The following is a 121,896-nucleotide window of genomic DNA, read 5'->3' on the forward strand; positions in this document are numbered from 1 at the left end:
GATGGCAAGGCTTACAAGCCTTTCTTGCGAAATACTTGATCGCAAATAATTTTTTATGATTTTTAACCATGAAAATGATCGCTCACCACTTGCCACACTGACAGGAATTGTCAGCAATATTCTTAGAAAACAAATTGCTATACATTGCAAAATAAGATAGCAGATGTAAATTCTCAAAGTGGACATATTCCAAACACTAAAATGAAAATAAAATGTTTTTTTTCTACCTTTGTTGTCTGGTGACTTTGTTTTTCTATCCATATTGGTCCCAGTCTCTGATTCTACTGGTCTCTATCTATTCTCTTAACTCCATTTCCAGGGCTTCCTTTCCATTTATTTATTTACTTTCCCCCTTTCTTCTTCATTTCTTGCCCTACATCCGTAAGTAAAAGCTGTATCCTCCTCTGTGGAATTGACTGGAGGAGGTATAACGTGGATCCAGCTTTTGCCTATTTTCTCCATCCATGTGCAGTTTTTCTCCTCTCTTCCCTTTCCCTCATCTCCATCCATGTGCAGTTTTTCTCCTCTCTTCCCTTTCCCTCATCTCCATCCATGTGCATCTTCTTCTTTTTTCTTTAATCACCTCCATCCATGTCCAGCACTTCTCCTCTCTCATTCCCTCCATCCATGTTCAACATTTCTCCTCTCTCGTCCCTCCCCTGTATCCATATAAAGCAATAATTCTCTCTCCCCTCTCCTCCATCCAAGACCAGCATTTCTCCTCTCTCCCCGCCAACTCCTCCATCCATCCATGTCCAGAGAATCTCTCTTCCCTGCCCTCCCCTCTCATCCATGTCCAGCGATTCTCCTCTCTCCCCTGCCCTCACCTCCCATCCATGTCCAACGATTCTCCTCTCTCCCCTGTCCTTCATGTCCAGCAAATCTTTCTTTGCTGACCTCCCCCTCCCCTCCATGTCCAGTATGTCTCCTCTGCCCCCTGCCCTCCCCTCTCATCCACGTCCAGCAATTCTCTCTTCCCTGCCCTCCTCTCCCCTCCATGTCCAGCATGGAGAGGGGAGGGCAGGGGAAGGAGGCAACATGCTGGACGTGGAGGGGAGGGCAGGGGAGGGGAGAGAGAATTGCTGGACATGGAGGGGAGGGCAGGGGAGAGAGGAGAATCGTGACTTCGGGTAAAAGATTTTGGAGCACGAGAGCAGGAACAGAAGGGAGCGGGCAAGTGAGCCGGACCTCAGGAAAAAGGTGCTGGTACAAAAAACAGCACTGTATGTATCCCTCATTGATAAGTCTCTGACTCTAAAGTTAGCAATTTCATTAAAGCAAAATGTATTTTCACATATCACAAACTCTTCCTATCCAAGCAGAATGTTTTATATTTATTTATTTATTTATTGCATTTGTATCCCACATTTTCCCACCTCTTTGCAGGCTCAATGTAACATAGTAAATTACAGCAGATAAAGACCTGTACGGTCCATCCAGTCTGCCCAACAACATAACCTCATTTTACACGGTATGTGATACTTTATATGTATACATGAGTTTGATTTGTCCTTGCCATTCTCAGGGCACAGACTGTAGAAGTCTGCCCAGCACTCTTCTTATGCTAAGTTCTGATACTAACGATGAAGTCCCTTAAAATATACACTCAAGCCCATCCATATCTATTCAGTCACAATCAGGGCAGAGACCGTAGAAGTCTGCCCAGCAATGTTCATATACTAAAAGTTTTGAAGATTCTTGTGGCTTACGATATATAAGAAATAAACATTTAGTAATTACACACAAAACATTTAGTAATTACACACAAAAAAAGCAATCAGATTTTCACTTACCAGCTCTAAGCTAAACTTCCTCTTTGAACCTACTGTCTGAACCATCAGCCAATAAAATGGCTTTTAGCTGTAGATATCTCAGGTTACCTGATAATTATGCACACATCATTGCAGTCATGCCCTCCTCTCAGTGTACATGCTCAGAAAAAAACCCAAAAACTTTGAACCACTTACAGATTTTAACAAACAATTACACTATTTATTTTTTATTTCTCCCCAGTCTCACTTGCACACCTCCCTCCAAACCTGTTCTCTTTAATTTGAATGTTGTTCAAGCTCACCCTGAATGAGGAGTTCTTCCCTCACCAAAGACATATATAGCACTGGTTGTACTCTTTGAAGCAACTTTAGCAGAGCGTGTCTGCCTCAGCACTGCTGGGCTGCCTTCACTTCCTGAAATGGAGAGGGAAGGGCAGGGGAGAGAGGAGAATCACAACTTCAGGTAAAAGATTTTGCAAGTGAGCGGACCTGGGCGGCGCCCTCCAGAGGTCGGCGCCCCCCTGCGGTGCTTACCCCGCTTACCGTGTTGGCACGGCCCTGCTTGCATCTAGTGACGTATGCAATGTGCAGTATTTTAAATTGAATTTCATGGAGCCCCACATTGGGAGTGGTCTTGAAAGCTAGGGAAAAACATCTTGAGAGTTCCTTCTCCGACACTTCCATCCCCAGAAGTGAACTCCATTGCTTTGCCAGCCGAGCAAAAAATGGTAGTGGCTGCCAGGCCAGTCCTATCTTATACCAGTGTGATAGCCTATTGTGTTCCGGGGGCAATTGCATGAATACATTATCCAGTGTGGTGAATGTCGGGTACGTGTTGCCTGGTCCTCTTAGGGATTGCACATAATGCACCAGTTGCAAATGAGAAAAGAATAATTTCTGCGGTAAATTCCACTTGGATTGACACATCAAAAAAGAAGGGGGGCATCTCCCACCTGTGTCTGTCAGCTGTCCAACATACCGACACTCCATTTGCTCCCATATTTGAAATGATGATCCCCCCATCCTGCTGGAAATCGAGGATTATTCTGCAATTCCAAAAATGGGGAAGCTCCTCCCGCCCCCCCCCCACCCTACCCCGCCACCAATGCCAAGCTAATCTTAACGGACGTAAGAGCAGAGATAGTTTAACTTGCTGTCCGATATTGTGTAAAACCGAAAAAAGCGAGGACGACTCGGCCGCAATTTCCCACACACCTAGAGGGGCGAATACACGCGACCCTGTATACATTTCATGAATCCATCTTAATGCTGCTGCAACATTATATAGTCTAAGATCCGGTAACTTAACTTCCCCCTCGCTCCTCTCCCATGTCAGCTTGTTGTAGCCAATACGTGCCCTCCGATTTCCCCAGATGAAGGAAGAGATTACTCCCCGAAATGCTCTCTCGTCCTTACCTTTTATCCATAAGGGCATCATCTGAAGAGGGTACAAAACCTTGAGAAAATTACCATCTTCACCAGGGCCACTCTGCCCAGGAAAGAAATGGGGTATTCCCTCAATCTACTACACAGCCCCCGGATTGCCTCCAGCTTGTCACTAATATTCTTTTTATACATTAGAGTAAAATCTAAATGCAAGTGCACTCCCAAATATTTTAATGGGCCTACTGACCAAGCCAGTGGAAAATTCAGTAGCTGCCCACAAGCACAATCAGAAGATAAAGCCATCGCCTCTGACTTCTCAAAGTTGATCTTAAGGCCTGAAAAGGACCCAAATTGCTGAATTAAGTCAATAAGTAGGGGAAGTCCCTGAGACAAATGGCCCAGAAATATTAACATGTCATCTGCAAAGAGATTAATTTTATATTCATGCGCCCCCACTTGTATCCCCTGGAGGTCTATCAATTGTCGAATTTTGCAGGCTAAGGGCTCAATGGCTAGAATAAATAACAAGGGAGACAAAGGGCATCCCTGTCTCATTCCCCTCTCCAATGCAAACGTGTTGGTCAATTCTCCATTTATCAGTATTTGAACTATGGGTTACTATACAGTGCTCTCACCCCCGACAAGAATTCGCCATCTATGCCAAATTGCGATAAAATCCAAAACAGATGATCCCAAAGTATTTTATCGAAGGCTTTTTCCGCGTCTAGGCTAGCTATAATGGCATCCCCAGGCTTCCCCCCTTAACCTGCTTAGCACTCAAAGCCCTCAGAATGTTTGTAGAGGCATATCTGCCTGGGACGAGACCAGTCTGGTCTCCGTGAACCAATCAGGGAAGTTCCCGCCCAGTCTAGAAGCCAAAATGCTGGCAAACATCTTAATGTCTTGATTTAGTAGTGAAATCGGCCTGTACGAGCCCAGCTGCTCCTTGTCTCTACCTGGCTTTGGCAGCACTACTATGGATGCAGCCAATAATGCGTAAATTATTTCTGCGTCCCCTGTTGTCCTGATCTTCCACTCTTTCGAGTAACACATGGACTTGGGACTCCAGGGCTCCAATTCGAGTTTCCGCTGCTGTTAACAAATCTTCCTGTGCAGATATTCGTTCTTCCGCTTGTTGAATTCTTACTGCGTGGCCCGCCATGCTGTCTTTAATTTCCTCCACTCCTGCATGTAGCTAGTTTGTTGTCCAAAAGCTGGGATAGATTTCTCATTGATACATGCACCATATCTTCTTGCAAGCCCATCGGAATCTGCGGCGACAAGGCCAGAGACGCCATCTTTTTCACACCAGCATTTGATTTTTCTCGTCCCTGGTGCAGCAACTTCACTGGCATCCCATCTCCGTCGCTAGCATGGCACCTTTCATCTCTCCGCAGCCTACTCCCAGCCTTAACACACTCCTTGCTCTAGAATCAGGCAATTTGCAGCATGAAGAGTCGTCATAAAAACGGATTATTGAGAGAGGGGGAGAGGAGCTGAGCCAACAGACGTCCGCTCAAGCTTCAACCATCACGTGACCCCCATAGTGCTCTCTTTCTAATATCATTCATCCCTCACACCTCTGGGCAGACTGATGACGGACTCCTGTAGTTGAAGGTATTACAGTTTCAAAGGATTTATAATCTGAGTCTCCTGTGCACAGTACTCTCTTCTCTAATCTCATTCATCCCTCATACCTCTTGACAGACTGATGACAGACTCCAGTAGTTGAAGGTATCAGAGTTTCAGAGGATTTATACTCTGGGTATCCTCTGTACAGTACTCTCTGCTCTAGACTCATTCATCCCTCACACTTGACTTCTTTACAGACTGATGACGGCTCCTGTGGCTGGAGTGGGCTTCAACAGCAACTCCAACAGTATGGAAATAAGGATATTACTGGAGGGTTATGAAAATTCTCACTTCCCTGTGTTATGCTAGTTGTCTCTTCCAGAGTGGTCAGTAGCTTTCACATAGGCTAAGCGCTGTATTTTACTCCTCATTCTTGATAGGCAACATGTTTTCTGTGTGATGATCACAAGTTTCTCCACTCTTTCTCTCTTTGGTGGCTCTGTGATTCCCAGTGCTCTGTCTTGTATCAGGCAGGTCAGGCACCACCCAAGACTTAGGCCCTTCCTACTATTCTTTCAAGGTTTCAGCACTTCCCAGCTCCGCTCCTCCCCAGCCTTCAATCTCTTCCCTATAAGTAAAGCAGGCCAGCAGCAGCTTCACTCTGTCTCTTTCTGCCTTCTGAGGATCAGAAGAGGACTGAGAGTGAAACTAGACATGAATGGAGGTCTAATCTTAGCCTTAAATGAATATAATATGAAAACCACTTTGATTGTAACCACAAAAAGACAGTATATCAAATCCCATCCCCTTAGATCATTTGGTTCAGGATCACAACATGACTATAAGAAAATGAAAAGTCATGCTAAAATCGATCATCCAGACAAAGTGGAGAATGACCTTGTCAATCAGTTCCCCAAGCAAGGCACCATCTCACTTTGGCAATACCAGAGTCCTGGGTCTTAAAATTTTGCAGTTGTCACCAGACAGAAAGCTAAAGAACTTTCTGAAACAGCCACAGTATAGTGGTGACAGGAAGTGCCCTCCTTTGATCCGACAATTGTGCAGAAAGAGGATCCAACCACTGGAAAGTTCTATGCCTCTATTTCAGACTCTAAAGAACACCCTTTGACATAAGGAATTGAAAGTATGAAATACATGCAAAGGGATGTTTCACATTCACCAAGGCCTACTTATTTGGACAAGCAAGGATGGAATCCATCAATGGGTTGTACCCCCAATCATATCAAGGATTTATGCTGCAACATGCCCATGATGAGCCCTGTGCTGGACACCAAGGTGATAATGTCATGTATGAAACCTTGAGGCAAGTAGCCTCTTGGCCTCACATCTATCAGAATGTAAAGACAAACCCCAGAGGCTGTTTAAATTGTTGCAGGTTTCAACCTTCATCTACTCTGGTTCAACATTCAGATCAATTGGATAGATCCAGTGGTCCAGTCCTCCCATGGGAACCAGTACATGCTGTTATTTGTACATTTACCAAATTGGTAGAATGTCTACCTGCTCATAACTGCACCACTGAATCCATGGCCACCCTGCTGAAAAACCATATTTTCAGTCAGTGGGTTTGCCCATGTGGGTGAGTTTGGACTAAGAACCACAGTTTACAGGTCAAGTCATCATACATGTGCAGAAGGTACTGGGTGTGAAGAATAGATATCATATTGCATATCATCCTCAATCCTTTGGTCAAGCCTAAAGGACTAATAAAACAATTATCTATATCTAGAAGAAAACATGTAGTTGTAGTGATAATAGTTTAGACTATTTGCCGGGGGGAGGGAGGTCACGTGATGCTGTGAGCGGCAGCGGACGTGCTTGAAGCTGGCTGCTCAGGGAACCTCTCACTTTATCCTCTTACTTCACTATAACAACGGCGAATTGAGTAAATATTGACTGTCTTACTAGATCGAAGTATATGGACAAATTTCTTACCAGAACGGAACAACAGATGTCATCTAAACCACCAAGACGGGGCCAGGATCGAACGCGCCTGGGAGATGACAAAATGATGGCCTCCCCTCCGCCCGCGCAGTTCCCCTCAGATTTCATCCCTGAGCTTACTGAGGTGGTGGTGAGGGTGCTGGATTCCAGATTTGCACAACTCTCAGAGCAAATCACAGGGATGGTACAAGCTACCTCGGAACTGACTCGCAGGACGGGAGAACTCGAATGTCAAGTCTCCGACATGGAGGACATGCTTCAGGCCCATAGCGAAAGCATGGATCATTTGGAGGCTTTGACCCGCACCCAACAATCGAAGATTGAAGATCTAGAAAGAAGAGCGAGGCGGGAGAACCTCCTTTTCATCGGGTTTCCAGAAACTATTCAAGAATCTGCATTACTATCATGGTTAGAAACCTGGCTGCTGGCACATTTTCCTTCAGTGGGGGTTCAGGGAGCAATTCACTTGGACAGAGTACATTGCGTGGGACCGGCCCACGCGTGTGAACATAGACCAAGAATAGTGATAGCAAAGTTTCATCCATATTCTCAAAAGGCCCAGATTCTCCGCAAATTTAAAAGCAAATCAGAGGAGATACAGTTTGAGGGTCACCAAATCTGGATATTCCAAAACTATTCGGCAGCTCTCTCAACTAAGAGACTGACTTTTTCTACAGTTTGCTCTCAACTGGTAACTAAGCATATGCGGTTTGCACTACAGTATCCAGCCACACTACGGATTCAACATAACAACCGATGGCATTCTTTTAATGCTCCTGAGGAGGCCGGGTCCTGGATACAATCTTTGGAGGGACCATGAGAGATGGTATGAATGCTGTTGACTAATGGAGTATCCGAGGTTGCCACTCTCCTATCCGGAGGGTATCTACGCTGGGAGTTGAAAGGGATTCTTATAGTTTGACATGAGTCTGGTTCTTGTAAGAATTAAGAGTGAAATGTTTAATACTATTCTTTTGAAATGAAGGGAGGGGGTACCCCCTCTATAGCATTGTGAATGACCCATTGTCCTTTCCCTTGTTGGGATTGTGACATTTTTCCTGTTCAAAGGGGTCAAGTTGGGGGCAAGAGGGGAGGTTGGGAGGAAGGACAGGGGAGGGAGTGGGAGGGGTTGGTATGGGGAGGGTTTGGATGGTATGTAGTGAGTGAGAGTATGATTGTACAAATTCAGGTCTACTGCAGGTTGGGGGACATGGAGGGGCATAATCAAAAGGGGCGCCCAAGTTTTCCTGAGGACGTCCTTGCAGGACGTCCCCACGAAGGGGGGCCATCTTTCGTTTCGATAATACGGTCAGGGACACCCAAATCTCAACATTTAGGTCAACCTTAGAGATGGCCGTCCATGATTTTTGCCGATAATGGAAACCAAGGACGCCCATCTCAGAAACGACCAAATCCAAGCCATTTGGTCATGGGAGGAGCCAGCATTTGCAGTGCACTGGTCCCCCTGACATGCCAGGACACCAACCGAGCACCCTAGGGGGCACTGCAGTGGACTTCAGAAAAAGCTCCCAGGTGCATAGCTCCCTTACCTTGTGTGCTGAGCCCCCCCAAAACCCACTCCCCACAACTGTACACCACTAACATAGCCCTTAGGGATGAAGGGGGGGGCACCTAGATGTGGGTACAGTGGGTTTCTGGTGGGTTTTGGAGGGCTCACATTTACCACCACAAGTATAACAGGTAGGGGGAGATGGGCCTGGGTCCGCCTGCCTGAATTGCACTGCAGTACCCACTAAAACTGATCCAGGGACCTGCATACTGCTGACATGGAGCTGGGTATGATATTTGAGGCTGGCATAGAGGCTGGAAAAAATATTTAATTTGTTTAGGGTGGGAGGGGGTTAGTGACCATTGGGGAGTAAGGGGAGGTCGTCCCCGATTCCTTCTGGTAGTCATCTGGTCATTTAGAGCACATTTTTGTGGCTTGGTCGTAAAAAAAAAAAGGACCAAGTAAAGTCGGCCAAGTGTTTGTCGGGGACGCCCTTCTTTTTTCCATTATCCAGTCCCGCCTTCGCTATGCTTCCGACACGCCCCTGTGAACTGCGATGGAAAGCAGTTGAGGATGCTGAAAATCGGCTTTCGATTATGCCGATTTGGGCATAGGCACCCTGTATAAGAGGCTTGTGGAGGCTAAGCCTCCCCAGCCCAACTGTGACCTTCCCATGGCTGCTGCTTTCACAAGCGCAGGGCTGGTGCAGCACTGCAGCCAGGCAGCTCTTCGACGGTCCCTCCTTCCTTCCTGCTCTCAGCTCCCTGACCGGCAGCCCTCCTCCTCTCCGTTCCTCCCTCCCCGCATGTGTTTTAACCCTTTTACTTTCCATGGCAGCAACATCAGTGATGAAGAAGGTACTGCGGGCTCGCCTCTGGCTCCAGCTTCTCCCTTCCCTCTTCACACAGTGTCCTGCCTTCTGTGATGATGCATTTCCTGTTTCCGCAAGGGCGGGACACTGTGTGAAAAGAAGGGAGAATCTGGAGCCGGAGGCGGGCCCGCAGTGCCTTCTTTGTCACTGATGTCGCTGCCATGGAGAGTAAAAAGGTTAAACATGTGGGGGAGGGCAGGAAGGAGCAGAGGGGAGGACTGTCGGGGAGCTGAGGGAGGGCAGGGAGAATTGCTGGACATGGATGGGAGGGCAGGGCAGGAGGAGAGAACAGATCCCTGGACATGGAGAGGAGGGGAGGGCAGGGGGAGAGAAGAGATAGCTGGACATGGAGAGAAGTGGAGGGCAGGGGGAGAGAAGAGATTGCTGGAGAGGAGGGGAGGGCAGGGGAGAGAAGAGAATTGCTGGCCATGGATGGATGGAGGGGAAGGCAGGGGAGCGAGGAGAATTGCTGGACATGGATGGATGGAGGGGAGGGCAGGGGGAGAGGTGGAGGGCAGGGGGAGAGAAGAGATCACTGGACAGGAGAGGAGGGGAGGGGAGGGCAGGGGAGAGAGAATTGCTGGACATGGATGGAGGGGGCAGTGGAGAGAGGAAATTTGCTGGAGATGGATGGAGGAAAGGGCAGGGGAGAATGGAGAGCTGCTGGACATGGATGGATGGAGGGGAGGGCAGGGCAGGGGAGAGAGGAGAATTGCTGGACATGGATGGAGGGGAGGGCAGGGGAGAGAGGATAATTGCTGGACATGGATGGATGGAGGGGGGAGGGGGCAGGGGACAGAAAGGAAATTTGCTGGATATGGATGGATGAATGGGGGCAGGGGAGACAGGAAATTTGCAGGATATGGGTGGATAGAGGAGAGGGCAGGGGAGAAAGGAGAGTTGTTGGACATGGATAGATGGAGGGGAGGGAAGTCAGGAAGGAGATGCACATGGATGGAGAGAAGGGAAGAGAAGAGAAATGCTGGACAGGGATGGAGTGGAGGGGAGGGAAGAGAGGAGAGGAGAAATGTTGGACAAGGATGGAGGGGAGGGAAGACAGAGGAAGTAGATGCACATGGATGGAGGGGAGGGGAGTGAGGAGAAATGCTGGATATGGATGGAGGGAAAATTGCTGAATTTAAGGGCTGGATTGGAACACTTTGAGGGCAGATGTTGAAAATGGAGAAAGGCTAGGGACAGGGCTACAGATGGTAGACAGGACGCATAAGGACACAGAAGGATGGTGGACATGGTGAGAGAAAAAATATCAAATGGAAAGAAGACACTGCATAAAACAGAAGACATTGGGACCAAAGCTAATAGAAAAACTAAATGCTCAGACAGCAAAGGTAGAAAACATTTTTTTATTCAGAATTTATTAATTGGAATATGTCAGCTTTTGGAAATGTGCATCTGTGATATTTTGCATGTAAGTTTCAATTTTTCTAGTATTGCTACATGCTGAGTCTGACTTCTTGAGGTAACTTTCCAGTTCAGTATTTTGCCTTCATATCTGTTGTGTCATGTGTTTTTCATGTGTGATCAAGATGCAGTATTCTGCTAGCGTGTAGTATTTGCAGCCCTTTTTGTTTGTTTCACTAGGTTGTGTACTGGTGTTTTAGAGCCCGGTGTAATTTTAATACTGCCTTTCCACGCATAAGGTTGTAGCTCGTCCTGTCCTTGGAATTAGTACTGTTATGGTTTGGTAAGGTTATGAGTGTGTTTTTGCACAAGTTTGTATATAGTGTTTTGCAGTGGACAGATTGTGTGTTGGCCTTACTGAAGTAGCACCAAAACATCAGAAAGGGTGTAGAGCCTAAATCATGACACACTACCTTGTGAAGGATCTACATATGGTCGTTAATAAAAGGAGCTCATTGTGAACACTATCCACCCTAAAAGGGTGTTTTGTGGCTCTACATGAGAATTGTGATATTATTATCCCTTGTTTCATATTGTTGACGGTCTGCATTTTCCGTATGTATGGTATATTGGTGTATTAGGGTCTGTCCAGTGTAATATTTATGGTACAGTAAGGTTCTGAGTGTGTTTTTGCACAAAGTTGTGCATAGTGTTTTGCAGTTGAGCAATTGTGGTTAGTATAAGCTTTGAGCAACCACTTTATTCTTTGACATATGATACATATCTAATATCTCAATTTAATAAAAGGTATTAATTGTGACTATTTTTTTTTCCTGTGTGTTGTCAGACAATTATGGATGTAAGCTCCGCCCCTGGCCCTAACCCTGCCCCATAACCCCACCCCCTTTAGCCTCCCCAAACAGTTGGGCCACCGAACGCCTATGGATTTGGGCAACCCTGGGAGAAGGACCTGTTCCTTGCCAAATCCAAGGGTCATTACTCCATCCTCATCCTCCTCGACCTATCCGCCGCTTTTGACACTGTCAATCACAACTTGCTTCTTGCCACACTGTCCTCATTTGGATTCCAGGGCTCTGTCCTCTCCTGGTTCTCCTCTAATCTCTCCAACTGTACCTTCAGAGTACATTCTCAAGGATCTTCCTCCACACCCATCCCGCTCTCTGTTGGAGTTCCTCAGGGATCTGTCCTTGGACCCCTTCTTTTTTCAATCTACACCTCTTCCCTGGGCTCGCTGATCGCATCTCATGGTTTTCAATATCATCTTTATGCCGACGACACCCAGCTTTATCTCTCCACTCCAGACATCACTGCGGAAACCCAGGCCAAAGTATCGGCCTGCTTATCCGACATTGCTGCCTGGATGTCTAACCGCCGCCTGAAACTGAACATGGCCAAGACCAAGCTTATTGTCTTTCCACCCAAACCTACTTCTCCTCTCCCTCCACTCTCTATTTCAGTTGATAACACCCTCATCCTCCCCGTCTCATCTGCCCGCAACCTCGGAGTCATCTTCGACTCCTCCCTCTCCTTCTCTTCGCATATCCAGCAGATAGCCAAGACTTGTCACTTCTTTCTCTACAACATCAGCAAAATTCGCCCCTTCCTCTCTGAGCACACCACACGAACACTCGTCCACTCTCTCATTACCGCCTTGACTACTGCAACCTACTCCTCACTGGCCTCCCATTTAGCCACCTATCCCCCCTTCAATCCGTTCAGAACGCTGCTGCTCATCTTATCTTCTGTCAGAACCGACATGCCCATATCACCCCTCTCCTCAAGTCACTTCACTGGCTCCCGATCAGGTACCACATACAGTTCAAGCTTCTCCTACTTACCTACAAATGCACTCGATCTGAAGCCCCTCACTAACTCTCTACCCTCATCTCCCCTTACGTTCTTACTCGAAACCTTCGCTCTCAGGTCAAATCCCTCCTCTCAGTACCCTTCTCCACCACCACCAACTCCAGGCTCCGCCCTTTCATCCTCGCCTCACCCTATGCTTGGAATAAACTACCTGAACCCATACGCCAAGCCCCCTCCCTGCCCATCTTCAAATCCTTACTCAAAGCCCACCTCTTCAATGTTGCCTTCGGCACATAACCGCTATACCTCCATTCAGGATATCTAGACTGCCCCAACTTGACATTTCATCCTTTAGATTGTAAGCTCCTTTGAGCAGGGACTGTCCTTTTTTTGTGAAACTGTACAGCGCTGCATAACCCTAGTAGCGCTTTCGAAATGTTAAGTAGTAGTAGTAGTAATATCTCCCGATTTGTGTCGAAAGATGGGTGCCCTTCTCTTTCGAAAATAAGCCTGACAGTCTGGTGGTTCCTCGCTTTGACAGGTGGGGGCATATCCCTGGAAGAGGCTGGGCTCCCGGGGATTTCTTTGATCTGGTTGGCACAGCTTTGCGTTTTTCTTTTCCAGACATGATTGGTAATTCCCAACTTCGTATCTTGGAATGTTTCTGGAATCTCGTCCCCTGTGAAGCGATCCAAGATATTATTTCATCTTAAGCATCATAGTGCTGCCATTGCTTGTTTTCAGGAAACCAAATTGTCAGATGCCGAGCATATGAAACTGCATCAACAGTGGGTTGGGGAATGCTATTTTTCATCCTCTGGGAATAGGAGGAGTGGAGTGGTCATTTTACTGAAGAAGGGCTTGCCATGTCAGTCAAACTTAATGAAGATACGAACGTAGAGTCTTGTGAGTCCCCTATAATATTCTGGGAAGCCTCCAAAGCAGTAATTCGGGGAGAAGTAATAGCTTTTACGAGCACATGGGCTAAATGCTTGGCAGCGGGTATTCTCCGCATGGAACAGGCTTATCGGGCAGCTCAGAGAGCCTGTATTTCTAATTCTACTCAGGGCAATAGAGAGAATATGTCAGCAGCATTAGTGGCTTTAAATTCTCTTATTCATGAACAAACCAAAAAACATTTGTTTGCCTGACGTCTCCAATTTCAACGTTTTGGCAATAAATTGGGGAAGCTATTAGCTCAGGTGGCCCAGACATGGGCACCTCACCAATTTATCTCTTCTCTCAAAATGACCACAGGAATTCGCACAACTCAAGTGGATGAGATAGTAGCTGCATTCCATGCTTATTTCGAAAAAATGTATTCCTCGGAACAGACAGAACAGGGACCCTCGGTCCAGGATTATTTAGCAGATGTGGGTCTGCCACGCTTAACCCAGGCGGCCCAAAATCAGATATCTTTACTTATCTGAGCGCAAGAACTGCAAAGAGTAATCAAATCCCTTCCATTGAGGTCCGCTCCTAGCTCAGATGGTTTTTCAAATGAATACTACAAAATCCTGTCTCACCAAATCTGTGGCCCTCTAATCTCTTATTATGACTCTGTGGTCGAATAAGGATTCTTCTCTCCGAGCGAAAACGAGGCCATCATCACTCTTATCCCCAAGCTGGGCAAGCCACGAGACCGGGTAGAATCTTACAGACCAATCTCACTGTTAAATGTCAACTTAAAAATTTTAGCACAGGTGCTAGCAGATCAACTGGCTCAGTACATTCCCTCCCTGGTGGGTGATCATCAGGTTGGTTTTGTTCGTGGTCGACATGCCACTCTAAATGTCCGAAAGATTCTTCTTTCCATCGCCCATAGTCAATCTTCTAAGGAGCCTCTGTGATTAGTCAGTCTAGACGTGGAAAAGGCGTTTGACAAAGTTCACTGGGATTATTTATTTCAAGTTCTAACATATGTTGGATTGGGGGGATGATTTTTTGAGGCTGTGGAAACGCTATACCATGGCACATCTGCACGTCTGTTGGTAAATGGGATTAAACCTCCTCCTTTCTAAGTCCAGATGGGCATGCGACAGGGATGCCCCCTTTTGCTGCTGTTATTCTTACTATATTTAGAACCTTGGCGGACCCGGGCATTGCTGGTGTAGCATTGCCGGCCCAATTAGTAAAGGTCTTGGCCTTTGCTGATGATTTGTTTCTTACTCTCACCCGGCTGAATACATCCATTCCTCAGTTGTTAGTGGCGATAGATGAATTTGGGTTTTTTTCTGGGTTTTCATTGAATTTATAGAAATCAATGGCATGACCAATACATCCTGAGATTAGCGAGGGGTGGAAGGGGTTTTTCCCCTTCCAATGGGCACAAGATGTGGTCAAGTACCTGGGTGTCCAGATTCCCGCTGATCTATCCTGACTTTATTCTGACAACCATGAGCCTCTAAGGCTGCGAGTGACTGAAACTTTACAAGGGTGGCAGGCACTGCGGATAACTTTACTAGGGCGGATAGCCAGGGCCGGTCTTAGGCAGAGGCGACCAAGGCAGCTGCATAGGGCCCTGCGCTTAAGGGGGCCTGCACGGCGCGCCTCAACTCTGCCTCTCTGAGCCCCGCTCGCTCAGACCGCATCATAATGATCCTGCGCTCGCTCCGGACTGCATCATCATGATCGCTCCGCTTCCACCTCCCGCCACCCGTGCCCCCCCTGCTGAGCCCACCGTCAGCTCCCGCCTCCCAGTCCCAGGAAAACGACTGTTGCAGCGACAGCACGGCCCCGACAGACAGTTGCAGGCACGACGGCTCACCCCAGCTTTTCCCTTCCGCCTTCCCACTCAATGTCCCGCCTCCTTCTGATGAGGTATTTCCTGTTTCCGCAAGGGCAGGCGGGAGTCATTGAGCGGGAAGGGAAAAGGAGCTGCAACGTGGTCGGAGGTGAGCCATCGCCTGGTGCCAGTGCGACTTAAAAAATAAAGAAACTTATGATTTATGCTTGTGACGGCAACTTCATCACTCAGGTAGAACAAACGATTAACCTTTCTGTAACAAAACTATGCTGCTGTGCTTTTCCCAGTAAGCCATTTTAATTTTCAGGTTAATATAATCAGTTGTAAGGAATCTATTACAGAAGATCAAAGCTTGTGCATGATGGTTTTTTAGCTTAATGTAACAAGTGCTCCATTTCTTGGAATCTAGAAAGGGTTATATGCAATTTTATCTGTGTTTTGATGCTTCACAGTCTTCTGTTTGATGGCATACAGTTTGCTTTTATATGTTACTGTAAATTACTTCTTGAAGCACTTAGTAGAGGTAGAGCATTAGAGAGCAAATAGAAGGTTGCAAAGAAATTGACTATTACACAGCAGGTGGTCTCACAACCAGCCAAGTTACCCAATATAAATAATTTACTAGGGATTCCCATGTCACTTCATCAGTCACACTTAAAATTTTCTAAAAATGGAATAATCTTTTCAATGGGGTGGAGCTAGGTTGGGGTGGAGCTGGGGTGGGGGCAGGGCTAGGATAGGGCCCCACCAAATTGGTCTGCACAGGGCCCCGCACTTGCTAAGACCGGCCCTGCGGATAGCACTATATAATATGATTCTTTTTCCAAAATGGATTTACACATTCCAATTGTTAGCCCTTATGTTACACTATAGAGATGAGAGATGGTTGCAAAAGAAACTAAATTCATTTTTGTGGCAGGGGAAATGAGCCCATGTGACGATATCTAGGGCAATGCTTCCTCGTACTAAAGGGGGCTTGGTGCTTCTGGACCTTTGTTTGTTCTCAATAGCTAGCTGTATGCGCCACCTCTCTGATTGGTTTCGCGCCACTCAATATTTTTTCTTGCACTCCCACAGAGATCTATTTGGCTCCCTAAAGTTTGCATATTGGCTGCATGCCCCTGCAGAAAAGCTTACCTCATTAGGACCCTATAATTTTATTTTTCAACCATTGCGCCAGGCATGGCGTTGGTTATGCAGATTTTATAAATTGAATAGAGAGGTGTCCCCCTTGCTCCCCATCCAGGGTAACCCAGCATTTCCAGCAGATAGCTCCGCCCCATTTTTTTGTAAGTGGGCCTCCCGAGGATTCATTATTTATTTCATGTAGTGTCAGAGCGAGGAACTATCAAGCCCTTTGAAACATTATGTGAGGAATTTGAACTGGAACACAAAAATGTGTCTGCTTATTTCCAAATACGTCATTATGTTAACTTTTTGCATTCTCATTGACCCTGGAATCTTGGGAAAGCTTTAATGTAATGCTGGGACTAGATGCCCAGTTGAGAGTACCTCTGAAATATTTCCATGGCCACTTACGAGATTCAGTTAAGCAGTATGATTATTCTATGGTGACTCAACACTGGAATCGGGACCTGAAACTGAATTTGAAACCGGAACAAGTGAACACTTGCTTAATGTCCATATATGGAGAATGCTAGTTGGGGGGAGTTACCATATAAATTTATCTTTCGGTTGCACATATTTCCACAAAGAGCCTTTAGAGCTACACTGCGAGATAATGATGTCTGTCCAAAGTGTGCCCGTGGAGATGCTAATTTGGGTCACATGTTTTGGATCTACCCTTTGGTGCACTCCTTCTGGACAGATTTGAACAAGCACATTTCACATCTTTGGAATATCACTTGGCAACCCACCCCAGGACAATTATTTGACAATTTCAAAGTCCGGGGCTCGGTGCCCCCTGGGCCTAAAGGCTTTCCTAAAAAGAACCACCTTGATGGCAAAGAAGGTAATTTTGCAGATGTTGTTGAACCCGGAATCCCCAACTGTGTCACACATCTATGATTCATCTCTGCTCTCTAGAAAAGAGGGAAGTCCCAGACTTAGCCTTCAAGAGAGGTGATAAGTTTTGCAAGACATGCGGGCTCATTTTCAAAAGAGGATGCCCAACACAAATTGGAAGATGGACATCCTTCTCCCAGGGTCATCCAAATCAGTATAATCGAAAGCAGATTTTGGACGTCCCCAACTGCTTTCCGTCGCAGGGACGGCCAAAGTTCAAGGGGGCATGTCAGAGGTGTAGCAAAGGCGGGACTTGGGCGTGCCTAACACATGGACGTCCTCGACCCATAATGGAAAAATAAAGGGCGTCCCTGATGAGCACTTGGACGACTTTACCTGGGCGTGTTTTTCTTATGACCAAGGCACAAAAAGGTGCCCAAAATGACCAGATGACCACCGGAGAGAATCGGGGATGACCTCCCCTTTGTTATGATTGTGGTCATAACCCCTCTCAAACTTACCTTTTTCCTGGTGGTCAGCTTAGCTGGCTTCTGTTTCTTTTGTCTGTCCTTTCTGAGCTGGCTCTCTCTCTCTGTGCTGCCAGCTTCCAGCAGCATGACTCTAATTGTTTCACTTTACTACAGCTGTGTGTGTGGACTGAGTTAGCTCTACCTCTCTTTGGATGTACTGGCTTCAAGTGCTTCACGGTGCTGCATTGGTGTGGGTTGGGCCTCTATGGGTTTCAGTGTGCTCTCTGTGTTTCAGTGTGCTGCCTGGGTCTAGGGAGTGTGACATCACCAGGGAGGGCCTTGATAAGGAAGTGGTGTTCTTTCCTTCAGAGCCTTTGCAACGGTTGTGTTTGCTTTAGGTAGGGTGGTGCAGTGTGCACTTCTGACTTTGTGTCTAGTTTCCCCGCTTGCTTTTGCTAAGGTTCAGGTTAGTGTTAGTGCAGTGTGCACTGGTGTCTGTGTGTTTAGCTTTCCTGCTTTTCCCTTGTGGTTCCCCTGCTTTTCCCTCTTGGTTTAGGAAGCACCTTGTTAGTTTTGTGTCTAGCTTGCTAGGATAGTGCTTAGGAAGCACCTTGTTAGTTTTGTATCTAGCTTGCTAGAGTAGTGCTTAGGAAGCTTGTTAGTTTTGTGTTTAAGCTTGTTAGTATAGGGCTTAGGAAGTCCTTTTGTTAGTGTAGGCCTAGGAGTGCCCTGGTTAGTCCAGTTCCTTGGAGCACTGCCGTCTCTTCTGTTTCCAGTCCTGGTCCCTGTGTCATCCGGTATCCAGTAAGTCCTGCCGGCCACTCGAACCCAAGGGCTCAACCCTTGGGGGGGTAGTGGCCAAGTGCAGGTGAAGCTGTACAGACCAGTCCAGTGTGCTCTAGTGTGTTCCGGTCCGGTGTGTATTCCAGTCCTGTGTCCTCCAGTCCGGGGGATTGCAGTCCAGTGTTCCAGTCCTGTGTCCTCCAGTCCGGGGGATTCCAGTCCATGTGTTCCGGCTCGCTGGGCGGTGCCTGCAGTTATTGCCGGTGCGCTTGCCCAGCGTTGGTTGGTGGGTTTTGCCTGCTGCTGTCGCTCCTCGTCAGCAGCCCAAGGGCTCACGTTTGCTCCAGAGCCCGGCCCCACGGGCTCTGAACCTGAGAACCTGACACCCTTACTCCCCCAGTGGTCACTAACCCCTCCCACCCTCAAAAATATCTTTCAAAATATTTTTTGCCAGCCTCAGATGTCATACTCAGGTCCATGACAGCAGTATGCAGGTCACTGGATCAGTTTTAGTGGGTGCACTTCAGACAGGCGGACCCAGGCCCATCCCCCCTACCTGTTATGTTTGTGGAGGAAACAGTGAGCCCTCCAAAACCCACTGTACCCACATATTGGTGTCCCCCTTCATCTGTAAGGGCTATGGTAGCGGTGTACAGTTATGGGTAGTGGGTTTTAGGGGGGGGTTGGGGGGCTCAGCACAGAAGGTAAGGGAGGGAGCTATGTTCCTGGGAGCAATTTCTGAAGTCCACTGCAGTGCCTCCTAGGGTGCCCACTTGGTGTCCTGGAATGTCAGGGGGACCGGTGCACTAGAAATGCTGGCTCCTCCCATGACCAGAGGGCTTGCATGTGGTTGTTTCTGAGATGGACATCCTTGGTTTCCATTATCGCCAAAAATCAGAAACGACCAAGTCTAGGGACGATCATCTCTAAGGACGTCCAAAATTTCAAGATTTTTTTTTTTGTTACATTTGTACCCCGCGCTTTCCCACTCATGGTAGGCTCAATGCGGCTTACATGGGGCAATGGAGGGTTAAGTGACTTGCCCAGAGTCACAAGGAGCTGCCTGTGCCTGAAGTGGGAATTGAACTCAGTTCCTCAGTTCCCCAGGACCAAAGTCCACCACCCTAACCACTAGACCACTCCTCCACTCATTTTGATAATCCCCGACCATATTATCGAAACGAATGGACGTCCATCTTGTTTCGATAATACGGGTTTCCCCACCCCTCTATCGGGATGTTTTGCAAGGATGGCCTCAACAAAACTTGGACATCCCTTTCGATTATGCCCCTCCTGGTCTCCCTTTTGGGATTCTCTCACTTCAGTCATACGAAGTAGGATCTTGAATTTTTGAGGAGAGTGGGGAAGGGGGGATTGGGGAGGGTGATTGGGCTGAGGGTGTGGCAGTTCATTTATTGATCATAATGGGTACTACAAATGTTCTTTGGATATCTGAACTTGTTTCTTTTACAGTACTCTGAGCCTTACAGTTAAAATTTGCATTGGTGTCAATAAATAAGAGTTATAAATAAAATAGTTAAGACTATTGGCCATTGCCCTCTGGCCTACACTATGTAAACAGTTCAGCTGACTCTTGGAACATCTGCTGTCCCGTAATTCACCTTAGTATTTTGTGCATGCTCTATAGCTTTATGTTATATAAATTGTTTTGTTCAGATCATGATGTCAACCTCTGATCACTGCATGTTCTCTGAGAGGGAGACCCATAAAAGGAATTGAAGAAAGCATGCTCACCAGGGTCTTGCCGGCTGACCCAGACAGACAGGATGTGGATGAGGAATAAACACTTATTTAACTCCGCTGCAAAATTCCAGAAGCTGAAGTTCATCTCTGGGGCTGACGAGTTGTTGAACTCCCATAACATCACGCCTGGATTTGTGCTTTAACTGAATGAAGCGACTGAGCCAGGATGTTGTCATTATTTGTTGCAGTGATGTATTGTTATTACTAGCTGTAAATATAGATAGATAGATAGATAGATAGATAGATAGATAGATAGATAGATAGATAGATAGATAGATAGATAGATATAGGTATATATCTCAAGTTTTATTTGCAGTTCCTACCCCGCCTTACAGACAAGCCATCGAGGCAGCTTCCAGTCTAGTTATCAATTAAAATGGGAAAGTAGAGTAGGAACATTAGCATAACAGGCAGCATAGGGAAAGGAGGGTGGAACTCTATTATTAATCATAGGAAAGTGGGGGAAATGTCTGTGTGTGTGTGGGGAAACAATAGGTAAACTCAATGTCTTCACAAGGGAGCCTCCTGGGTCATCCTCTAATATGCAGAAGGAAGTTAACAATAAGCACTATTGAATAGGAAGGTCTTGAGGGCAATTTTGAATTTAGGAAGGGATGTCTGCAATCTCAGTGGAGTAGGTAGGGAATTCCGTGTGAGGCCCTTGCACAGAAAATATGGATGCACTAATGTGCTCATGGGCAAATTCTTTATAGCTAGGAAGAGTCAACTGGTTTTTACCAAGAGTTCTGAGGCTTTGGGAAGGCATACATTGTACTGTATATTGCATTTTTGTGCAGAAGTTGTGCTCTGAGAGCTGGCGGGCTGGCCCCCGCGCTTGTGGTGCCGGTTCCCCCACTGGCCTGGGCCTCAAGATAGACTAAATTACAAGGAACAACAATGGATTTATAAACTACAGTCTATTGAATCTTTTGGTTTGAACAAAGAAATTGAGTGGATGACGTTAGTCTAGATTGGTTCCAGGACTGGATGGAACGTCAAGCCAGCTGACCCCAGCGTTGCTTTTTAATTTTGTTTTGTAGGGGAACGCCTTGAAACAGCTGTGGGTGAAACACGTGTCAGCACATTTACCCCTTCTCTATAGCTCAGATATGTAATGCTTAACAGCTAACACGCTTTGACTATGTTCATAAAAAGCTTTATATATTTTGAGTACCAAAAAGAAAAATATAATGAAAATATGATAAAAAGCTAACAAAATATTGGGACTGATGAAGAGATAAGGTGATACACCTACTTCCATCATTTTCAAAGCCAATGGCTTAAGTGGAAGCTTACCTCTGAAGATCCATTTTTTGTATATTCTTGGTGATTATTTGGTTACAACAGCAATTAATATATAGTACTTCTACAGGAGTATGGGTCCATGTGTACAGGGTGAGAAAGAGTATGAGTGCATGTGTATGTACAGTGTGACTACAGGAGTATGGGTGCAGAGTGAGGAGAAAAATATGAGTTTGTGTGTAAGTACAGTGTAACTACAGGAGTATGGGTGCATGTGTACCGAGTGAGGAGAAGAGTATGAGGGTGTATGTTGTAAGGAGGAGGTAGAAGGAAGGCAGAGAAGAGCTGACAGGGGCAGTAAGCCAAGAAAGGAAGAGCACTTTCTGACGGGAAAAGGGGGTAGGAGACTTGCAAGAAGGGAAGAGAACTACAGAACCCAGCAGCACTGGCAAGGGAGGAGGGAACAAGAGAAACAGCACTACAACTCCCAGCAGGTAGTAAAGTCAGGAGGTGATTGGGAGATGGAGGATAATCAGGTGGAGGAGCAGCACCTGGGAGAGAGGGTGGGGGAAGACTCCATGGAGTGGGAGGAGATTGAACTAGGGGAGAAAAGTGAAAATGTCATGAAGGAGGCTGAGGTGGAGCAAATGGAGTTCTTTTGCTCAGGACAAAGGGAGAAGGAAAAGGAAGAGACTGCAGAGAGAAGCCAGAGATTTGAGGCCGCTAAGTGACAATGCCTAGATGCGGTCTGGCTTCATGGAACTGGGGGAATTAATTACCTGAAGGAGGTCAGTCTGAACATTTGTGGGAGGTTGTCAGAGTGTTGGTGTCTGGCAAATGAGGGTGGTGAAAATGCCTCTAACTCCTAGGCAGTAGCAGAGAGGAGCTGAGGAATAGACTGAACCACAGGTTTTCCCAAGTCTTTAGCTAATTCTAAGACTGAACTGTTGTTTGTTTGGTGTGTTTGAAAAGTGCAACAAAGTGCACGGAGACCAGCAGCTGCGGTACAGTGAACATACTGTTTTTCCCACTGGTACCGTGGTGTAATAAAGTACTCTGCAGGATAAATTTGGTACTGTGATTAATTACCTTTTTGCAAGTGAGCAGAAGCAGTTCCTTTTAGGAGGTGGATTAGCCCCAATTGTGTGGGTGAAGACAGACAGCACAGAGAGGTGCAGGTCGAGAGCGGACAGCACGGAGAGGTGCTTGCTGACAATGTACAGAGTAAGAAGAGTATGAGTGCGTGTGTACATATAGTTTGAATACAGGAGTATGGGTGCCTATGTACAGAGAGAGAAGAGTATGAGTGCACATGTCAATATAGTGTGACTACAGGAGTACAGGTACGTGTGTACAGAGTGATAAGAGTATGAGTGCATGTATACATATAGTGTGACTACATGAGTATGGGTGTGTGTGTGTATACAGCGAGAAGAGTACGAGTGTGTACGTACTTAGAGTGACTACAGGAGTATGGGTGCGTGTGTGCAGAGTGAGAAGAGTATGAGTGCGTATGTAAGTATAGAGTGACTACAGGAGTATGGGTGCGTGTGTGCAGAGTGAGAAGAGTATGAGTGCGTATGTAAGTATAGTGTGACTACAGGAGTATAGGTCCGTGTGAACAGAGTGAGGCAAAGAGTATTATGGTGACTGTGATATAGGCTGTTAGGGACTGTTGCCTCTAGGGTCTCTCGCTCACAATGTGCCCAGTCTCGAATTACACCCAGTGCACAGAAAGGGTAGTCTACTGAGTCAAAGTTCGTGAAGAACAGATGTAGGCTATTAGGGATGGCTACCCGATTGCCCAGTTGGTTGACAAAGACTCAGCAGATTTTACTTCATTTCCAGTCCTACGTTTTTTCCAGAGAAGCTTTTGAACTCATCCTGGCGATACTGGTAGCCTAGGCTTATAGATGTTCTAATGGTGCCCAATCCTCACCCTGCTATCCTGAACAGCCCAACTCAAATCACCTCCAAATGATACCGCAATGCAGTGGATCACATTGCTGTGCTTAGTCCCATAGGGCAAAGGATCTAGTCCTATTCCCGTAATCTACCATCCTTCCAAGAAAAGCATGGTATAGTAAACACCCCTACCTTAACAACAGATACTCACTAGACAATGCCATCACATACCCTCAGAATAGCACTACAGTCACAAACCAGAACCAAATGCTTGAACCAAGCCACAGACAATCCTCACCTCATCACCATTGTCGGTCTAAAAAAATTTGCTCTTTTCTGATCTTAACCAAACACATCTCCTTCTTGGAACACAAGCCACAACCCACACCTGTCCCCGCCATTTATATCAATGCCAGGTTGGTGGGGAACAAGACTCTATTACTCAAGGAGCTTCTAGAATCTTTAGATCTAGGCTTTCTGTTTATCTCTGAAATATAGCTCACAGACGTCAACAGTCATGATACTGCCTCACTTATACCCTCCTGGAAGTGATGGTCTCCATTCTCCAAGACAGGGAAAAAAAGGGTTGCAGACTCGCTCTTATATTTAAGAGTTTCTTCCATGTCTCTTTAGTCAGCTCTGGGATCTTCCCAGAACTGGAATACATGCTCTGCAAATTCTGTGACGATTCAAAGGAAACAAGTCAAATCTCCCTCCTTATTTACCGTCCGCCAGGAGCTTGGTCCAAAGCACAACTTCTACTGCTAAAGATAACTTCCTCTGCTATTTCCCAATTTTCCAGGATAATCCTTCTGGGAGATTTAAACCTACACTTAGAGAATTATGCAAACATCAATGTCCTCAACATCAAATCATTCCTGAAGAACAGCGAGCTATTTTTTCTGAAGGCGCAAATCATGAACAAGGCCATATGCTAGACTTCATGTCATCCTATCCTTCAGACCTGATCAACTCATTCAAAAGGAAGCCAGTACCTTGGTGTGATCACTACCAACTCAATTTTACTATTGATATTTACATGTCGAGCAGAACCAAGCACAATCCTTTCAAGCTCATATCCTCGAGAGGCAAAATAAGCAAGATCACTTTCTGGTCTGAGATGAGAGACTCCTTTAACTCTGGACTCCCACACAAGACTTAAATCCCTCTGGGATACTAAGGCGAAGGCTGTGCTGGAGAATATCGCTCCAATCACTACTAAATAGGTTAGGACGATTAGAAAATCCCCATGGTTTTCAGAAGAACTAGACAACCTAAAACAGGAATGCTGACACCTGGAAAAGCAATTGGAGAAAGAATAAAAACACTACTGATAAACTTAAATGGGAGTCTGCCTTTTGATGCTATAAAAAGAAAGTTACTGACTCCAAACGACAGTACTATAGCAGTCTAATAGGTCAAAATGATCTTGACAATAAAAAAAACTCTTCTCCCTAGTTAAAAACCTAGCTTCCTCTAATCTCAATGACCACACGCATCAAACAGGCCCTTTCACCCAAGAACTAGCTGAGCATTTCACCAACAAGATCATTCAAATAAGATCTGAACTTACAAACTCTACTAAAATGGAAGAAAATTCTGCCTTAAACACCAGTGATTCTCCAACACAGGACCACAAGACTAACCAGACTTGGGAATTTTTTCAACCACTAACACTTGATGATACTAGAACACTTCTGTCGAAGTGTTCACGAGCCCACTACTCCTTAGACCACTGCCCAAAAGCCTTACTCCCAACCATCCCTATTGAGGCAGTTCACTGGCTATGAGAAAGTCTAAATGAACTGTTAAATTCTGGCTCTTTTCCTTTAGATGTGAGCAAAATTATCCTTAATCCTCTGCTGAAAGGATTAGGACTAGAAGTAACATTGGTTGCAAACTACCATCCAGTGACTAGCATGCCACTTTTTACCAAAATATTAGAAACCTACATCAGCAAACAGCTCTCTATATATTTGGAAAAAATTTCTATTCTTCTTTGGACACAATTTGGCTTCAGACTTTCACACAGCACGGAAACCCTACTGCTTATGTACTAACTACATATGTCAGGCAACATCTATGCAAAGGAGACCAAGTACGCATTGCTCTTGGAACGTCTGGATCAGATGAGAATAACAGGTACTACTCTCAAATGATTCAGCAAATTCTTTTTAAACTGAAACTATGTTGGGAAGCAAACTCTCTAAATACTGCTCTCCCAACTGTGGAGTCCTTCAAGGATCCCCTCCTCTCCTATTCAACTTCTTCATATCATTCCGCAGCTCAACGAGCTTATTCTATCATATGTTGATGACATCATGCTTCTCCTACCAGTGCCCTCCACAAATAAAGACCTGATACAGTTAGTTACAGTGGGCATGAATGATGTCAGGACCTGGACAATAACCAATAAGCTGAAATTGAACTTGCAGAAAACCAAAATACTGTGGTTCAGAAATCATGGAATTGTTGTCCCTTCCTCAATTTCATTAGTCAACTAGTAAAAAAGGCCCGTTTCTGACACAAATGAAACGGGTGCTAGCAAGGTTTTCCTCGGAGCATGTATGTTTGAGAGTGTGTGTGAGATGGAGTGTGTGTGTCAGAGAGAGACAGAGACAGTGTTTGTGTGAGTGTGTGAGACACAGAGTGTCTGTGTGTGACAGAGAGAGTGTGATAGGGAGTGTGTCAGAGAGAGTGTATGTGAGAGACAGTGAGTGTGAGCCCCCACCCCTCCCTCTCGCAGGGCCCCCTCCCCACCTCCCTCTCCTCTGTCCCCCCCCCAGCCATCCATTTCCAGCGCCCCCCTCCCCCTGCAACCACCCATGTCCAGCGACCCTCCCCTCCCCCCTCCAGCTACCCATGTCCAGCGACCCTCCCCTCCCCCCTGGCGCATCAACCCCCCCCCCGCCACCCGCAGCTTCCAAGTTCTGGCCCCCACCCCCTCCTGTGTGAGTTGCAATATAAGGTTGTTGTGCATAAACTTTGCACTCCCCCTTTCCAAGTGTATTGGGTCCCCCCCACCTCCATCCGTTCGTTGCAGGAGATAGTATTAATTAGGACACTTACGCAGAGCACTGTCAGGCTTCTGTTTCTCAGTTAAATCCTTTTCTTTTTCTGTTTTGAGCAACGTGTCAGACGCCAGTGTCTCTTCTGTCATTTTCTTTACTGGTGGGCGTTCTGACAGCGAAGCAGGTTCGATAGGCCGGTTAGTGAGGCACTGTCGTCAGCTGTTTCTGTTTTTTTTTTTTGAGTTCGCTCTGTTCGAGAGGACGTCAGTCTGCTCATTTTTTTTTGAGGACGGCAGGGTCGGGAGTGCGCTCTGTGAGGGCGTCAGTCTCTGGTGCTTCATTGTTTTTTGGAGGGCGGCAGGGTTGTTAGCGCAGCAGTCTGGTCAGCTTGTTTTTTTGTTTTAGGGCAGTTGGTGTGTGTGGCAGCTTCGTGAGTGCGGCAGCGGGGTTTTTTTTTCTTTTTTTGTGCATGCCAGTTCTTTCAGCTGTGTGTTTGGGCAGGTTTTTTCCCCCGTGTTTTGCGCATGCCAATTCTTTTGATTCTGTCAGCTGTGTGTTCGGCATGACGTCAAGCTGATCTAGCAACGGAAGCAGACCACCTCCGAGGGATCCACGGTCCCAGGCAGCTTTCGAACGTTGGAGGTGAGAATTATTATGTAGGATGGTCAAATCTTTGCAGTCAATTCAGAAACCAGAGTGCTAGGGTTCTTGCTTGACTCGTCATTCACTTTCTCCTCACACATTAACCAGATATGGAAGAAATCTTTATTAAAAATGAGACAACTACAACTAGTCAGCTCATTCTTTCATCAAAAATCCTTTGCCTTGTTAGTTCAAATATTAATCTTACCATACCTGGACTACTTACAGATCATATAGAATGCAGCTGCTAGACTAATATTCAAGTTGAACAAATATATTTCACCATATCTTATTAAACTCCACTGGCTTCCTATTCCAGAAAGAATCAAGTTAAAAGCTGCTTGCTTAACCTTTCAAATCTTACAGGGCTTCACATATGAACTATTAGCAAGAGCAGCATCACTATGTCTAGCCTAGTCTAACAGACTGAAAGAAAAAAATGAAATTAGGGACACCGTCCCAAAAGGCAAGCTGATATAAGAAGATCTTTAGCTCTCTATTCCCTGTACTAGGAATCACATCATGGAGCCCTTTACCTATTCCCATCAGAAGTCTCGGCAGCCATTTTGGGAAAACACAGTGGCAGCCCTGCAGCACAGAAAGTGGAGAGCGCTGGAGACGGAGTAACAGCAGCGGGCAGGAAAGAGTGCGAATCTTTCTGCCCCCACAGCCGCAGAGGCCACTACACCATCAGGGTGGGTGGCAAGGTAGGACTCTAGTACGCTGGAGGGGGATGGCGGCATTACTGTGGGGGAGGGGCAGGTGTTGGCACAGTATAAGTCATCATAAAGTCAAAATATAAGGAAACCAATGGACTGCATTAGGGGCTTAAAGCCTATTTAGTTATGTTAAAACAAATTAGAGATCTGCATGAAAGAATATATATATTTTTTTATTATTTTGACTTATGAAAACCACTTGTCCCTGAAACATGCTCAAAACAGAATAATCCATTTGTACAAGAGATGAGATTAAGATGTGATTCCATGTGCCCCAATGAAAGAAGTTTAATTTTTCTTCCAGTCTTTATAATACCAGGCTTCCCAAGGCAGATTACAAGATGAACCCATCAGTAAATAGGATAGCCTCACTGAGATTTGGCCATATATTATTGTATTTATAGAACAGTGTAGAAAAAGGAGCACAAAATATAGCTTTTATTAGTGCTGTTCCCACCAGCTACAATATTTTTTAAGCAGTTTTAGTGATATTCAATTTTTAAATATCTACATATGGGAAGCTTTCAAATAAATTAAAAAACTGTCAAGTAAAAAAAACAACAAACCTTTTGTTCTTCAACTTTTAAGGCACTGGGCTGAAAAAGGGTGCAGGGTGGGAGGGAGAAGAGAGAAAGGAGATGCTGGACAGTGGGGGGCACCAACTGATAGTTTGCAGGGGAGCGCCAGAGACCCAAGCACCGGCCCTGGCAACAAGCCTGGATACAGAGAAGTAGGCATAATGAAAAACATGCTGGTACCAATGCTGTGTGGGGCCGACATGGGTCCAATGAACCTTACCCTTGATAGTGGAGTAAGCATTTCCGCTATGGTGACCCGTAGTCAGGCCAGGGTGGCCCAACAAGCAGAAGCAGCAGAGATAACTTCTCCAGTTCCAGATCCTGAACCAGTTCAAGTGGAACCAGCTGACCAAGTAAGGAGGAGGTGCTCCAATGCTTCCAGCAGCACCAGTTCCTGAGGTGACCGGGGCCACGAGTATGGAACCACCTGACTTAACTGTCACACCTATTGATCAGACTGATGACCCTGATTTGTTAGTCACCAGCAGAGACCCCTCCAGATATGGATACTGATGTAGGACAGAGACATGCTTTTCAGGAAGCACAGCACACTGACCCTGACCTGGAAGTCCTGATGTAGCGGGCCGGTCAGCCAACGAATGAGACTGGTAAAGATCATATCCTATGGAAAGGGGGCTTTTTGTACAGAAAGACTGATCCTGCTGATCCTAATAGTCCTTGGACAGCAGGCAAGCAGCTTATAGTGCCCAGGGCATACAGAGAACAACTTCTACAGTTTGCAAACAACATTCCACTAGCAGGACATCAGGGGTGACACGCACATGCATTAGATTGACTCTGAACTTCTATTGGCTGTGAGTATATCGAGCCATAGTTGACTATTGTCAAACCTGTGATGTGTGTCAAAGAGTGGGTAAGACCCAAGATCACCCCCTAGCACCCCTGAAACCTTTACCCATTATCAGTGAGCCCTTTGAGAGAATAGCTGTGGATATAGTGGGGCCTCTAGCTGTCCCTAGCTGGACTGGAAAAAGATATATATTGAAAGTGGTGGACTTTGCTACCAGATATCCTGAAGCGGTAGCCTTCTCCTCCATAGAATCAGTGGCGTTCCTAGGGGGGGGGGGGGGGCGGTGGAGGCGGTCCGCCCCGGGTGCATGCCGCTGGGGGGGTGCCACGCGCCTGTTGGCTCCGCTCGTCCCGTGCTCCCTCTGCCCCAGAACAGGTTACTTCCTGTTCCGGGGCAGAGGGAGCATGGAACGAGTGAAGCCGACAGGCGCGCGGCACCCCCCCCCCCCCAGCAGGTAAAAATGCACCTTGGGGGGGGGGGGGGAATCGGCGATCCGCCCCGGGTGTCAGCCACCCTATGAACGCCACTGCATAGAATCAGAGAAAACTGCCACTGCCCTGCTAGAAATATTTTCCCAGCTAAAATCCACGAGAAATACTCTCAGCCCAAGGGATAATTTATATCTGAATTTATCCAGAATCTGTGGGCACACTGTGAAATCTGTAAGCACCACGCCATATCACCCTGAAACTAATGGGTTGGTGGAGACATTTAATGATTAAGGCATATGTTGAAGACATTCATAAAGACAGGAGACCGAGACTGGGAAAAATACTTACCCTAACTACTATTTGCATACAGGAATCTAGGAGGGTGAGAGGGCCCCTCGACCTAATAAGGGAACACTGGGAGGAGAAAGTTGATACCTCTGACACCCCTGTAATTGAATATGTATTTAATATGCGGCATAGATTAGAAGAACTTGTGGGCTTTGTCAGAGATAACTTGAAGGCAGTCCAGATTAAGCAATAGACTTGGTATGATTGTAAGGTCTGAAAGAGAGAGTTTTATGAGGGCCAGCATGTACTTGTTTTATTTATTTATTTGTTACATTTGTACCCTGCACTTTCCCATTCATAGCAGGTCCCACTTCATCAGAATAAACTTCAAGCTAATTGGGCAGGACCTTACAAGGTCATAAGGCACCTGAATGATAGAGATTTTTTATATCTATGGACTCTCAAGACAGAAAGCAGCGCACTTTTCATGTAAATATGTTAAAGGCCTATGTAAATCGCACAGCTATGGTGCTAGCTGTGTGCAGCCTACCAGAAGAGTGTCATGATAGGGAGCCCATACCTGATCTCTCAGCAGAGATATTACCACAGCGATCTGACACTGAAGAGAGACTATCTAAATGTACAGACTGTGGAAAACCCTTCAGTCAACATGAAGAACCACAAGTACAACAGGAAACATGTATAAGAGAGACACATTTTACATGCTCTAATTAAGAGAAAGATTTCAGTATGAAGAAAGAGCTAATGCCAGACCTGAACAATAGTAAAGACACTGGATAATGTACAAGTATAGAATATGGGAAAAGCTGTATCAATAAAGCAAACGTTACAGAATATCAGAAAAACATTGATCATAGAATATCTTCATGTCCTGGTTATGACAATAGCTTCAACCAGGAAGAAAACACCATAAGAAATGCAAAATTTCACCCAGGAGAGAGACCAGTTTCAAGTACAGAGTGAAAGAAAAGTTTCAGTTGACAGAAATTGTCAAGCAGCATAGAATCCCTTCACAAATCACAACTAACAAAGCACCAGGGAATACACACAAGAGTAAAACCATTCACATGTGCCGAGTGTGGTAAAAGCTTCTGTCAGAAGATACTCCTCACTATTCACAAAATGAAGTATACAGGATTAAAACTGTTAGCATGTACTGAGTGTGATAAAAGCTTCAGTTATATGCACTGGAAGGGCAATGAACATGGCAAAGCTGATGGCCTTCTCCAGAAAGGAAGAGTCAGAACCACCCTGAAACTGAACTATAAAGGCCGCAGTCCGGGGTCTCTCTCTTGAGGAGGGAGGTGTGACAGAACAGTGTGTTTTAAGCCTGTAAACTTGCCTTTATTAAATCTTGAAGTGCATTTCTCTAGTTTGGCCAGCAGATGGTGCATGTTATGTTTTCAGCTGTTACAAAGAACTGACCTTTCTTTCCTTAGTTAACACAGATAATAAAATGCCTGAGTGATGTAACCAGCTTTTTTCAAATGTTGTTGTTGACTGGGCTCTGATTGGCCCAGGAGCTTTTTTCATTTCAATTGTACTGGTTTTTGCTTCAGTTTCAACCAGAGAGCTTTTTGCTGAAGCCCTGTAAAAAAAAACAAGTTATATTTGATAACTGGTGAACAGCTATATGTCCTGAGCTCCCTAGGTACTTTGTAGGAAGTAACCAAAAGTTTAGTTAAGGTTATAATTGATCCATATTTCATTTACTTGTTATTGTTTGCTGACGGATTGAACACTTGCACATTGCCTGCTTGATTTGAAAAATGAGCGGTTAAAAAAAATCTTTTTTCACTTGTTTTGGGGATCCACTTTAAGTCAGTTCTGTGAAGTCAGCATTCTTATACTATATACTTTGAAATAGAAGGGGTTTTTTTTTGGAGCCCATGAAGACACAACAGCTCGTTGATTTTCCTCCCCCTACGTTGTTTGCAACGTTTCTTTGGGTGGGTGGCTGGGCTTATTGCTGAGGCTTTTCCCACCCTTTTTTCAAAAGAAATTGTTTAATTTAACAAATTCTCTAAATGCACCTCACAGAACAATAGTCATATATACAAAAATACTGTGTGCTAGCATGTGAGAGATATTTTTGAGTTTATATAGCATCTATACTCTCCAAAATCCTTTCTTTGTGATATATACGTATTGTTTGCTGATTGTACATTTTTTGTTCATTGTTCAATTTTTAAAGACAATAAATAATTGTTTAATGACTCCGTCTGGATTGTTATAGAATCCTGGTGGTTTCTGTGTTGGGTCTGTGAGTGCTTTCTGGGAACTGTGGGACCACTGGGAGTGTGGCCCCAGTAACTCACTGGTGATAATTTAGTAGGAGACTCACCCAGAGGTGGCTGTGATCCAGCTGGTGGAAGGAAGGTGCTAGTGTAGAGCACAAGTGGCAGGTGCAGGCTGACCTGAGCTGTGCTGGGGACAGACCCTTAAGTGGCCGCGAGTTAACCCCAGGCAGGTGGCTAGGCATTTGGTGACAGTGTTACTACAGGAGTATGGATGCGTGTGTACAGAGTGAGGAGAAGAATATGAGTACGTGTGTACATATAGTGTGACTACAGGAGTATGGGTGTGTGTATACACAATGAGAAGAATATGAGTGTGTTTGTACGTATAGTGTGACTACAGGAGTATGGGTGCATGTGTACAGAGTGAGGAGAACAGTATCTAAAAATGTTAAGTAGTAGTAGTATGAGTCCTTATGTACTTATAGTGTGACTACAAGAGTATGGGTGTGTGTGTACAGAGTGAGGAAAAGGGTATAAAGATGTATGTACAGAGTGAGAAGAGTATGACTGTGCATGTACGTACAGTGTGACTACAAGAGTATGGGTGCATGTGTACAGAGTGAGAAGAATATGAGGTCAAAAATTTACAACAGGCGTGGTGCTGTTCAAAAATACCATCCTGGAAGCCCAGGCCAAATATATTCTGTGATTTTAAAAAGGAGGAAGGAAGGCCAAACGACAGCCGGCATGGTTAAAAATGAGGTGAAGGAAGCTATTACAGCTAAAAGAAAATCCTTCAGAAAATGGAAGAAGGAACCGAATGAAAATAATAAGAAACAGCATAAGGAATGTCAAGTATAATGCAAAGTGCTAAGGAAGGCAAAGATGAACTTTCAAAAAAAGATTGCATTGGAGGTAAAAACAGAGTAAAAAAATGTTTTAGGTATATTAAAAAAGTATCAAAATACGCTGGAAACTCACTTGCAAACAAGTAGAGGAGTGGCCTAGTGGTTAGGGTGGTGGACTTTGGTCCTGGGGAACTGAGGAACTGAGTTCAATTCCCACGTCAGGCATAGGCAGCGCCTTGTGACTCTGGGCAAGTCACTTAACCCTCCATTGCCCCATGTAAGCCGCATTGAGCCTGCCATGAGTGGGAAAGCGTGGGGTACAAATGTAACAAAAATAAAAATTACCACAATCCAAAAAAACAAGTGAGGAAAAGTGTTCTCTGTAGCTACCAGTTTTTGTGTGTACAGTGGGGGAAATAAGTATTTGATCCCTTGCTGATTTTGTAAGTTTGCCCACTGACAAAGACATGAGCAGCCCATAATTGAAGGGTAGGTTATTGGTAACAGTGAGAGATAGCACATCACAAATTAAATCCGGAAAATCACATTGTGGAAAGTATATGAATTTATTTGCATTCTGCAGAGGGAAATAAGTATTTAATCCCTCTGGCAAACAAGACCTAATACTTGGTGGCAAAACCCTTGTTGGCAAGCACAGCGGTCAGACGTCTTCTGTAGTTGATGATGAGGTTTGCACACATGTCAGGAGGAATTTTGGTCCACTCCTCTTTGCAGATCATCTCTAAATCATTAAGAGTTCTGGGCTGTCGCTTGGCAACTCGCAGCTTCAGCTCCCTCCATAAGTTTTCAATGGGATTAAGGTCTGGTGACTGGCTAGGCCACTCCATGACCCTAATGTGCTTCTTCCTGAGCCACTCCTTTGTTGCCTTGGCTGTATGTTTTGGGTCATTGTCGTGCTGGAAGACCCAGCCATGACCCATTTTTAAGGCCCTGGCGGAGGGAAGGAGGTTGTCACTCAGAATTGTACGGTACATGGCCCCATCCATTCTCCCATTGATGCGGTGAAGTAGTCCTGTGCCCTTAGCAGAGAAACACCCCCAAAGCATAACATTTCCACCTCCATGCTTGACAGTAGGGACGGTGTTCTTTGGGTCATAGGCAGCATTTCTCTTCCTCCAAACACGGCGAGTTGAGTTCATGCCAAAGAGCTCAATTTTTGTCTCATCTGACCACAGCACCTTCTCCCAGTCACTCTCGGCATCATCCAGGTGTTCACTGGCAAACTTCAGACGGGCCGTCACATGTGCCTTCCGGAGCAGGGGGACCTTGCGGGCACTGCAGGATTGCAATCCGTTATGTCGTAATGTGTTACCAATGGTTTTCGTGGTGACAGTGGTCCCAGCTGCCTTGAGATCATTGACAAGTTCCCCCCTTGTAGTTGTAGGCTGATTTCTAACCTTCCTCATGATCAAGGATACCCCACGAGGTGAGATTTTGCGTGGAGCCCCAGATCTTTGTCGATTGACAGTCATTTTGTACTTCTTCCATTTTCTTACTATGGCACCAACAGTTGTCTCCTTCTCGCCCAGCGTCTTACTGATGGTTTTGTAGCCCATTCCAGCCTTGTGCAGGTGTATGATCTTGTCCCTGACATCCTTAGACAGCTCCTTGCTCTTGGCCATTTTGTAGAGGTTAGAGTCTGACTGATTCACTGAGTCTGTGGACAGGTGTCTTTCATACAGGTGACCATTGCCGACAGCTGTCTGTCATGCAGGTAACGAGTTGATTTGGAGCATCTACCTGGTCTGTAGGGGCCAGATCTCTTACTGGTTGGTGGGGGATCAAATACTTATTTCCCTCTGCAGAATGCAAATAAATTCATATACTTTCCACAATGTGATTTTCCGGATTTAATTTGTGATGTGCTATCTCTCACTGTTACCAATAACCTACCCTTCAATTATGGGCTGCTCATGTCTTTGTCAGTGGGCAAACTTACAAAATCAGCAAGGGATCAAATACTTATTTCCCCCACTGTATATTGTATTAAAAAGTTGGAGGAAAAGACCTCAGATGCCTGTGACACTCTCTGCGCTGTTATGTTATTCAATACAGCGACTCAGTCACAGTGCTGGCTTCAATCATGGGTCATAAAAACCCCTAAAATTTTGTTTTTATATGTGCAAAAAACTTAATTAAAATGTGACAATGAAACAAAAAACAAACTTAACTTATATGCAGCAGTGTGAAGCAATTGCAAAACGACCCGTTTCACCATGTGGCTTTCTCAGGGGACTCGATGCTGCCTTGCTTCAAAAGGTAAAATTATGTATCATACCTGATAATTTTCTTTCCATTAATCATAGCTGATCAATCCATAGACTGGTGGGTTGTGTCCATCTACCAGCAGGTGGAGATAGAGAGCAAACTTTTGCCTCCCTATATGTGGTCATGTGCTGCCGGAAACTCCTCAGTATGTCGATATCAAAGCTCCATCCGCAGGACTCAGCACTTAGAGAATTACACCCACAAAGGGACACTCTGCCCAGCTCACCACCGCCGAAATGGGGGAGGGGAATTAACCCAGCTCATCCCCACACAAGTGGGGGAGGGGAATCCGTCCAGCTCATCCCCGCGGAGCGGGGGAGGGACACCACCCCGCCGATGCGGGGGGATCTGGCTTATCCTGCAACCGCAACCGCGGGAGGAGCTGACTGACCCTAACACCGCCGAAGCGGGAGGGGTACAAAGCTGCCCTACAGCCGCACGAAGCGGGAGGGAGTGCCGGCAGAATTTAAGTCTCAATCCAGCCCCGAAAAACGGAGGGGAGAGGAATGCAGCAGCTCACTGTAACACAAACTCGTCTCAACTCCTGAAGAATCAAAGTGAAAAAACTTGAACACGAAGTCCTCCTGAAGTAACTGAAGACTAAACTTGAACCTAAAATTCAACCAGAATATAAACAGTACAGATATCTGGGAGGGGCTATGGATTGATCAGCTATGATTAATGGAAAGAAAATTATCAGGTATGATACATAATTTTACCTTCCATATCATCATGCTGATCAATCCATAGACTGGTGGGATGTACCGAAGCAGTACTCACCCAGGGCGGGAAATTGAAATCCCTGACCTCAACACTGAAGCTCCAAACCGGGCCTCCGCCCGTGCCGCCACAGTCAAGCGGTAATGCTTGGAGAATGTATGGGCCGATGCCCAAGTTGCCGCCTTGCATATCTCTGCCAAGGAGACGGACCCGGCCTCTGCCATCGAGGCCGCCTGAGCTCTAGTGGAGTGAGCCTTCAGCTGGATAGGCGGCACCTCCCCCGCGGCCACATAAGCCGCTGCAATGGCTTCCTTGACCCATCTTGCCACTGTAGGCTTAGCAGCCTGTAGACCCTTACGAGGACCTGCAAACAGGACAAACAGATGATCCGATTTCCGGAAATCATTGGTCACTTCCAAGTACCTGATGATGACTCGTCTCACATCCAGATATTTGAGAGCAGAGTACTCCTCTGGGTAGTCCTCCCTACGAAAGGAAGGGAGACAGAGCTGCTGATTCACATGGAAGCGAGAAACAATCTTGGGCAGGAAGGAAGGCACTGTGCGAATAGTCACTTCTGCCTCAGTGAACCGCAGAAAAGGCTCTCGACATGAGAGCGCCTGGAGCTTGGAAACTCTTCTGGCTGAAGTGATAGCCACCAAAAACACTGCTTTCAACGTCAGGTCTTTCAGAGATGCCCTTGACAAGGGTTCAAAAGGCGGCTTCTGCAAGGCTCTTAGTACCAGATTGAGATTCCACGCAGGCACCACCGAGTGCAGAGGAGGGCGCAGGTGATTAACTCCTTTGAGAAAACGCACCATATCTGGCTGCGAAGCCAGGGAAGCACCCTTCAGGCGGCCCCTGAAGCAAGCCAGAGCCGCTACCTGGACTTTAAGGGAACTGAGCGACAGGCCTTTCTCCAGACCTTTTTGCAGGAACGCCAACACTGAAGAGATTGGAGCAGTGAAGGGAGAAAGTGAGCCTGCTTCACACCACGCTGCAAAGGTACGCTAAACCATGGCGTAAGCAGTAGAAGTAGAGCGCTTCCTCGCTCTCAGCATAGTGGCGATGACCTTGTCTGAGAAGCCCTTCTTCCTCAGACGCTGCCGCTCAATAGCCAGGCCGTAAGACCAAAGGGGGAGGGATCCTCCATCACCACGGGACCCTGATGCAACAGGCCCTGCTCCGCTGGCAGTCGCAGAGGTTCGTCCACTGAGAGCCTGATCAAGTCCGCATACCAGGGACGTCTGGGCCAGTCCGGACCCACCAGGATTACCCGGCCCGGATGCTTTGCCACCCGGTCTAGCACCCTGCTCAACATGGGCCAGGGCGGGAACACATAGAGAAGCTCCTGTGTTGGCCACTGTTGGAGGAGAGCATCTACTCCCAGAGATCGAGGGTCCCGTCCTCTGCTGAAAAAGCGCGGCACTTGGCAATTGGCCGATGACGCCATCAGATCTAGGCTCGGCTGGCCCCAGCGCTTTGTGATGTCCAAGAACGCCTGAACCGATAGCTGCCACTCTCCGGGATCCAAGGTATGGCGACTGAGAAAGTCCGCCTTGACATTCATAACTCCGGCAATGTGGGCCGCTGACAGCTGTTCCAGGTTCGCTTCCGCCCGCTGGCAAAGACTCATAGCCTCCTTGGCTAGAGGGGCGCTCTTGGTACCTCCCTGGTGGTTGACATAGGCCACAGCCGTGGCATTGTCCGACAGCACCCGTACAGGCTTCAACGCCAGTACCGGGATGAACTCCAAAAGCGCCAACCGAATGGCTCTGAGTTCCAGGAGGTTGATAGACCACTTTGCCTCTGCAGGAGACCAGAGCCCCTGCGCTGTCCTTCCTAAGCAGTGGGCTCCCCAGCCCGACAAAGAGGCGTCCGTCGTGACGACAATCCACTCCGGGGTCACCAGAGGCATTCCTGCAGACAACTTGTCTGTCTGCGTCCACCAGCTCAGCGTCTTGCGCACTGCTGGGTCCAAGGGAAGGCGCACAGCATAATCCTCCGACATCGGAGTCCAGCGCTGCAGCAGAGAGTGTTGTAGTGGTCTCATATGAGCCCTGGCCCAGGGCACTACTTCCATCGTGGCCGTCATAGAGCCCAACAGCTGCACATAGTCCCAAGCCCGAAGAGGAGAGGCTACTAGGAACTGGTCCACCTGAGCCTGAAGCTTGACAATCCGATTGTCTGGCAGGAACACTCTGCCCACTTGGGTGTCGAATCGAACTCCCAGATACTCCAGGGACTGAGTTGGGCGCAGCTGGCTTTTCTCCCAGTTGATGATCCACCTCATGGAGCTCAAAAGAGCAACCACCCGGTTCACAGCTTTGCCGCACTCTGCATAAGAGGGGGCTCGGATCAACCAGTCGTCCAGATAAGGATGGACTTGGACTCCTTCCTTTCTCAGGAAGGCCGCGATGACCACCATTACTTTGGAGAAGGTCCGCGGATCAGTAGCCAACCCGAACGGGAGGGCTCTGAACTGGAAGTGTCGGCCCAGGACTGCAAAACGCAGAAAGCGTTGATGAGGAGGCCAGATGGGAATATGCAAATACGCTTCCTTGATGTCCAAGGATGCCAGGAACTCCCCTGCCTTCACTGCCGCTATAACAGAGTGGAGGGTCTCCATGCGAAAGTGCCGAACTTTCAAGGCCCGATTGACCCCTTTGAGGTCGAGGATAGGCCGGACAGAACCTCCTTTCTTTGGTACCACAAAGTAAATGGAGTAACGTCCCTTGCCAAGCTGATTTACTGGCACCGGAACGACCGCGCCCAGGCGGATCAGATTGTCCAAAGTCTGCTGCACTGCCACAGCTTTGACCGGAGACTTGCAGGGAGAGAGTACAAACCCGTCTCTTAAGGGTCGGCAGAACTCTAGCTTGTAGCCGTCTCTGATGACTTCCAGCACCCAAGCGTCTGAAGTTATTGTGGTCCACTCGCCCAGAAACGAGGACAGCCGTCCTCCAATCTGCACTGGGGCGTGGACCAAGGCCCCGTCATTGGGTACGAGACCCTGGGGGAGGACCGGAGGAAGCACCTCCGGGACGGCGGTCTCTGCGAAAGGAATGCTGCTTGGGGGAGAAGTTCCTCTTGAAGGAAGAGGGGGCAGAGGAGCCCGACCTGCCCGGGCGGTACCGACGGGCTTCCTGAAACCGTCCTCTGGAGGTACCGGGGCGAGTACTAGCCCGAGCCCTGACCTCTGGTAACTTCTTGCCCTTAGACGTGCCGAGATCGGTCACGATTTTGTCCAGCTCGACCCCAAAGAGCAGCTTGCCTTTAAAAGGCAATCTAGCCAGGCGGGATTTAGAGGCGTGGTCAGCAGACCAATGCTTCAGCCAAAGCCACCGCCGCGCAGAGATTGTCTGAGCCATGCCTTTAGCTGAGGCCCTCAAGACATCATACAGCAAGTCTGCCAAATAGGCTAAGCCCGATTCCAGGGCCGGCCAATCCGCCCTCAAGGAATGATCCGAGGGGGAAGCCCGCTGCACCATAGTCAGGCATGCCCTGGCCACATACTGTAGGAGCCGCAAACTGAGGCCTGCAAACTTAAAGCAGCCGCCTCAAAGGACGACCATAAGGCCGCCTCCAATCTTCTGTCTTGGGCGTCCTTTAGGGCCGTGCCACCTTCCACCAGCAATGCCGTTTTCTTAGTCACCGCAGTGATTAAAGAATCCACGGTAGGCCACAGATAGGCCTCACGTTCACTTTCAGGCAAAGGATAGAGGCGGGACATAGCCCTAGCCACTTTAAGGCTCGCTTCCGGGACATCCCATTGAGCCGAAATTAAGGTGTGCATGGCATCATGCACGTGGAAGGTTCTAGGCGGGCGCTTCGTCCCCAGCATAATGGCAGAGCCAACAGGGGCTGAGGGAGAGACGTCCTCCGGAGAGGAAATCTTCAAAATGCCCATGGCCTGCACTAACAGGTTGGGCAAATCCTCTGAGCTAAAGAGCCGCGCTGCAGAGGGGTCATCCGCTCCATCCGAGCGGGGATCCGTCTCCTCCAAGGAATCCGCAAAGGACCGTTGGGAGAACTCAGATACGCTGCCCTCATCTACATCGGAGGAGACAAAGTCCTCCAAGGCCTGGGAATCAACCCGAGGGCGTTTACCTCCGGGGGCCTCAACCTCTTTACCAGACGAGGGAGCAGGGGCAGCGTTTTGCATAAGGAAGGCCTGATGCAGCAGCAAAACAAACTCGGGGGAGAAACCCCCCAGACTGTGCACTTCCGCAGCCTGGGCTACAGCCCTAGACGCACCCTCAACCGGCGCTCGCAAGAGCGGGGGAGAGACATGCTGCGCATCCAAGATGGCGTCCGGCGCGACACTCCGCGAAGGAGCTGCGCGGGAAGAACGGCGCTTAACTTTAGCCGCTTTTGTGCCGTCGCCCAAATTAAGGGCGTTCATGGCATTAATGTCTCCCACCTCAAGGGCGGCCCAAGAAGCCGTCCGAGCCGCGTGGCCGGCCAAGATGGCGGAGGCGAGCAGCGGGGGATGGGCGTTTATGGCGGGAAAAACCGCCACACCGGAGGAAGGACCGGGACACTCATCGGTCACGAAACTGTCACCCAACAAGGGCGAATCAGACTTTAAGACCCCCGCATCCCCTCTAGAAGCGCCCAAGCGATCCGGGGAGCGACTCTTTGCGCCCTCGCCCTCCGACGCCATAGGCCACGTGGAGATCAATCGGGGAACCCCCTGCCCGCTATAAAAAGGTAAAAATTACCTGCTTTCCGCTCCGAGCTGTAACGACCTGGTGTCCCAGTGAGTAGCTGCAATAAACGTTTAAATAAACGTCGAAATAAACGCCTTTAAGGACGTTCAAAATTTTTTTTTTTTTTTAACGGAGCCAGCGGGAGGGGGGAGAAAAGGAGGGACCTGGCACCACCAGGTTTGCACTTGCTCAAGAAGAGCCCTCAACCCCAGGCACTCAACAAAACCTAAAAATTAGGCTTGGAGGCCTAGCCAGAGCTGCTGCTGTGTGTGACCACCACCTGCTGAGATAGAGAACATACTGAGGAGTTTCCGGCAGCACATGACCACATATAGGGAGGCAAAAGTTTGCTCTCTATCTCCACCTGCTGGTAGATGGACACAACCCACCAGTCTATGGATTGATCAGCATGATGATATGGAAGTACTGCTTTGTGTCTGCGGCTGTCACTAAGCAGTACTTTTGAAGCAAGGCAGCATCGAGTCTCCTGAGGACATGGTGAAACGGGTCACTGTAGGGACGTTTCACAACTGCCTCACACTGCTGCATACAAGTTAAGTTTGTTTTTTGTTTCACTGTCACATTTTGATTAAGTTTTTTGCACATATAAAAACAAATTGTTGGGGGTTTTTATGACCCATGATTGAAGACAGCACTGTGACTGAATCACTGCATTGAATAACATAACAGCGCAGAGGGTGTCACAGGCGTCTGAGGTCTTTCCCTCCAACATTTTTTATATAATATACACACAAAAATTGGTAGCTACAGAGAACACTTTTCCTCACTTGTTTTTTTTGGATTTAGGTATATTAAAAGCAAGAAGCTGGCAAAAGAATCGGTTGGACCACTAGATGACCAAGGGGAAAAGGGGCAATTAGGGAAGACAAGGCCATAGCGGAGAGATTAAATGAATTCTTTGCTTTGGCCTTCACAGAGGAAGATTTGGGAGAGTTACCAGTGCCAGAAATGGCATTCAAAGCTGACGAGTCAGAGAAACTGAATGAAATATCTATAAACCTGGAGGATGTAATAGCGCAATTTGGCAAAATGAAGAGTAGCAAATCTCCTGGACCAGATGGTATTCATCCCAGAGTACTGATAGAACTGAAAAAAGAGCTTGCGGAACTATTGTTAGTAATATGTAATTTAGCTTTAAAATCAAGCATTGTACAAGAAGACTGGAGAGTGGCCAATGTAACGCAGATTTTTTAAAAAGGTTCCAGAGGAGATCCGGGAAAGTATAGACTGGTGAGCCTGACGTTGGTGCCGGGCAAAAATGGTAAAGACTATTATAAAGAACAAAATTACAGAGCATATTCAAAAGCATGGATTAATGAGACAAAGCCAACATGGATTTAGTGAAGGGAAATCTTGCCTCTCCAATCTAATACATTTCTTTGAAGGAGTGAACAAACATGTGGATAAAGGTGAGCCAGTCTATATTGTGTATCTGGATTTTCAAAAGGCGTTTGACAAAGTACTTCATGAAAGACACTAGAGGAAACTGAAGAGTCATGAAATAGGAGGTAGTGTCCTATTGTGGATTAAAAACTGGTTAAAAGAAAACAGAGAGTAGGCGGGAGCTGGCGGTCTCGCTACGGGCGGTCCGGACAATCTTACTGACCTGAGCGCCGAGGGAGTCTCATTGAGTCCTCCTCCAATGGCTGTACCCCCAAGGCCAGGAGAGAGGCATGATTCAGCGGTGGAACGGAGCGAGGTACCCGGAAGTCGGTCCCCTGCGCTCGTTTGTGGAGACCCCGCTGCTTCCTCAACGCCAGAAGGAACACCGTTGCAGGCGAGTGTATCGCCCGCAGTGAATCTGAGCGTGCCCTCTGCAGTGCTGGGAGATTTGAAAAGACCTACACCTATCACCCTAGAAACCTTATGGGAAGCGATACACGGCCTAAATTCCAACGTACAACAGATTGCTCGAAGCCTAATGGGAGAATTGGCAGAGGTAAAGCAAACTCAAATAGATATCTCTCTTAAAGTTGCAGAGCATACAACTAAATTGAATGTTTTGGACAATGACTTTAAAGCTGTGAAATCTTCAACAGAAATGTTGATGAAAAGCTCTAATTTTCAGCAGCGTAAAATAGATTTCCTTGAAAATCAAATTCGTATTAATAACTTACATTTTCTTAATTTTCCAAAATCTCCACTCATCCCAGCACTGGAAATGCTGAGGAAATATGTGTATGAGATATTGGAGGTCCCCTCTGAGGGATTCCCACCTATTATTAGAGTACAATATATTTCTGGCACAAGAAGGGGCGATATTCCTCAAAACCCTCAAGCTGCTACGAATCTAACTGACTTCCTAGAAAGTTCTATGGAGGTCATAACTGAGAGAACCACATTGCTTGTTACATTTGCTCTGCAAACAGATCGTATAATATCCTGAGACTTTATTTTCGCCATATGAACTCCACTTTTCTTGGGTAACATAGTAGATGATGGCAGAAAAAGACCTGCATAGTCCATCTAGTCTGCCCAAGATAAACTTATATGTGTATACCTTACCTTGCATTTGTACCTGTCTTTTCAGGGCACAGACCGTATAAGTCTGCCCAGCAGTATTTCCCGCCTCCCAACCACCAGTCCCGCCTCCCATCACTGGCTCTGGTACAGACCGTAAAGTCTGCCCTCCCCTATCCTAGCCTCCCAACCCACCAACCCCTCTTCCCCCACCTGCTCCACCACCCAATTTCGGCTAAGCTGCTGAGGATCCAATCCTATTGCACAGGATTCCTTTATGCATATCCCACACATGTTTGAATTCCGTTACCGTTTTCATCTCCACCACCTCCCATGCAATTAAGCTACTAAATAGTAAGTTTAAAACAAAATGGAGAAAATATTTCTTTACTCAGCATATAATTAAACTCTGGAATTCACTTGCAGAGAATGAGGTAAGAGCATTTAGCTTAGCAGGGTTTAAAAAAGGTTTGGATAATTTTCTAAAAGAAAAGTCCATAAGCCATTATTAAGATGGACTTGGGCAAATCCACTTCTTCTTTCTAGGATAAGCAACATAAAATCTGTTTTTCTGTTCTGGGATCTTGCCAGGTACTTGTGACCTGGCTTGGCCACTGTTAGAAACAGAATACTGGGCTTGATGGACTTTTGGTCTGTCCCAGCATGGCAATGCTTATGTTCTTATGTTAGTGTGATTACAGTGCATGAGGAGAAGAGTACTGGGTGCGAGATCAGCTCCTACACCACTCCCCTTAGGGCTCTGTCCATACAGCCTCCCTCATTCTATAGGATCAGCCCATGCACCAGCCTGCCAAAAACTCTGTGTATACAGATTGCTGCTTTCTGTTGGATCAGCCCATGTAACCTGTAGCATCTTCGCCCATTCCATCTATAGGATCAGACCATGCAGTGTTTCTCAGTTTGGATGAATTCCCCCCTCATTGTGCTATGTTCTTCTAAGTAAAAAACTTCACAGAAGTTGGGCTGTAAATTTCTCTCCTCACTGCTTCTTGATTCATCTATCATCTTTGTGCTACTTCTGCTGAAACTGGCAGGAGCTCTCCTTGTATCAGAGAAAAGGATTCTTCTGGGTGTTCCCACCATGTCAGAATGCACAGTTCTCCACGCAGTCCTGTGTCCTCTGAAAAAGGTGGTAGATGCTGACCATGGGGAACATGAGCAGGGCACCAACTAGGGAGCCTGCCTGGATAGCAGCTCCACACCACATCAGGGCTACGTGGCCAGCCTCATGCAGTAAAGTCCCAATCACCACTTTCACGTATGAAAAGAGCCCGAGGAAGAGGATCCAGGAGATCACCTGAATGTAGAAAGAAAAGGAGATCTGGGTAAGATATTCTGGAGATCTAGAAGGCTATCTGAAGGGAGAGGAGGAGGCAAACAAAAAGGATACAGATCACCATTTGAGGGCAAAGCGAAAAGAGAACCAGGACCCCTGTCAGGCATAGAGATAAGAAACAAATATGGGGAGAATTTCTGAGATGAGAATCAGAGAAGTGAACCACATAAGTGAAAAAAGTTGCATGAAGGACAAGAGAGGTCGTTGTAGTGCACTTACCACCAGCGAGACCCCCACATTGTTGCCCACTAATGGAGGACAGGGGCTGAGAGCAGCCAGCACCAGCAAATAGGTCCCCACAACAGCTCCCAATACTGAGATGAGCCCCAAAACCATCATCGACCTGGTGAGAAAGAAAATATGGAAATGAACAACTGTCCATGTTTAGGGGGTTTGTGTGAAGGCAGGTCCTGGTTATCTATTATGAGACACTGAACAACATAGCTTCAGGATCTTTAGTCATTTGGTAAACATTTATAACAGTTAAATGCCAGAAGAGAGGAGAGGGCTACTGAAACTGATGTAAATGCAGGCCTTTCCACGGCACAGTTCTGCTAGAGGGATGGGAAGATTCAAGGTCTGATGTGTTCATTTGATTTATTACATTTTATATAGCACCTTGATATCCATCAAGTCACTCAAAAGCATGGGTGGTATACGTGAAGTGTACAATGCTACAGAAGAAAGACTAAACCAACACCCACTCCCAGTCCCTACAACAACCCCGACCCTCCGGTGGGGTTTCTTGTTTGGACAGGGCTGCCTCACAGTCCCACTTCAGTACACTCCTCCCTGTTGCCTCTCTTCGCAGAGTGGCAGCTCCTCACATTACTGCTCAAGCGCCAACTGATAGGAGGAGGGAACATGTGGAAGCCCAGAGATGGGAGCCAGGCTTCGCTCTAATTAATGAGAGCCGGCAATACAGCTTCCTAGACATTCATTTGATTTCAGTAAATACAAGTTATACCTGGATTCATGTTTCTTATTTTCTTAAGTGCCTCTGCTCCAGTTTCCCCACTGGTACAATGCAACCTGTTACGAAGCTATCCAAAGCTCTTTGGAAGAATGTACAACACATCTTTCTTGCACAAAGTCCCTTTCAAATGGAACTTTTTCATGGAATGCAATAAAATGCACTTTATCTATTGGCATTTATGAGAATATGGAGTCAGTCATTCTTGCAAACACTATTTGCTCTGCTTCCCATAGTATAAGCTGGAGATTGCTGCTTATAGGGGTTTAGTGGGCAGGAGAGGCTCCGATATTCAGTGGCATTTCCCCGGATAGCGCTGCTGAGTATCTCACTAACCGGTATTTCCTAACCAGTTAGATTAGGGGCTGTCAAGGGGCAGTGCTTGGATGGAGCAGCGATATTCAGTTTACTAACTGGCTAAGTTAGTGCATAAATTTAGCACTGTTAGTTACTGCACAGGATTCCTTTATGCATATCCCACGCATGTTTGAATTCCGTTACCGTTTTCATCTCCACCACCTCCCGCGGGAGGGCATTCCAAGCATCCACCACCCTCTCCGTGAAAAAATACTTCCTGACATCTTTTTTGAGTCTGTCCCCCTTCAATCTCATTTCATGTCCTCTCGTTCTACCGCCTTCCCATCTCCAGAAAAGATTTGTTTGTGGATTAATACCTTTCAAGTAGTTGAACTTCTGTATCATATCACCCCTGTTCCTCCTTTCCTCCAGGGTATACATGTTCAAGTCAGCAAGTCTATGCTCATACGTCTTGGTACGCAAATCCCATACCATTCTCGTAGCTTTTCTTTGCACCGCTTCCATTTTTTAAACATCCTTCGAACGGTACGGCCTCCAAAACTGAACACAATACTCCAGGTGGGGCCTCACCAACGACTTGTACAGGGGCATCAACACTTCCTTTCTTCTGCTGATCACACCTCTCTCTATATAGCCTAGCAACCTTCTCGCTACGGCCACCGCCTTGTCACACTGTTTCGTCGCCTTCAGATCCTCGGATACTATCACCCCAAGATCCCTCTCCCCCTCAGTACCTATCAGACTCTCACCGCCTAACACATAAGTCTCTCATGGGTTTCTACTCCCTAAATGCATCACTTTGCATTTCTTCGCATTGAATTTTAATTGCCAAACCTTAGACCATTATTCTAGCTTCCTCAGATCCCTTTTCATGCTTTCCACTCCATCCCGGGTGTCCATTCTGTTGCAAATCTTAGTATCATCCGCAAATAGGCAAACTTTACCTTCTAACCCTTCGGCAATGTCACTCACAAATATATTGAACAGAATTGGCCCCAGCACCGATCCCTGAGGCACTCCACTACTCACCTTTCCCTCCTCCGAGCGAACTCTATTTACCACCACCCTCTGTCGTCTGTCCGTCATCCAGTTCACCACTTCGGGACCTATCTTCAGCCCATCTAGTTTATTTAAGAGCCTCCTGTGGGGAACCGTGTCAAAAGCTTTGCTAAAATCTAAGTAGATTACGTCTATAGCACGTCGATGATTCAATTCTCCTGTTACCCAATCAAAGAATTCAATGAGATTCGTTTGGCAAGATTTCCCTCTGGTAAAACCATGTTGTCTCGGATCTTGCAACTTGTTGGCTTCCAGGAAATTCACTATCCTTTCCTTCAGCATGGCTTCCATTACTTTTCCAATAACCGAAGTGAGGCTTACCGGCCAATTCCTCCACCTTCATTTTTTCCCAGAAATTGTATTAATTTTAATTTTGTATTATATAAACAAAGAGAACAACCTCTCCACCTCCCCCATTCTCTATTTCTGTGGATAACACTCTCATTCTTCCTGTCTCATCAGCTCGTAACCTTGGGGTCATCTTTGACTCCTCTCGCTCCTTCTCTGCACATATTCAGCAGACTGCTAAAACCTGTCGTTTCTTTCTATATAATATCAGCAAAATTCGCCCTTTCCTTTCTGAGCACACTACCAGAACCCTCATCCACACTCTTATCACCTCTCGCTTAGACTATTGCAACTTGCTTCTCACAGGTCTCCCTCTTAGCCATCTCTCTCCTCTTCAATCTGTTCAAAATTCTGCTGCATGACTAATATTCCGCCAGTGTTGTTATGCTCATATTAGCCCTCTCCTCAAGTCACTTCACTGGCTTCCTATCCGTTTCCGCATACAGTTCAAACTCCTTTTTTTGACCTATAAGTGCATTCACTCTGCAGTTCCTCAGTACCTCTCCACTCTCACCTCTCCCTACATTCCTCCCCGGGAACTCCGTTCACTGGTTAAATCTCTCTTATCTGCACCCTTCTCCGCCACCGCTAACTCCAGAATCCGTTCCTTTTATCTTGCTGCATCATAGGCCTGGAATAGACTCCCTGAGCCGGTACGTCAAGCTCCATCTCTGGCCGTCTTCAAATCTAAGCTAAAAGCCCACCTTTTTGATGCTGTTTTTAACTCCTAACCCTTATTCACTTGTTCAGAAGTTTCAGAACCCTTATTTTATCATCCTCACTTTAATATTCCCTTATCTCTTGTTTGTCCTGTTTGTCTGTCCTAATTAGATTGTAAGCTCTGTCGAGCAGGGACTGTCTCTTTATGTTCAAGTGTACAGCGCTGCGTACGTCTAGTAGTGCTATAGAAATGATAAGTAGTAGTAAGTAGTAGAACAATATAAACTAGTACATCAGTTATGCTACTGTGTAAGTAACTTTTTAAAAATTAACCATATTTCTATTACACTCATAGTGATTTAAAATGATCATAAACAAATTATAGATTGTTGGCATATTTTTCCACTGGAAACTCTTTTTACTAAGTGTAGATTCATATATATATGTTTTGCAATTTAGAGTTCAAGTTTTTGATGATAAAGAATAGATTGCCACCGAAAGTGAACAGTAAGAAGTCTTGTTGATTTCCAATAGGATAAAACAAGCTTTTGGGCTCCACCTTCATAACCTTTGTTTAGTTGAAGATATTGTAATGAATAAAAACAAATAATTATTGAAACTTGCATTTTTATCACTTGTTTTTAGTTTTCTGTATAGTCGCCACCATTCACCACACGTCTGCCGATGGACAAGTTTTCAAAAGCCACTGCAAAAAAACTGTGAGGAAAGCTACAGAGGCTAAGGCTCTTCAGCTTGGAGAAGAGACAACTGAGGGGAGATATGATAGAGGTTTATAAAATACTGAATGGAGTAGAACAGGAAGAGGTGAATCGCTTATTTACTCTTTCCAAAAATACTAGGACTAGGGGGAATGCAAAAGTAGTAAATGTAAAGCAATTCAAAGAAAATATTTCTTCATTCACTGTGTAATTAAACTCTGGAATTCATTGCCAGAGAATGTAGTAAAAGCAATTATCTTAGCAGGGTTTAAAAAAGGTTTGGATAATTTCTTAAAAGTCCAAAATCCATTATTAAGATGGACTTGGGAAAATCCACCACTTATTTCTAGGATAGTCCAAACAAACATACAGTAGCAGAGGATTTTAGACGAGTCAGCTTGGTGAATTGACTATGCAGGGTGGAGTCTCATATGACTAACACGGCTGTTCTCATTTCACTCTCCGGTGAATCTTTTGCTCGTGTATATGTTTTAATCATAGACTCGTCCCCCACCTACCTATATCTTTTTTTCTTTTTTATTGTTTTTTAATTAATTTTAAACATATATCTCATTGTGACTTCTTAGTGCCTTTAATAACAGTTTACTAAGCACACAGCACTTAGATGTACTCATTGGTGAGCTCATACACCCCGACAGGTGCCTGTTTCGCTACGCTTTGTCAAGGGGGCGTATCACCAAATCAGCATGCTAGCCACAGTGTCTATGTGTGTGACATTTGTGGGACACAGACAACAGAAGTCTGTCCAGCATCGGCCTCAGTTTCCACTATTCTTGCCCAAGATAACAACTCAATAGCCATGCTGTGTTTCCGTCCTCTTTCTATTCCACACATTTTTGAATTTGCTCACCATTTTTGACTCTACCATCTCTCCTGGAAGGGTGTTCCAGGCGTCTGCTACCTTCTCTGTGAAAAAGTTTTTTCTGTTACTCCTAAGTCTACTGTCCTGCAACCTCCATTCATGTCTTCTAGTTCTACCACCCTCACGTCTCTGGAAGAGGTTTGTTTGAATATCAATACCTTTCAATTGCTTAAGTGTCTGTATCATATCACCTCTCTCTCTCTCCTTTTCTCTAGTGTATACATATTCAGGTGCTCCAGTCTTTTCTCATGTGTCTTATGGCACAAACCTTGTACCATTTTTGTTGCCTTCCCCTGAACTGTCTCAAGCCTTTTTATGTCCTTGAAGAGATACGGCCTCCAAAACTGTACAAGTTTCTTAAATTGCATTGATGAGTGCTCACTGGGGAGTTAAGATGCAAGGATTGTTATCAGAAAGTTGGTCTTTGCCCTCAGGGGTGCCTCAAGGATATCACTAGTTCTGTCTAGTGTACTTATGTCCTCCTTGGGTAGACACTTGGAAAAGGAAGGTTACTCTATTTATATATATATATATATGTGGATAATCTAACTATAATTTTTCCTGTTGTTTCTGATTTAAAGGATATCCATAATATTATCAGGCTTATTTTTGAAAAAGAAGGACGCCCATCTTTCAACACAAATCGCAAGATGGGCGTCCTTCTCACAGGGTCGCCCAAATCGGCATAATCGAAAGCCGATTTTGGGCGTCCTCAACTGCTTTCCGTCGCAGGCATGACCAAAGTTCATGGGGGTGTTTCAGAGGTGTAGCGAAGGCGGGACTGGGGCGTGCCTAACACATGGGCGTCCTCGACCCATAATGACGAACACTTGGACGACTTTACCTGGTCCTTTTTTCTAAATGACCAGATGACCACCGGAGGGAATCAGGGATGACCTCCCCTTACTCCCCCAGTGGTCACTAACCCCCTCCCATCCTCAAAAAAATTTTTTTAAAATATTTTTTCCAGCCTCTATGCCAGCCTCAAATATTATACCCAGCTCCATGACAGCAGTATGCAGGTCCCTGGAGCAGTTTTAGTGGGTGCAGTGCACTTCAGGCAGGCAGACCCAAGCCCATCCCCCCCTACCTGTTACACTTGTGGTGGTAAATGTGAGCCCTTCAAAACCTACCAGAAACCCACTGTACCCACATGTAGGTGCCCCCTTTCAGCCCTTAGGGCTACGGTAGTGGTGTACAGTTGTGGGGAGTGGGTTGGGGGGCTCAGCACACAAGGTAAGGGAGCTATGCACCTGGGAGCAATTTCTGAAGTCCACTGCAGTGTCCCCTAGGGTGCCCGGTTGGTGTCTTGGCGTGTCAGGGGGACCAGTGCACTACGAATGCTGGCTCCTCCCATGACCAAATGGCTTGGATTTGGTCATTTCTGAGATGGGCGTCCTCGGTTTTCATTATCACCAAAAATTGGGGACGACCATCTCTAAGGTTGACCTAAATTTTGCGATTTGGGCGTCCCTGACCGTATTATCGAAACGAAAGATGGTCGCTCATCTTGTTTCAATAATACGGGTTTCCCCGCCCCTTTGTAAGGACGTCCTCAGGAAAACTTGGGCGCCCCTTTCAATTATGCCCCTCTCTCTCTCATTGTTTTTCAATTATTGCAAATTGGATGGCCTCTTATTATCTCAAATTAAATAGAAAAAAAACAAGTGGAAGACACATGATGCCTAGAGCAGGAGCGTAGGCTGCTTGCTCAGTTCCTCCGGCTCCCCACCAAATTGGCAATATATCTTGTTTGTTTTTGTATGAAATGAGTTTAGAAGGTTTTCCTGCTTTTTGCAGTGTTGTTGACTGTGGAAGACACATGATGCCTAGAGCAGGAGCGTAGGCTGCTTGCTCAGTTCCTCCGGCTCCCCACCAAATTGGCAATATATCCTGTTTGTTTTTGTATGAAATGAGTTTAGAAGGTTTTCCTGCTTTTTGCAGTGTTGGTTGACTGTGAGCGATGCAGAGTTTGGAGACCTTGTTTGGGTTATGGTATCAAGATTGACCTGCAGGGCCTCAGAGAAGCCAAGGGGAGTGGAGGCCAAGATGGCAGCTCGAGTGGCCCAGCTAAGTCCATCGGGTTGTTCCGAATAGACTAAGGAAATTGTAACAGAAGTGTGCACTGTGGTGGAAGCTGCCTTGGATGCTAAATTACAGCAAATGCAAGATCACATTGAGGCTGCTCATGAACGACTGGATTATTTGGAGCTCGAGAATGATGCTCAACAACATCGTGTAGGTTCTTTAGAGACTGGGGCTTAGCATACAGTGGGTGCTATGGATCAGCTTTGCCTTGCTTTTAAGCAGATGGAACACAAAGTGGAAACTTTGGATGGCACAACACTTCACAATAATTTACATTTGGTTGGTATTTGAGTCCCTCATGGATGTTGACTTGGTGAAGACTTTCGAGACTTGGCTTCCACAATCCTTAAATTTGACTTTTAGTGAGTATTATTTTAAAATTATGTGGGTCTGTAGGATTGGTCTCAGGACTGATGATTTGTCCTGTCCTAGAGTGATTATTTTTCATGTTTATCATTTGGAGCACAAGCAAGTTATCCTGCAAGTCTTGCGTGCTGGATGTTACCTGGCATACAATAACCAGAGAGTTCTGTGTTTTTAAGATTATACTTCTACAGTACGCACTCAACGGAAAGCTTTTGCTCCTTTGTGTTCTGAGCTTTATGCCCGGCAAATTTCACGTGCTCTACTCTATTCTGTACGACTTCGGTTTGTGTCAGGTGGTAAAACCCATTTTTTAACCTCTGTGGAAACAGTGCAAACTTTTACTCAATCTCTCCCAGCCAAAGGAGGACCTTAGATGATTGCTGTTCAATTTTTTGTCTCAGTTGTGGTGGGTTTGATATGCTTATTATTTGTGAATTAGCTTGTCATATTTGCCTGAATACAGTGGGCCATTTATATTGGACTCTACACCTGTTTTTGCTGAAGTGTGCTCTAGTTGGATCAGGATATACTGCTTTTCATTTATATCTTTGGTATCTGGGATTTTGGTAGGTAGGTGGGGGTATTCACGTGTTCAATCCCCTGAAATTGGGGACAGTAATTTAGGAGTTTGGATGATGATGGGGGTTGGGTTTGGGTGGGATAGGTCATGGGATGGTGGGGAAGGTACTGGGTGGCTGGGGAGAAAATTGGAATTTTGAGACAACTGTATTTTGTGTGTGTAGTACTTTAATTTGTTTGCTGTATTGCCAATACAACATTTAAAATAAATTAAAATAAAGAAAAAACAAGATTTGCTGTTGTGTGCTAGGTAGAATCAAATTAAGGATTTGAATCTAACTATTGATGGGAGAGTCTTATTCATTAGACCATTCGATTAAACTCTTAGATGTTGTTTTGGATAACAAATGATCTATGGAATCTCAAGTTAATTCACTTGTAAGGAGTTCTTTCTATGTTATAAGAAAGTTAAGAAGTATTCATAAATACTTATTACCAGAAGATCTGTTTTAACTAGTGGTACAATCATTGAACCTTAGTAAATTGGATTACTGTAATTCGTAGTGGAGGAGTGGCCTAGTGGTTAGGGTGGTGGACTTTGGTCCTGGGGAACTGAGGAACTGAGTTCAATTCCCACTTCAGGCACAGGCAGCTCCTTGTGACTCTGGGCAAGTCACTTAACCCTCCATTGCCCCATGTAAGCCGCATTGAGCCTGCCATGAGTGGGAAAGCGCGGGGTACAAATGTAACAAAAATAAAATATATTTGGGTTTATCAAAACAACTATTGAGAAAAAAAATCAAACTATTCAAAATGTGGCTGTACATCTGATCTTTCCCCCTAAGAAATCAAATAGAATTACACCATATTTTATTAAGCTGCACTGGTTTCCCGTAGAAGCTAGGGTGCTGTTTAAATTGAGATGTTTGTTATTCAAGATTGTATTTGGCCTGATTCCTCATTATATGATTTCTCTTGTATGCCAACCAATATCAGGACAACATTATAATACTCAAAATTCTTTCTCATTTTCTTTCCCCAGTCCTTGGAGGATTATTTTGAAGAAATTGTTTACTTGCTTAATTGCATATCAGGTAGTTAGCTTATGGAATTCCCTTCCATTTAAACTAAGGCATATGTCCAATTATGATATCTTTAAGAAGGGATTAAAAACTATGCTGTTTACAAATATGTGATAAGGAAGCAATATGTTGCAGTACCCTAGCTTAGATGTGTTTCTGTAAGGTTATTGATGACCATAATATTAATATCTGTGATAATTTGGGATTATTCTGTTACATCTTAGATTTATTTTTGATCTAGTATCTTAGTTATAATCCGCTATGAACTGTAACTCACTGCATGCTCATTTCACATGCAATAGCAGAATAGCGTCTTCACACTGACAATTGTCACCGAAGTGAAGGAAGAGATTTCAAACAAGTGAACACATGTATTGTGCCAGTGCTGCCATCTGTTGATAACGTTGTTTTTTTTTTTTTTAAAGGAATGGAGAAAGGGAAGTAATTTGATATATTGCCTTTCTGTGGTGCAATCAAAACAGTTTACATAGTATGGAGGTGGAGGCATTACTTTTCATTTAACCCTCAAATTTTTGTCTTGTCTTTATTTAATGTTAAGCCATGGGAGATGTACTAATTTTCAACAATGTCACTATCTGCATTGATCCTAATGATAGTACCATGTAAATCATCAGTTGCAGAGACTAACAAACGCATGTCATCAGCATAGGCACAGTGATAAATATTTAAAGCAGCTAAACCTCTTCCAAAGGAAGACTTATAAACAGTAAATAAAGATGATGAAATAGGAAAACCATGTGGAACCCACATTGGGGAAATCCAGCGAAATGGTGATGTGTTATTGTAAGCCACATTGAGCCTGCAAAGAGGTGGGAAAATGTGGGATACAAATGCAATAAATAAATGAAAATAATAAAATAAATGTGTTAGTCATTTTAACACTGTATTTTGTAATGTCCAAAAAAGACGTGAACCAATTAAGGGCAATCCCTGATAAACACAACACAATCAATTTAAATATTGAAAATAGGTCTGTTCCTTTGGTTAACAAATTCTTAGCATCAGAGACTAAGAAAATTAGTAATGATTCTGTACTATGTGATGATCTAAAACCAAACCAAATGTCAAGCCAAATGCAAAAAGGAGATAAGGAGGGCTAAGGAGGAATTTGAAAAAAAGTTAGCGATAGAAGCGAAAACACATAGCAAAAAGTTTTTTAGGTATATTAAAAGCAGAAAGCCGGCTAAAGAATCGGTAGGGCCACTGGACGACAGTGGTGTTAAAGGGGCGATCAGGGAAGACAAAGCTGTAGCGGAGAAATTAAATGAATTCTTTGCTTCAGTCTTCACCGAGGAGGATTTGGGAGGGATACCGGTGCCGGAAAAGGTATTTGAAGCGGACGAGTCGGAAAGACTAAATGATTTCTCTGTAAACTTGGAGGACGTAATGGGGCAGTTCTGCAAACTAAAAAGTAGTAAATCGCCGGGTCCAGATGGTATTCATCCCAGAGTATTAATAGAGCTGAAAAATGAACTTGTGGAGCTGCTGTTAGTAATATGCAAGTTATCCCTAAAATCAGGTGTGGTACCGGAAGATTGGAGGGTGGCCAATGTAACGCCGATTTTTAAAAAGGGTTCCAGAGGAGATCCGGGAAATTATAGACCGGTGAGTCTGACGTCGGTGCCGGGAAAAATGGTGGAGGCTATTATTAAGAATAAAATTACAGAGCACGTACAAAAGCATGGGCTGCTGAGACAAAGTCAGCACAGATTTAGTGAAGGGAAGTCTTGCCTCACAAATCTACTGCATTTTTTCGAGGGGGTGAACAAGCATGTGGACAAAGGGGAGCCGGTGGATATTGTATATCTAGATTTTCAGAAGGCGTTTGACAAAGTGCCTCATGAAAGACTCCAAAAGAAACTGGAGAGTCATGGGATCGGAGGTAGTGTATTATTATGGATTAAGAGCTGGTTAAAAGACAGGAAGCAGAGAATAGGGTTGAATGGTCAGTTTTCTCGATGGAGAAGGGTAGTTAGTGGGGTCCCTCAGGGGTCTGTGCTGGGACCGCTGCTTTTTAACATATTTATAAATGACCTTGAGATGGGAGTAACTAGTGAGGTAAATTCGCAGATGACACAAAGTTATCCAGGGTCGTCTCGTCGCGGGAGGAGTGTGAAAGATTACAAGAGGACCTCGTGAGACTGGTGGATTGGGCGTCCAAATGACAGATGAAGTTCAACGTTGACAAGTGCAAAGTGATGCACGTGGGGAGGAGGAACCCGAATTACGGCTATGTCATGCAAGGTTCCGCTTTAGGAGTTACGGACCGAGAAAGGGATCTGGGGGTCATCGTGGATAGAATGTTGAAATCTTCCGCTCAATGTGCTGCGGCGGCTAAGAAGGCGAACAGAATGTTGAGTATTATTAGGAAAGGGATGGAAAACAAGCATGAGGATGTTATAATGCCGTTATATTGCTCCATGGTGCGACCGCACCTGGAGTATTGTGTTCAGTTCTGGTCGCCTCATCTCAAAAAAGATATAAAGAAATTGGAGAAGGTGCAGAGAAGGGCAACGAAAATGATAAAAGGGATGGGACGACTACCTTATGAGGAGAGGTTAAGACGCTAGGACTCTTTAGCCTGGAGAAAAGGCGGCTAAGGGGTGATATGATAGAGGTCTACAAAATAATGAGTGGGGTAGAGCGGACAGATGTGAAGCGTTTGTTTACGCTTTCTAATAATAATAGAACTAGGGGACACAAGATGAAATTAGAATGTGGTAGGTTTAAAACAAATTGGAGAAAGTTTTTCTTTACTCAGCGTGTGGTTAGACTCTGGAACTCATTGCCGGAGAAGGTAGTGACGGCAGCTGGCCTTGCTGAGTTTAAAGGGGGTCTGGACAGATTCCTGAAGGAAAAGTCCATTGATCGTTAATAAATTTTGGGTTTTTGCCAGGTTCTTGGAGCCTGGATTGGCCGCTGTCGGAGACAGAGTGCTGGGCTTGATGGACCTTTGGTCTTTTCCCAGCGTGGCAGTGCCCTTCTTCGTCAGATCGGAAATAATCTGATGCATGTGGGTAAGAGGAACCCGAATTATAGCTACGTCTTGCAAGGTTCCGCGTTAGGAGTTACGGATCAAGAAAGGGATCTGGGTGTCGTCGTCGATGATACGCTGAAACCTTCTGCTCAGTGTGCTGCTGCGGCTAGGAAAGCGAATAGAATGTTGGGTGTTATTAGGAAGGGTATGGAGTCCAGGTGTGCGGATGTTATAATGCCGTTGTATCGCTCCATGGTGCGACCGCACCTGGAGTATTGTGTTCAGTACTGGTCTCCGTATCTCAAAAAAGATATAGTAGAATTGGAAAAGGTACAGCGAAGGGCGACGAAAATGATAGTGGGGATGGGACGACTTTCCTATGAAGAGAGGCTGAGAAGGCTAGGGCTTTTCAGCTTGGAGAAGAGACGGCTGAGGGGAGATATGATAGAAGTGTATAAAATAATGAGTGGAATGGATCGGGTGGATGTGAAGCGACTGTTCACGCTATCCAAAAATACTAGGACTAGAGGGCATGAGTTGAAGCTACAGTGTGGTAAATTTAAAACGAATCGGAGAAAATTTTTCTTCACCCAACGTGTAATTAGACTCTGGAATTCATTGCCGGAGAACGTGGTACGGGCGGTTAGCTTGACGGAGTTTAAAAAGGGGTTAGATAGATTCCTAAAGGACAAGTCCATAGACCGCTATTAAATGGACTTGGAAAAATTCCGCATTTTTAGGTATAACTTGTCTGGAATGTTTTTACGTTTGGGGAGCGTGCCAGGTGCCCTTGACCTGGATTGGCCACTGTCGGTGACAGGATGCTGGGCTAGATGGACCTTTGGTCTTTCCCAGTATGGCACTACTTATGTACTTATGTACTTATGGCAACCTTCGAAAGCTAATCAAGAAATGTATTAAGTTATGTCCAATAAAAAGGTATCATCTTATTTTCTTTTCCATGTTTTATTTTGTTTGATTTCTATTGATAACCTTAAGAGTGGACTAACACGGCTACCACACTCCTGTAGCATCAGAAACTTGTGATGTTCGGCAAGTCATTTAACCCTCCACTGCCTCAGGTACAAACTCAGATTGTGAGTGTCCCGTACCCATACCCCCCCCCACCGGGACAGAAAAATGTCCATTGTAACTGAATGTAGATTGCGTTGATATTTTTCCTGCTTGCAAGAAGTATATAAGAAATTAAACGATCCACAAACTCTAAAGTGGAAAACAACCAAGCAGATCAGTGGTAGAAGTACACGATCTTTATTAATATAGTTGAATAAAATATAAATTGCAACTATATTAATAAAGATTGTGTACTTCTACCACTGATTTGCTTGGTTGTTTTCCACTATAAGAAATTAAATATACCCCTTCCTGCCTCTCACATCCTGGCAGTTTACCCCCATCTCTCACTCATCTCCTCAAACATCCACCCTCCTAACACTCTACCCCAACTGACTCTTTCCATCTCCCTAGTACTTCAAAACACAAACTCCATCCTCCCTCCTCTCTCACTACTGTACCTTACCTGACTCTCACCTCTTCAGGAGCTTCACCCTACTCTGAATCCCCCTTACTCCCCCCAACTTTCCTGATTTTCATCCTTCTGTGCCCATTCCCTTACAGACTCATCGTCCCTCTGTATCCCTTTCTCTCCACCCTCATCCCAGTCCTCATTTCAGTTATGTTCTACTACCCTCTAGACCTCCTTCTCCTTTTGACTCCCCACTCACATCCCATACTATATGCCCTTTTGATATTCACCACCCCTTGAATCAATCCTCTTGTCTATATGACTCTGAAATCTTTTCAAATCCACCATCACCTCTGCTCAGCACTCCACCACTCCCATTTCCTCACTTCTATTTAGCCATTTATTCCCCTTGGCCTATAGACTATTCATAGATCTATTAGCTGCATTAGGCATGCTACCCCACTTTACTCTGACCTTCCAATTGAATTCACCCTCCCCTCTCTCACCTCATCCCCAGCATTTACATCTCCTCTTCACACGCACCTCTTCATTATTCAACTTCTTCCTCACCTTCTCTCCCCTTCTCTCTCCAATTTTCAACCTCCTCCTCCTGTGTTCCTCTTTAACACATGCACCCCTTCATCATTCACCCCCCCCCCCGCAGCATTTAATCTGTTCCTCTCCTGTTTCCCTCTCCAATATTCACCTTCATCATTCACCACCCCAGCATTCAATATGTTCCTCTCCTGTTTCCCTCTCCAGTATTCACCCCATCTTCTCTCTCTTCCTCAGAATTCAAACCTCTCCTCTTGTGTTTCCCCCTTACACATACACCCCTTCATCATTCACTCTGTTCCTCTCCTGTTTCTCTCTCCAGTATTCACCCCTTCATCATTCACCTCCTCCGCAGAATTCAGTCTGTTCCTCTCCTATTTCTGTCGCCAATATTCACCCCTTCATCACTCACCTCCAACAGCATTCAATCTGTTCCTCTCCTGTTTCCCTCTTCAGTATTCACCCCATCTTCTCTCACTTCCCCCAGTATACAATCCTCTACTCTTTTGATCCTCCCTTTCACATACACCCCTTAATCATTCACCCACCCCCTGCTCCTCTCTGGTTTCCCCCTCCAGCATTCACTCCATCTTCTCTAACTTCCCCCAGTATCCAACCCCCTCTTCTCTTGCCTCACATAAATGAGCATTCACTCTCCTCCTCTCTCACCTTCAGTTTTCACAGTCTCCCTTTCTGCTTGCAGTTTTGGGAATACAAAGAGCAGCTCCTCTGTGTATCCCCAAGACAACACGCAGTATGTACTGGGGACAGCAGAAGGAGTTGTAGCAGACAGCAGAGCACTTGTTGGCTATACTGCCAGCATTTTCATGCTCTTCAAAGTGCAGTGCACCTCCTCTCAGATACTGCTCTACTCAAGTGTGGCAGCTGATCTCCTTTCGGGGCCAAGAGATTCAAGAAAGAACTTGGAAGACAGATAAAACAACTTGAGTCTCCTTGAAGATCCACAAAACTTGGGCTGTTTGTATATCTAGTGTGTTTGGCTGACTGGAAGCTTTCAGTGCCACCCAGAGGGTGGGAGGCATATTATTACCAATGCGTCCCAGATGCCTTCAGAGATTACATTCTACCCCTACCTGCTCCTATTTTCTGCCGACATCCAGTGCCACTTCCAGAGTACCAATATTTTATAACCTTCTCTGAACCCTTAGCAGGCACATGCTTATAATCTATGTCATAACTGAGACCTGTCACCCATAGTGCCAGACACCATGGTATTTTGCTAACACTTACCTGCACATGAGAAACATGGCAATGAAGCATGCCACAGGATTGGCAATGTTACTCAGAACCACAGACAGGTGGTATGCCATGGTCCCATAAGGCAGACAGGCATAAGTCTGCACGGATGGCAACACACCATTGGTCAACGCATTAGAGACCATCAACAGCACCAGCAGATATATATTTCTCCAAGTCAGGAAAGGAGAGGAGACAGTGGGCTTTACAGTGGTTTCCATGTTCTCTTTCATATCTGTAGTGGTGTAAGTGCTGTCCCTCAGAGGGAAGGACTCCAGGCTTTCATGGGGAGAGCTTTCTGGTGGCTGCTCATGGACCCTTTGCATATCTCGCTCCTTCTGGTGCCAGTATACAAGTCCCACAAAAGATATACCAGAGATAGTGAGCAAGACCCAGATGAACCAGAAGTATTTGGTGGCGGTGAATTTCTCCTGGAAGTAGAAAGGCTCTGTGCCATTCCCAAAGCTGTTGTTACGGCACTCCAGCTGGCCAATTCCCTGGCCCAATGCTGCTACACATGGAAAGAGTGCACTGAGGCCCTGCCCAATGAAGAAGGTGCGGATGAAGGCCGGTGGGAACTGGTACATGTATGGCAGGAAGGTGACATTAGAGGTGCAGCAAAGGAACGCCAGCACAAAGCCCAGCAGCAGAAAGGGCAGACTATGCACTTCGCCACCTATGAGCACAGTCTGCTGCCAGAAGACAGCCAGGAAGGTGGCCGCCAGCACACTCAGTGCCTGGATCCCATGGATTAACCACTGCTCCTTCAGCAGCTCCGGAGCAAACCTGTGTGTAAGGGTGACTGCGATGGGGCCCAGGTTCCCAAAGGCAATCAGAACTGTGAGGTAAGCGGGCAAGTTCCATCCTGCAGAAGGAAAAGAAAAACAGTGGGGTCAGGACACTGCTCCTCTCACTTCAACACAGCAACAACGTTCAGGCCTTGGCCCCACAGCACTAATGTTATAAAAGGGCTCCTAAGGGCCCACAAAAGGAAAGAGGAAACAGTAAAGTTATGACACATATTTTATTTTTGTTACATTTGTACCCCGCGCTTTCCCATTCATGGCAGGCTCAATGCGGCGGGCAATGGAGGGTTAAGTGTCTTGCCCAGAGTCACAAGGAGCTGCCTGTGCTGGGAATCGAACTCAGTTCCTCAGTTCCCCAGGACCAAAGTCCACCACCCTAACCACTAGGCCACTCCTCCACAAGTGCTACTCTCACACCTCATCACAGCAGGGCCTAGTTCATTCCCACCCAACCTCCCCAACTCCTGCCCACCCCTACAACATCTCTTCACTTTATAAGTTAAGACTTTAAGTGCTAATTAGGATAACAAGAGGGGAATTTTCATTAAAAAGTTTTAATTACATTTCATTACTTTCTGAGATCTCAAAGAACAAGTCCATTCTCTTGAGTCTAGAGTAGCAGACATGAGGAAGCTAAGAAAAACAGAGAGGTACGTAGAGGAGACATACAGAGACATAGGAGAGAAGTCCCACCTCTAGACCGGCAGCCTCTGTGCTGCCTTGGAGGAGGTAGGTCTCCTAAACGGAGAGAATCACCCTGGAGAAGTAATCCTGTAGCCAGGACCAGCCAACCAGGGGATGCAATATCCTCTTGAACTGAGGATCTCTCCAGCAACTTCTACCCAGGACGGAAGGGTTAGGACAGCTGTTGTAGTTGGTGATTTGATCATTATGCATATAGATAGATGGGTGGCTGGTGGACATGAGGATCGCCTAGTTGCTTACCTGCCTAGTGCGAAGGTGGTGAACCTCACTCATCACGTAGATAGGATTTTAGATAGTGCTGGGGAGGAGCTGGTTGTCTAGGTACATGTGGGTACCAAAGACATAGGAAAATGTGGGAGGGAGGTTCTGGGAGCAAAATTTAGCTGAAGTCCAGATCCTCCAAGGTAGTGTTTTCAGAAATGCTCCCCATTCCAAGCACAGGACCCAAGAGGCAGGCAGAGCACTGAAGTCTCAATACGTGATTGAGATGATAGTGCAAGGATGAGATATTTAGATTTGTTAGGAACTGGGCAACATTCTGGGAAAGGGGGAGCCTATTCTTAAAGGATCGATTCCACCTTAACTGGGATGGAACCAGGTTGTTGACACTACTACTAAAAAGGAGATAGAGCAGCTTTTAAACTAAAATTGAGTAAAGCAGAAAATCAACCAGGAGCACATAGTTCAATGTGAAGCTGTTAGGTTTTCAAGGCAAAAACTAGGTTCGTGGCAGGCAAAACCACCCCACACCAGAGACAAGGCAGAACTCTGACAGAAACAGCTAGACTTCACCTGCACTTAACCGCCCTTCCCCAGGAGCTGAGCCCCTGGGTGCAGGCGGCTGGCAGGACTTACCGGACAGGGCAGGAACTGGATACCAACGAGGATGAACAGGGACTAAGGGTCAGAGGGAAAAGGAATATACATGGGCAGCAAGGCAGGAAACTGGGCTAGGACTCACAGACAGACAATACTACACAAGGCAGGAAATGGACAAGCTAAAGGACAGGAACTGAAAGCTGCCAAGCAGCCACTGAAAAACACTGACAAGAGTCAGGACTGAAAGCTGCAGAGCAGCCACTAAGCAAGAACACAGACAGAAAAGAGTCAGGACTGAAAGCTGCCACGCAGCCACTAAGAGAGAGATACAGACAAACAGAAACTAGACCAGAAATACAGACCAGAAACAAGACTAAGAAATAAGCAACAAACCTAAGCTAAACTACACACAGACTAACTAGAACCGGATAAGAACCTCAAACAAGAAACCAGACTAGGCAGAAGTGCAACAAAGCACCAACAAACCAGGGACCTTAGACGATGCAAAGGCCCACACAGAAGTTTCCAGGTGATTAATAAAGCCCATCAGCTGCTGAAGTTCAGCTGCAGGAATCACCAGGCAGCTACGGGTACTGTTCAGGCCCAAACAACAGAAGCAAGTCTGGCAGCCCGGAAGATCCGGACCGGGCCGGTCTGGAACGGGTGACAGTCCACAGCAGCCACCGGTTCTGGCCACCAGGGGGCGAGGTGAGCATAGACAAGGAAACGCTCCCTGAAGGATACTATTGAAACAGGACATTTAGAGAATCCCAATAGAGAGGTTTCAACAATGGTGAAAGAAAGCCAGGAGTGTTTAAGGTAAAGGATGTACATTATTCCCGTCAAGTTCTAAGCAGCTTGTAGATGCAAGGAAAAAACACAATTTGAAGTGTCTGTATACAAATGTTAGAAGCCTAAAAAATAAGATGTGTTAGAGTATATAGCACTACACATGAGGCAGATATAATAGGCACCTCAGAGTCCTGGTGGAAGGAGAACAATCAATGGGATGCTGTGTTATCAGGGTACAAATTATATTGCAATGATAGAGTGGATCAAATTGAAAGGGTAGCATTGTGCTACATATTAAAAGGTAACTTGAGTCAAACAAAATAAACATTCTACATGGAACAGATAACAGCATGGAATCATTATGGATAGAAATTCCATGTGTGAAGGGAAGGAGTATTCTTGTAGGGCTGTACTACTAAAGGGAAGTGGAGCTGGCTAGAATAATTTGTTGAATGGACTGATTTGGTTTTAACAGCACTTAAGCGAGCACGATATATCCTCCAAGGGAAGTGGTAAAACAGATCTGTTTATTTGGGTATGATTTGTTTTGGGAGAATCTTAAGAACTGTATGTGGGTTATATATGCAATGTTATCAAGTGCACTGTACCTCTTTTTGAACACGCTAGGTAGTTATAGCATGTAGATTTGAAGGTTACATTTGTTTGAGCTCATTAGTCCAGTAGTGAGGAGACTTATGTATATTTTGAATTTAGGGCATTCTTTTAATATATTGAATATATGCTATATACAAAAGGTTCTTTGGTTTAATCTATGCTATATGCGTAAGAGTTCAGAATCAGCCTAGATGTATGTACATACACGGTAAGGAGGTGGAACACCAAATGTGCAATGATGGTTCCATCTGTGACATCACCACATACTCCCTTTGGGGATAAAATGGTTGGAATGGGTATGGTCTGAGCACATTTAAACACTATATAATTGCATTATAAAAAATTAAAAAGTATATTGTTTATCCAAGGTATAGTAGGTAGTACTGTACTACTGTCTGCCAGGACAGAATGGACAGATGAAGAAATGTTTACAGAAATTAGAAAAGCTGGCAAATTGGGAAACAGTATAATAATGGGTGATTTCAATTATCCCAAAATAGACTGGATAAATGTCACATCAGGGAGTGCCAGGGTGATAACATTCTTACATAATAAATGACTGCCAAGCACATAGATAGCCCAAATAGCTGGAAACAAGTCAGCTTTTAAGGCCCATTTATAATCATAGGTCCTAAAAATCTCCTACTGAGTGCACAAGTATAAACATGTCACTCAAATCACATGCTCTTTTTATGTTGAAATTATTTTTATTAAGACCAACTCGGTAAAGAAAGATAATACATAAGTAGACTACAAATGGTCAACACATTTTTACAACTGCCACTCAAGTCCAACCCTTCTATCCATACAATAAACTCCCATGCTAAAACCCAGTAAGATAAAGCAAAATCAGGAGGCCTGTACTCTTATGACCTCCCAAATATAGCAGGGATAAATAGACAGACTGCACTGGAGCACCTGAGAAGTCTTCAGAGAATATTAAGAATCCCACTTCGAGCTGCTGGTGACAAAGACTGCATGTATGTGTGCCAGACAAGAAAAGCTTTTTTTAAAATAAGGGAACCCTAGCCCTAGTGCACTCTAAAAGCATCAAAGAATGAAATTTGTTACGCCAGGCCCAAAAGGATGGGAAGTCAGAAGACGTCCAGACTGCAAAGATAATTTTCTTGCCCACCCCGCCAGCTTTCCGAATTAGCTGATGTCCATTTTTACTCTGCAGCACAAAAATCTCATGACGGTCAAGGAGGATAACCATTGGTGTGAGAGGAATAGAAAAATTCAATAAAGTCTCTAGATAATGGGTGACTGAACTCCAAAAGGACTGAATCTGAGGACAAACCCAAAAGGCACGGAACAGGTTATTCACATCCAGATGGCATTTTTGGCAAAGTGGAGATTCCCACCTTCCCATTTTAAAGAAATGTTCTTGAGTAAGATAAGCAATAAGAGAAACTGATATTCCCTGAAATCAGCATTAACAGTAAGATTTGGAATTCACTAAGAAATCCAAAGAGGTGATAAGACGCTGCAAGTCCAGGCAGCACCGACGTACGAGATCAGACAAATCTTTATCAGGAAAGAGTGGGATAAGCAATTTATGAAGAACAGATACCAAAAGGCAACTCTCCACCACTCCCTGGAAAAGTGTACTCACCTTAACAGTATGCTGGGCTCGCAAATCTACAGAATCCAGAGGCAATATAGTGGGAGAGTTGATGGTACGCAAAAAATATCACCCAGACTGGTTAAGGAGCCATCACCAAGTTGAGCCAAAGGTTTCATCTTAACATTAGCTGTGACGGAACTGTGGATCTTGTGTGTGCCATGAATGAGGATTACTGGGTGGTTTCAGACAGTTCCTGTTAAGCACATTAACGGGGACCTAGTTTTGCCCCACTGCTTACATGTATTTGTAGCTCCATCGCCGGGGCTTGGACGAACTGACTGCAGGGCCGGCCTAGGCGCCGAGTTCACTAGGCGCCGAGTTCACTGGGCCCGAGAGCTTGCCCTCGGCCGTCGCGCTCCCCGGCAGGAACTGCCCGGGACAGTGTCGGCTGAGAGCTCGGGTGACCCTGGTGGAATCAGAGGGAGCTCGCCAACGACCTGTGGCGCGGGCCCGATCTCGTGGCGCGAGGTCCCGGACCCAGCAGCCCGACGCCCACGCTGCCCTTCCCGCTGCGTGGCGCGGCCTGCCTGCACCGCGAGTCCTCCAGATTGGGCAGTTGGTGTGGCATAGCGTGGCAGTCTTCCACAGGCGCCCTCGTTGCTCTGCTGCTTTACGTGCAGCCCAGCTTGTCGCTCCGTGACCAGCCCAGCTTGGTCGCTCCGAGACCAGCCCAGCAGCTCCAGCACTGTTGCTCTGAGAGCGTCCCACCTGCTCCAGCTCTCCCTGGTCCACCCGAGCCATCTTCTCTTCTCTCTGCTTGCTTGCTCCAGTCCAGCGGTTCCAGCCCGCCGATCCTTGCTTGTTCCAGTTCATCTGCTCCGGCCTGCTGTTCCAGTCCAGCTTGCTCCAATCCGCCGATCCAGCTTTCCCCCTGCTTGTTCCAGTTCATCTGCTCCGGCCCGCTTGTTCCAGCCCTGCTTGTTCCAGTACGGCGGTTCCAGCTTGTCCCAGTCCGCCGATCCAGCCTTCCCTGCCTGCTCTGATCCATCGGCCTGTTCCAGCCCGCCTGCTACCTGCTCCAGCAGTCCGTCAGATCCAGCTTCTCCCTGCTTGTCCCAGCTTGTCCCAGTCCGCCGACCCAGCTTTCCCTGCCTGCTCTGATCCATCGGCCGGTTCCAGCCCGCCTGCTACCTGCTCCAGCTTGCCGCAGTCCGTCGGATCCAGCTTCTCCCTGCTTGTTCCAGCCGCAGTCCGTCGGATCCAGCTTCTCCCTGTTTGTTCCAGCTACCTGCTCCTGCCTCTCCCTGCTTGTTCCAGCTACCTGCTCCAGCTTGCCGCTGTCCGTCGGATCCAGCTTCTCCCTGCTTGTTCCAGCCGCAGTCCGTCGGATCCAGCTTCTCCCTGCTTGTTCCTGCCGCAGTCCGTCCGGACCAGCTTCTCCCTGTTTGTTCCAGCCATCTGCTCCAACTTGTGCCAACCATCTGCTCCAGCTCATCCAGCTCATCCCAGTCCATCTGCACCAGCTTGTTCCAGTCCACCTGACCCAGCTCCTCCCTGCTTGTGCCAGACATCTGCTCCAGCTTCTTCCAGCCCGCTCCAGCTTCTTCCAGCCCGCCTGATCCAGCTTCTCCCTGTTTGCTCCAGTCCTTCTGCTTCAGCGGTGCCAGCCCACGTGATCCAGCTTGTTCCTGTCCACCTGATCCAGCCTCTCCCCGCTTGTTCCAGCTACCAAAACCCTCATCCACACCCTTGTCATCTCTCGTTTAGACTACCGCAATCTGCTTCTTGCTGGCCTCCCACTTAGTCACCTCTCCCCTCTCCAGTTGGTTCAAAACTCTGTTACCCGTCTCTTCTTCCGCCAGGGTCGCTTTACTCATACTACCCCTCTCCTCAAGACCCTTCACTGGCTCCCTATCCGTTTTCGCATCCTGTTCAAACTTCTTCTACTAACCTATAAATGTACTCACTCTGCTGCTCCCCAGTATCTCTCCACACTCGTCCTTCCCTACACCCCTACCCGTGCACTCCGCTCCATGGATAAATCCTTCTTATCTGTTCCCTTCTCCACTACTGCAAACTCCAGACTTCGCGCCTTCTGTCTCGCTGCACCCTACGCCTGGAATAAACTTCCTGAGCCCCTACGTCTTGCCCCATCCTTGGCAATCTAGATTGAAAGCCCACCTCTTTAACATTGCTTTTGACTCGTAACCACTCGCCTCCACCTACCCTCCTCTCTTCCTTCCCGTTCACATTAATTGATTTGATTTGCTTACTTTATTTATTTTTTGTCTATTAGATTGTAAGCTCTTTGAGCAGGGACTGTCTTTCTTCTATGTTTGTGCAGCGCTGCGTATGCCTTGTAGCGCTATAGAAATGCTAAATAGTAGTAGTAGTAGTACCTGCTCCAGCTTGTCCCAGTCCGTCGGCTCCAGCTTGTTCCAGCTACCTGCTCCAGCTTGTCCCAGGCCGTCGGATCCAGCTTATCCCTGCCTGTCCCAGTCATCTGCTCCAGCTTGTTCCAGCCCGCCTGATCCAGCTCGTTCAGCCTCTCCCTGCCTGTTCCAGCTACCTGCTCCAGTTGTTACCTCGACTTCTGATGCATATCGAATACCTACTTTAACTGTTGATTGAATTCCTTTACTCTATCTTAACTGCTGATTGAATTCCTCTAGACACTGATTGAATTCCTCTAGACACTATCACTCCCTATGCCTTAGCTGTTGCCTGCTGTCCCAGTCCTAGCCTTCCTGCCTCCTCCTCTACTCCTATCACCTTAGCCACTTCACATCTACCTGTGTCCACCTTAGCCCTATATATGGCCCCTATACACATTCTATTCATCACCCTGTCCAGTGGTGTGCTGGAGCCGGCTCGCACCGGCTCGCAAGAGCCGCTTGTTAACTTTGCTCGGCTCTTGCGAGCCGGTTGTTGAAACCCGCGAGCCGGCTCTCCTCCCTCCCTCTTCCCTCACATCACCGACCTGATGAATTCTTCGGGGCAGGCAGTCTTGCCTGCCCACTGCAAGTGCTGACTCTCCCCCGCTGGCGCTGCAGGTTCGCGCTTTAAAAATGGCCGCCGAGACTTCCAGAGGTGGCCTCGCGAGACTTCGCCCTTGTAAGTCTCGGCGGCCATTTTGAAGCGCGAACCGGCAGCGCCAGCGGGGGACTGAGTCAGTGCTTGCAGCGAGCAGGCAAGACTGCTTGCCCCGAAGAATTAAAGGAGTCAGATCGGTGACGGGAGGGAGGGAGGATAATTCTATTAACAACTCGAGAGGGGGTGGCAGGGGAGAGAACTAGGGAGTCGCTGGGCATGGGTGGATCATGGAGGGGAGAGAAGAGTCGTCCCTGGGCATGGGTGGATCATGGAGGGGAGAGAAGGGTCGTTGCTGGGTATGGGTGGATGGAGGGCAGGGGAGAGGAGGGTCACTGCTGGATTGGGTGGATGGAAGGCAGGGGAAAGGAGGGTCACTGGGTATGGGTGCATGCAGGGCAGGGGAGAGAAGGGTTGCTGGGTATATAGGTGCATGCAGGGCAGGGGAGAGGAGGGTCACCGGACATGGGTGGATGGAGGGCAGGGGAGAGGAGGGTCGCTGGACATGGGTGGATGGAGGGCAGGGGAGAGGAGGGTCACTGGGTATGGGTGCATGGAGGGCAGGGGAGGGTCGCTGGGTGCATGCAGGGCAGGGGGAGAGAAGGGTCACTGGACATGGGTGGATGGAGGGCAGGGGAGAGGAGGGTCGCTGGTCATGGGTGGATGGAGGGCAGGGGAGAGGAGGGGAGAGAGAAGAAATGCTGGACATGGATAGAGGGGAGGGAAGAGTGAGGAAGGAGATGAGATGAGGGAAAAGGAAGAGAGGAGAAAAACTGCATATGGATGAAGAAAATAGGCAGAAGTTGAGGACCAGAAATGAAGAAGAAAGGAAAGAAATAAATGGAAAGGAAGCCCTAGAAACGGAGTTAAGAGGACAGATAGCAGCAGAATCGGATACTGGGCCAGCATGATCAGAAAAACAGTCACCAGACAACAAAGGTAGAAAAAAAATCATTTTATTTTCATTATAGTGTTTGGAATATGTTCACTTTGAGAATTGGGTGCTCAACATTAAAAGTTTATATTTATTTACTTATTTATGGCATTTTATCCCACATTAAACATGAATTAGATTGGAACCTGGGATCATTTAATTTTTTTTCCTGGAGAGAGTAATGCATTGCTGCCCCCCCCCCCCCCCACCGGCTATAGCCAGCTCTGCAATTTTGGGGCGGCGCAGAGGTGGGGGGGGGGGGGCTGTTGTTAAAAATTTACCAGCACACCACTGGCCCTGTCCCTTCCTAACCTCTTCCCCCCTCCCCTTCCACTGTCTACCTCAGGAACTCATTGCCTACCCTTGTCCCCTCCCGTCCTGCTCATTACTCCCCTACCCTACCTCCCCCCACCACCTCCCCAGCTCTCCTGCCCCCTCATCATTCCTAGCTCTCAACCTTCTACACTTCCTCCCCACCATTAACCCATCCCCATTCCTCCTTAACACATCCCGTCTTCGTCATCTTCGTCGACCCTCCTCCCCTACCCTCCTCCGCACTCTCTTACTCCTTCTCCTACTTTCCGCAGGTGATGTCAATCCCAATCCAGGTCCCCCTCACCTCTCCTCTCCATATCCACGTAACCTATCCCAGAATGCCTCCAATCTCATCTCTATTCCCCTTCTCCCCCCCGCTTCCCTCCCCTTCTCGTGTGCCCTATGGAATGCCCACTCAGTATGCAACAAACTCTCCTTCACCCACGATTTATTCATCTCCCGTTCCCTTTAACTGCTCGCTTTAACTGAAACTTGGATAACCCCTAACGACACTGCCTCAATCGCAGCCCTATGCCATGGAGGATATCTTTTCTCCCACACTCCCCGCCCAGATGCACACGGTGGCGGCGTTGGGTTTCTTCTCTCACCCTCTTGTAGTTTCCAACCCCTCCTCCTGCCACAGTCTCACTGCTTCTCATCCTTCGAAACTCATGCCATCCGTCAATTCTACCCGACACCACTCAGATTTGCAGTCATCTACCGCCCCCCTGATAAGCCCCACTCTTCATTCCTTACTGACTTTGACGCTTGGCTCACCGTCTTTCTTGATCCCTCATTCTTGGTGATTTTAACATTCACGTTCACAACCCTTCCAACTCCTACGCTTCTAAATTCCTCACTGACATCCTCCTTTAACCTCCAACTATGCTCTACCACCCCTACTCACCATAATGGCCATTGTCTCGACCTCGTTCTCTTCTCTTCCTGCTCACCTTCCAATCTCTGCACCTCAGTCCTTCCTATCTCAGATCATCACCTAATCACCCTCACACTTCATCACCCTCCCCCTCAACCTCGCCCAACTATAACCACTGCCTTCAGGAATCTCCAAGCTGTCAAGCCCCCTACTCTATCCTCTCACATCTCCAATCTCTTCCCTTCCATCTCGTCTTCTGAATCTGTCGACACGGCTGTCTCTACCTACAATGAAATTCTCTCCACTGCTCTGGATACCCTAGCACCATCTGTCTCTCGCCCCACTAAGCGCATTAAATCTCAGCCCTGGTTAACTGCTTGCATCCGTTACCTTCGCTCCTGCACCCGATCTGCTGAATGACTCTGGAGGAAATCTCGCACCCTGTCAGACTTCACCCATTACAAATTCATGCTATCCTCCTTCCAGTCCTCCCTATTCCTTGCCAAACAGGAATATTATTCTCAATTAACCAATTCTCTTGGCCCCAACCCTCGTCGCCTCTTCGCCACCCTCAACTCCCTACTTAAAGTGTCCTCCGCTCCCACCCCTCCTCACTCTCTCCTCAAACACTTGCTGACTACTTCCGCGATAAAGTGCAGAAGATAAACATTGAATTCACTTCCAGGCCTTCTCCTCCCTGTGACTTCTTAACCCACTCCCTCAACCAACCTAACCTGACCTCCTTCTCCTCCTTCCCTGAGATCACCGATGAGGAAACTGCTCGCCTTCTTTCTTCCTCTAAGTGCACCACCTGTTCCTCTGATCCCATTCCCACCAATCTGCTTACCAACATCTCTCCTACAGTTAACCCCTCAATCTGTCACATCCTCAACCTCTCTCTCTCCACTGCTACGGTCCCTGACACCTTCAAGCACGCTGTAGTCACACCAGTGGCGTAGCCAGACTTAACATTTTGGGTGGGCCCAGAGCTAGTATGGGTGGGCACTATGTATATAGGAGTGAGTAGCATTTCTTGGGATACTCCTAAATAATGCCTTGATGAAGGATTTCTAATGAACAGCCTGCCCAACAAGTGTCCTGCATAAACACTAATCAAATAAATACCTATGTTGCAAACCTTACCACCACCAATTCTGAACACACAAATATCAATAACAGCACCTTTAAAAAGGCAGCAGTGAATATACACAACAGCAGTACGTGTCCCATTGGAAAAGCCAAACAAGTCAGACTGATATAGATCCCCTCACAGCCACATGCCAGAAGAATCTTTCACCTCTGTCACATGCAGAACACAGACCAACCCTCATCAATTACAGAATAAAGGACCAAAACTTTTAAATTGTCCTGTAACTCAGCATCAGCCCTACCCATCAGCCTTGTCCCCCCCCCCATCCCTCCCTGTAGCCTGATATCAGCCCTACCCATTCCTTCTTACCACCCATCTATCCCTGTAGCCTGGCATCAGCTTTACCCTTCCCTTCCTAACCTGCCCCCCCCCCCCCCCATATTCATATAGCTCAGAATCAGCCCTACCCATCCTTTCCTACCTCCCATCCATCTCTGTAGCCCAACATCAGTCCTTCCCTTCTCTACCTTACCCCCTCCTATCTCATTCAACCCCATAGCATCCATCCACATAGCCCAGCATAAGCCCTTCCCTTCTCTACCCTAACCCCATCTCCATAGCCTGGCATCAGTCCTTCCCTTCTCTACCCTACCCCCATCCCTCCTTCCCCGTAGTCTAGTGTTAGCCCTGTCCTACCCTTTACCCATCTCCCCATAGTTTGGACTCTCCCCCAAGTCTGCAGGGCCTAATTACCTGGCTGTGCTCCGGACCTGGGATGGAAGTGGCCTCCAAGATTCTTCTGCTGAGTGCTGATACAGTAGGTGGCCCAGCGGGGATGGAGTGCAAGCGTAGCAGGCAGTGGAAAGCGCAGGCTCGTGGCTGCACTGATGATGGTGGGCAGCCGCGAGCTAGGAGGGAGAGAGGAGCCAGCCATCGGAAGAGACATCAGTACGCAAGGTGCACGGGCCGAGGTGCCGCAGGGGAAGGAAGGCTCAGCAGTCATCGGTCGAGATGGGCGGGACTCGATGGAAGAGAGAAGGAGGAGACGCATGCAGCGAGCGGCAGGCAGTAGAGATGTTAGGCGCGCGCCGGTGTGAAGGCAGGCCGAACTGACGACGGAGTACAGGTTAGAACACCCCCCCCCCATTGGGTTGCACCGGGGCAGTCCGCCCCCACCGCCCCGCCCTCTGTAAGCCACTGCTGATTGCGGCAAGGAAAATAAAAGGCTTAAACGCACGCGACGTGGGGGGCAGGAAGGAACGAAGTGGAAGCACAGTCTGCAGTGCTCTCTAAATCTGTCGGAGGACTAAACTCAGGTGAGCTGCTGTTTTTTCTGTCGGCTGTGCACTGCACTCTCCCTCCCGCTGCAGCCTAATCAGCGCCTAGAGGACCGGCACCGATTGGAGGAGCAGGACAAACTGGGTGGGCCTGAGCTGAGATTGGGTGGGCCAGGGCCCACCCAGGCCCACCCGTAGCTACGCCCCTGAGTCACACCACTTCTCAAAAAACCATCACTTGACCCCACCTGTCCCTCCAACTACCGCCCCATCTCTCTCCTACCCTTCCTCTCCAAATTACTTGAACGTGCTGTCCACAGCCGCTGCCTTGATTTCCTCTCCTCTCAGGCCGTCCTTGATCCGCTTCAATCCGGCTTTCGCCCACTACACTCGACAGAAACAGCACTCTCTAAAGTCTGCAATGACCTGTTCCTTGCCAAATCCAAAGGTCACTATTCCATCCTCATCCTCCTCGACCTATCTGCCGCCTTTGACACCGTCAATCATAATTTACTTCTTGACACACTGTCCTCATTCGGGTTCCAGGGCTCCGTTCTCTCCTGGTTCTCTTCGTATCTTTCCCAACGCACCTTCAGAGTATTTTCTAATGGCTCTTCTTCCACCCCCGTCCCGCTCTCTGTTGGGGTTCCTCAAGGATCTGTCCTTGGACCGCTTCTTTTCTCGATATACACCTCTTCCCTGGGCTTGCTGATCTCATCACACGGTTTCCAGTACCATCTCTATGCTGATGACACCCAGCTTTACCTCTCCACTCCCGACATCACAGTCGAAACCCAGGCCAAAGTTCCGGCCTGCCTTTCAGACATCGCTGCCTGGATGTCCAACCGGCATCTGAAACTGAACATGGCAAAGACTGAGCTCCTTGTCTTTCCACCCAAACCCTCTTCTCCTCTTCCCCCACTTTCTGTCTCTGTTGACAATGCCCTCATCCTCCCCGTCTCTTCAGCCCGCAATCTCAGAGTCATTTTCGACTCCTCCCTCTCCTTCTCTGCCCATATCCAGCAGACAGCTAAGACTTGTTGCTTCTTCCTCTATAATATTAGCAAAATTCGCCCATTCCTCTCTGAACAGACCACCCGAACCCTCGTCCACTCTCTCGTTACCTCTCGTCTTGACTATTGCAACCTTCTCCTTGCTGGCCTCCCGCTTAGCCACCTATCCCCCCTTCAATCTGTCCAAAATTCCACTGCACGTCTTATCTACCGCGTGAACCAATACTCTCATATCACCCCTCTCCTCAAGTCGCTTCACTGGCTCCCGATCCGCTACCGTATACAGTTCAAGCTTCTCCTATTGACCTTCAAGTCCACTCAATCTGCAGCCCCCCATTACCTCTCTACCCTCCTCTCCCCGTATGTTCCCACCCATAACCTCCGCTCTCAGAACAAATCACTCCTATCTGTACCCTTCTCCACCACCGCTAACTCCAGACTCCGCCCCTTCTGCCTCGCATCACCTTATGCCTGGAACAGACTTCCAGAGCTCATACGTCATGCGCCCTCCCTGCCCATTTTCAAGTCCTTACTCAAAGCCCATCTCTTCTCCCTTGCTTTTGGCGCCTAACCACCTTCCCCATTCATGATACCTATACTGACTACATAGCTTGTTACCTTTAGATTGTAAGCTCTCTTGAGCAGGGACTGTCCTTCCCCATGTTTAAATGTACAGCGCTGCGTAACCCTGGCAGCGCTATAGAAATGCTAAGTAGTAGTAGTAGTAGTTAGCTCCCAACACCTGAGACAGATACCGTATATCCTTAGCACCCAACAGCCAAAAGTGATATTATCCATGCCCGGTGTAAAGGAAGCGTTTTCCTGGATAGGCATCATGTCAGAAATTTCTGCTGATATATGCCAAAGAGTGGTAAGTTCCCTCCAGAGATCTCATTATGGGTGAAACAGAACACTAGACTGTATCAATGAAGATAAAGTTCGTAGGGGGGCATGAAGGATGTACTGGAGATGCCAAGGACGAAAATAGTGTTGTTCCAATAATAAAAGCATATAATCTTGTGAGTTAAGAAGCCAATCTCCCAGATGCCTTAACAAACTTGCTCTATTGTATTTCTTGATAACCTGGGAGGCCTAAACCTCCCTCCCTCCAAGAACCCATAAGAAACCTAAAGGGCATCTTAGGCTTGGTCCCACCCCAACAATAATAATAATTTAGATAAACAACAGAGGTCCCGGTGAAATAGTTTTAAAGGTAGCATTTGAAATGTGTATAACCAACGCAGGAACTCTGTTATTCTATAAAGGAAAATCCGACAATGTAAACTAAAGGGAGATACCTCCAACAGAGCAAAGCATCAGAAGTGGTTTGAAACAAATGATCTATATTAAGACAATATAAATTCGACGTGTGCACCGAAAGCTGAATTCCTAAATAACGGAATGAAGAGTCTGCCCTCGTAAGGGGAAAGACACCCTCTGCCTGTGATTCCGAAGATCTCGTCTACTACTACAAATCACTTCTATAGCGCTACCGGTCGTACGCAGTGCTTTACAAATGTCTAGATGCCAAAGTCAGAAAAATTCAGTTTAAACCTGGAAAATTCACCATATTCTGCAAAAGTTTCCATCAATGCAGGTAAAGATGTCTGAGAAACATATGAACCAAAAAGTCAATTGCGAATGCTGAAATCTTAAAAGTAGAACACCAAAATCTATTCCATGGATTTCTGAATGAGATTTAATGTCTCTAATTAAAGAATCAAGGGTTAAGACAAACAAAAGCGGAGATAAAGGGCAACCCTGTCTGGTTCCTCTTTGGATAGGAAAGATGTCAGAAAGAATCTCATTAATGGAAATGTATGCTTGTGGATTGGACTATAAGACTCTAAGCGCCTCAACAAAAAAGAAAACCATGAATACCATATGTTTCCAAAACTTTAGCAGAAAATCCCAGGAAACCCAATCAAAACCTTCTCCGCATCAAAGCTAATAAGCAGAGAAGGCAATTCCTGATGTTGAACGTAATCCAAAGAGGCCAAAATAACTTGAATATTCTTAGTGGCTGTACGCTCCTGAATAAAGCCAACCTGAGAATTATCTAGAAGATCAGACAAAAAGTGAGCTAAGATTTTTGCTAGTAGTTTGGTTTTATAGTTCAGGAGAGAGATTGAATGATAAGATGATGGACGATGGGATTAGAAGATCATGTCCCAGTTTCAAAACAACGATCATTTGTGTCAGTTGGAAAGAGTCCGGTATCCGCTTATGATGAATCAACTTTGTGTACACTGAAACTAACTAAGGACCTATCTCCATAGAAAGGATTGTATAAAATTCAGCTTGGAACTTATCTGGTCCCGGAGCTTTTCCAAGTGTACTCTGCCGAATGGCCATCTGAACTTCATCCAGAGTAATAGGGTTATTAAGCAAGCTAGAATCTGGGAGACAACAATGGAAGCTCTAAGTTAGTTAAATATAAAAGAACCATCTAAGCGATCTTCTGGATCCTGGTCATTTAAGGCTGCATAAAACTCCTGAAAAATTAGCAGATTAGCATCATCCGAGTTTGTTAAGTGGCCATCCACACCTTTCATCTGAAGAATCCGTTAACAGCCTGTCTGCTGATGTATCAAGTGGGACAAGAGTTTCCTGTTCTTGTTACCATGGAGGAACAACTGATATTTGTAATAAGTTTGCGACTTAAATGCCCGTTGATGCAATAACTCATTTAGTTCAGCCTGGGAGGCAAGAAAATTAGCCTTAACCCAAATAAGGCCCGCTCTTTACTAACCTTCCTCTCTAGACGCAAAATGTTCCTATTTCACATTTTGCACTTATGGTGTACATACTGTAAGCAATGGTTTTTCCCTGTAATATGGTTTTAGCTGCTTCCCAAATGAGAGCCAGCCAATCCAAATATGCTTGATTATGTCTATAATATTCCTACCACTTCTTTTTTTTTTTTTTATTTAACAAGAAGTCTTTATTGAAAAAATGAAAAAAAAACCCTATACAACAGTTGACAACAACAACGATACCAAGAGAAAAATATCATTCTCTACTGTTCACATCAAGTAATATTCAACTAACAGGGTTTACAGCTAAAAACAGCTTATATCTAGACTTCACTTTTTATTCCCATTTTTCCCCAAAGAAACCACAAAGAAGAGATAAGAGAAAAAAAAAAAAACCCACGAAGCCCACCCTAATAATCCGGTACCTTACCCAGCATGTAAAATAAAGAGAAAACAATGTCACTCACATTCAACAATCAAATTATTAACACCAACCCCATCTATGGTCCCAAGCCCAAGGGGGCCCATATTCTTTCCCATTTTGCCATTTGTTTGCGTTCCTTCGCTAATAGTCTCTCTTTTTCTGCAATATTTCCAAGCAAAGTTTTCCATCTAATTATGGAGGGACAGTTTCGCTGTTTCCAAGCTTGTGCAATTATCAATCTGCCTGCACACAAACAGTGCTTAGTTAGAATCTTACCCTCCTCTTTGAGGCCTAGAATATTTTTATGAAATAAATACACGGCAGGGTCCCATGGTATAGCAACTCCTACCCACTGTTGCATCCTCACTTGAATAGCTCTCCAAAATGCCCCTACCTTTCTGCAGGTCCACCATATATGGCCCATGGTGCCCAATTGACCACATTCTCTCCAACATTTCTGGGATATTGTTTTAAACATGTGATGCAATCTTACTGGAGTTAGATACCATCGATATAATATTTTTGTGGCATTCTCTTGAATATTGATGGCTGGGGAAATCTTAGTAGATCCTCTTTCAAATCTCTGCCATTCCGCCTCTGTGTAAGTTACTCCTAATTCCTTTTTCCACTGATCTCGATGTCTAGAGTTCTGTGGAAGTGCATCCCTCAAATATCCATACAGCAAGGAAATTAGACCCCTTGTTCCCTGTTCTCTTACACAAAGCTCCTCTAAGAACGTGACCTCTCCAAATAGATTAGCTCTGAACCCCGGGGAGTGTAAAAAGTGGATTAGTTGTGTGTATGCATATTGATCCTTCTGAGGGAGATGGTAAGTTTCAGCCAACTCTGAGAACATGACAAAGCTCTCTCCATTTAGTAATTGTCCCCAAAGCTCAAGACCACTCCGTGCCCATTTAGTGAACGTCGAGGATTCACATCCCAGAGGGAAAGTCAAATTGTATGCTATAGGAGACAGCTTAGAGTTGTAAATTTTCCTTTTACGTTCCATTTTATCCCAACATGAGAGTGTATAACGGATAACAGGGCTCACCCATGCACCCAACTTTCTATGTTTAAGTGCTAGCCAAAGCAGATGGCCTAATTTTAATGGGCTGCGAAGTAAATGCTGCTCCGCCTTTATCCAAAGCTTATGAGAGGTCTCCTGGAACCATTCTATCGCCGCTTTGACCTGGGATGCCCTATGATAAAATTCCAAATGAGGAACTCCCAGGCCCCCCTTAGATTTACGGGCCATATATGCCACATTAGAGTGAATCCTCGGCGTTTTCCCTTGCCAAATAAACTTTGTTAAACGGCTCTGCACTCGTTGAAGCAAGTGTTCTTCTATTGGCAGTGGTATCGATTGAAAAAGATATAATAATCGCGGCAAAATGTTCATTTTTACCGTGGCTATCCTGCCAAACCAGGACAGTCCAAGCGGTTCCCATCTATCCAGGTCTGACTTGAGCTCAGTCACTAAGGGATTATAATTCACCTCACTTAGGCGGTGCAAATTACTAATGAGAAAGACTCCCAGATATCTAATGCCATCAGTCACCCACCTCAAGGGGAACAACCTTTGACAGGTCTGATATATTTGCGTTTCCATTCCCTGTGCTAATGTTTCCGTCTTAGTATAATTAATTTTGAAACCAGAAACCCTGCTATAGTCCTCCATAGTCTGAAATAGCTTTGGAAGGGAATCCAAAGGAGATGTGATTGTCAACAGGACATCATCGGCAAAAAGCGCAACTTTGGAATCCCAATCTCCTACCTTCACACCCGTAATTCCCGGGTCATTTCTAATGACCCACGCCAGGGGTTCCATCACCATAGCAAACAAAAGGGGCGACAATGGACATCCCTGACGTGTACCTCTTTGTAAATCAAAAAGGGGGGAGACCTGTCCATTGATCTTTAAACAGGCTTTAGGTCTGGTATAAAATTCCCTGATCCAACCCATAAAATGAGCGCCAATACCAAAACGCTGCATTGTCTGATAGAGAAAAGGCCAATGAACCCTATCAAATGCCTTCTCGGCATCGATACTTAACAGACAATAGGGTGTATTCCTCTGCTTTGCAGCATACATAACATCTATTGTTCGCCTTATGTTATCGGAGGCTTGTCTATTAGCAATGAATCCCACTTGATCTGGGTGAATGATAGATGGTAAAACTATGGATAACCTAGTGGCCAGCACCTTTGCCAGGATACGCACATCAACATTTAAAATTGAGATTGGCCTGTAGGAGGAGCATTCAGTCACATCTTTGTTGGGTTTAGGGATGACAGCAATCCATGCCTCTCGCATAGTTTCTGGCATACTTTCCCCTGTTCGTATGGAGTTGAGCACTTCTGCTAATAAAGGTGCCAGGTATGAAGCAAATCTTTTATAAAATTCACTTGTATACCCGTCTAACCCGGGCGCTTTACCAGTTTTTAGGGATTTAATAGCTGTAAGCACTTCCTTTGCCTCAATAGGAGCGTCTAGCACTGCCTTATGCTCTGGAGTAATACTGGGCAAATCTAGTTTCTCCAAGTACGCTCGAACTTCCCCCTCCTGGATCGAGTCATCCTTAGAGTACAATGCCTCGTAATATTGGCTAAATCGATTTCTAATCTCTTGCGACTGTCGGAGTCTTTCTCCTTGTTGCCCCTTAATACAAAAAATGGTACGCTCTATCCGAAGCTTTCGTAATTTAAGCGCTAGTTGTCTACTAATCTTATTTTTCTTTGTGTAATTATGAAGCTTTAATTTTGCATTAAGGAAGTCTAGCTCCTGGCCTAGTAGTGCATCTAATTGTATCCTCTTAGCTTGTAGGGCTCGGTAGTATCTAAGAGAGCCGGTACTTTTATGTTTTAATTCCAGTTCCCCAATCTGGCTTCTCAACTGGTTTAATTCGCTCTCTCTTTTCCGTTTAAGTCGTCCTGCCACCGTCATGAAATGGCCTCGGGAAACTGCCTTAAGCGCATCCCAAATTATTGCTACAGGAGGTCCTGAGTGTAAGTTAAATGACAAATATTCCTCAAGTACTTCAACATAGTCACTACATGCCTCCTCTTGTTTTAGGATCAGATTGTTAAAAGTCCAAGTACCTCCCCTTCTCTCCATCAGGTGACTATCCCACTGCAACATACAAGGAGCATGATCAGAGAGGGTAATATTCCCAATTTATTCCTACCACTTCTTAATTAAAAAGTCGCCATAGAGAGAATAGCCAATGGCATCCACTCCTGACACCCCCCTTCAAATGAAATTGAATCCAGATCCTGGTGTAGTCAGAGATTGCATGTGCTAATTTAAGCTTTGGAGATCCTAGAAAAAAATCCCTAGAGACCAATATATAATCAATCCTAGTGGAATGTGCCTGAGATAAGCGAGTATAGTCACACTCACCTGGATGCAACGCCCGCCAGACATCTATGAGATCTAAAGCACTACAAAGAAAAGGGAGTCCCTTGGAAGAATCCAAACAAGCCCCAGGTGGAGGAGAGGACTTGTCCAAAATGGAGTCCTAAACGGAATTGAAATCCCCCCCCCCACTGGATGATATTCCTGTGCAGCAGCGGTGACAGTGTAGTAATTAAATGTAGAAATACTTTATTATTAAACACACTGGGGGCATAAAAATTGCTTTGCTGATCTATCAAAATTATAGAAAAACATAGCTTCCTTCGGAATCAATGATAAGAACATAAGAATATTAGAGTTGCCATACTGGGTTAGTTCAATGGTCCATCTAGCCCACTATTCTGTATTCCAAACAGTGGCCAAGCCAGGTCACAAGTACCTGGCTGAAACCCAAATCGTGGCATAAGTAAGTACATAAGTATTGCCACACTGGGACAGACTGAAGGTCCATCAAGCCCAGCATCCTGTTTTCAACAGTGGCCAAACTAGGTTACAAGTACCTGGCAAGCTCCCAAAATAGTACAATACATTTTATGCTGCTTATCCTAGAAATAAGCAGTGGATTTTCCCCAAGTCCATCTTAATAAAGGTATATGGATTTTTCCTTTAGGAAGCCATTCAAACCTTTTTTGAACCTAGCTAACTGCTTTTACTACATTCTCTAGCAACGAATTCCAGAGTTTAATTACACGTTGAGTGAAGAAATATTTTCTCCGATTCGTTTTAAATTTCCCACTTTGTAGCTTCATTGCATGTCCCCTAGTCCTAGTATTTTTGTAAAGAGTAAACAAGTGATTCATATCTACCCATTTCACTCCACTAATTATTTTATAGACCTCTATTATATCTCCCCTCAGCTGTCTTTTCTCCAAGCTGAAGAGCCCTAGCTGCTTTAGCCTTTCCTCATAGAGAAGTCATTCTATCCTCTTTATCATTTTCGTCGTCCTTCTCTGTACATTTTCTAATTCCACTCTTTTTTGTTATATTTGTACCCCGCGCTTTCCCACTCATGGCAGGCTCAATGCGGCAGGCAATGGAGGGTTAAGTGACTTGCCCAGAGTCACAAGGAGCTGCCTGTGCCGGGAATCGAACTCAGTTCCCCAGGACCAAAGTCCACCACCCTAACCACTAGACCACTCCTCCACTGAGATGCAATGACCAGAATTGAACATAATATTTGAGGTGCGGTTGTACCATGCAGCGATACAAAGGCATTATAACATCCTCATTTTTGTATTCCATTCCTTTCCTAGCCGCCGCTGCACACTGAGCAGAGGGTTTCAACATATCATCAACAATGACAACTAGATCCCTTTCCTGATCAGAGACCCTTAATGTGAACATAAGAACATAAGAGTAGCCATACTGGGTCAGACCAATGGTCCACCTAGCCCAGTATCCTGTTTTCCAAACAGTGGCCAAGCCAGGCAACAAGTACCTAGCAGATATCCAATGTGGAACTTTGCATTATGTAGTTATGTAGTGCATCACTTTGCACTTGCTCACATTAAACGTTATCTGCCATTTAGACGCCCAGTCTCCCAGTCTCGTAAGATCCTCTTATAATTTTTCACAATCCTCCCGCGATTTAACAACTTTGAATAACTTTGAATTACCTCACTAGTTACTCCCGACTCTAAATCATTTATAAATATGTTAAAAAGCAGCGGTCCCAGCAAAGACCCCTGGGGAACCCCACTATCTACCCTTCTCCACTGAGAATACTGATCATTTAACCCTACTCTCCATTTTCTATCTTTTAACTAGTGTTTAATCAACAATAGGACACTACCTCCTATTCCATGACTCTCCAATTTCCTCTGGAGTCTTTCATGAGGTACTTTGTCAAATGCTTTTTGAAAATGCAGATACACAATATCGATCGGCTCACCTTTATCCACATGTTTGTTTACCCCTTCAAAGAAATGTAATAGATTGGTGAGGCAAGATTTCCCTTCACTAAAGCCAGGTTGGTTTTGTCTCATTAATCCATGATTTTGAATATGCTCTATAATTTTGTTCTTTATAATAGTCTCTACCATTTTGCCCGGCACCGCCATCCGGCTCACCGGTCTATGATTTCCTGGATTTCCTCTGGAACTTAAAAAAAAAAATCGGCAATATATTGGCCACTCTCCAATCTTCAGGTACTACTCTTGATTTTAAAGATACATTACATATTACTAACAGTAGTTCTGCAAGTTCATTTTTCAATTCAATCAGTATTCTGGAATGAATATCATCCGGTCCAGGAGATTTGCTAATCTTCAATTTGTCTAATGGCACCATTACATCCTCAAGGTTTATAGAGATTTCATTCAGTTTCTCTGATTCATCAGCTTTGGGATACCATTTCTGGCATTGGTATCTTTCCCAAATCTTCCTCGGCTTTGTCTTCCCTTAGTGCCCCTTTTACCCCTTGGTCATCTAGCGGCTCAACTGATTCTTTTGCTGGCTTTTAATATACCTAAAATTTTTTTTACTATCAGGCTTATTTTCAAAAGAGAAGGACGCCCTTCTTTTGACACTTCTTTTTATAATCTATATAAAAATAAGTTATTTAAAATATAAAACAATTAAAGTGGCATTAAAAGTGAGCCGATGAAGAAGTATGTTCTTTATCCATTGCCATAAAACATTGTTGGCAATGAGCACAGCTGAGGTCACTATGAATTAGGTAAAACATTCTTGTAACAAGTGAAAATACTATATTGCTTTAAGTTCTTGAGGCTGGGAACAGAGTGTGGTATAGAGGGAACTTTCACACTTTCACCCTCCTCCCCAGTCCCATCCAATCTTAACAAATACATTTAGGAATCTTCAGGCTATTGACCCTTCTACTCTGTCCTCCAGTGTTTCAAATCTCTTCTCTACCACTATGTTATCCAAGTCTGTCATGGAGGCTGTCTCTTCCTATAATACTATTCTCTCCTCTGATCTGGATTCTCTCCCTCCTCCCATTCCCCGTTCTGTAAAACATACCAAACCCCAGCCTTGGCTGACCTCTAGAATCCACTACCTACGTTCCTGTGCCCGCTCTACCTTTGGCTGAAATCCTGTGCCCATGCTGACTTCATACATTTCAAATTCTTGCTGACCTCCTTCCAGTCTGCTCTTTTACTTGCCAAACAGGACTATTAAATCCAGTTGACAAATTCTCTTGGCTCAAACCCTCAACGTCTCTTTGCCACACTGAACTCTCTCCTCAAAGTGCCTTCACCTCCAAATCCCCCTTCACTTTCTCCCCAGACTCTGGCTGAGTACTTTCATGATAAGGTTCACAAGAATAAACTTGAATTCTCAACCAGGTCACCTCCACCTCTTCTTCCTTTAGTCCATTCTCTCAACCCTCCAACCCCTGCCTCCTTTTCTTCCTTTTCTGAAATCACTGAAGAGGAAACTACACATCTTCTTTCCTCCTCGAAACTAACTACCTGTTCCTCTGATCCTATTCCCACCCATCTACTTAACACTATCTCTCCTACTGTCATCCCTTTTATCTGTCATATCCTCAGTCTTTCAATTTCCCCTGCGACTGTTCCTGATGCCTTCAAACATGCCATAGTCACACCACTCCTTAAAAAATCTTCATTGGACCCTACCTGTCCTTCCAACTATTGCCCCGTCTCCCTCCTCCCTTTCCTATCCAATGTGCTGTTTACCGCCGTTGCCTTGACTTTCTTTCATCTCAAGCTATTCTTGATCCACTTCAATCTGGCTTTCGCCCCCTTCATTCAACTGAAACAGCACTTGCTAAGGTCTCCAATGATCTGGAGTGGAGGAGTAGTCTAATGGTTAGTGCAGTGGACTTTGATCCTGGGGAACTTAGTTTGATTCCCACTGCAGTTCCTTGTGACTCTGGGCAACTCACTTAACCCTCCATTGCCCCTGGTACAAAATAAGTACCTGAATATATTGTAACCAGGCGCCTCTCTTGTGCAGCAAAGGATAGAACAATCTCCTCCAGCCCCAGGCTCCCGGTACAATGAATAAATAGATGTCCACCAGTAACTTCAATCTTAAGGACTTTTATTCCATGCAGGGTTTTAGTACACAGTTCCAACAGCAGCATAGCACATACCAGGATTCAATACAGACTTCAGTCTGGGCTCTTTATCCAGTGCACAATAAACAGTAATTAAATTCCCAAGACAAACAGTTCTTTCAGTTCATCATCACAGTTCAGTCACCAAGCAGCATTTTCTACCTTCTATCCTCTTTACCTTCAGGAGAGTTCAATATTTTAGGGACTCCTTCTACCCAAGGGTTTTCCCCTGCATCAGCTTCACAGTGAATTCAATACTTTTGGGACTTCCTCTCACCCAAGGAATCTCAGCCTGCTTCAGTACTTTAGGGACCTCCCTGCCCAAGGATGTTCAGCCTGCAAATACTTCTCTCCTTCTCTCTCCTGAACTGAACTAATGAGACTCCTTCCCACCTGCCTAATCAATCCCTGGCTTCTGCCTTCACAACCAATCATTCTCCACTCATTAGCTTCTCTACACACCCATACCAGCTGAGTTGAGCATGAGCCTAATGAGGAGCTCCTGCACACAGGGTTTCCTAGCTTTCTTTCCCACTAGTGGCAACCAATCTACACCTCCTGTTAGCTTACACCCATGTCCTCCCTTATTGCAGCTAGGAGTCCAGTCCGGGTTTTCCATCTCACCCCCTTGGCTCCTTGCCTGCAATGCCGTCTGGGACTTGTAGTTCAGACTGAAGCTGCCTTAACCCAACTAGCCTGGATGTGACTTTATCACAATATATAAACCGCTTTGAATGTAGTTGCAAAAACCTCAGAAAGGCGGTATATCAAGTCCCATTTCCCTTCCCTTTCTGGCCAGATCCAAATGTCTCTATTCTATCCTCATCCTTCTCGATCTATCTGCTGCTTTTGACACTGTTGATCACAGCCTACTCCTTGATACGCTATCCTTACTTGGATTTCAGGGCTCTGTTCTTTCCTGGTTTTCTTCTTATCTCTCCCAGCGTACCTTTAGTGTATACTCTAGTGGATCCTCCTCTACTTCTATCCCACTGTCAGCTGGTGTACCTCAGGGATCTGTCCTGGGACCTCTTCTTTTCTCCATCTATACTTCTTCCCTTGGTACTCTGATCTCATCCCATGGTTTTCAGTATCATCTTTATGCTGATGACTCCCAGATCTACCTCTCCACACCAGAAATCTCAGCCGAAATCCAGGCCAAAATATCAGCCTGCCTGTCTGACATTGCTGCTTGGATGTCTCACCGCCATCTGAAACTAAACATGACCAAGACTGAGCTTCTTATCTTTCCCCCTAAACCAACCTCTCCTCTTCCCCCATTCTCTAATTCTGTGGATAACACTCTCATCCTTCCTGTCTCATCAGCTCGTAACCTTGGGATCATTTTCAACTCCTCTCTCTCCTTCTCTGCACATATTCAGCAGACTGCTAAAACTTGTCGTTTCTTTCTCTATAATATCAGCAAAATTCGCCCTTTCTTTTCTGAGCACGCTACCAGACCCTTATCCACACTCTTATCACCTCTCGCTTAGACTATTGCAACTTGCTTCTCACAGGTCTCCCACTTAGCCATCTCTCTCCTCTTCAATCTGTTCAAAATTCTGCTGCACGGCTAATATTCCGCCAGTGTTGTTATGCTCATATTAGCCCTCTCCTCAAGTCACTTCACTGGTTCCCTATCTGTTTCTGCATACAGTTCAAACTCCTCTTATTGACTTACAAGTGCATTCACTCTGCAGCTCCTCGGTACCTCTCCACTCTAATCTCTCCCTACACTCCTCCCCGGGAACTCCGTTCACTGGGTAAATCTCTCTTATCTGCACCCTTCTCCTCCACTGCTAACTCCAGACTCCGTTCTTATCTTGCTGCATTATATGCCTGGAATAGACTTCCTGAGCCGTATGTCAAGCTCCATCTCTGGCCGTCTTCAAATCTAAGCTAAAAACCCACCTTTTTGATGCTGCTTTTAACTCCTAACCCTTATTCACTTGTTCAGAACCCTTATTTTATCATCCTCACTTTAATATTCCCTTATCTCGTTTGTCCTGTTTGTCTGTGCTAATTAGATTGTAAGCTCTGTCGAGCAGGGACTGTCTCTTTATGTTCAAGTGTACAGCGCTGCGTACGTCTAGTAGCGCTCTAGAAATGATAAGTAGTAGTAGTAGCAGTAACTTCTAAACCAGATAGCAGCTTGGTTGTACCATCACAGGTTGAAACTTAATCCGGAGAAATTCAAACTTCTTGTCTTTGGACTTACACTTGTGCTGATGCTTGCAAGCCCCATCACGATGGCTGGAATGGTAATTATTAGAGTTGACTCAATCAAGGTCTTAGGAATAATTTTGGACAGTAACCTATCATTCACTGCTCATATCTGTAGCTTAGTTAAAACCTGCTACTACAAATTAAGTATCATTATCCCATGCAATCTTCTAACACTGTCCAAGAGCTAACTCAAGTATTATACCTTGACACAGCCATACTGACGAACTCTGGCCACAGTAGGGGTGTGTCCAAAATGGAAACAGCTTGAGGGGGGGGGGGGGGGGGGGGGGGGTTGGATCCTTAAAAGCTGGTTCGATTAGACCTTTAACAGACTTATTCCAAGGGTTTTTAAAAAATGTCTATGAAATGATTTTACCCTGTATATTCCTACCATTATTTCTTCCTTAACACGAAAGTGGAGGAAGGGTTCTTTGGCTTTTCCCCTTGGATTAATTTTGGTAATATAAGTATCGTCAGCCTGAAGGGTAGTTTTGTGTATTCCGGGTCAGAAATGAACCTCCCTCCTATGCCTGGAGATTTGTTTGATTTGAATTTTTATATTTCATTACTTGTCTTTCCAAACCTGAGCTCAAAGTAGGTTACATTTCAAACCGAGTCAGTAGATCCCTGTCTCAGAGGGCTTACATCCTATGCTTGCCCCCTTGTATCACTGTTTATCACTATCAGAGGCTTTCACTGTTAAAAGGAACACCTTCACCGGCTGACACTGCTCACACAAACTTGCAGGACTTTCTTACCTTCTGGCAGATCCTTCACCACCACAGGGAGCTCAATCCAAAGAGAATTCACTGCAACCCAGGAGCCCATGCCAAATAGCGCCACCAGGAGATGAGTAACCAGGTCTCTGCTCATCAGAGATGTCGGCATCTTCCTAAGGCTATCAGGGATCAAGGACATAAGGATCAGAAAAAGGAACTATTTGTAGGAAAAGGGAGAGGCCTCACTGCTCTCATGTGCTGTATAAAACAAAACCAATATAAATGAATTAATCAATTTGAGATGAATAAAAAACTCTTTCCGGTCACTACTTGGCTGGTGGCGGTCAATGTTTTTTAAAGCACTGATCGCTACTGCTAAATTAGACCTGGACAGTTAATGCCAGGCCATGTCTTGGAATCAGTATTGAGTAACTGGGTATAACTAGCTAGAAGCTAGCTACCTGCATATATCTGGGTGCCAGCTGACCTGACCAGCTGAATATCGGCCAGCATCCAGATAAGGGGATCTGTCACTAATGCAACAGTCCTTCACTCCCCTGTCCAATCCCCCCCCACCCCCCCCACAATGCTGATCCCTCTTGCTAGTTGAATCCCAACATACAAATAGTTGCAACAATCTAGCTTAAACACTAAGCTCTGCACTATCACACGGAAATCCTCCCGAGGTCATTTAATTGTTTTATTAACATCTTTATTAGCAAACAACATATCACAACAAGAATTAATACAAGCATTTTTCTTTCCCTCCAGAATCCACAAATTTCCTCATTTGTTTGATCTTACTAAGGACATAAAGTTAGGAAAAGGAATCTTGAAATGTCCTCAAAACTTGAGCCTTCATTGTCAAATCAGCATCCAGGACTATACCTATGCTAAACATCGGATCCTTAATCGGAAATGTAAGTCCATGTAAAGCAAAAGATTCACATCCAACCGTAGTTCCCCGTAGTTTCATAATTATTAATAGTTTTTGAAAGATTCAAGGCGAGATGGTTCTGAATCATTGAGTCCTGAATCTTTGATAAGCACAGTCTATTTTTCACCCTTTCAAATAGTTGCTAATCTTTTACCTGGCAATGACTTCAGGCTCATCGTTCCATAGATTCCTGAATCACCCCTGGAACCCTTTTATAAACTGATGTTAAACTGGCCCAATCTTCAGATACCATGGACAATTTTAATCATAGGGTAAAATACTAATAGATAGGCAATTTTATTTTTGCAATCTGCTCCTGTCTTTTATTTTTGAGTTATTTCAGTACTCTGGGGTGTATACCATCCATTCAAGGTGGTTTGCTGCTCATTAACGTGTTGATTTGGCCAATGTAAGCCACATTGAGCCTGCAAATTGGTGGGAAAATGTGGGCTACAAATGCTACAAATAAATAAATAAAATTACATCTTCTTAGTTAACTGAGATTTGTTTCTGTTCCTTTGTATCCTTATCTTTAACTACTGTCTCTGGGAGAAATCTTTGTTACTATTCTATAAAAGAACGTTAGATTCAAATTCCTTTTCAGGAAGCATGTCAATGGAATGTGCTGCTTTTGGTCCTGAAAACACAACCATCCTATACTTATTTTAGGAAGTTGCTTAAGACCCATTTATATGAAGGTTAATCCTGCATTTATACTGAGGTTTTGAGTTTTGTAATTTCCCTCAATTTATTGAGGTACTCCTTTTGTAAACCGTGGTGAATCCAATTTTTTGGAACTAATGGTTGGTATATAGGAACCAGGTAAAATAGAATATTGATAGTTCCTTTACAATCTTCTCAGTGAAGACAGAAGCAAAAAATTAATTTAGTTTCTCAGCTATGACCTTGTTCTCTCCAAGTTCCACCTTTTAGCCCTCAATCATCTAGCACTCACACAATAGTCTTGGTATCACTCTCAGACACCCCTATCCTGGTCCATGTACCATTAGGACTCGGACACATACTGGCCCTGTATCACTCTCACACACTCCTATGGTGGTCCTTGTATCACTATCACTCGCACAAACTCCTAGGTTAATCCGTGTACCACTACCACTCACACACACATCGATCTCAGAATCACTCTCACAAGCTCCTAGGTTGGTCCATGTACCATTACTACTCACACACACACCAGTCTTGGTATCACTCTCACAAAATCCTAGGTTGGTCTGTGTACCACTACCAATTGCACACACCGGTCTCAGAATCACTCTCACAAACTCCTAGGGTTGGTCCGTGTACCACTACTACTCACACGCACACCAGTCTTGGTATCACTCACAAACTCCTAGGTTGGTCCGTGTACCACTACTACTCACACACACAGTCTTGGTATCACTCTCACAAACTCCTAGGTTGGTCTGTGTACCACCACCACTCGCACACACATCAGTCTCAGAATCACTCTCACAAACTCCTAGGTTGGTCCGTGTACCACTACTACTCACACACACACCAGTCTTGGTATCACTCTCACAAACTCCTAGGTTGGTCCATATACCACTACTACTCACACACACATCAGTCTCGGTATCACTCTCACAAACTCCTAGGTTGGTCCATATACCACTACTACTCACACACACATCAGTCTCGGTATCACTCTCACAAACTCCTAGGTTGGTCTGTGTACCACTAGCACTCACACACACACCGGTCTCAGAATCACTCTCACAAACTCCTAGGTTGGTCCGTGTACCACTACTACTCACACACACACCAGTCTCGGTATCACTCTCACAAACTCCTAGGTTGGTCTGTGTACCACTAGCACTCACACACACACCGGTCTCAGAATCACTCTCACAAACTCCTAGGTTGGTCCGTGTACCACTACTACTCACACACACACCAGTCTCGGTATCACTCTCACAAACTCCTAGGTTGGTTTGTGTACCACTAGCACTCACACATACACCGGTCTCAGAATCACTCTCACAAACTCCTAGGTTGGTCCGTGTACCACTACTACTCACACACACACCAGTCTCGGTATCACTCTCACAAACTCCTAGGTTGGTCTGTGTACCACTACTACTCACACACACACCGGTCTCAGAATCACTCTCACAAACTCCTAGGTTGGTCTGTGTACCACTAGCACTCACACACACACTAGTCTATCACTCTCACACACTCCTATTTTGGTCCGTGTACCACTAGCACATGCAAATGCTGGCCTTAGTATCGTTCATATACTTGTTCTAATCTCAATTGCACAATGTCACTCATGTCTGTATCACTCAATCCAGTGTTTTTAGTGCTCATTCATGTTTATACATACTCATTGCTGAACTACACCTCTTCCCTGGGCTCCCTGATCTCATCTCATGGTTTCCAATATCATCTCTATGCTGATGACACCCAACTGTATCTCTCCACACCAGACATCACCGCGGAGACCCAGGCAAAGGTATCGGCCTGCTTATCCGACATTGCTGCCTGGATGTCCAACCGCCACCTGAAACTGAACATGTCCAAGACCGAGCTTATCGTCTTTCCACCAAAACCCACTTCTCCTCTTCCTCCACTTTCTATCTCAGTTGATAACACCCTCATCCTCCCCGTCTCATCTGCCCGCAACCTCGGAGTCATCTTTGACTCCTCTCTCTCCTTCTCTGCGCATATCCAGCAGATAGCCAAGACCTGTCGCTTCTTCCTCTTTAACATCAGCAAAATTCGCCCTTTCCTCTCTGAACACACCACCCGAACTCTCGTCCACGCTCTCATTACCTCTCGCCTGGACTACTGCAACTTACTCCTCACCGGCCTCCCACTTAGCCATCTATCCCCCCTTCAGTCTGTTCAGAACTCTGCTGCACGTCTCATATTCCGCCAGAACCGATATACTCATATCACCCCTCTCCTCAGGTCACTTCACTGGCTTCCGATCGGATACCGCATTCAATTCAAGCTTCTCCTTCTTACCTACAAATGCACTCAGTCTGCTGCCCCTCACTACCTCTCTACCCTCATCTCCCCTTACGTTCCCGCCCGTAACCTCCGTTCACAGGATAAATCCCTCCTCTCAGTGCCCTTCTCCACCACCGCCAACTCCAGGCTCCGCTCATTCTGTCTCGCCTCACCCTATGCTTGGAACAACCTTCCTGAACCCTTACGCCAAGCCCCCTCCCTGCCCGTCTTCAAGTCTTTGCTTAAAGCCCACCTCTTCAATGCTGCGTTCGGCACCTAACCCTTACCGTTCAGTGAATCCAGACTGCCCCAATTTGACTGCCCCTATCGGACCGACCGTTCACTTGTCTATTAGATTGTAAGCTCTTTGAGCAGGGACTGTCTCTCTTTGTTAAATTGTACAGCGCTGCGTAACCCTAGTAGCGCTCTAGAAATGTTAAGTAGTAGTAGTAGTAACTGTATATGTCCCAATATCGCTCAGGGACACTTGTCCCTCTACCACTCATGCATCTCTGTATTGCTTCTCGACTTTTACAATGGCACGTTTCACTAGTCTGCCTGTGTCTGTTTACTACACATTTCACACATTTTTACCTGTGTTTTCTGCCTGCCTGTGTCTCTTTACTACTCATTTCACACATTTTTACCTGTGTTTTCTGCCTGCCTGTGTCTCTTTACTACTCATTTCACACATTTTTACCTGTGTTTTCTGCAGGTTCTGAAGTACAGCTTTTGTGTCACCTCACAGCCTAGAAGACAAAGGGCAATCTTTAAGCAACCAACCTTGTACCGAGATGCCAAATAACACAGCATGAACAATAAAAACCTTTCCCTTGGAGCAGTGAGTCAGACCGAGGCTCGAACTGAAGAGGTACACCCATGCAAGTGTGGAAAGGAGGGAACAGGGTAAGATACCTTGCCGAGTCTGAAACCATACCTTCCAGGTCCAGAAAAGAGTGATCAAGAGAAGGTGTCTGGCTAGGGAAGAGCCCTGAAAATACAGTGAAGGGATTAGGATGGGGTGTCAGGCAGCGTCATCCATGTGTAGACAGAAAGGATCAGTCAGCAATCGGAGAGGTCAAAGCTCAGGCCAGTCCATCACACCAGCAATACTTATCAACTTTCAGATATTTATTATAAGGTAATCACTTTCTGAAGGATAACAGCACAAGGGTGCTTTCTGAAAGATAAGAAGACAAGAGGCCTCTGGAAACTGTCACACTCTACAGCCCTCCCCTACAGCTCTGTACAAATTGGAACAAAAGTCAAACAGGCGGAGGACACAAGAAGCCCTGTAAACATTAGAGTTGTGTGCAAAAGCTCAGCCCACAGTTCTGCAATGCACACATAAAACAACAAAGTTCATGCCTGAAGCAAGAAATAAATCATATGAAAATAAATGTGTGTGGAAACATGGGACACTGCGCTGACTGACATGGAAACACATGTACTTCAGGCATGCATTAGCCGCAATCTTTTAACTCAATGGCCAGGGATGCATTTAACACGTCACTAACTGTTGTTTCTTCTACTATGCAGTTCCTGCAGAGAGATATTCCTCTATTTTTGACACAGTGTCTTGTGCAGAAGTTGAACCTTTGTTACTTAGGCTAAGTCATCTTCTTCACCGGAAAAGATTGTTGTCCAACCAATTTACTTTGTAATCCTGTTTTGGAAATAATGCGCTGGACTGTGTATTTCATAAACAATGCTTTGAACACAGGCTACTTTCAAACCATACTGGATGAAATCACTCTCACACCTTTTCCTAAATCTTCAAACTCAGATCTGATAATACCAAGTAACCACAGGCCAATCAATAGTATACCTCCCGCACTTTTACCCTATGATCAGAGTGAATAGCGTGCTTAAATTTGCATGCTATTACCTCTGATCATAGGAATGGCAAAGCCCCGTGCTGTTTCAGTGCTAGTTTTAGAGCGCTGTTTGGAACAGCAAGGGGCATCCCACAGTAATTCTTTAGCACTGGGGGTAGGTCTGGGAGCAGAGACTAGACATATTCTGTACTAAACAGCACAGCTACATTGCTGTGCGCTAACAGATTAGCATGTGGTTAGCGAGTGATTCTTATTGACTACAAAATATGCCATTTAACCCTGCAGTAAAAATCTTAGTGCGAACGACCCGCATAAGGATGCACTAAGGCCACTTTTTACTGCAGTTTGGTTAAAGGGCCCTTTAATATTTTACATTCATCTCAATTTGGTCCTTATTTTACTCTCTCAAGCGAAAGAAATACTCAGTGCTGGTGGTCAAGCTGTATGGTCACAGTTGGCCACTTCCAGCGTATTTGATACAGTTGATCATACACAATCACTTGCTAGACTAACAGGCGTATTTTCAAAGTTTTGTGGAGGGGCATAATCGAAAGGGGCGCCCAAGTTTTCCTGAGGACGTCCTTGCAGGACATCCCAGTGAAGGGGCGGGGAAACCCATATTATCGAATCAAGATGGGCGTCCATCTTTCGTTTCAATAATACGGTTGGGGGCACCCAAATCGCAAAATTTAGGTCATCCTTAGAGATGGTTGTCCCCGATTTTCGGCCATAATGGAAACCGAGGACGCCCATCTCAGAAATGACCAAATCCAAACCATTTGGTCATGGGAGGAGCCAGCATTCGTAGTGCACTTGTCCCCCTGACATGCCAGGACACCAACCGGGCATCCTAGGGGGCACTGCAGTGGACTTCAGAAATTGCTCCCAGGTGCATAGCTGGACCCCCCAACCCACAAATGTACCACACTACCATAGCCCTAAGGGTTGAAGTGGGGGCACCTACATTTGGGTACAGTAAGTTTTTGGTGGGTTTTGAAGGGCTCACATTTACCACCACAGGTGTAACAGGTATGGGGGGATGGGCCTGGGTCCGCCTGCCTGAAGTGCACTGCACCCACTAAAACTGCTCCAGGGACCTGCATACTACTGTCATGGAGCTGGGTGTGACATTTGAGGCTGGCAAAAAATATTTAAAAAGGTTTTTTTTAGGGTGGGAGGGGGTTAGTGACCACTGGGGTAGTAAGGGGAGGTTATCCCAGATTCCCTCCGGTGGTCATCTAGTCAGTTCGGGCACCTTTTTGAAGCTTGGTCATAACAAAAAATGGAGCAAGTAAAGTTGCCCAAGTGCTCGTCAGGGACGCCCTTCTTTTTTCATTATGGGTCGAGGACGCCCATGTGTTAGGCATGCCCCAGTCCTGCCTTCGCTATGCTTCCGACACGCCCCCATGAACTCTGGTCGTCCCCGTGACAGAAAGCAGTTAAGGACGCCCAAAATTGGCTTTCGATTATGCTGATTTGGGGACCCTGGGAGAACGACGCCCATTTCCCGATATGTGTCGAAAGATGGGTGCCCTTCTTTCGAAAATAAGCCTGTTAGTAACCTATGGAATTTTGTGGTTTCAGAAACTGATAGGAAATGCATGGATAAAATGTGTCTCTCCTCTGCTTGGCGATCTCCTTGTGCGTTCCTCACCTGTGTCACCTATGTTATTTAATATTTTTATGAGCTCTCTTGGCTTAATTCCATTGGAGAAGGAACAACTCTTCTCTCTTATGCACATGATATATTCATTTTAATCCCTCTTATTAGAGGCTTGCATCAGTCATTAATATAATTAAGAATGGGCTTGATTATAACCTATTAACAGATACTAATGGACATTCCCTTGTGAGTGGGTTTATTGAGAATACAGAGAGAGAAGAAATCCTGATAAATTGTTTTAAAACACAAACAGATTTATTCTTAATGAGTTCATAACTGTCAGTTTCCTTGCCTTAGTAGAACTGCACAGGAATCTGGCTGATTGAACACTGTAACATTGCAGGAGGGGAATGGGTCCTACAACTCTGCATGTAAATAGAGTACTTAAATTGCAACTCCACTGTTTAAGTAAGAAAAGATATGTAAATGATCAATCTTCAATGATCATTGATGGAGGAAAAAGCCTCAAAGTACCAAGGTTTATTAATATCCCTTACGTTAATGTTTAACTTTCAAAAATGAGACTATGATAAAATGAGAACGGTGAAAAAAAAAACTTGAGGAGCAGCTGCGAGGGTCAAAAATTTACATCAGACGTGGATACTGTTCAAAAATACCATCCTGGAAGCCCAGGCCAAACATATTCCGTGTATTAAAAAAGGAGGGAGGAGGGCAACAATGTCAGGTTCCTGACCTGGAATGTGGGTGGAATAACTACTCCGGTAAAGAGAACTAAGATCTTAATGGCACTTAAGAAACATAAAGCTGATGTGGCCTGCTTGCAGGAAACCTGCTTGTCAGCGGCTGAGCACCAGAAATTGAAACGTACATGGGTGGGCGAGGTACATGCGGCCCCTGCAGCGGGAAGGAGCAAAGGGGTAGCTATTTTGATCAGAAAAGGATTAGCAGCAAAATCTAAGGTTGTTGGAAATAACCCGGAGGGGAGATATCTGATGGTGCACTTGTGGCTAAGACACCGAGAATATCTGGTGGTGGCACTGTATGGGCCAAATTTATATGATAAAACTTTTTATGACCAAGTGATCCAACGGTGCCTCTCATTCAGCCCTATACCTATATTAGTACTGGGGGATTTTAACTTAGTAGCAAACCCAGTACTGGATTGCTCCACCCCCAGATGGGCTAGCAGGGGAGGGAAGGGATCGAGAGCTCTTCCCCAGTTTATGCAATCGCTCAATCTAGTAGACGCATGGCGAATTTTGCACCCCGATTCGCGAGACTGCACTCATCTCTCTCGTGACCATGGCAGCTGGTCCCGCACAGACTACGCCCTCGTGGACCAACGCTTATTCCCATACGTGGAAGCTGCAGTGATTGGGCCGGAAGAGATTTCTGACCATGCGATGGCTTGGGAGAATTTAAGGGATTTGGAGGAGTCCCGGGGCGGGATGGCATTTCCCCTCATACTTGTCCACTGACAAAGACTTTAATCGATATCTCCGGGGCAGCTGGGGGGACTATGTGAAATTCAATGCACTTCATAAAAGCCAGCCCTCATTATTCTGGCAAGCTGCTAAAGCAGTTCTGCGTGGAGCAATAATAGCCTATACTGCTAAAAGAGAACGACGGATCACAGGAGCCATAACTAACCTAGAAAAACAGTATCAAAAAGCAAAGTGCAGGTACATCCGCACTCCTAACCCTTATCTTAAAGAACAAATGCAGGCAGCGCAAATAGCTTTGAACTCTCTCCTCCATGAGAGGGCCTCACGAGCATTAGTGTACAGGAAATACCACTTATAGAGGTATGGTAACAAAGCTGGGGCCCTGTTAGCACGGATGATTAAAACGTGGGGAGGAACAAGAACACTACTACTACTATTTAGCATTTCTATAGCGCTACAAGGCATACGCAGCGCTGCACAAACATAGAATCACAGCGGTCAAAGATGGAGAGGGCCGTATTCAAAATCAAAAAGATAAGATAGCACAGGTGTTCCGGAGGTTCTATCAAGACATGTATGCTGCACAGACCCCCCCCCCCCCCCCCGCCCCGGGACGAGATTCTGAAATACCTGAATGGGGTGGGTTTGGCCCGTCTAACTATCTCAGATTTGGATGAGCTGAACAAGCCGGTCACTGGGAAAGAGTTGCAGGATATAATTAAAACTCTACCTTCCCACTCGGCCCCGGGACCGGATGGATTCACCAGTGAGTTTTTCAAACTCCTAGGCGCGGAGATCATAGGTTCATTGCAAGCGTACTATGAGGAGGTGGTGGAGCTGTGGAAATTTCCAGCTTATGCTAATGAAGTGTTAATTACCTTACTCCCAAAGCCGGGGAAAGATGAAACACAGGCAGGTTCGTTTAGACCCATAACCCTCATCAATGTAGACACAAAAAAGGAGGGAGGAAGACCAAACAACAGCCGGCATGGTTAAAAAGTGAGGTGAAGGAAGCTAAAAGAAAATCCTTCGGAAAATGGAAGAAGGAACCAACGGAAAATAATAAGAAACAGAAAAAGGAATATCAATCAAATGCAAAGCACTCATAAGGAAGGCAAAGAGAGACTTTGCAAAAAAGATTGCGTTGGAGGCAAAAACACATAGTAAAAACTTTTTTTAAGGTATATTAAAAGCAAGAGGCTAGCAAAAGAATCAATTGGACCGCTAGATGACCGAGGGGTAAAAGGGGCAATCAGGGAAGACAAAACCACAGCGGAGAGATTAAATGAATTCTTTGCTTCGGTCTTCACCGAGGAAGATTTGAGAGAGATACCGATGCCAGAAATGGTATTTGAAGCTGACGAGTCAGAGAAGCTGAATGAAATCTCTATAAACCAAGGGGATAATGGGGCAATTTGACAAAGTGAAGAGTAGCAAATCTCCTGGACCGGATGGTATTCATCCCAGAGTACTAAAAGAATTGAAAAATGAACTGGCGGAACTATTGTTAGTAATATGTAATTTATCTTTAAAATCGAGTATATAGACTGGTGAACCTGACACCGGTGTCGGGCAAAATGGTAGAGACTATTATAAAGAAGAAAATTACAGAGCATATTCAAAAGCATGGATTAATGAGTCAAAGCCAACATGGATTTAGTGAAGGGAAATCTTGCCTCACCAATCTATTACATTTCTTTGAAGGAGTAAACAAACATGTGGATAAAGAAAAGCCGGTTGATATTGCGTATCTGGATTTTCAAAGGGCGTTTGACAAAGTACCTCATGAAAGACTCCAGAAGAAATTGGGGAGTCATGGGATAGGAGGCATCTCTGAGACCTGGTGGAAGGAGGATAACCAGTGGGACACTGTCATACCGGGGTACAAATTATATCGTAGTGATAGGGTGAATCGGATTGGTGGAGGGGTAGCATTGTATATTAACGAGAGCCTTGAATCAAATAGATTGAAAATTCTGCAGGAAGCAAAACACTCCTTGGAATCACTGTGGATTGAAATTCCATGTGCAAAGGGGAAAAGGATAGTGATAGGAGTGTACTACCGTCCGCCTGGCCAGGACGAACAGACGGATGCGGAAATGTTAAAGGAAATCAGGGACGCAAACAAACTGGGCAACACAATAATAATGGGGGATTTCAATTACCCGCATATAGACTGGGTTAATGTAACATCTGTACACGCAAGGGACATAAGATTTCTTGATGAAATCAAGGACAGCTTCATGGAACAGCTAGTTCAGGAGCCGACAAGAGAAGGAAAAATACTAGACTTAGTCCTTAGTGGTGCTCATGATCTAGTGCAGGGGGTAACGATACGAGGGCCGCTTGATAACAGTGATCATAATATGATCGGTTTTGATATTGGCATTGAAGGAAGTGAAACTAGGAAATCAAGTACGCTAGCGTTTAACTATAGAAAAGGTGATTACGACAAAATGAGAAAAATGGTGAAAAAAAGACTGAAAGGAGCAGCTCGCAGAGTAAAAAACTTGCATCAGGCGTGGATGCTGTTTAAAAACACCATCCTGGAGGTTCAGGACAAATATATTCCACGTATTAGAAAAAAGGGAAAAAAGACTAAACGTCAGCCGGCGTGGCTAAACAGTAAGATAAAGGAAATCATTAGAGCCAAAAAACAATCCTTCAGAAAGTGGAGAAGAGAACCAACTGAAAGTAACAGGATAGATCATAAGGAATGCCAAGCCAAATGCAAAGCGGAGATAAGGAGGGCAAAAAAGGACTTTGAGAAGAAATTAGCGTTGGAAGCAAAAATACATAGTAAAACTTTTTTAGATACATTAAAAGCAGGAAACCGGCCAAAGAGTCGGTTGGGCCGCTGGACGAAAATGGTGTTAAAGGGGCGATCAAGGAGGACAAAGCCGTAGCGGAGAAATTAAATGAATTCTTTGCTTCGGTCTTCACCGAGGAGGATTTGGGGGGGACACCGGTGCCGGAAAGAATATTTGAAGCGGGGGAGTCGGAGAAACTAAACAAATTCTCTGTAACCTTGGAGGATGTAATGGGTCAATTCAGCAAGCTGAAGAGTAGTAAATCACCGGGACCTGATGGTATTCATCCCAGAGTATTAATAGAACTAAAAAATGAACTTGCGGAGCTACTGTTAGAAATATGCAATCTGTCCCTAAAATCGAGTGTAATACCGGAAGACTGGAGGGTAGCCAATGTTACTCCGATTTTTAAGAAAGGTTCCAGAGGAGATCCGGGAAATTATAGACCGGTGAGTCTGACGTCGGTGCCGGGCAAGATGGTGGAGGCTATTATTAAGAATAAAATTGCAGAGCATATACAAAAACATGGACTGATGAGACAAAGTCAGCACGGATTTAGTGAAGGGAAGTCTTGCCTCACCAATCTAATGCATTTTTTTGAGGGGGTAAGCAAACATGTGGACAATGGGGAGCCGGTTGATATTGTATATCTGGATTTTCAGAAGGCGTTTGACAAAGTGCCGCACGAAAGACTCCTGAAGAAATTGCAGAGTCATGGAATCGGAGGTAGGGTATTATTATGGATTAAGAACTGGTTGAAAGATAGGAAGCAGAGAGTAGGATTGCGTGGCCAGTATTCTCAGTGGAGGAGGGTAGTTAGTGGGGTCCCGCAGGGGTCTGTGCTGGGTCCGTTGCTTTTTAATGTATTTATAAATGACCTAGAGATGGGAATAACTAGTGAGGTAATTAAATTCGCCGATGACACAAAATTATTCAGGGTCGTCAAGTCGCAGGAGGAATGTGAACGATTACAGGAGGACCTTGCGAGACTGGGAGAATGGGCGTGCAAGTGGCAGATGAAGTTCAATGTTGACAAGTGCAAAGTGATGCATGTGGGTAAGAGGAACCCGAATTATAGCTACGTCTTGCAAGGTTCCGCGTTAGGAGTTACGGATCAAGAAAGGGATCTGGGTGTCGTCGTCGATGATACGCTGAAACCTTCTGCTCAGTGTGCTGCTGCGGCTAGGAAAGCGAATAGAATGTTGGGTGTTATTAGGAAGGGTATGGAGTCCAGGTGTGCGGATGTTATAATGCCGTTGTATCGCTCCATGGTGCGACCGCACCTGGAGTATTGTGTTCAGTACTGGTCTCCGTATCTCAAAAAAGATATAGTAGAATTGGAAAAGGTACAGCGAAGGGCGACGAAAATGATAGTGGGGATGGGACGACTTTCCTATGAAGAGAGGCTGAGAAGGCTAGGGCTTTTCAGCTTGGAGAAGAGACGGCTGAGGGGAGATATGATAGAAGTGTATAAAATAATGAGTGGAATGGATCGGGTGGATGTGAAGCGACTGTTCACGCTATCCAAAAATACTAGGACTAGAGGGCATGAGTTGAAGCTACAGTGTGGTAAATTTAAAACGAATCGGAGAAAATTTTTCTTCACCCAACGTGTAATTAGACTCTGGAATTCATTGCCGGAGAACGTGGTACGGGCGGTTAGCTTGACGGAGTTTAAAAAGGGGTTAGATAGATTCCTAAAGGACAAGTCCATAGACCGCTATTAAATGGACTGGAAAAATTCCTCATTTTTAGGTATAACTTGTCTGGAATGTTTTTACGTTTGGGGAGCGTGCCAGGTGCCCTTGACCTGGATTGGCCACTGTCGGTGACAGGATGCTGGGCTAGATGGACCTTTGGTCTTTCCCAGTATGGCACTACTTATGTACTTATGTACGTAGTGTCCTATTGTGGATTAAACACTAGTTAAAAGATAGAAAACAGAGAGTAGAGTTAAACGGTCAGTATTCTCAATGGAGAAGAGTAGATAGGGTTCCTCAGGGGTCTGTGCTGGGACCACTGCTTTTTAACATATTTATAAATGATCTAGAGATGGGAGTAACTAGTGAGGTATTTAAATTTGCAGATGACACAAAGTTATTCAAAGTTGTTAAATCGCAAGAGGACTGTGAAAAATTAGAAGAGGATCTTATGAGACTGGGTATCTAAATGGCAGATGACGTTTAATGTCAGCAAGTGCAAAATGATGCATGTGGGAAAGAGGAACCTGATCTATAGCTATGTAATGGAAGGTTATTAGGAAAAGAATGGAAAACAAAAGTGAGGACGTTATAATGCCTTTGTATCGGTCCATGGTGCGACCGCACCTCTAATACTGTGTTCAATTTTGGTCACCAAATCTCAAAAAAGATATAGTGGAATTAGAAAAGGTACAAGAAGAGGGGTGACGAAAATGATAAAGGGGATGGAACGACTTCCCTATGAGGAAAGGCTGAAGCGTCTAGGGCTCTTCAGCTTGGAGAAGAGACAGCTGAGGGGAGATATGATAGAGGTCTATAAAATAAATGAGTGGAGTGGAACGGGTAGACGTGAATCGCTTGTTTACTCTTTCCAAAAATACTAGGACTAGGGGGCACGTGATGAAGCTACAAAGTAGTAAATTTAATACGAATCGGAGAAAATATTTCTTTACTAAACGTGTAATTAAACTCTGAAATTCGTTACCAGAGAATGTGGTAATGGCGGTTAGCATAGCGGGGTTTAAAAAGGGTCTGGACAGCTTCCTAAAGGAAAAGTCCATAGACCATTATTAAATTGACTTGGGGAAAATCCACTGCTTAGTTCTGGGATAAGCAGCATAAAATTTATTGAACCTTTTGGGATCTTGCCAGGTATTTGTGACCTGAATTGGCCACTGTTGGAAACTGGATGCTGGGCTTGATGGACCTTTGGTCTGTCACAGTGTGGCAATACTTAGGTACTTAAATCAAAATATGAGTTCTTTAAAGAAGTGTGAACAAAAACCTCTCTTTTTTGATATTAACGGAGCCTGGTTTGCCCAGTCGTGAGTCTGCTTCCTGCCCTTGTTATGCTCCAATACAGCGTTATCAATTTGGACCCGGGGATCCCGACGCAGCAATTGAAACATTGTCCAACATCGGTCCTGGTCTTGTTGTGGGAGAAACAGACTTGATTGCAAGTAAAGCTTTTTGCACTGCTAAATAAACTTGCCATAATTATCTAAGAATAGCACATAGATAGATGTCAGGAGGTTTTTTTGCCTATGATGAAGCAAAAACGCATTTTTGGCTTTTAAGCTGTGAGTTTTTGTAAGCCTACTTGGCTTCTTGAGGCTTTTTCCTCCTTTTTAAGAAAAGACATATGAAGTGATAAGAAGAGATCAAAAGAGAGGTTTTTATTCACAATCCTTTAAAGAACTCATATTTTGTTTAATGTTTGTTGCAATTAGGCGTTCTTATTCCATATTTTGCTTTAGAAGTATTCTAGTTTTCACTGTTTGATGATGTATATGGACATTTGTTGGCTTTTTGTACCTTCTTTAGATAATTCCTGTAGGATTGCCCTCAACGGTACCTTTAGGGGAGGACTCGTACGTCCCCACAGTAGTAGTAGGAGGGTAGGTTACGCCTCCTCAGATTCTCACTACTTGGAAAGCAGAGTTAAAAGACATTTTGAAACATAAAGGGATAACATTACCAGATGTACCAGACATTCAGTCCTAGGAGAGAGTGGTAGCTTATTCCCCTGAAGAACAAATTAGTACTATGGGGAAGGTGTTGCAAAAATGTCTGCAGCCTCACAACGACAGAAGGTAGAGAACATTTTCAGGGATAGCAGGGCATACAATTAAGTCTACACAAGACACTACTTGAAAAATCATGAACATTGTTTATATAATTGAATACCCTTGCAAACAAATATAGATTGGTCGTATTAGCTGTCCCATAAAAGTGAGACTCAACGAGCATAAATCTCGCATTATTACTGAAAATCCACAAACTTCTTTGACAGCATATTAGCGAGAGTATCATCATCAGTGGCAAGACATACGATGGTGAATAACAGATGTCATTCAAGTAGGGTGGGAGTGAGGTCATACAGAAAAAATATTGAATTATAGAGCGAGTGGGGCAGCAAGTATATAAGAACATAAGAGTAGCCATACTGGGTCAGACCAATGGTCCATCTAGCCCAGTATTTTCCAAACAGTGGCCAAGCAAGGTCACAAGAACCTGGTAGAAACCCAAATTGTGGCAACATTCCATACTACAAATCCCAGGGCAAACAGTTGCTTCCTATGTCTGTCTCAATAGCAGACTATGGACTTTTCCTCCAGGAAGCTGTACAAAGCTTTTTTAAACCCAGATACGCTAACTGCTGTTACCACATCCTCCGGCAAAGAGTTCCAGACCTTCTATTCGTTGAGTGAAAAAATATTTCCTCCTATTTGTTTTAAAAGTGTTTCCATGTAACTTCCTCAGTTGTCCCCCAGTCTTTGTACTTTTGAAACGAGTAAAAAAAAATTGATTTACTTCTACTTGTTCTACACCACTCAGGATTTTGTAGGCCTCAAATCATATCTCCCCTCATTTGTCTCTTTTCCAAGCTGAAGAGCCCTAACCTCTTTAGCCTTTCTTCATACGAGAGAAGTTCCATCCCCTTTATCATTTTAGTTGCTCTTCTTTGAACCTTTTCTAATTCTGCTATATCTTTTTTGAGATATGGCGACCAGAACTGAACACAATACTCAAGGTGTGGATGCACCATGGAACGATACAAAGGCATTATAGTATTTTCTGTCTTATTTACCATCCCTTTCCTAATAATTCCTAGCATCCAGTTTGCTTTTTTGGCTGCCGCCGCCGCACATTGAGCAGATTTCAGCTTATTATCTACAATGACACCCAGACCTTTTCTTGAGCACTGACCCCCAAGGTGGACCCTAGCATCAGGTAACTACGATTTGGATTATTCTTTCCAATGTGCATCACCTTGCATTTGCCCACATTAAATTTCAGCTGCCATTTGAATGCCCAGTCTTCCAATTTCCTAAGGTCTTCCTGCAATAATTCACAGTCAGCACGTGTTTTAACAATCTTGAACAGTTTTGTATCATCTGCAAATTTGATGACCTCACTCGTCGTTCGAAATTCCATACCCTATAATTTGCACCTTCGTCTGAATGCCTGGGTTCGTAACACACTTCCCATTGGTCCGCCCTGGCGATGACATCAGAGGGCAGATCAGTGAGAGGGAAGGGAAGCCAGCAACAGCCAGCTACAGAACATTGTAGGTGAGTAGAGAATTGCCCCCCCTCCCTCCCTCCTGTCCTCCTCCCGTCCTCCCTCCGAGTTCCAGGCCCCCCTCTCCTCCTCCCCCCTCTCCTCCGAGTTCCATGCCCCCTTACCTCCCTCCCTCCTTCTCCTCCGAGTTACAGGCCCCCCTCCCTTTCGAGTTGCAGGATGCCCCTCCCCTTCGAGTTCCACGCCCCCTCTCCTCCCTTCCTCTCTCCCCTCCGAGTGCAAGCATGACCTGTCCTCCAGCAGCTCTTCCGGAAACATGAAATGAGGATGGGACCAGAGGCAGAGCTGAGACAGATGGGAAGGCAGTCTGAAGCCGCTCGCCTTAACTGCTGATGCTGGACCCCGAGGTAAGAATTTTTAAATTACTGCCGGCACTTAGGAAGGTGAGAGGCTGCCGGAGGACAGGTCGTGCTTGCACTCGGAGGGGAGAGAGCGAGGGAGGGAGGCACGGGGGTCTGGAACTCAAAGGGGGGGGGGAGGGAGGCATGGAACTCAGAGGGGAGGGGGGTTGGAACTCGGAGAGAGACAGAGGAAGGGAGGTGGGCGTGGAACCTTGCTAGCGCCCGTTTCATTTCTGTCGGAAGCGGGCCTCTTTTACTAGTCATTTATAAATATGTTAAATAGTACCAGTCCCAGTACAGATCTCTGCAGCACTCCACCGTTCACCTTCCTCCATTGAGAGAAATGACCATTTAACCCTACCCTCTATTTTCTGTCAGATAAGTACCTGATTTAAAATGGACTAAAAAAATAAAAATAAACAAAAATTGTGTGAAATTGAAAAAACAGTAGTTTTTCTTTAGGATTGATGAAGAAGTTTGGCTGGTCATTAGTCTAAAGATATACTGAGACATGACCGAAGCCATTGAAGTTCTTTTTTCTCCTTTTAATTTTAGCAAACTGGAAGGCCCCTTTTTACTAAGGCACACTCACGTTTTTAGCGTGCGCTAAAATTGTGGGCGCGCTAAACGTTAGAGACGCCCATAGGAATGCATTGGTTTCTCTAACGTTTAGTGTGCCCACAATTTAAGCAAGCCTTAGTAAAAGGGGGCCTAAGTTACTTGTATATTTTTTCGAATAGCAAATTAAAGAGAACAATTCTGGACTTATACACTTCTGACAGTGGCTCCAAAAGGACTTAATGGGGAGTTTATAAGTACATAAGTATTGCCATACTGGCACAGATCGAAATCTATCACGCCCTGCATCCTGTTTTCAACAGTGGCCTTTCCAGGTCACAAGTACCTGGCAAGATCCCAAAACAGCACAATACATTTTATGCTGCTTATCCTAGAAATAAGCAGTGGATTTTCCCCAAATCCATTTTAATAATGGTCTATGGACTTTCCTTTAGGAAGACATGTAAACATTTTTTTAACCCTGCTAAGCTAACTGCTTTTACTACATTCTCTGGCAATGAATTCCAGAGTTTAATTACAAGTTGAGAGAAGAAATATTTTCTCTGATTTATTTATTTATTGCATTTGTATCCCACATTTTCCCACCTATTTGCAGGCTCAATGTGGCTTACAATACATCATGAATAGTGGAAATATATAAGAGAATATACATTTAGTATTACATAAGGATCTTGGGTAGCATGATAGTGATGAAACATGATAGTAGTTTAACAAGCAAAGAGAATATACATTTAGTATTACATAAGGATCTTGGGTAGCATGATAGTGATGAAACATGATAGTAGTTTAACAAGCAAATAATGTAAGACAATTCTGGGTATATGTGTAGGAGTTCACATTTGTTGATCTTTGTGGTATGCCTTTTTAAAGAGATGAGTCTTCAGTAGTTTGTGGCAGTTAGTTAATTCATAGATCATTTTCAAGCTGTGCGGCAGCTCGTTCCAGAATTGTGTACTCAAGTAGGAAAAGGTTGACGCATGCGTTAGTTTGTATTTTAGACCTTTACAGTTGGGGAAGTGGAGATTGAGGAATGTGCGGGATGATTTTTTAGCATTCCTGGGTGGTAAGTCTATTAGATCTGACACGTAGGCTGGGGCATCTCCATGAATGATTTTGTGAACTAGGGTACATATTTTGAACATGATGAGTTCTTTAAGTGGGAACCAGTGTAGCTTTTCTCGTAAGGGTTTCGCACTTTCATATTTTGTTTTGCCGAATATGAGTCTAGCTGCTGTGTTCTGAGCTGTCTGAAGTTTCTTGATTATTTGCTCTTTGCAGCCAGTGTAGAGTGCGTTGCAGTAGTCTAGATGACTGAGTACTATTGATTGTACCAGGTTGCGGAAGACGGTCCTTGGGAAGAAAGGTCTTATTCTTTTTAGTTTCCACATTGAGTGGAACATCTTCTTGGTTGTGTTTTTCGCATGACTCTCAAGAGTTAGGTGTCGATCAATGGTAACTCCAAGAATTTTTAGGGTATCCGAAATTGGAAGGTTCAGTGTTGGAGTGTTAATGGTGGTGAATTTGTTCGTGTTATGTTGAGAGGTGAGAATTAGGCACTGGGTTTTTTCTGCATTGAGTTTCAGTTGAAATGCATCCGCCCATGAGTGCATGATGTGTAGGCTTTGGTTGATGTCCTTGGAAATTTCCTTTTGTTTAAATGGGATGTAGATCGTTACGTCGTCTGCGTATATGCATGGGTTGAGGTTTTGGTTTGATAGTAGTTTGGCCAAGGGTATCATCATTAAATTGAATAAGGTCGGTGAGGGGGGCGGTTCCCTGAGGAACTCCGCATTCAGGTATCCATGTGGCTGATGTAGTCGAATTAGATGTCACTTGGTATGATCGTGTGGTTAGGAACCCCTTGAACCAATTGAGAACGTTGCCTCCAATTCCGAAGTACTCGAGGATATGTAGTAGTATTCCATGATGAACTGTCGAAGGCGCTAGACATGTCAAATTGTAGAAGTAGTATGTTCTTGCCAGTTCCAATCGTCTGTTTGAACTTATTCATGAGAGTAACTAGTACTGTTTCGGTACTGTGGTTAGACCGAAATCCTGACTGGGAGTCGTGTAGTATTGAGAATTTGTTTAAGTAGTTTGTGAGTTGTTTGGTCACCATCCCTTCCGTTAGTTTGGTTATTAAGGGAATGGATGCTACTGGCCTGTAGTTGGTTAGTTCACTAGCACTTTTCTTTGCGTTCTTATGATATGGGGGTGAGTAAGATGTTTCCTTTCTCCTTTGGGAAAAGTCCATTTTGTAACATGTAGTTCACGTGGTTCGTTAGGTCTGTTGTAAATTGTTGAGGGGCAAATGTCATAAGGTTGTTTGGGCATATGTCTAGTTTGCAATGAGATTTGGCGAATCTTTTGAGCGTCTGGGAGATGAGATCCTCTGATAATATCTCGAAGTTGGTCAAGGTTCTGTCTGCTGGGTATAGGGTCTGGGTCTAGGCAAACAAGAAGTATGGCGTAATCGATGGTACTGGTAGGGATTTTACGTCACAGTTGTATGATTTTCTCATTGAAGTATCTCGCGAGATTGTCTGCTCCTGGTGTATCTTTGCTGTTGGTTGTGACTGGTGTTATATCTAGTAGTTTATTCACGAGTTGGAAGAGTTTGTGTGTGTCCTTGTAGTTTGGTCCAATTTCAGTTTTGTAATATAGTCTTTTAGTTTGTCTTATGGTATATTTATATTTTCTTTGAAGTTGTTTCCAGGCGTTGAGTGTGGGGTTGTCTTTCTTTTTCTTCCAAGCACGTTCTAACCTTCTAACTTGTGTTTTAAGTTTTTTCAGTTCTTCATTGAACCATGGTATTGAGTTCTTTCTGTGTGAGGTTCTAGTTTTAGTTGGGGCAATATTGTCTAATATTGATCTGCATCTGCCGTCCCATTCTAGGAGGAATTGGTTTGTATCTGCCTTCATTGTCCACCCGTTGTGGTAAATCTGTTGCCAGAATATTACCGGGTCTATTTTTCCTCTCGTGGTGTAGGTTTTTCGTTCTTCTTAGTTAATTGTGTCTTTCATTCGCCATTGGAGGGAGATATATGCTTTATAGTGGTCTGACCACAGTGTGGGTGTCCATTTTGTATCTGTTAGTATAAGGTTTGAGTTGGGGTCGAATGTGTGTGTGATAATGTCTAGTGTGTGTCCTTTAGTGTGGGTTGGTTGAATGTTTGGTTCGTGAAGATCCCATAGTTGTAGGAACTCTTTGCATTCTTGGGCGTTTGTTGAAGTAAGATCTTCGAGGTGCAGGTTGATATCTCCTATTATGATAAGGTTTGAGGTTGTGACACAGGTGTTCGAGATGAAGTCCATAAAGTGTGTTTGGGAATCTTGCCAGTTGCCTGGCGGTTTATAGAGTAGGACTGCGTTGAGGTGTTCCTGCAGATTTGGGTGATTAATTCTTATCGATGCGATTTCAAGTTGTGGCAGAATGGATTCAGCTGTGGTTATAATGGTGAACTCGGATTTGTATATTATGGCTATTCCTCCTCCTCTTTTTCCGTTTCTTGTCCAGTGGGTAATTTTGTATCCCGGTGGGCATAGGTCTAAGATTATGGGGTCATTTTAAATTTACTACTTTGTAGTTTCATTGCGTGCCCCCTAGTCCTAGTATTTTTGGAAAGAGTAAACAAGTGATTCACGTCTACCCGTTTCACTCCGCTCATTATTTTATAAACTTCTATCATATCTCCCCTCAGCCATCTTTTCTCCAAGCTCACTTGCTCACATTAAACGCCATCTGCCATTTAGATGCCCAGTCTCGTAACGTCCTCTTGTAATTTTTCACAATCCTCTTGCGATTTAACAACTTTGAATAATTTTGTGTCATCAGCAAATTTAATTACCTCACTAGTTACTGTTTGCTTCCATAAAATTCTATCAACACTTAACCATGTTTTTTTTCCATTGCCTTTCCAATCTCCTACAAGTTTTCCTTACGGACAAAAGTTCAGAATTAAACCATTTTTCATTTCTACAAATGGACTTCTTGATCTTCTGAGGTGCTACGTCATCCAGTATATTTTTACTCACTGTATTCCAATTAATTAACTCATCTAATTCAACTGGGTCACTTGTATAGTATTTATCTACTTTCTCCCCCTAAAAACTTGGTATTGACTTTACCCCTAGCCTTATAATATGATGTATTTTTAACACGGAGATTATTTTGCAGACTCTTTTTAGCTCAGATACGCCATCTTAATGTAAAATTCAATAAGTAATGGTCCGACCATTAAGAGGGTGCCCATTGACCTATCTCAACTGTCAAGCTACTGGTTGTATAAATGATCATATCCAATTGATGATTCTTCACATGTGTAGGCTGAGATGGAGGTAAATAATATCCCAATAAATCTTGCACATTATTATTATATGTTCCATTCCAGATATAAATTTATGTCACCAAGTAACATAGTTGAATGCGAAATGTTGGTATAACTAGCAACAAAATCATAAAAATCATCACAGAACTGCTGCCATTTCCCAGGAGGATTATAAAACAATAAGCATGTTAAGGAGTAATTCAATGTAGCATCCTCAATTCTGCAAGCTAAAATCTCTAAACCAGAGGAAGTGAAGTAATCCAAGAGAGATACCTTAAAATTAGCATGATACAATAATCCTAAACCTCCTTCTTTATTTTACTTTTCTTGGGACAAAAATTTATAATCCGGTGGACAAATCTCATACAATAATGGATCATCATCTGATTTCAGCCAGGTCTCAGTACAAAACAGCAAACACGTTTTTTCCACCTCAATCCAATTTTTAATAATAGTAGCTTTATTTCCTAATGATCGTATGTTAATATAATATCCTGGGATTGGAATAGATGAAGATTTAACATAAGGTTCACAAACTATCCTTTTTAAAGATCTCTAATTTTTTTTTGCACTGAATTTGGCTTGTGTTTATATCTACAACTAGATTTCTGCCAATGACCTGCTACTACTTAAATATTATATTGCATATAATCCTCACATTTCAATAAGAATCTCATTAATTGATAATTAAAATGAGCAGATGGAAATGGAAATGAAGTAATTATATATGAAATTAGAGGCTATCAATTGAAGAAACAGGACTAAAAAAATGCCCTAGAAGAAATAGACTTATAAAAAAGACCTTTAGGCTCATTTTCAAAGCACTTAGCCTCCCAAAGTTCCATAGAAACCTATGGAACTTAGCCTCCCAAAGTGCTTTGAAAATATGCCTCCTTATGTGCCCCATCTTGAATTAAAATTTTAAAACTTTAAAAATAACTATAAAATTAAAAATAATATGCAAAGTGTGTCCAAAGGGGAAGGATGTGCCCCTTTGGCTCGCTCCTTCGGTGCAACACCTCAAGAGTCGGTGTATCTTAATGCCGTGGGTAGATGATGTCATCTAATGATGCCCTCCGGTCTTGGACGTCGGCTCCTCCCACTTGCTGCATGAGAAGCTCAAGATGTGAAAGTTCAAGGAGCCATTCCTACTCCACCTAGAGATTTCAAAGACAGGAACATCTACAAGCATCAATGGAAGCAGGTTCAATACCTCTCAGACATCTTTTGGAAACGTTGGAAGACAGAATACCTTCCTACTCTGCAGTATCGAAATAAGTGGCAGAATAACCAGCCGAACCTATAAGAAGGTGAGCTTATATTGCTGAAAGACAGCCAAACACAGCGCCAACAGTTGGACACTGGGACTCATCACCAAAACCTTTCCAACTGAGGATGGAAAAATATGCAAACTGGAAATCAAGACAGCGAACCAAGGGACGCCGAAGACCTTCATCGAACCAGTCACCAAAGTGAAACTTCTTTTACCTTGAGATGAGACGTGAACACTGCGAACCTTAGTCCACTCCAAAGTCTCAAAGACTTTTTCTTACTTTTATGTTGTTTGTTTCTTTGTGTTGTCTGTCTCTTGTTTCAGCTCCTGCGAGACTACAAGAGAGAGATCACCAGAGCAGCAGTGAACCGGAGACGAGTTGCCAAGCTTCAAGATACACCTTTATTTATTTATTTGGATTTTGCTCATACCTTTTTCAGTCGTAGCTCAAGGTGAGTTACATTCAGCTACACTGTGTATTTCTCTGTCCCTAGAGGGTTCACAATCTAATTTTGTACCTGAGGCAATTGAGGTTAAGTGACTTGCCCAAGATCACAAAGAGCTGCAGTGGGATTTGAAGCAGCCAACTCTGGATGTCAAGTCTGGTGCTCTAACCACTAGGCTACTCCTCCCCTCTGCTTTATTTATGGACTTTGCAAAGACCTTGTGGTATTCATAAGTTTGAAAAATTAAATAGTGGTAACTACTGATACCAGGCAGGGAGTGTAAAGCCCCAATATTCATGAAGGCAGGGTGCTTGTTGTTTATATGTTCCTGTGCTCTTTAAGTAGGATAGGACTTTAAGTGATGTAATTGTAGTTCTCTTGTGATAGGCTCTTCCTGAGCACCTGTCCATGTTCCCTATGCCTTGTGGGACTTTTCCTATTGGATGGCCTTTATCCCTGTGTATGCTGAGCTGTAAACTGCCTATTCTCCCTCTATTCAGTGAAAGGAATCTCTGCAGCATACTTGTTATGAACTGCATTTAATACTGTACCTGCTTTAAGCCTTTCAAAAGCCTTGTAACATCACCAATAGGTCACCATTTAAAAGTATATACAGCATCTACTCTTCAGCCAATGCTGAGATCGCCTGGCTTCCCTGGTATACAGGGGGAGCTGTTCTCTGACTCCCAGTCCAGCACATCTAACTGGAAGTTATTTTCTTTTGTTTGAATTTGCATTAAAGAAGATTTTGGTTCAAGAGTTCCGAGTCTTCACAGTGATGTTCTATATTCTGGTTTAGCTGACAGTCTAGCTGAGCGTATGAGATAGCACTTTTGCAAGGACTGTACAACCAGGCTTCCCAATGCAGATTACAACAACAGTTAAGATGGACCCATCCTCACTGAATTTTGGCCATCTGTATTGTATAGAACAGTGTAGACAAATGTGCACAAAATGCAGAGTTGATATTTATATCTACATATAAAAAGCTTTCAAATCAAATATAAAACTGTCAAATAAAAAAAACGTTAAAAAACCACACACACATATATATATACTAGGAAAAAAGGCCCGTTTCTGACACAAATGAAACGGGCGCTAGCAAGGTTTTCCTTGGAGTGTGTGTGTTTTACAGAGTGTGTGTGAGAGTGAGTGTGTGATAGTGAATGTGTGAGTGTGTGTGACAGAGTGAGACTGGGTGCGAGAGTGTGTACGTGAGAATGAGAGTGTGTGCCAGGGGCCCCCCTACCTGCCAGTTGCAGGGTCACCCCCCCTCCCTCCCTGGGTCTGCCCGCCCCCCCTCCAAGTTCCAGGGTCCGCCCCCCCTCCCTCCCTCCCAGTTCCAGGGTCGTTGCCCCCCCCTCCCCCCCCTCCCCCCCTCCCCCCCCCCTCCAGCCACCCTGCCACGTTTAACTGCAAAATTAGGGAGCTGTGTAGTGTAATAAAACGCACCTGCAACGTTGTGAAGCTGACTCTGTGGCTTCACTGAAGTGAAGGGTTCGTAAGGTTCGTCAGTCTGTCACCATCTCTCTCGGCCCCGCCCTCGCGCCTCTGATAGGTCCGCCGCCCTCGACGTCCTCACGTTTTACACTTCTATAAGCAGAGGATGGTAGATCTGGTTTGCAGCTTGGGATTTTGGCTTACATTTGTGGGTCACAGTCTTCTACCTTTTAAGGTAGTACCTATCCAACTGGAACAGCTTTTTACTTTTTACAGATGGGACACATATAGGCAGTCTCTTATTTCTAATAATCTTTTGCTATAGTTTTGGGTGAGCAAAAATGGTGCTAAGCTCCGCCTACTGGCTTCAGTCCATATAAAGGGCTAGATAGGCTCAAGGAGTTTGATTGAGAACAGAAGACAGCATGACATCAAAAAGTTGAAGCCACTTAGGTTTGTATGTTTCCCCTTCCCCACGCAGCCTAAAGCAAACAATCCTATGAGCTGCTGCATCCATGTTGTCATTCTTTATTGTTGGTAGCATTTTAATTTAATCTCACTTATATATTCAAACATGCCGGCTTGTACAGCTTACGGATGTACACAGAGGAAGTATAAGAACGGAATAACTTTTCATAGGTAGGTTGGTAGAATAGTAATTTATTATAAATTGTACACAGTCAAGCTCATTTTCAAAGCATATAGCCTCCCAAAGTTCCATAGAAACCTATGGAACTTAGCCTCCCAAAGTGCTTTGAAAATATGCCTCAGTGTGTAATTTGGAAGGGCTAGTTATATGACACCTTAGCACTGCTATATTTGTGCAGAGATTTTTTTCCTCCTGGTAAAGGGCCACCAAAACAGACATCATATTATGAGAATCAGGTGCTCAACATTCAGAGTTTCTATTTATTTATTTACTTATGACATGTATATCCCACATGAAATAAGAATGAAGTTGAAACCTGGCAGCATTTAAAATCTTTTTTTTTCCCTCTGCCTAGATCAAAAAGAGAAAGATGGTTTATGGGAACAGTATATTTATTACTAGGTCTGCCTCTTCTGTTTGGGCGACAGCGGCATGGGCTTTCTACTAACCTGGAACGAACTGCACATTCCCTCTAGATACTTAATCACCCTAACCTGGTATCTGCTCATGACAGGGTTACACAGTCAAGGCAGTATAAACCTATGTAATTAGAAAGGAACCCAGTATTTAGTAGATAAAGAAATATAGTTTATTAACATTGATATCGCACCCAAATGTAGTACAAGCAGTTCAGGCATTCACATGGTAGTACAGCACTTCACGACAGATGACATGTGCCTTAAAAGGTTACTGGCTTCTTCTCTCTAAAAAACTGCTTAGGTAGCAGACCTTTCACACTTTTTTGATCCCATAGATCCCTATGAGCATTCCACTTTCTCACCTGCACTTTCGTCATAATTGGCACATATATCCAATTATACCCAAGTTCTAACTTTTCTTATCTTTTATCCAATTAGGACCGAGTTTCAACCTTAGCAAGTTTGCTTATCTCTTATCCAATCATGACCAAGTCTCAGTTTTCTTATCTCTTATCCAATTATGACCAAGTTTCAGCTCTCCTATCTCCAAACTTCGCTTACTCTTAAATTGAACTTTTCTTCACCTGGCCCAATTATTTTTATAGTTTCTCAGTATGCCTATGTCCAGCTATACACAACCCTTGCCAACTTTGTAACTCTGCCCAGGCTAAGCAGGCTGTCACATTTCTTCAGTGAAGTATCAGGACTGAGAGATGCTATGATTTTAGAGGCGTAGTTTACTTTAGAAAGCCTGAACCTGTTTTTCACTGCATTCAATGTGTGAACTTGTGCCTTTTGTTTTGTGAAATGCAGTGGTATATTATAAAAATGCACTTAATATTATTTATTACTACTATTTAAAAGAGAGATATTCAATAATGAGGGCAGAGCTACCTTCATGCAGAAGTACAGTCAGTCTAAATGTGCCATCATTTTCCAGTTCTATGATATATATTTATTTCTTCTTCAAGTCATTTTTCAACAGCATTTTCTCAGTTATTACCCAACTGCAAACACATTTATAATGTTAGTTAATGAGTTTTGGATGTTACTGAATTCTACTATTCTGTATCACTGTATTTCCAGTTTTGGCACAGTCTAAGTCATCACAAGGTCAAAATATAAGAAAACCATGGAACTGTATTAGGGGTTTATAGCCCATTTAGTTAGAGATGAGAGATCTGTGTGAAAGAAAATATTTTTATTATTTTGACTTACAAAAAAACACTTTTCCCTGAAACATGCTCAAAACAGAGTAATCAATTTGTACAAATGAGATGAGGTGACGATGTGATTCCATGTGCCCCAATGATGGGAGAGTTTAACTTTACTTCCAATCTTATAACGCCAGGCTTCCCAAGGCAGATTAGAACAACAGTTAAGATGAACCCATCAGTAAACATGATACCCTCACTGAAATCTGGTCATGTAAGGTAAAATTATGTATCATACCTGATAATTTTCTTTCCATTAATCATAGCTGATCAATCCATAGACTGGTGGGTTGTGTCCATCTACCAGCAGGTGGAGATAGAGAGCAATCCTTTTGCCTCCCTATATGTGGTCATGTGCTGCCGGAAACTCCTCAGTATGTCGATATCCAAGCTCCATCCGCAGGACTCAGCACTTAGAGAATTACACCCACAAAGGGACACTCTGCCCAGCTCACCACCGCCGAAACGGGGGAGGGGAATTAACCCAGCTCATCCCCACACAAGTGGGGGAGGGGAATCCGTCCAGCTCATCCCCGCAGAGCGGGGGAAGGACACCACACCCGCCGATGCGGGGGGATCTGGCTTATCCTGCAACCGCAACCGCGGGAGGAGCTGACTGACCCTAACACCGCCGAAGCGGGAGGGGTACAAAGCTGCCCTACAGCCGCACGAAGCGGGAGGGAGCGCCGGCAGAATTTATGTCTCAATCCAGCCCCGAAAAACGGAGGGGAGAGGAATGCAGCAGCTCACTGTAACACAAACTCGCCTCAACTCTTGAAGAATCCAATTGAAAAAACTTGAACACGAAGTCCTCCTGAACAGGAACTGAAGACTAAACTTGAACCTGAAATGCAACCAGAATATAAACAGTACAGATATCTGGGAGGGGCTATGGATTGATCAGCTATGATTAATGGAAAGAAAATTATCAGGTATGATACATAATTTTACCTTCCATATCATCATGCTGATCAATCCATAGACTGGTGGGATGTACCGAAGCAGTACTCACCCAGGGCGGGACATAGAAATCCCTGACCGCAACACTGAAGCTCCAAACCGGGCCTCCGCCCGAGCAGCCACAGTCAAGCGGTAATGCCTGGAGAAGGTATGGGCCGATGCCCAAGTTGCCGCCTTGCATATCTCTTCCAAGGAGACGGACCCGGCCTCTGCCATCGAGGCCGCCTGAGCTCTAGTGGAGTGAGCCTTCAGCTGAATAGGCGGCACCTTCCCCACGGCCACATAAGCCGCTGCAATGGCTTCCTTGACCCATCTTGCCACTGTAGGCTTAGCAGCCTGCAGACCCTTACGAGGACCTGCAAACAGGACAAACAGATGATCCGATTTCCGGAAATCATTGGTCACTTCCAAGTATCTGATGATGACTCGTCTCACATCCAGATATTTGAGAGCAGAGTATTCCTCTGGGTAGTCCTCCCTACGAAAGGAAGGGAGACAGAGCTGCTGATTCACATGGAAGCGAGAAACAATCTTGGGCAGGAAGGAAGGCACTGTGCGAATAGTCACTCCTGCCTCAGTGAACTGCAGAAAAGGCTCTCGACATGAGAGTGCCTGGAGCTCGGAAACTCTTCTGGCTGAAGTGATAGCCACCAAAAAGACTGCTTTCAACGTCAGGTCTTTCAGAGATGCCCTCGACAAGGGTTCAAAAGGCGGCTTCTGCAAGGCTCTTAGCACCAGGTTGAGATTCCACGCAGGCACCACTGAGTGCAGAGGAGGGCGCAGGTGATTAACTCCCTTGAGAAAACGTACCACATCTGGCTGCGAAGCCAGGGAAGCACTGTTGGAGAAGAGCATCTACTCCCAGAGATCGAGGGTCCCGTCCTCTGCTGAAAAAGCGCGGCACTTGGCAATTGGCCGATGACGCCATCAGATCTAGGCTCGGCTGGCCCCAGCGCTTCGTGATGTCCAAGAATGCCTGAGCCGATAACTGCCACTCTCCGGGATCCAAGGTATGGCGACTGAGAAAGTCCGCCTTGACATTCATGACTCCGGCAATGTGGGCCGCTGACAGCTGTTCCAGGTTCGCTTCCGCCCACTGGCATAGATTCATGGCTTCCTTGGCTAGAGGGGCGCTCTTGGTACCTCCCTGGCGGTTGACATAGGCCACAGCCATGGCATTGTCTGACAGGACCCGTACTGGCTTCAACGCCAGTACCGGGAGGAACTCCAAAAGCGCCAACCGAATGGCTCTGAGTTCCAGGAGGTTGATAGACCACTTTGCCTCTGCAGGAGACCAGAGCCCCTGCGCTGTCCTTCCCAAGCAGTGGGCTCCCCAGCCCGTCAAAGAGGCGTCCGTCGTGACGACAATCCACTCCGGGGTCACAAGAGGCATCCCTGCAGACAACTTGTCTGTCTTCAGCCACCAGCTCAGCGCCTTGCGCACTGCTGGGTCCAAGGGAAGGTGCACAGCATAATCCTCTGACACCGGAGTCCAGCGCTGCAGCAGAGAGTGTTGTAGTGGTCTCATATGAGCCCTGGCCCAGGGCACTACTTCCATCGTGGCCGTCATAGAGCCCAACAGCTGCACATAGTCCCAAGCCCGAAGCGGAGAGGCTACTAGGAACTGGTCCACCTGAGCCTGAAGTTTGACAATCCGATTGTCCGGCAGGAACACTCTGCCCACTTGGGTGTCGAATCGAACTCCCAGATACTCCAGGGACTGAGTCGGGCGCAGCTGGCTTTTCTCCCAGTTGATGATCCACCCCAGGGAGCTCAAAAGAGCAATCACTCGGTCCACAGCTTTGCCGCACTCTGCATAAGAGGGGGCTCGGATCAACCAGTCGTCCAGATAAGGATGGACTTGTACTCCTTCTTTTCGCAGGAAGGCCGCGATGACCACCATTACTTTGGAGAAGGTCCGCGGAGCAGTAGCCAACCCGAACGGGAGGGCTCTGAACTGGAAGTGTCGGCCCAGGACTGCAAAACGCAGAAAGCGTTGATGAGGAGGCCAGATGGGAATATGCAAGTACGCTTCCTTGATGTCCAAGGATGCCAGGAACTCCCCTGCCTTCACTGTCGCTATAACAGAGCGGAGAGTCTCCATGCGAAAGTGCCGAACTTTCAAGGCCCGATTGACCCCTTTGAGGTCGAGGATAGGCCGTACAGAACCTCCTTTCTTTGGTACCACAAAGTAAATGGAGTAACGTCCCTTGCCAAGCTGATTTTCTGGCACCGGAACGACCGCACCCAGGCGGATCAGATTGTCCAATGTCTGCTGCACTGCCACAGCTTTGTCCGGAGACTTGCAGGGAGAGAGTACAAACCCGTCTCTTAAGGGTCGGCAGAACTCTAGCTTGTAGCCGTCTCTGATGACTTCCAGCAACCAAGCGTCTGAAGTTACCCTGGTCCACTTGCCCAGAAACGAGGACAGGCGTCCTCCAATCTGCACTGGGCCATGGACCAGGACCCCGTCATTGGGTACGAGACCCTGGGGGAGGACCGGAGGGCGCACCTCCGGGACGGCGGTCTCTGCGAAAGGAATGCTGCTTGGGGGAGAAGTTCCTCTTGAAGGAAGAGGGGGCAGAGGAGCCCGACTTGCCCGGGCGGTACCGACGGGCTTCCTGAAACCGTCCTCTGGAGATACCAGGGCGAGCACTGGCCCGAGCCCTGACCTCTGGTAACCTCTTGCCCTTAGACGTGCCGAGATCGGTCACAATTTTGTCCCGCTCGACCCCAAAGAGCAGCTTGCCTTTAAAAGGCAACTTAGCCAGGCGGGACTTAGAGGCGTGGTCCGCAGACCAATGTTTCAGCCAAAGCCACCGCCGCGCAGAGACTGTCTGAGCCATACCTTTAGCCGAGGCATTCAAGACATCATACAGTAAGTCTGCCAAATAAGCCAAGCCCGATTCCAGGGCCGGCCAATCAGCCCTCAAGGAAGGATCCGAGGGGGAAGCCCGCTGCACAATCGTCAGGCACGCCCTGGCCACGTAGGAGCCGCAAACTGAGGCCTGCAAACTTAAGGCAGCCGCCTCGAAGGACGACCTTAAGGCCGCCTCCAATCTTCTGTCTTGGGCGTCCTTTAGGGCTGTGCCACCTTCCACCGGCAACGCTGTTTTCTTAGTCACCGCAGTGATTAAAGAATCCACGGTAGGCCAAAGAAAGGCCTCCCGTTCACTTTCAGGCAAAGGATAGAGGCGGGACATAGCCCTAGCCACTTTGAGCTTCGCTTCCGGGACATCCCATTGAGCCGAAATTAAGGTGTGCATGGCATCATGCACGTGGAAGGTTCTAGGCGGGCGCTTCGTCCCCAGCATAATGGCGGAGCCAACAGGGGCTGAGGGAGAGACGTCCTCTGGAGAGGAAATCTTCAAAATGCTCATGGCCTGCACTAACAGGTTGGGCAAATCCTCTGAGCGAAAGATCCGCGCTGCAGAGGGGTCATCCGCTCCCTCCGAGCGGGAATCTGTCTCCTCCAAGGAATCCCCAAAGGACCGTTGGGAGAACTCAGATACGCTGCCCTCATCTACATCAGAGGAAACAGAGTCCTCTAAGGCCCGGGAATCCACCCGAGGGCGTTTACTTCCGGGGGCCTCAACCCCTTTATCGGACAAGGGAGAAGGGGCAGCGTTTTGCATAAGGAAGACCTGATGCAGCAGCAAAATAAACTCGGGGGAGAAACCCCCCAGACTGTGCACTTCAGCAGCCTGGGCCACAGCTCTAGACGCACCCTCAACCGGCGCTCGCAACAGCGGGAGAGAACCATGCTGCGCATCCAAGATGGCGTCCGGCGCAACACTCCGCGAAGGAGCCGCATGGGAAGAACGGCGCTTAACTTTAGCTGCTTTTTTGCCGTCGCCCAAATCAAGGGCGGTCATGGCATTAACGTCTCCCAGCTCAAGGGCGGCCCAAGAAGAAGCCGTCCGAGCAGAGTGGCCGGCCAAGATGGCGGAGGCGAGCAGCGGGGGATGGGCGTTTATGGCGGGAAAAACCGCCGCACCGGAGGAAGACCCGGGACACTGACCGGCCTCCGAACTGACACCCAACAAGGGCGAATCAGACTTTAAGACCCCCGCATCCCCGCTAGAAGCGCACACGCGGTCCGGGAAGCGATTCTTCGCGCCCTCGCCCTCCGACGCCATAGGCCACGTGGAGATCGATCGGGGAACCCCCTGCCCGCTATAAAAAGGTAAAAATTACCTGCTTCTCGCTCCGAGCTGTAACGAACTGGTGTCCCAGTGAGTAGCTGCAATAAAAGTTTAAATAAACGTCGAAATAAACGCCCTTAAGGACGTCCAAAATTTTTCTTTTTTTTTTTTTTTAACGGAGCCAGCGGGAGGGGGGAGAAAAGGAGGGACCTGGCGCCACCAGGTTTGCACTTGCTCAAGAAGAGCCCTCAACCCCAGGTACTCAACAAAACCTAAAAATTAGGCTTGGAGACCTAGCCAGAGCTGCTGCTGTGTGTGACCACCACCTGCTGAGATAGAGAACATACTGAGGAGTTTCCGGCAGCACATGACCACATATAGGGAGGCAAAAGGATTGCTCTCTATCTCCACCTGCTGGTAGATGGACACAACCCACCAGTCTATGGATTGATCAGCATGATGATATGGAATACTGTATTGTATCTACATATGGAAAACTTTCCGACAAATTAAAAAAAAACTGTTAAGTTTAAACAAATCTTTTGTCCTTCACCTTTTAAAGCACTGCCTATCCAACTGGAACAAAGTTTGACTTTTTACAAATGGACCACGCATAGGCAGTCCCTTACTTCTAATAATCTTTTACTATTGTTTTCAATAGCGTTCGCTATTGTTTTGGGTGAACCAATGTGGTGGTAAGCTAGAAAGCCTTAAGCCTACACAGTTTCCTGTCCTCAATCTAACATGCTTGCTCAGATGATAGATCCCGCCGCACTTCACGCCCGATATGACGGAACGTTGCGTTCCAGTGGGGGAGGATCCAGTAATGTCACGGGCCCCGGAACACAAACGAACTTTGAAGGAGTACAGGAAATACTACGGGATAGTAGAAGAGTAATCCACAACGCTATTTTAAACTGTTAACTTGTAAAGGTTTTCTAAGAGGATCCCGCAGTATCTGTCGTTTACCTTTTACCCAGGGACCCTCACTAGTGCTGTCACATAAAGGAATGTCTCGGTGATACGGTAACCCCTTCTTCGCTGCAGATTCAGCTCGCGATGCTCATGATCAATCCATCTTCACGCTGAGGTACTGAGCGCACGCGCTCACAAACTGGAGGCTGGAGCGAGACTTGAAACGCAAAGAGAGAAGGGAACCGCGGCTGGAGATCAAGTAGCAAGTGACAGTGAGTTTGGGTTCACTGCAGCCAAAAGGTAAAAGACGGATACAGCAGGATCCTCCCGGATTCGATTTAAAAACCTTTTAAAAGTTAATTTTTTTTTCTTTGCCCAGTCGTTTACACATGGACATTTTACATTAACGCTATTTCCTTAACAATCTTGTCCTCCCTAAAAGTTGCGATCCTCCGTGCGAAGGGGGCGTAACTTTGCGGATCGGGCGTTCTCAAGCTTAAAATAAGGTTTAATGACAAGAGTGCTTGTTTGTTTTCACGGCCGCTACTCCTTACAGTATGCAGCTTTCACCAGCCGTAACCCAGCGCTGCACAAATCTTTTAGAAAGTTAAAGAAAGAGGTGCAATAGACTGGAGTGGAAGTGAGCCTATCTAGTCCATTGTAAGCAAGGAAGCCAATTTGGTTAATCTCTATTTCTACACCCCCCCCCCCCCCCGCCCGCGCAGCCGTCATTGCCATGCACTTAAACAAAAGCAAGCAAACCTACTCCTATAGCGCTACGGGCATACGCAGCGCTGCACACCATACACAAAAAGACAGTCCCTGCTCAAAGAGCTTACAATCTAGATAAGACAGGCAGACAGACAGAACAATTAAAGGGCAAGGGAATAAAGCTGCTGCATCTGCGTTGTAGTTTTTTATTGTTGATCCATCTAGAACAAGCCTAAAGCTGTTGCAGTTGGATTGGCAGGTCCGACAAGGTGGAAGATAAAAGACATAATTGGGGTGACATGATACAGACGTTCAAATATTTGAAAGGTATTAATCCGCAGTCGAACCTTTTCCGGAGATGGGAAGATGGTAGAACCAGAGGACATGACTTGAGGTTGCAGAGGGGCAGACTCAGGAGTAATGTCAGGAAGTATTTTTTCACGGAGAGGGTGGTGGACATGAGGAATGTCCTTCCCC

The 121,896-nt window shown here is 45.6% G+C and overlaps 1 protein-coding gene across 2 annotated transcripts; it reads right to left on the minus strand.

Annotated features, from left to right (window-relative positions):
* Window positions 1–43,553: 43,553 nt before the first annotated feature.
* LOC115458884 (solute carrier family 52, riboflavin transporter, member 2-like) lies at window positions 43,554–121,025 on the minus strand. 2 transcript variants are annotated; one of them, XM_030188722.1, is made up of 6 exons: window positions 120,763–121,025; window positions 91,698–91,746; window positions 87,124–87,263; window positions 59,594–60,464; window positions 44,508–44,631; window positions 43,554–44,249 (listed from the first exon to the last, which is right to left on the minus strand). In XM_030188722.1, the coding sequence occupies exons 3-6, from the start codon at window positions 87,251–87,253 to the stop codon at window positions 44,037–44,039; spliced, it is 1,338 nt and encodes a 445-aa protein (XP_030044582.1). In that variant the 5' UTR covers window positions 87,254–87,263; window positions 91,698–91,746; window positions 120,763–121,025; the 3' UTR covers window positions 43,554–44,036. The 2 variants fall into 2 exon arrangements, with proteins under 2 accessions (XP_030044582.1, XP_030044581.1); XM_030188721.1 differs by lacking the exon at window positions 120,763–121,025 and having other exon boundaries at window positions 91,698–91,841.
* Between the last annotated feature and the right edge of the window lie 871 nt (window positions 121,026–121,896).

This window comes from Microcaecilia unicolor, unplaced genomic scaffold (genome assembly GCF_901765095.1).
Source record: "Microcaecilia unicolor unplaced genomic scaffold, aMicUni1.1, whole genome shotgun sequence".
In the NCBI taxonomy this organism is placed as follows: domain Eukaryota; kingdom Metazoa; phylum Chordata; class Amphibia; order Gymnophiona; family Siphonopidae; genus Microcaecilia; species Microcaecilia unicolor.

Excerpts from the sequence above, each read along its gene's own strand:
- LOC115458884 (XM_030188721.1), bottom strand. The coding sequence starts at position 91,810 with ATGCTGTGTTATTTGGCATCTCGGTACAAGGTTGGTTGCTTAAAGATT. Across the intron at positions 87,264-91,697 it reads AGAACCTGCAGAAAACACAG|CCTTAGGAAGATGCCGACAT; the intron begins GTAAAAATGTGT and ends GATCCCTGATAG. Across the intron at positions 44,250-44,507 it reads ATGTGGGGGTCTCGCTGGTG|GTGATCTCCTGGATCCTCTT; the intron begins GTAAGTGCACTA and ends TTCTACATTCAG.